The sequence below is a fragment of the Aplidium turbinatum genome, chromosome 8 (assembly GCF_918807975.1).
Source record: "Aplidium turbinatum chromosome 8, kaAplTurb1.1, whole genome shotgun sequence".
Taxonomy (NCBI): domain Eukaryota; kingdom Metazoa; phylum Chordata; class Ascidiacea; order Aplousobranchia; family Polyclinidae; genus Aplidium; species Aplidium turbinatum.
This window is the reverse complement of record NC_137479.1, coordinates 16,202,494-16,320,692: the sequence shown is the minus strand read 5'-3', so window position 1 is coordinate 16,320,692 and position 118,199 is coordinate 16,202,494. Positions and strand designations below refer to the sequence as shown.

The 118,199-nt window shown below is 38.0% G+C and overlaps 8 protein-coding genes across 8 annotated transcripts; 3 read left to right on the top strand and 5 right to left on the bottom strand.

Moving 5' to 3' along the window:
* The first annotated feature begins 6,506 nt into the window (after positions 1-6,506).
* LOC145775839 (chromodomain Y-like protein) lies at positions 6,507-12,627 on the top strand. Its single transcript, XM_082587220.1, has 9 exons — positions 6,507-6,899; positions 7,084-7,228; positions 7,324-7,488; positions 7,561-7,673; positions 10,203-10,583; positions 10,824-11,002; positions 11,248-11,458; positions 11,733-11,876; positions 12,120-12,627. Exons 1-9 carry the CDS (start codon positions 6,813-6,815, stop codon positions 12,276-12,278), a joined length of 1,584 nt encoding a protein of 527 aa, XP_082443346.1. The 5' UTR covers positions 6,507-6,812; the 3' UTR covers positions 12,279-12,627.
* A 629-nt stretch (positions 12,628-13,256) lies between these two features.
* LOC145775840 (COX assembly mitochondrial protein 2 homolog) lies at positions 13,257-17,658 on the bottom strand. Its single transcript, XM_082587221.1, has 3 exons — positions 17,518-17,658; positions 15,715-15,786; positions 13,257-13,430 (listed from the first exon to the last, which is right to left on the bottom strand). The coding sequence occupies exons 1-3, from the start codon at positions 17,593-17,595 to the stop codon at positions 13,344-13,346; spliced, it is 237 nt and encodes a 78-aa protein (XP_082443347.1). The 5' UTR covers positions 17,596-17,658; the 3' UTR covers positions 13,257-13,343.
* An 8,302-nt stretch (positions 17,659-25,960) lies between these two features.
* LOC145775623 (unconventional myosin-Va-like) lies at positions 25,961-57,635 on the top strand. Its single transcript, XM_082586946.1, has 41 exons — positions 25,961-26,077; positions 26,661-26,783; positions 27,061-27,235; positions 27,665-27,809; positions 28,201-28,357; positions 28,887-29,030; positions 30,270-30,351; positions 31,038-31,145; positions 32,038-32,150; positions 32,851-32,982; positions 33,724-33,857; positions 36,619-36,700; positions 39,971-40,111; positions 40,414-40,544; positions 40,928-41,015; positions 43,783-43,953; positions 44,277-44,374; positions 44,907-45,020; positions 45,230-45,368; positions 45,654-45,811; positions 46,181-46,370; positions 46,535-46,651; positions 46,829-46,918; positions 47,080-47,304; positions 47,661-47,754; positions 47,890-48,017; positions 48,161-48,283; positions 48,632-48,781; positions 48,949-49,062; positions 49,189-49,299; positions 49,394-49,512; positions 49,762-49,861; positions 50,295-50,460; positions 50,720-50,902; positions 51,119-51,273; positions 51,447-51,536; positions 52,510-52,660; positions 53,078-53,211; positions 53,382-53,539; positions 54,379-54,553; positions 54,771-57,635. The coding sequence occupies exons 1-41, from the start codon at positions 26,051-26,053 to the stop codon at positions 55,014-55,016; spliced, it is 5,481 nt and encodes a 1,826-aa protein (XP_082443072.1). The 5' UTR covers positions 25,961-26,050; the 3' UTR covers positions 55,017-57,635.
* A 920-nt stretch (positions 57,636-58,555) lies between these two features.
* Positions 58,556-60,746, top strand: LOC145775979 (uncharacterized). Its single transcript, XM_082587390.1, has 2 exons — positions 58,556-58,945; positions 59,788-60,746. Exons 1-2 carry the CDS (start codon positions 58,801-58,803, stop codon positions 60,048-60,050), a joined length of 408 nt encoding a protein of 135 aa, XP_082443516.1. The 5' UTR covers positions 58,556-58,800; the 3' UTR covers positions 60,051-60,746.
* A 127-nt stretch (positions 60,747-60,873) lies between these two features.
* Positions 60,874-73,244, bottom strand: LOC145775243 (26S proteasome regulatory subunit 10B). The gene is made up of 11 exons (XM_082586496.1): positions 73,174-73,244; positions 72,083-72,144; positions 68,121-68,234; positions 67,894-68,013; positions 66,648-66,768; positions 65,664-65,778; positions 64,540-64,689; positions 64,060-64,284; positions 63,839-63,943; positions 63,383-63,512; positions 60,874-61,379 (listed from the first exon to the last, which is right to left on the bottom strand). The coding sequence occupies exons 3-11, from the start codon at positions 68,200-68,202 to the stop codon at positions 61,261-61,263; spliced, it is 1,167 nt and encodes a 388-aa protein (XP_082442622.1). The 5' UTR covers positions 68,203-68,234; positions 72,083-72,144; positions 73,174-73,244; the 3' UTR covers positions 60,874-61,260.
* On the bottom strand, positions 68,251-71,474 carry LOC145776098 (uncharacterized). Its single transcript, XM_082587504.1, has one exon. It carries the CDS (start codon positions 71,472-71,474, stop codon positions 70,605-70,607), a length of 870 nt encoding a protein of 289 aa, XP_082443630.1. The 3' UTR covers positions 68,251-70,604.
* Positions 73,245-83,550: 10,306 nt separating the features above from the next.
* Positions 83,551-104,853, bottom strand: LOC145775533 (26S proteasome non-ATPase regulatory subunit 11-like). Its single transcript, XM_082586829.1, has 9 exons — positions 104,549-104,853; positions 88,552-88,640; positions 88,194-88,331; positions 87,442-87,571; positions 86,722-87,122; positions 85,669-85,857; positions 85,474-85,509; positions 85,179-85,230; positions 83,551-84,644 (listed from the first exon to the last, which is right to left on the bottom strand). The coding sequence occupies exons 1-9, from the start codon at positions 104,631-104,633 to the stop codon at positions 84,502-84,504; spliced, it is 1,263 nt and encodes a 420-aa protein (XP_082442955.1). The 5' UTR covers positions 104,634-104,853; the 3' UTR covers positions 83,551-84,501.
* A 6,458-nt stretch (positions 104,854-111,311) lies between these two features.
* Positions 111,312-114,444, bottom strand: LOC145775933 (uncharacterized). The gene is made up of 7 exons (XM_082587343.1): positions 114,296-114,444; positions 114,157-114,210; positions 113,567-113,635; positions 113,152-113,396; positions 112,439-112,598; positions 111,651-111,742; positions 111,312-111,523 (listed from the first exon to the last, which is right to left on the bottom strand). Exons 4-7 carry the CDS (start codon positions 113,353-113,355, stop codon positions 111,437-111,439), a joined length of 543 nt encoding a protein of 180 aa, XP_082443469.1. The 5' UTR covers positions 113,356-113,396; positions 113,567-113,635; positions 114,157-114,210; positions 114,296-114,444; the 3' UTR covers positions 111,312-111,436.
* Between the last annotated feature and the right edge of the window lie 3,755 nt (positions 114,445-118,199).

The following is a 118,199-nucleotide window of genomic DNA, read 5'->3' as shown; positions in this document are numbered from 1 at the left end:
CCATTCTCAAAACCTAGTTTCATTAAAATTGTAGCTCTTTTGAATATGTTGCTCAATTGTACCTACCGACTACTCATACATTGGCTTGTAATAATTGAGCCCACACTATTTTTCATACTGGAAAGCCAGGAAGGTTTTCTTACACACAAACTGACTAAATTAATGGGGAGCAGCTGACTGGATGAACAAATCGTCTTTTTACTGCTCCCAGCTATCAAATTGAACAGTTCAACACTATGAACTCTTTAGCGTTTCTCCATGTTTGTGAATTGTACAAGTACAACAATGCGATATTAACTTATTGTGTACTAATACAAAATCTCTCTTCAAAAAGAGGACATCTATTGTTTAACATTTATTAAGGCAGTCCACCAATGCAACCATGAACAGAAAATGCACCACACAGGGTTTTTTACCTACTTCTACTCACCAATGATTTTTACATTACTACACTACTGTGTCTAAGTATGGATTTTGCACATCTTTGGTCCTATTTGAATAAACTTATGGCAACATGGGATTGTTGGAATTTGCATCAAAATTTTTATACAATACATGTTGGGTATTTTTTGTTAGTTTGAACCACCAATCCATAAATACAAGGTTTTCAATCCAGTTTTCACTTCCACTAATTGTCTGGCTGGAATTCTATTATCCCACACAAGGTTGCTAGACAAAGGTTAAAAAAATGTTTGCCAAAAGAGATATAATAAAAAAGGAGCTGCAACAGTTGAAAAATTTGTCTTAACATACAAATGGGTAAAACATAGCATTTATAGAATGCAAACATTTCCATATGAAAATATATATAAACTTCACAAAAGATATTGATTCATACTTACTGGATGATTATAATGTTGATTGAAAATCTCAAATAACAAATGCTTAATGTCATTATAGTCATTGCTTATAAAGCTGGGAAGGTGATTAGCCTCCAATTGCATGGTAAGTTAACTGTGACAACTGAATGTAACTCTTTTATTATTATTATTTATTTGTATAAGATAAGAATGTTTATATTCAAATCACACAAAAAAAAAAGGCTGAAGCTACAGTAGTATATACGCAGCTGCGGCGCAAAAGTAATTGAAATATAATTACAAGCTGATTTTGTTCAAATAACCAACCAACAAGATTTAACAATAGCAGACGACTGTTGATATCTTTGTGCCATGGCAGCCATCAAGGCTAAGTGATTTGGCCATGCATAGTCTTATTGTAACGAAGAAAGTAGTTCAATTTACGATAGCTATTTAACCATACCCTGAATTAAAAATATGACAATAAAAACTAACCATTAACACCAACCAACAAGCCATTAGAAGAAACGATAATAGTGGATGCACAACATTAATACAACACACAACATTAATTCGAGATAAATATAATACATGGTACATTAGGCATTGAATGGTAGACAGTGATTCCCCCAAATGATGTTTGTGTCAAATGGCACAGACCACAAGTTATACCACTGCAAGATATTGTTTAACTATGCAACATATTGTGCTGATAGACACTCAATTTGTATGTACTTTTTGTTTGTTTATCGCCAGCAAAACAATAAACTGAACTGCAAATCATTTATCAGTACTGCAATCTCAACCTTCTAATTTATCACACATATCAAGGCTATCAGACTGAGTATCACAGTAGGATTTCATTATCAGTGAAATAATTGAAGACTGGTCAGGACTTTAATCACAAAACTGCAGTAGAAAAATCTCACAAGAGAAACTTAGCGCCTCATTGCCTCCAACCCTCGACGAGAGGAAGGAACTTAATGATGATGAACCTGAAGGAATAAAAGCGGTCAAAACTTTATTTTGGAATTGCTTGATCAAATCACCACCAACTTTAACGACAGCTTAAAAAGTTTATCACTAATAGTGACTCGATCATTACAGCATTTTTCATCCATTTTTAGTATTCCGAAAAGCACTAAGAGCTAAATTAAAAACCTTTATTCACGGTTGGGACTAAACCTGGCAACACTTATTCTGCAAAATCCTCAGAAAATTGCTGAATATCACATATACTGGTGCGTGTGACGTCATAAATCAACATTTTAAAAAATGCAAGCACTTTATTTAATGACAATAAATAATATTTACCAAAATGCCATTGTCGATAATGTTTGTTGAAATTTTAAGAATAAGTTATCATAAAAATGCATTGTTAGCCACTGAGGTTTGTCATGCTTTTGTTCAATCTTGATGTTCTCTGAACATCAACCGTTATGAAAATTTTGAAAACGGAGCATAAAAATCTGTCAGCAACATTGTTTCACTGACTGATACTGTGAGCTAGTTTATACTGGTCGGCTAGTTGGGGTAATTTTTAGACTTCTACAAATTCGGTTTATTCATTTGAGACAGTTAAATGAGAATGTAGTTTCTAAAAGTAGAATTGACTCGCAGTAGAGAGTATTTGATGCATGTGATATTTTGCTTTTACTATTGTTTTAACTCTTTTTTTGTTGCAAAACTTTTAATTTTAGATAGCAAACAATCGTACTTTTGATTCATCAAAACAAAAACGTACAGCTGATTTCACACATTGGTGATGTAACCAACGTTATCAAAACCAGAAAATGGAAAATTTGTGTTATCAGCCTCCATCTGATTTTCAGCACTTGCTTTCAACTTATTTCAGGGTAAAACGCTTAGGCTATCTTTGAAAGGGCAGTAGTCAATGCCGATTCTGTGTGCCTTGCCCCAGTTACAATTAAAAATCCGTTTCCCATTCGTTATAGAAAAATCAGTCCCTTTCTATTTAGTTTCGCAAGTTAAACGATCTTGAAATTTTTATGAACCCGTTCTGTCACTCTGCTTGTAATCACGCGATTGGTCTTGAGTTCAGATAAATCATGACAAAACAATATAAATTAACTTTAAAGCAAATTAATAGCAATATTCAAGCCACATATTTAATATGCAGTGGTGCACACTACTCAAGGATGTCATTTCGTAACTTGATAGCCTACCACGTTTGATACGGTAGGCTACGCGTAGCCTATATTAATCTTCAGGTCGCTGCAGCAGATGAGGTTTATTGACCAATCAGGAGGCAAGATTTAACCCAGGTGAGAAAAATTTCGCCGGGAAAAGTCTAAGAGATCAGGTTTCTCACTATTTTATGTGTCTAAAAAGCTATCTGCTCAGTGGCAGATTTGAAACAATCACAAAGCTTATGGCTAAAGTTAAATTCAGTATCACTTTGAAATTTAGACCAATGTCTTTGAAAAATAATTTATCCGCAGGCTGAAATGCGCCTGCAGTCACTGACAGGCTTGCGGAGTCGGAAAAATGTGTCCCTATTCACATGGTCATTGGTCAAGATGGCCCATTGAATGTAGTTCGTAGGCTACAGCAGTGGCGGATTCAGAACGTAATTTATGGATGGGCCTAGTAAATATCTTGGTGGGCCTTCGCCAATAATGCCACTGCGGGCCAGCATACAAAACTTAGTGTTACCGTATCTCTTACAAATGCTGTGAAATAGTGATGCCACAGACAATTCAGTGCCCAGGGGCTCTATCCACTTTTAGAATTTGGGGGGGTGATTTTTGGACAGTGGGATAAAAGTCATATCAACTTCTGGGGGGCTACGCCCCCCATTGCAGCATCAACTTCATTCTGATCGAAACTCAATCAGCACAGATGTTTCATACAGTGAAGACATGAGCTCTTTCCAAGCAATGAATGTAGTCATCGAATGCATGAGCAGGCAGGGGTTAATACTCCAAGCAGCAAATCCGACATTTTTACATTGATTTAATATCTGCAGACGTTAAATCAATGTCAAATTGACGGATTTTGTTGTATGGGACCTGGCTCGTAGTTCAGGATTGCCAAATCAAAAATTCATATTGAAAAAATTCAAAAAAGTGATAACAGCGGTAATATTTTTAAAAAAATTTGATCAATAAAATATCACAAAATCTTTTAAAAGCCAAATGAGTGGGGGGGGTGATTTTGCATTGATCACCCCCCCCCCACTCCAATGAGCGGGGGGTGATCACCCCCCCCCCCTTGGATAGAGCCCATGTCAGTGCCACTTGATTGTTCTAGTGTTAAACATTGATGTTTTTTTTTTTATGAATCTGATTTTGGGTGGGCCCACTGTCAATCTGGGTGGGCCTGTACCAACCAGGCCCACCCGGTAGATCCGCCCCTGGGCTACAGTGGCATTAAGTTAGCAGAGCTCGGCATTGAAGAGTCATTATCCGTTTCTTCCACCCTCAGTAGGAAATAGAAATGTTCACAGGACCCAGATCCTGCAGGATCATTGAAAATTGGCAGGATCAGAACAGGATCTTGATTTTTGCAGAATCATGACAGAATTCAAAAGTTTTCGCAGTAGATCAAGCAATGAAAATAGCATATAAAATAATTTAAAAACTAACCAGATTTCATTCTGTACAGTGTGTAGCCTATTCATGACCTGAAGTGATCTATAGTTTTGGTGTGCTACCCTAGTTCTAATTCAGCCAATTCAATTTTTTTTTGAAAAGATTAAGATATGTAGGCCTATATTAGGATTACCAGGAAGCAGAGATGTTCAAAGAATCATTGAAAATTGGCAGAATCAGGACAGGATATCTTAAATTTCCAAAACCATCGGGGTTTTTTACTTGTCGGGTCAGGATCTTGGAAAAGGTAAACTTAGATCTGAACATCTTTGGTAGAAGCAGAAGTCCGCCAGTTTTCACAGTCCTTTTGTCATGCATCCAGGTTTATTCCACCCAGTTTTTCTACTTCAATATCTTGTTTCACCAACCTTAGTAGCCTACCGTTATCTTTCAGGCTATATGTGCAAACAGTGGTGTAATGGGCAAAATTCTAGAAGAACTGAAGCATTCTAAGAAACCCCTGGATAAATGAGCTACGAAAAGGTGATCTAACCTTTTCTTGCAATTTTGGCAAGCATTGTAGCCAACAAGTTGTTTTCTTTCAGCTTCGAATGATCCAGTTGATCTCAAAGAAATTTTAAATGTACTATGCATCAGCCACACATAAGGCTGCATTCCGAAGCGATGTTTTAAAGATTCAATAGGGCAACCTATGAACTATACAGAAAAACGTTGGTCTTAAATTTTTTTTTTTTTATAAACATGATTAACCTTTTACTTAAATTTTATGAAACTGTTATTTTTTTCGGGTCTGGTTTCAGAAAAAGTGCTATCCACTTCTTTGCTATTTCACGATCGCTTGTTGTTGCGGAAAATAAGCTAGCCTAGCCTACTGCAAGTTACCCACTGCTAAACATTTTTCCAAATCGCCGAAGAAGTATGATTTATCACATCTCTGAATGTTTGTTAGAACCTTGACCTTCGACTGAGATATTTTGGAAACTGGTTAGCCTACATCTTTACAAATATAGGCTAAACATGATCCTTGTGACAGTAAAATTAACGCATATTAATTTTTAACAGTTTGTGGTACCGTACTCAAGAAACGAAACGTCCGTAGAGATGTGCCAATATCCTATAATGCCCTTGGAAGTGGGATGTTGTAACTAGTCCGGTTGAGAGGCTACATTTGGCCTGCCACCAATGACATTCACAGGACCGCAATACAAGACACCGTTAAACAAATGTAATACCGTACAGCAAAAATATATACGTTTTCTGTAACTTCCCCGGACCTGGACAAGTTTTAGACCTCTGATTTTATTGGGGGCTCGGATCCAAAAGTAGGTCTACCGCCTGTCAACGCTACTGGTCAAAACTGTAAAATCGTGCTTTAACGAAGCGCACACAATGTTTATGCACTTTAGTCAATATTAGTCTGCGGTTGAAGCATCTTCTCTCTTCTTATTTTAGTGTGACGTAGCCTGAAGGACCTAAATCAGTGGTTGCGGGGCGTCAACCGTTTCTCATGGGGGGCGCGAGCTCCACAGCGATATTTGATTTATTCGTAGCAATTTTAATGTCTTGCATTGTCTGTCCGGTATATGGCTTACGTTTTCATATTTATGTTGCGTAAAAACTTTTTTGAAGAAAATGAAGCTTTTTGGGAGTAAAATTACAAGTAGAACATTTTAGGCTACAGAGGGAGCTTCCTATGTGCTTGGTCTATTGCCTCATGTAAAGCAATGGAGTGCGTCCTGATTATCGAGATGGTCGACTTTACAAAAACTGGAACCCTTAACGGCAGTCTTTTAAACTCTCAACGGTCTGGGCCAATTATCTTCTTATTTATCCATTTGTCTAATAAAGTTCGCTTCCATATTATGCAGTATCTTTGTAAAACTACATTTTCTGCTGCAGTTGCTATCAAGACCAGGGACAGACTGAGAGTTAAAGACTTGTGCTGGGTTGAGAAATTTCTAGAGTTAACCCCAACTAAAAATCCAGTTGCTAAGACTCAGTGTCAAGCATCTCAATGATATGTAGCCTAGTCTACAGTACTGTGATCAATAAATCAACCAAAAATGCTTAGTCGGAGGGGGGCAGGAGCAAAGCACGTAATTATTGCTAAAGGAAAGCGTGAGAGAAAAAAAGAACCACTGCCCCAAATCATTCTTCTTCATTCAAATGCCCGAAAATGACTGCGTAAGCCGAAAACGTTTCCATTTTTTGCCCCCTTGTGTAAGACAATAAAGGCTTTATTGCTGCTTGGTTTCGTGTGCTTTAACCTCAACAAACAAATGGTAGACTAGCACAAAAGCGTATGTAGCCTAATTTTGAAGCTACAAGTTGTTCTAATGAATTCAGGACTTTAATATTATTCTCTTTACGCTATTAACGTGAATAGACTAAAAATGTCTTGATTTCAAAAATAAGGTTTTGGTTTGCTTTGTGTCGCATGTTTCTACTAGTACCTCCGTCTTCGTCTGGCATAAAAACAACTGAGTTGTTGGCGATGTCTTCCTCTGAAGAAGATGTTCATGAGGTTCGTATTTGTTTCTCTTTTAAAGTTAATTGCAGCAAAGTGAAAGATGGAAACATTTCAGTTTATATCTATGCCAAGGAATTTCGATGGTTGTTAAGTGTTTATCAGCGGAGTGTACGACTTTATTGTGTGTACAATAGGGACGCCAATACCATCATATTTACATCATAATTACATTTTTTAGGTTGAAAAAATCATTCGCAAGAGAAAGCGTAAAAGCCATACAGAATATTTGGTTCACTGGAAAGGTTACTCTGAGAAGCATGATAGTTGGGAACCATTAAGTCATCTTACAGGGTGCAAAGAGATGATCAGAAAGTTTAATGCCGGTACTTCACTACTTCTTACTCTTGCCCCCTACTGTGGCGTAGCCTATTTTTGTATTTTCTCTGGTTCGGAATGCTAACTTTTGCTTTCTATTCAGATCTTCAACAGCAAAAATGCACCACTAAGAAGTTTATATCGACTAAAGAATCGTATTTCAAAGTAGCGAAATCAGCAAGAGTGTCTCCTTTTCGAAGAAGAACTGACTTTTTACAAAGTCAAATGCATCCACGGCAACATAACAAAAGTCATCTGTCTAAGAAAGGTAGGGCATTTCCATAAGTTTACTTTTAGCAAATGCTCGACCCAATCATTATTTTCTATATTGTTTATAAAGTACTTTATCCTGAAAGAGCCACCTTCAGAAAACTGTCAATAGACTCAAGATTGAAAGTGAACTCTTCGGTATCCTGCTCACACAATGTCAGGGAGACTAAAACAAGCGATACGGTTGGTACTAACTTACATTTCTGGTTTAAATAAATAGAAATTTGATTTTGCTATTGCTACACGGATTTCATATTATGATTCCAAAGTAAGTTATCTTTTTCAAGGTAGTCATTGTAATAAGCATTTAAATACATCAATCCATATTTGAAGAAATTGAAATATTTTATTCCATTAATAGGTTTTCTGTTGTTGTGGCCTGATGTACCATCTTTTCATTGTTCTTAAATGTCCAAGAATGTGAATACAAGAAAAAAAAAGTTTTATTGACAGTAAAAATTTGAAATTTGCTGCGGTGATCTGTTAATCTTATGCAATTTCTTACTGAACAAGCATGGCTTTTTTACCACAAACAATTTAAGCTAAGGAGCAAAATGGTTACAACGCCTGGTTACTCTAATAAAAAAATAAAGAGCCAAGATGTAGATACTAAATATGAGTTTATTATCTACATTTTAGGCACGTTATTTTTTGATTAAGTTAAGCTGATGTGTCCTACTAATTTTTTTGACTGTAGTTTTGAAGCATAAGTTTGCCCACTGAACAGCGCGTTTTTAGTTGTTCAACTGTATTAAGTGTCGAACAGAATGCTGGCCAGTGATACAAATTAAAGGTTGCATTTTGAATATATTAAGAATTACACTTGGGCAACACGATTTTTGCGGTAGCCTATAAAGTTTGAAATCTGATGTGATAGAAAAAATCCGAGTTCATATTCGTATTCAGCACTTCAAAATTACCCTACATCAGTTTTCAAAGTTTATACCGCAAAAATCGTGGTGACCCTTGTAATCATTCTGGTGATATTTGTTTCTTTTTTCAAAGTTGTTGTTGACACGTGTTATGTATTTTCGTGAAATTGTGCACAGGGGCCCCCAATTTTTCTGCAGATGGAGGGGCAGGGGGGGCAATGGTGCCCTTTTAAAGTTATGTAAGTTACTGCACATTTTGCAATATAACGATTTCTGCTATTCGCTTTTAGCCTAATTATAATGTTTCATTTTTGCCTCAAAATAATATGTACGGCACAAAATTTTGCAACACAGTTTCAGGCCTTAAAACTCGTTTTTTTTTCGGCAGCCATCGTGGCCTACCGGGGGCTCCTTTTCGGCAGCCAAATCTGCGTGCTTGGAGGCCAAAATACAAAATAAAAACAACGATAGCACAAGTAAATAGCATTAAACTTGCAACAATGCTAAAATGATCACTTAGCGTTGTTGAAGTCTGGAGTTTTAAAGAAGTTCACCACTCCCCTAGAATTCTTTTTAGCAACGAAAAACTACGTTCGACAGGTGTTGACGCCGGCAAGGTAATAAGTATTTCAATGATGTGAAAGACATTACTAAAAGAAGCATAATTTTTGCAAAATATGATCAAAAAATGTTTTCCCCTCGGATTTCAACTAACCTAGTTCTCCTTTTTAACAACGATTCAATGTCCGACAACATCGAATCGACATAAAAACTACAATATTGCCAGCCGATGTAAATTAGCACTTCGGATTAAGACTTTGTTAAAATAAACGTCAGGAATTACAAACAAGACTTACAGCGCTAGTGATCGCAGATGGATATATTCCATCAATAACAAATATTCCCGCACAATACAACAGTGGCGATTATGACGGGCTGACCTAATTTTGCGTCACTCTTTGATACTACATATTTTCGACATTTAATCCACGATAATTCTATTGCGAAATTAAATAATTGGCTAGAAGAGACCGGCGGCCAAACTTGGCCGATTGAGGAGGTAGCACCGGCGGTCATTCAAGCACTACTTAGCGGCCATGGCCGCAGGCTGCTTTAAGGCTTGACAGTTGTCGTGTAATTTGCGTTGTATGCTGCAGTAGAAACTCTTGCCGCGTTCCACGCATAATGCCTTTGGCCAACGCAACTGTTCAGTTGGCGCTCCCACTCTGTTTACTTGCTTGTTATGTTGAGGTGCGGTTCAGGTTGATAATCTTATTGTCTGAAGTACTAAGCTTAATGCATTTGTTTATATTTATTTAGATGTTCCATTTAGTTTGTTAAAGCTAATATAAGCTTGCGTAATAAAGTATGTATTAGTTCACGACAACAGTAGGTGACATCATTATAATATAGCATGATGCCCTTCTTTGTATACTGAACACTTGTAGGCTATCATTACTCAATACTTAGTGAGCTGATAGATTAGCATTGTCGCTATAACTTATCTTAAAACTTGAAAAAAAATTGGCCTTTTAGTTAAAAAAAGTGCCCTTTTTTCGTAATCCTGCCCCCCCAGTCAAAAATCGTTCCGGCGCCCCTGATTGTGCATTGGGCTATTAAATTTAGGCTGCCACTAACACATTTCTTTATGTAAAGCAAAGAATCCCAAAAGCCAACTTGCAAAAACGTTAACCCGCAGTAGGCTATAACAAAAACAAAGAAACAATTTCAAACAAAACCATTTCTTTTAAGGAAGATTCTGAAACAATATCCACTTTATAAGTCAGAGTTCCTTGCTATAAATTTTGATTTTGTAACACTTATATTGCATGAACTTCAGGTACTTCGATCACCAATGACAGGAATAGTTGCGCCAGTTCCAAGTGCTATGATAAATAGCAATCCTCCGCAAAAGATATTTACAGTAAATGCAAACAAACTAATCGCCGATAAGTGGCTGAAAGGTAAAGTAGATACCGAGAGTGCATCCATTCTTGGAGATCATGACTACAGCACATCATCATATCGAAAACCTCTTTATCGACCACCTCTGACATTTCAACCTCCACCATCACCCGACGGAACTACTGCAATTTCCAGAAAGTCCACATTAAGAAAAGGGAGATATTTTCAAGAACGTCTTGTACTTCTGCAATGGAGACAGAACTATGTGGAAATTGTATTTGCGAACACGTCGAGAGATAATGCTCTCACCCCACGGGTTTGTTGTTTTAAATATGATGGCGAAACTAAGCTATTCAACTTTGTTAGTTTTTTTGATTAAATCTAATTATGAGTATGGTGTGGTGTTGGATGAAATAAATTGAAAACTGGGCTATCACTGAGGTAACTCGAACCTTGAGTGATTTAACCAGTTCGCTCTGTGAGAGATGATATGCACGATAATAGTTTTTTTGTGTGTGGGTAAAAACTTAATAATCCGAAATGTTATTTTACACAGTTTTTGATGGAATTGTCAAATGCATTGGACGCTGTTGTGTCGAGCAAGTGCTTCGTTGTGGTTGTAACCACGGTCGGCAACACCTTCTGTTCAGGATTAGATGTAAAATTCTTGATTGATACTCTCAGCAATTCCAAGTTTGTTCCTGATGCAGCCAAATACCTGGCGGAGACATTAAGGTACTAAAAGGCAAGATGTAATATTAAAATTAATTAAAAGCTAAAAGCGAAACTCATTCAACTAAAATTAATTAGGTGTACTAATTAGACTTGAAGTTTACGCGAAAAAAGTATTCCAGTAGCATAATTGTTGTTTTTAATGCGTTGGCCACACCTTGCTACAATCCTTTTTATGTAACTGTGTAGCTTAATATGACAGTAATTAAAGATGTTTTACGTGTATTTTATACACTGTTGTTTTTTAGAAATTTTGTTGACAAGTTGATTGAATTCGGAAGAATCTTAATTGCCATTGTTCAAGGGCCTGCCGTTGGCTTGGGCTGCGCCATGTTAGCCTTGTTTGATACTGTATATTGCTCGGATAAAGCATGGTTTTGGACCCCCTACTCAGACATGGGTCAGACTCCAGAATGCTGTTCATCGGCGTTGTTTCCGGAAATATTAGGCCGTGCTACTGTAAGTGTATTTCACCTTAACGTTGAATGTAGTTTGCGCAACTAAGTTTTACGAAAAGTTGCTTGTTGAAATGTGCCTTGCACAAAACATCGCAACACTTAGGCTATATGTGATTTTGATCATTAGTCATGGGCTTTTATTGGCAAGATCAGACATTTCATAATTTGACAATAGAGCTGTATATTCTCAAACTATACATTGTTAGTTGGAAATGTATGGCTCTGTTTTGACTGCAGTGGTTTAATTTTTATATTTGAACATTCAACTTGACCAGGCGAACAACATGTTGTTGAATGGTGCAAAACTGTCTGCAAAGGAAGCCAAATTCCATGGTTTGGTTACAGAAGTCTTTCCGCACGATTCATTGAAAAGAAATGCAATGGCTTTTATAGAAAAGACAGCTGCTAAGAATGGCGAGGTTGGTTTCTTAGAGCAAAACCTGTTCTCAAATATTCTCACGAGAACCTTATAATATAGCATAATAGGCCTACTTATAACTCTCAGATAAGATTGATTCATATGAGACGATGGTGAACTATATTTTACCCTCGAATACAGTACATATCGTCATGCGAATACTGCAAAGTCCTAACCGCCTAGTAGGCTATTTTACAAGGATAAGTTGTTTCATAAAAAGTATCTTAATGCTCTTTTATGGCAGGCTATGGAGTTAACCAAAGGTTTGATGCGAAGTTCAAGCATACATCACTTGAAGAATATCAACTACATTGAGTGCAACGAACTTATTGAACGATGGTCATCACAAGATGCAATCGGAAATCTCACACATTTTTTCCAATCAAACTTGGATGATGGATGAAAGTTTCCGTGCATCTCTATGACAGATTATAATCTTATCAGCGGAATGTTTACGCCGAGAGCATTGGCGCTAGTTGTTTTCATTTGTAGCATCAACTTGTCATTAAAATGAGATACGGCAAACATTGCCTTGAGCTTTACCACACTACCGTTTATGTTCACAACTTGAACTTCCTGCTACAACAGTATTTTTTTCAACGTTTCAAAAGCACTGCCAAGTTATTGTTAAAAATATTCAAAAATGCAAATATCTTATAACAATTTAGGCATGGCACTTGAAATTATTTCCACCGTGTCATACATTTTGGAATAATCAAGACTATTTCCACCGTAGGCTACGTCTGTATAAGACATTACTAAAAACTTTGAAATTAGTTATTTGCTATAGTATAAGTACATTGCTTTCCGGGTCAGTGTGCAAAATCAATAGAGTAAAATAAAAGTTTTTAAAAATTATTTTGTAATTCGGTGCGTAGGCTACGTACTACGATTCGTGTTAGCCTTAGTTTAGGCAAACATTTTAAACAACTGTTGTTCATATAAGTTATCCAAGTAGGCTACACTGCAACATTCTGATAACTGTTTTATTATTTTAACACAGATAAAAACAAACTAGTTGTGTGATCGGTACAGCAAATTTATTAAGCTACTGAAGATTTTAAGTACCAACCAAAATATTGTGATTGGATTTTTCTTTGTATCTGACGATTAATACGAAAAAATAAAACTGGTCATAACCCAGCCAGGGGTCTAGAAAAAGGTAGAAGGAATAAAACGCAAATGTTAACGTGTACTCGAGACCGAAAGGATTTGGCACGGTCGAAGGTCCCTTGAGAATTTGAAAGTAAAGACTCGGTCATCACAAATGCAAACTTACAAGGCAAAAGTAACTTTGACTTATGCCAATGAATTAATAGGAGAGGTTTTTCAGTGCGGGTATATTTTAAGGCATTCTTTTACTCCATACTTACATATAAAAAAACATCATTTAATGCAATTCACAAAATATCAAAAACAAACACATAAATTATGTAGAAAAAATTCCACGATTGAACATTGATACATGTCAATTTTCTTTAAAATTATGTATTTGTGATAGTTTTTCATTCCGCTTCATTGCCTTTTTATGATTTGCTTGGCGATTTCGCTCTCTCTGCATTGAAAAAGTAAAAAGCTAGTAATACATGTTCAAACAACTACCAAGCTATCCATGAAGCCTTGTAGAGTATGATTGAGCCAATATTTTGAAAAAGATGGATAAGATAAAGTTGGTAGACGCAAAGTGCTCTCAATCGAAAGCACTATGGAAGCCGAACATATACGTTTTATTAACATTGAAAACATTACAAGTTGTGAAATACGCAATCAACTACCATGCAGCCATATTCAGAATCCAGAATCTATAATTTTACAAATGATGCTGTGGTGGGTCACATTTCATCACATTCACTAAAATGTGTAAATTTGATGACTATGATAGTGCTAAATGTACACAGAATTACGCCGTAAATAACTACATATAGCCTATCCGGAGTACACAGTAGCCTACTTTCGTTATTGTGTTAAAACTAAGACGATGGAAGTACTAAACCATAAACATGAAAGCAAACACCGCTTGGCATAGACATTGTGCATGCTGATCATTGACTATTAATCAATAATAATGTGTGTTTTGTATAACGCTATATCCATTGGAAATATGTGTTGCTCACACTCACAAAGCTTTACAAAGACGACAGTGTCAGCGTAGTCGCATAGACAGAGTACATTACATTCAGTCACAACAACCAAGTACATTATTACCATAAATCTCTTTCTTTGGTATGACCTGACACACACATGGTATCGAACCCGCACCTACCGCTTTAGAGGCAGACACTCTTAACACAGCGGTTTTCAACCGTGCCCCTACCCCCCTCAAATGGGCAATAAAAATCTGTTTATCTAAAATATCTGGTTTAAACAAAGTTTGATGTTTTCTTCAAAAAATCATGATTTTTTTTCAATCAACCCTGCTCTCTTCGTATTTATGTCTCGCTTCCGTACAACATAGCAGGCCGCACACCACTCCGATAAGGCTTTATTTTTAACTCATTACCGCACATTCCCTGAACTTAGTCCAATCCCATCTTACCCTTTTTGTCATAACTTCTTCACTTCCACCGTTTTCATTTTTTAGACCACCCAGGTAACAGAAGTCTGTCGCTGTTATTATTCTGGGACAGAAACCCCCATCCCGATCCTCGACTAAATCCTTACCCTTATTACGTTTCTCCCACAAACAAAACTTTGCCAATCCTGCTGCAGCCCTCCTAATTCCTCATCATTCTCTTATTACCAGAGATGGGCATCCGCTACTTTACAAGTAGTGCGCTACTCGGGCTAAAGTAGGGCGCGCGCTACCGCTACTTCTCTTGTATCTTTTCTCTTAAACGGACACAGCACTTTCTGACATCAAAATGACCTTGAAAACGAATGATATCATTTGTTTACTCTGCTATTTCAACGCCGTTATAGAAAACACGTTCTAGGTGAAATTTATCGTTGTAACGCATCTTTCAAAAACACAAGCATTTCAAAATGCAAGTAGCTGAGTCCTTCCCGCTTTGGCATGTCTTTTCCAACGGAGAAAAGTCTCAACCGCAGCACTAGAAGGAATGGCGAATGTGGGTGTTGTATTTAATGAACAGACGTTTTAAATCGGCACTGGGAAAGCTCACGGACTTGATTCATGACCACCATCCGGTTTTGTTTTTTTAACATGCGGGTTTTGCGGGGCATTTCTACACTCGTACACAGTGTCAGTTTCAACGCAAAATTCAACAAATTTGGCATTAAAACTGCCAATATGGCAATCCTTTCAGGCCTCATCTTGCACTAGCATCGTTTGGCTTCCAGTCCATATGCTATTATAGCGACGTCCACGGCTGATACGTTTCAACTGCAAATACGTTTCAGGGCCTGGTTCTTCCCTTACCTGGTAGCAGCCTTCAAAATCAGCATGTTTTGCTGCAGCAAAACATGCTGGGACTGAAAGTTTTGCTTAACGATTTAGACGCAAAAATGACCAAAATTCTGTAATTTGACCTTAAAATATAATATTTTGACCTTGAAAATGACCTCAGATGGTGCTGAAAGTAACACGATTGAACTAGCCATCCTCAAAAACCCTAATATGGAATCCAAGATTGTGTTTCTAGCTTCTCTAGAAGCCATTTTAGCCAGGACTCAAGTTAATCATTCAGACTCAAGTTACAAACCCCGAGCATGGGAGGTTCCAGTCCTTTACTTAAGGAGTCCATGTAGATTGTAGGACATACATGGTTGCCGGAAAAATAAAGGAGATTAGAGGCCTGTGTCGACATAGGTGAATCCTACTTGCAGTGTTACATAGCACTCATAGTAAATCTTAAACATAAAGTTAAAAAAAAGCTCACCTCTAATTTTAAGCATTGTTGCATCATGGCAGTTTCATGGTTACATGCTCCAAGGTACTTCATACACCGATTCTATAAACAACATCATTCATAATTTAGCAACTTGTGTGTTCATTAAAACTATATATAAATTTGTGCAATGTACACATAAATTATTTCCACAAAACATGTACAACTGAAAAGTATAATGTTCAAGCGGGACCACCGAGTTCGAAAAAGTTTACTTTGCTGCAACACAAACCCCAATAAGAAACAGCAGGCCTTAAAACCCTTGTTTTTATCCGGCAGCCATCGTGGCCTACCGAGAGCTCCTTCTCGGCGGCCAAAATACAAAATAACGATAGCACAAGTAAATAGATTTAAACTTGCAACAATGCCAAAATGATCACTTAGTGTTATTGAAGTCTGAGCGTCCTGCTATAGAATCGTTGTACCACGCAATAACTGCTTTATCGGGATTGTAATCCGGTATTGCGGGACCACCTAACGACACTAAATTGTTTCAACCGCATATGGCCTTTCATAAAACCTGACCATTTATACCGTTATGATGTCACCAACTCCTACTGCCTACTATGATGTCACCATTTAGGGTGTGAACTGTGAAGTCACTAACCCACAGAGAAAACATTTCTCAACTATGAAGACACGTGTTTTCCCCTCGGATGTCAACTAACCTTCCCAGACAACAAAATCCATCATTTTTACATTGATTCTACGTTTGCAGTGGTTAAATCAGGGTAAAAATGACGAATTTTGTTGTCTGGGTAGTTCTCCTTTTTAACAACGATTTAATGTCCGACAACATTGAATCAACATAAAAACGACAATATTGCCAGCCGACGTAAATTAGCACTTCAGATTATGACTTTGTTAAAATAAACGTCGGGGAATTACAAACAAGACTTATAGCCGGTGATCACAGCTGGATATTTTCCATACAATAGCAAATGTTTCCGCACAATACAACAGTGGTGATTATGACGTGCTGACCTAGTTCTGCGTCACTTTTTGATACCGGTACTAGATATTTTCGACAGTTAATCCACGATCATTCTATTGCAAAATTAAATAATTAGCTGAAGAAACCGGCGGCCAAATTGGCTGACTGAGGAGGTAGCACCGGCAGTCATTCAAGCACTACTTAGCGACCATGTCCGCGATGGCCGCCGGCTGCTTTAAGGCTTGAAACAGCTTTGATTCTTTAATCACATAATCTATGCACTTGCTGAACACAGCACCCTGCATGCAAGCATATGCACTGGCTTTGCAATGACAAAAAATCAACTTTTGTGTCAATTGGTATTGAACATCATTGTAACATCTATTCTTTTAATTTGTGTTTTCAGATTTTATTTCCACTGATAAGTTGCTTTTGTGATATAGGCTGTTGAAATACAAAAAAGTATATATGTACCGTATTATATGATACAACTATATAATTTATAAAAATTGCGCATTTTGCAGATTGTACAATGTACATTTACAACAGATCACTGGCAATGTTCTGTGTTGTGTAACAACGCACTAAGAAACTCCTCCAAGTTTAATTAGACTTGCAACTTAGAGTTGTAGGACTAAACCACTTTTTACAAGTTGTGAAGCCCAATGCAGTAGAGTTAGCACACGCACATTCCCAACAACAAAGCATGATCACAATAAACGTCTTTCTTGAACAAATTGGTTAAACTTATCAATCAGATAATTGTGTCAAAACGTCTGGTGAATGGCTGATACGATTAGCCGATTTTGTTTGTGGTTGCAAATAGTAATAACAAAGTTAACATGTCCTTACATATTTACATTTTTGTGACATTCATTTAACTGGCTGATTAGTTGATTGCACCTGTCTGTATGAAGATGAGGTGATAAATTCGGCATGATGTATCAATAAAATAGTAAACAATAGGTACTGTATATGCTTTTGTAAACACTTAACTTGTTGCTGCTGAAATAATGAAAAGTTATTGGTATGGCTACCCTTGTTTTGCAATGCATAATATAGCCAATTGGTTCTACAGCTAAAATTTAGCTTTTGCTAAAAATGCAATGACAAAGCATCACTACCGTACTTCCATTGTTTGCTTGTTTAATCCACACATACTATGGTTTGGTTTTGAATCTTTATCCTCGGACTGACAAAGCCTTGATAGATTATTGGGTAGTTTCGCATACTTGTAGAGGCGATTGACGCAGGGCCAGTTAGCGAGATTTGCAGAGTGAAGTTTTCCAATTGTTGTTGCCGAGGAATTATTTCATTCACTAGGTACCGCTGAATGGAGAGCAGTCCTGAAATGCCTAGCTTAAGCGCACACCCCGAGAGTCCAACCAGCGCAGCGTGATCTTGAGCCGGGCGCGTAGCCACTGAGCTAACGGGGCGAACTATGGTTCTCACTAGCTTTCATACTTACGGTTGCCAGGATGCTATACTTTTTCAATGCAAAAATAAGATTACAATCTAATAGCCATTACACTTAAGTAAAAAATGTTGAAAAAAAGCTTGCTGAAGGTGGTCGTTCGAAATGGTGAAGGCTAGAGATGCAGCGAACCCAAAATTTCTATCCGCACACCGCACCGCAACTGACTCATCTATCCGCGCACCGCACACCGCAATTTATCTGGAACTTTGACACTGCACCGCACCGCACACCGCAAATTAAAAAAATTTTAAAGAATATTTTAACGCGTTAATTTTTAGAAAGTCAATTGTAGCAAAAAGCACCCATGGCATATAACTGGTAACCTGCGGTACGGTACCAGTACAGTTGTGCATTAATTGGCTAGGCTAACCAGATTATATTCTCTTATCAGCAATGCATCTAAGTTCTACGACATAATACAAACAAAGACAAATACAATGTTCCTGGATCCAGTATCAGGACTTTTGAACACTTTTTGTAAGCAATAATGCAATTTTAATGTCAGTGGCTAGGTACGTATATGAACTACACACACAAGAGTTAAACTTATAGCCTGAACTCACTGGGCTAACTGTTATAGTAACTAATGCGGTAGTTGCGCTAGGCCTATAGCCTGGTAACTGGGAGCTGAGCTTATCAGCTAGGCTATTAACCAAAAACATTCGTACAGCTTCCCTGACAAGCCAGCCAGCCCCAAAACCCTGTCAACCGCAAGCCATTTGCAATTTGCATTTGCAATTTGCATTTGCAATTTGCATTTGCAATTTGCATAGCTTTCCAGCTTAGGGTTTCCAAAGGGAAAAAAAACTGATCTGTGTTTCCAATTTAAATTTGAGTTTCATAACTGATTTTCTTGAAAAGTTGAAAGTTTACGTTTACGAAAGTTTAATTTCTTGAAAGTTTACGCGGCAAGCGGCGCGGCGCGGCTTTGTCATTTCAATTTTCCACGCGGCGCGGCACGCGGCGAAAAAGTCAAAAGCGGCCGCGTACGCGGCGCGGCACGGCTTGCATCACTAGTGAAGGCTACACAATGCAGTGCTGCCAACTATACACTTAACATCAGGGATGCCACCGATGTCGTTCCACGTCAATGTTGTCCCTTGAAAGCAGTGTTGCTAGATGTTCAATTTTTTTGTCTATTTAAATGTAGGTTAAAATTAAGGTTGTTTGAAACGAAATTTTTGCCACCTTTTCCTTTTTTTTAGCGAACATCTGAAAAAAAACAACTACGGGTAGCCTAGAAATTAATTTTTAAAATGTAATCGAATATCAAATTGATTGTTTTTTTTGTTTGTTTATTAACTAATTCCACAAGTTGTATCAAACTGAAAGAATAACGTAAAAAAACGCTACAATAAATATTGAAAATGTAATAGCCTACTTTTGCAATTCTGCTTTTGTAGCCTACGCTTCAGCAAAAAAACGTATTCCCAGCGAATATCAAGTCTTTTCGGCAGCGTTATTCATAATCACTCACTGGGAACGACACGCGCATTGACGCTCGAGCTGAAATGCAACATCCCGCCACATATAAAGCTTTTTCTGGCGGCGTAAGTGATTGCGCGTCCCGATGTATGAGGGGACGACATCGGGGGTACAACATCGTCACCATCCAGCCTAGTTACTGTTATTGTACTACACACTGAAGCTTAAGATATTGCTTATTCATCATCTTTTTCACCTTTGCAAAACAACTTTTTAAAAAATGCCAAATTCTGCCCAATACGTTTTAAAGAACTTCCAAAATGCTGTCAAACCGTTAGTTTTCCGACCAAACAAGTAAAAAACTGCCAGATTTCTCAAATTTGGAAGGAAGGAAAACTGACAGTGACAAACTAGCAATTCACAATTGATTGCAGCTGTATTTCAGGATGTACTAGTGTTGCCAGACGCCGAAGAATATATTTCCTCACAGCTCTCCTGAAAAATCCCCAAGACCAAGAATTTTTTAAGTAGACATTGTTTGTTTGTTTGTTTTATCTTTATCCTGCATTGCGGGAAAGCGGACTTGAGCGCTATGCATCGATGTACGCCTTCCGACGTACACCTGACCAGTAGCGTAGCCAGGAATTTTGAAAGGGGGGGGGGGGGTTGACGACCCAGCGGCGGGGGGGCTGGGGGGCTCCCCCAGAAAATTTTGAAAAATTACTTTGAATTTGGTGCATTCTGAGAGCATTTTCAACAAAAATGTGGGTATAAATATTCCTGTAAAATGGTGCTGTCAGGTGGCATAGCAAAAGGATACGATCATGTTTTCTTCGGCATTTTTCGGAAATAAAGCTAAGTCTCTATGTTTTCTTGTTGCTAATTCCTGGCTGAGATGTTTGATATTGGCAAAACTCGCTCTTTTAATGCAATTTTGTTTAAAATCAGTCTATTTTTTTTTTTGACTGAAAGCATCATTCTCAATATCATGACGTCACACGCGTGCCAAAGGGAGGGGTTGTAACCCCCAAACCCCCCCCCCCTTGGCTACGCCACTGCACCTGACCCACGCTGCAGCCGACGGCAATGTCTGTTTCCGGTTGTCTACTCTACTTATGACTTAAATTTGGTACTACCTATTACTCGAAATCGATCACTGGGTAGAGGCAATTATCGTAAAGTTTTTTGCCCAGAGAAACAACAGCAAGTGCGGGTGGCTGGACTCTGGAATCGAACATGCAGGCTCTCGACTGCGAGCCCAACACATTGATTTCTAGAAAAAAAATCTTCATCTTTTAAAAAGCCTCTTCTGATGGGTTTCAAGTCTCGTTTATTGTATTTTTTCCAGGGTAAAAAACTCTCTATTCCAAAATTTAATATTATGCAAAAATCCATTTTTGCCATTCTTGAAGTTTTTCGAAATATGGATGCAACACTGAGTTTCCACCATCATTCCAGCAAGTCTATGATTTCAGCGTTGCCAAAAGCCCACCGTAATATTGCTTAGATTGGCAGTTTAACCTGTTTTTTTAGTATATTTTTCGACATTGACCATGAAAAATTCAATTTATTGTATGAATTAGATTTAGCTGTGCACACTATTAGGTTGATAAATTTAACGCATGTGGCTCCGGTACGGTACGTTTACGGTGTTTAAAAACTAGTTTGCCTACTAGTGCCAGTGAACCGGTATGTAAAAAATGTTCTTAAATTAAATTCTTGATTTGTCTTGTTGTCTTTATGAAATTGAAAAATTCTCACACTACTAATTTTAAACACAATGCACATAGAATAGAAAGAATACAGAGAAGCATTTGAATGATTTAATCTAGGGTCAGTGGAAAGTCAAACATTGAACCTCAGAGTACCGGTAGCCGGTACTTGCAGATAGGAAGTAGCCTACTCATTTTCAATATATTGAACTATTGTAACACTTTAGAACAAACACAATCGATGAGAAGTTGCCTTTTAAAAACATACCAGTAACTTGAAGTTCAGAATGGACGTTTTTGTCCGCCCCGATAGCTCAGTGGCTACCCCCCAGCTCAAGATCACGCGGTGCTGTTTCGACTCTCGGGGTGTGCGGCTGTGCGCTTGAGCAACGCATTTCAGGACTGCTCTCGATTCAGCGGCACCTAGTAAATGGAAAACTTCATTCTGCCAATCTCGGTAACCGGCCCTGCGTCAAGAGCCTCTACAAGTATGCAAAACTACCAGGAATAACCTATCAAGGCTTTGTCAGTCCGAGGATAAATATTCAAAACCAACCAACGAGCATTGTTATTTGCATGACAGCATATTGAGTTGTGCCATATGCCAGAGTCAGCAGAGTGTGATAAGAAACTCCATTTTAATTTCTTACATTTTTGTCAATAAGAAATAAAAAGATGCTTTGTTGTTCAATTATCTACATTAAAGAGGAAATAAAATACAAAATTCAATCCTATATCTAAATTTGGTTATGATCAGTGCCCAATTTCAGTGTTCGGAAGCAGGATCTTGATTCAAAAGTTAATGGACAGAGGCATGCCTTTGAGCTCCTGGCAGCCAGAGGTGGGCACCCGCTAATTTTAAAGTAGTGTGCTACCGCTACTTGGACCAAAATAGCGCGCGCTACCGCTACCACTACTCGGACCAAAGTAGAGCGCGTTACCGCTACTTCTTCCGCTACTTTTGTCTAAAATGACACTAGGAAACACTCTTCAAGTCCCTAGTGACGCAAAAATGACCTTGAAAACGAATGTTATCATTCGACACCGACATTGAGGAAGTCCCTAGTGACGCAAAAATGACCTTGAAAACGAATGTTATCATTTGTTTACTTTACACTGTCATTTTAACGTCGTTATAGAAAACACATTCTAAGGGAAATTTATTGTTACCGGTACGTATCTTTCAAAAACACGAGCATTTCAAAATGTGAGTCACTAAGTCCTGCCCGCTTTGGCTTAAGCACATCTTTTCCAACAGAGAAAAGTCTCCACCGTAGCAATGGAAAGAATGGAGGTGTTGTATTTAATGAACAGATGTTTTAACTCAGTATTTGAAAAGCTCAAGGACTTGCTCCTGTCCTGTCCGAAAAAAAGGCGTCCACAATTGCTGTTTCCTTCTGCACCGACGTTTCACGGGATGGCGCCAACACACCAAAAAATTTATCCTCGGAGTTGTGACTAGTGTTGGTGTCACTCTTCTCGGTATCAACCTGGCTTGATGTCTCCAGCAACAGTCGAATTACATCTGTCTTGACTTTTTCTTGCAAGGGTGCGTCAGCATCATCCGTGGAAACGTAGTGCAAAAATTGTAGCCACGACGTCTTGAAGGAGGGATGAAGACATGATGCCATATTATGGCATATTAACGCATTTCATGTCGTTGAAGCACTTGTTGAATCATTTCTTCACCCCTTCAAGGACTTTTACTCTCAACTCCTCCGGAATGGCCCGTTTCGGTGAGTCCGATTCGGTGAGTCTGATTCGGTGAGTCCGATCCCTTAAGGGGGGATTTGTTCAATTTTTTTTCTTAATTATCGGGTACCGTAGCCTAATTATCATTGCCGTTTTAGGGTTAGGGGTTAGGTGTTAGAGGTTAGGAACTCACCGAATCGGACTCACCGAATAGTAGCAGACCCCAACTCCTCACGGGTCACAAGATCACTGATCTCGGTCAACTTCTTTGCGCAAATTGTAATGGTTTGGAAGCAAGACTTCGTAATACGCCTTGGACTCGCCCTGGAGAATGTCTAATAAAGCCTGGCAGATAGGCTTTATCACACGAAGATATTCGCCGAAGAAGTTGATGTCAGCTAGAAATAAATGAGCTGTTTAGAAATAAGATAAACTATGTTGTAACTTCTAAGTTGTAAGCAAAACAAATCACACAAAATTGCCACTGTAATGATTTCTTTTAACAACAACCATCGTGTAAGAAAATTTTATCAGCAACAAATATCTTAGCTAACCATTTGTCAACAGTTTTACTTTAACCAATACGATAAAACCTTATTTTTGGACATCTTAGCATAGGTGATGACTGATGAGGCAATGCTCACTCGAAATGGCCCGTTTCGGTGAGTCCGATTCGGTGAGTCCGATCCCTTAACGGGGGATTTTTTCAATTTTTTTTTTAAATTATCGGGTACCGTAGCCTAATTATCATTGCCGTTTTAGGGTTAGAGGTTAGGAACTCACCGAATCGGACTCACCGAATAGTAGCAGACCCATGGATGCTCACTGTATGTAGTCTATATAAACTATATATATACAACATTACTTAAGCTATTATTAAAATTAAAATGAACATTATCGATTTCATACCTTGATCGCAGGATCACAGCTCCAAACCAGAAAACAAATTCCCAAAAGACAGAAACTTTGCAACGAAACCGATTGTATAGGCTATATAATACAGCTGCTTGACCACGCCAGTGTTGCGAAAAAAACGAGTATTTTTTTCCACTTTAAATTAAAAAGTAGCTAGAGTGCAACTGAAAAAAGTAGCGCCGCTACCGCTACTTTGGAAAAAAATAGCGCCGCTACTTCAACTAAAAAGTAGCGCCGCTACCGCTACTTTTATCAAAAAAGTAGCGCCGCTACAAAAGTAGCACGCTACTGCCCAGTGCTCACCTCTGCTGGCGGCCATCATGGCCTTGGTCACTGAGAAGTTGTGTAATGGCCTCCGAAAGTAGGCCATGTTTGGTCCTTGGCTTCCACAAGGCAATGTTTCTCCACTTTGTTTGTATTTGAAACTTTTTTCTCTTCACTTGCATTTACAACTTTTTTTCACAAACCAAGCAATGTCTCTCACACGCCGGCAAGAAATCTTGCTGATATAAGTTTCGCAAAAAGACTGAGCGTCAACATCGAAGACTAGCTCTAAACCTCCTTAGAAAGCAGTGTATTTAAATACAACAAAAAATACAAAATACAACTGTTTCAGGCTCTGGTTTGCATTGTCCTAACCTGAGTACAGTGCCGGATTTATCGTAAAACTAGAAAGGCTTCAAATTCAAACATACATTTGTAGAAGCTTTCACCTGGTAATAACGTGAAATTTTCTGGCAACCAGTTTTAATGATGTAGGCTATTTATAAATGGATCATAATGCCAATTAAATATCTGATGTGTTTAGAAAGGAAATATATATAACACAATATTTTTAACTGTTGATTTGTAAATGACTTGACTGTTGATAGTCATTGAGGAATATTTATAATTATAAATGGATCATAATGCAAATTAAATATCTGATGTGTTTAGAAAGGAAATATATATAACAATATTTTTAACTGTTGATTTGTAAATGACTTGAGTGTTGATAGTCATTGAGGAAATTATATGGTAATTTCATTCACAAAGTGTTGTTTTTTTGCACACCGTTAGTCCTGTACTAGTTATGGAACAATTTGCATTTTGAAGCTTGCCGTACATGAGACAAAACTGGACAGAAGAGCACTTTTATTCTCATTGACTAATTTTATTCTCATCGACTATCAAATTATAACCACCCCCTGCCTGCAAGCACACAGGGGGTGGTTAACACGGAGTGCAACCTAATTCGTCCCCTGAAAAGATCGAGAAAAAAGTACAACAGAGCCGAAGTCTCTGATCGGAGTTGCTGCAAACATTTTGAAATTTCTCTCGATCTTTTTAGGGAACGAAATAGGTTGTCTCCTTATTGAGGGTTAGGGTAAGAAGTACAGTAAAAACATTTCATAAATTTTAGGGTTAGAAATAGAAACATTTCTAACCTAGGGTTAGGAATTAGGTTAGGGTTAGAAATGTTTCTATTTCTAACCCTAGCCCTTAATAAGGACTCCACGTATTGGTTAAGGTTAAGGTTGGAGTCAGGGTTAGAAATGTTTCTATTTCTACTGGTACACATAATCGATTATGTTCGTCGGCTGCGTAGCCGAGTGGTAAGAACGTCTGCTCGACGTTCGAAAGGACGTGGGTTCGACCGGAATTGCTCGTTTCGGTGAGTCCAATCCCTATTCGGTGATTTTTTTCAATTTTTTTTTAAATTATCGGGTACCGTAGCTTAATTATCATTGCCGTTTTACGGTTAGAGGTTAGGAACTCACCGAATAGTAGCAGACCCGGGTTCGACATCACTCCAGACCCGGGTTCGTCATGATATTATGTACGCTATGTACAAAATTTTAGAATCATAAATTAAATTATGCAAGTGCAGTGTGAACAGCTCATGATCGAGAACAATGGTGCAATGTATCCAACCTCAATACGAGGAAGGAACATAATGAGTGATGATGATGAGTTTTTTGTATAAAATTGAAGGTGTTATCATTTTTTACCCCACCTGATATTACATATATAGATAAGACAATCATAAGTAATCATAGTTTTTCTTTAAATTGTTGAATATCTTCATATAATCTGTCATGCAGAAATTAATAATAACATTTAAAGTATGTAATTTTTGAATATGTAAAATAATAGTCGCTCTGTGAATTGTCTTCAAGAACAAAAGCTAAAATGAAAATTACAGAAATCTACACAAAGGTTTGTTTCAAGTAGTACATTATTTTCAGTAATCAAATTGAAGCCTTGCTTGCAATAAACTATAACAGCATTTAAAAAAAGTTCATAATCATTTAATAACCACTGTTTTTTAGGGCATGGACTACAATTGTGGCACTGTAAATGTAGTCAGATTTGTGCTAAATTTAGTGTATTTATATCATATATAGTAGGGCCCGTTTGTTTTGTAATTAGACCTCTTTATATAATATATATATGGCATAGTCATAGACTTTCAAGTAATGGTCAAAAATTGTAAAGTATATGAAAGATGCACCTGATTCACAGGAGAAGGATGCACCTGAGTGATTGATTGTCATTTTCTCTGTTGCTGAAAAGTTTCAGGGCAAGATTTTAATAGCTCTTTTTGAAATCATAAGTGTCATGTTTGAGAAAAATGAGCGTACACATAGTCGATTATGTTCATTGCATGTTGCACACGTTTGAAGGCCTGGAACCTGTGATGCTAAACAATAACAAAAAAATGTGAACCTGGCTGGTTTCAGATACTTCACAGTTCTATAGTAACCAATGCACAATTGATATTAGTTCTTCTACTTATTAGAACACCAAGGTTTGGGTACCAGACCAAGAACTGGTATGGAGAGGTGGCTTGCTAACAGGAGATTATCATGATGGTGACAAGAATATAACTATACTGTTGGAAGCATTGGATGGAGAAGAAGATGTAAGTCAACTTAAAACTATAAAATAGTCGTCTAAGTTTTTTAGCAATGTGATGGGAATTTAGAAAGCCACAACGTACAGTAGATACAATTTGATTTATGGTTGGTTAGGGAGTTAAACTACCATTCTTTGCAGCATATGTCTTGGTGCAATGTGTTACAAAATCAAGTTTCAGATTGACAAGAATTATTTAAGGATTTACAATCTGTTTCATTGATTTTTGACATACCAGAATTTGTAGACTTTCTCCTGATATTACTGCGGAATTTGTATTTCAGATAGACACTACTACCATTCCTTTAAAGAGTTCTAATGATCTTCCTCCGCTACGCAACCCTGATATTCTTGTTGGTGAAAACGATTTGACATCTCTCAGTTACCTTCATGAGCCGGCTGTCTTGTACAACTTGCAAATACGATTTGTTGATCGAAATGCTATCTACACTTATTGTGGTAAGAAGGATCATTAACGCTAACGATAAAAACTTTGTATCTCAAAAAATCCACACTCGCAATCAAACAGGATAGAGTCATGTGTTGACAAACAGTTCTTTGTATTGGACATAGCCTCCATAATAGCAAGAATGTCATAGAGTTGGGAAGATACCAGTGCGAAGAAACTGTGTAGGATCTACTCTAATAACCAGGAAGCATGTCGAAAGGGCTGTAAAAACTGGCAGACCCCTGCTAGTGGAGAAACGCTTGGTCTTAGGCTACCTGCTAAAAATTGGACTCATGGATGATGAAGAATAATCAGTTAATCAGACTGCCATCTAGTACACGTTTTAGTTTATAGTTTGTACAAAGATTAAGGAGATATCTACTACGTTTTGTGTTGAACTTTAAATTACCGTATATATAAAATGTTTGTTCTTCATTAAGGTATTGTGCTGGTAGCTATTAATCCTTACCAAGAGCTTTCAATATATTCAAATGATTTCATTCAACTTTATTCTGGCCGAAATCTTGGAGAAATGGATCCTCATATATTTGCCATTGCTGAGGAGGCATTTAAACAAATGGCAAGGTAGTGCACGATGTGCAAGTTTTTGCGTTGTTTTGTCGTATCGCAATGTTGTTTCAGTCAAATGACGTCAAAGCGTTGTACACCACGTAATGTATAAATATTGCATGAGTAGTTCGGTTTATTTCCTTTTCGAATAGTAAATTCTATTGATTGTTTTAGCAAGAAGGAAAGCCAAATCTCTTGAACTATTTAGCCTATTGAAGAAGTTCTAATGTGTAATTGAAAAACGTTTAATCTTTTGTTTAATTTTATTTGTCCTTTATTCATAAACTGTATGATAACAGTTTTTAATTACACTTGCTTTTAAGTTGAAGTTACTTTAATCAAAATTGGCCACCATGGCTTGTTCCATGTAACTATTTGTATTTAATTGCTGTGTTGGCTTGTGCAGAGATGAGCGCAACCAATCGATCATTGTAACCGGGGAATCCGGAGCGGGAAAAACTGTATCGGCAAAGTACACGATGCGTTATTTCGCGAGTGTTGGTGGTTCCGCCGATGAATCAACGATAGAGCAAAAGGTTCTAGCTTCTAATCCTATCATGGAGGTACGCATGTTTTATATATGTTCTTCGTAAAAAATCGTTGAATATGTTAACGGATCTAGGTTAGACCTTTGCTTTCAACTTACTGGATTGCCACTGCCCAAGAAGGCCTGTACGTTACTTAACCAACTGCCCACTAACGTAGGATCATTGCGTTTAAATAATAATGCATTAATATTGTCATTGCATACCGTGACATATAGTCCAGGCCACGTCTGGTTTATGGGTGACAAGGCAGGCGGAAAAAAGTTAACACAAAAAACTATTATATCTTAATGTTTCAAGTTGTAACTACCATCGGATATTAACGCTTATTGTTTGGTTTGTTGTCTTGTCCTCAACCACTCTTTCAATGATTACTTATTACTTTCATGGATGTTCTTGTTCAATGTTTTAAGTCGTCTGACCATTTTATTATATCGTATAGCATTTCTAACTTCACATAAGAAGGACATAGACTTGCACTTGAGATGGCGTTACAGCTTAGGATGTACACTGTTCACGAGCAAGTGTAGCGCCTTTCTTTTGCCAGGCTATCGGCAACGCGAAGACAACTCGAAATGACAACAGCAGTCGATTTGGAAAGTATATCCAGATCGGCTTCAACCGTCGTTATCATATCATTGGAGCTGATATGAGAACATACTTACTTGAGAAATCAAGAGTAGTTTCCCAGGTGAGCTGAGAACGACGTTGTATTTTGTTGTTGTTTTCTTGTGTGGAACAAGACGGGAAATGAATCACTTTTATGGTTTGCGATCGATATCAGACGACATGACCAAGTCGCGGCGCTGTGTCTTGTTTCTTGCTTCATTGTCTTGCCAGTGACACTTCAACGGTTGTCCATCCGTTAGCCGTGGCTGTGTGGTAAGAATCTCAATTTTCACACGTATTCTTCGTAATCGTTCCTAAGCATTTTTTAACGTCCAAAGATGTTATAGTTACGGAAGAAAGGCATACGTTCACTTTGCAATGCCCACATTTGTATTCTTCGTAATACGCCGTTTCAAAACACCTCAGGCCTATATTGCACTTATGAATGTCATAAACAGCTGACATTGGCTAAATAAACAAGTTCAATGAGTAGATGAAAGTTTGCGGACACAAAGTAACCACATATTCTATTATATATACTGAAGCTTTTCAGTTTTTTCACAAGCTTTTTGCTACAGTATATTAAGGCGAATGAAACAAAGAAAATTAATTGCTACTTGCCAAAGAACAATTATTCATTGAATTGTGCGTTTGTGCTAGCTAAAATACGATTTCGTTGTTGAAGTTTGATTGTACTTCGAAGTTGCTTTTAAAAGAAACAAATAATGACCCGTATGAATTGAATTGAACAATGTTTTGATCGCCATGGATAGGAGCTTAATGACCGTGAAACTAAAACTGCCCATACCAAGCCTTTTCTTGTTATAAATCTATGGTGTAGTTTGGTGAATGAAATGTCACACACAAGACACGAATATTTGAATGATAGCGGTCAGTTTGACATTTCTTGTGATTCAAATGAAAATTTCTTAGTGAACGAAGTAGCCTATTCGTGCTTCGTTTCAACTTCGCCGGCTGAGTTCACAGACATGATCTGTAGTTTGCATTTATTAAAAACGCTTTGGCACATTGAATCACTGCAGAGTGACAAATTATTCCGAACCAGTCACAGTTCACCTATCAATAAATACAAAGCTGCAGTGATATGTAAACTGCAAACGTTGGGCTAAATATTTGACTTTGTGTGTTTGCACATTGAAATTGTTTGCTTTCTGGATTATTACTTATGTCGGAATCGGTAACTACTGTAATATCTTCACGATCATTATATTTTAACTATGTGAATGTGATACCAGTTGTACTTTTCTATGTGAAAAGTTTTTTTTTCGCATTTCAATATTAGAAGCTATGACGTTTCCAGGCTGTGGATGAGAGAAACTACCACATATTCTACCAGCTGTGCTCGTGTGCTCATTTGCCGCAGTTTCAACCTCTTAAGCTATGTGAGTAAAGTTTGTATCGAAACAAACCATTTTTGCGTGATTAACGTTATGCGTTATCTATGTTACATTTACAAGCTACAAGCGTGTAATTGTGTATAATTATTAGATGACAAGTTTTTTTACTGTTGTGTAAATCATTGTAATGTTTTTAAATGTAAACTCTTTCCATGAATGCTTTCTCCTTATTGTATAAGTTTTTTTTCTATGTAAAACTTTTAATATACATCATACAAAGTTTTCTGAAAGATTGTTCTCCAATAAATGGTCCATAGAGGTGTCGCAGCTGTTCAAGGTGCTTCATGCAGAATTGTAGGTTAATTTGTAATTGATGAGTATATAACTGAAACTTACGATTCGAAAAACGATTCTGTTATCTTGTTACTTCATTGTGTCTCTTTAGCTGACTTGTATAGCTTCAACGTATGAACTTTCACGAGCTACATCTTTTGATGCCACCGTGGTTGATTTAAATATATCATAAGGTTGCTGTTAAGTACTTTGCTAAAAGAGTTTTCTAAGAGTTGGCTTTACGCTAAACATAGCAGTGGATTTTCAATGAATAAATTTCACATCATGAAACTAAAGTAAGTTGTGTTGTTTCCGTGTAACTCTAATTAATGTGACATTCATTGTCTGTGCCACAAAAGCGATCAGTATCAATTCAAGGTGTAAAAATTTGCTTTTAGTACCTGCCGACCACTTCGAATATTTAAGAAGTGGAAACTGCATCAGCATTGACGGCGTCGATGATAAACAAGAGTTTCAAGAGACCGTCCATTCTCTCACCCTGTTAGGTTAGCAGGAGTTCACTTTTGAGTCGTAATTCACAATCATGATGTGTACTAAACTGTTCGATTGGTCACTATTAAATTTCCACGCTGTGGTCACAGCCGAGTGTGTGTACGATATCGAAGATTAATTAAAACATCTTATTAAAACATTTTTAACTTAGAACAATTGTTTGCTGCCGTGATAGCACATGATTTACCGGCATTCTTAATACTTCTTGTTGGTATTTCTTTAAATTCAGTTCACAATTTTCTACATACCATGGAAACCAATGAACACTTTTATTTTGATTGTAATTACTGGCTTCTGTCCGGATAATATGTCGATTTTGTTTTAATGAAGAAAGTCTTTAAACACGGAAAGGTTTGTTGGAATCATTCAAAGTTACATCGAAATGATCTTGTTGAATCTTTTTCATGTAAAGTATAAACTTCCTAAAAAAGCACCGTTATTCTCATAGTTGTTCCATTAACTGTCTTAGGTCCCAGGTTTTCACATGATGTTAGTAAGTTATTGGCTTTTGTGCATGATGTAGTCAAGACACGAAACATTGAAAATACAATATTCAGTATATTTCTGTTCATCACATTGGAAACCTTGTCTCAGTTTGGGAGTCTGAACATTGTGGCGGGGAAAAAGAGAACAGTTTGTACTGTATATACAAAGATTAATAATTACGCTGTAGCACCCGGCTGTAGCTGATCGTTATGATAGGCGAGGGGGCAATTAATTCTGGTAACAGCCGATCCCACAGCTCAATAATGACTCACAAGAAAAGTAATACTACAACCAAAGCAATTTCATGAAATTATGCCCATTTTCAAGTGACTTTCTTGTTTCTTATCGCTTGCTATGACGCTTTAGGTGGCTAGAATATTACATCTGATCACTATTCAGGTGTCAGCAGCAAGCATCAGTCTCTTGTGTTCCGCCTCTTATCGGCCATCTTGCATATGGGAAACATCGATATCGAGGAAGGCGAAACGGGAAACGACACGTGCCTTGTTCAGGTCGACATCACTTCATCACAATTTGACGTTATTTCGACTTCATAACTTTGAAATTGATTTGGTGCAATGACTAAAATTTTAATGATCATTTCGACTCACAATTTCATCAACAAAAATGTTTTGGATTTCTCCAGAAGTCAGGTATTTTCATAAAAATTAATCAATTCAAGCGACATGAAGAGGAAAAATATATTATATTGCAAATTCAAGTATACTAAAAAATACATGTTTTGATGGTAAGAAGTGCAAGTAAATCCCACAACAACTATATTTGTCAAGAATTTTAGAATTTTATTACCATAAAACTCGAAAAAGTGATTGAATTTTCAAGTGAATAAACTAGTTGGCGTCTGATCGTGTGATGTTGGATCAACTCTTACTCTTTACCTAACATAAGGTTAGAAACACTGCTTACCTTTTCAAGTGTAGAAAATTGTAATACAATGTTGTACCCTATTTACGACCACAGGTACCGTGTTCGTTGTATTTTGAACTGACAAGTGACAAAGGTTTATATTAGTGTTTGAAGTGGTAGTTTGTATGATCTTCTGGGCCGAACTATTGAAACTTCATCCAACATAAACAATGACTATACCGTTGAAAATCACCTATCACCACCACCCATCCCTTGTACTTGTAGTTTTTCCCTTTTTTGTTGAGCAATGTACATTGGTTGTATTTGTTACTTTTGTACCCCCAGCCTGACGATGAGTCCTTGTTGACAATGTGTGAGCTACTGGGCATAGAATCTCAACAAATGGCTCAATGGTTGTGCAACAAAAAGATAACCACAATGGCAGAAGTTTTAGTCACGCCGCTAACTTACGATCAGGTAATCTTTAATCTCGTTATGTCAAGCTTACTATGTTTCAAATATACCAATAGAAAACGAGCAAAACAGGCACAACACAAGTTTATGAACGTGTCGAGTGTGACTTAGTGTCGGATTATGGTAGATGTTGATTGGGCTACCATTAAGTTTTCAAAATTTGTTAAGTAGACACGTGAAATATGTTGCAACTTCGAACAATCTTACAGCGCTTGGATATCATATTTGTCATTGCTGATAGTTTCCAGTTAAAAATACTGATTCCAGTTTGCGACTATTTTAGGCTTACAATTGGGATGAAAGTTGTGCTTGAATAGACCTGAAAACACTGAGCGTTCACCGTTCAAAGCCACCCAGGTGTTGGAAAGCTTGTACTTCCTGACGTCATAGTGGCCAATGTGCAATCGCTGTAACTAGAGTTTACGAGGTTCATAAAAACCATGCATCAGCAATTTACTGAAAGGGGATTTTATTGACAATACATATCCAGTGTTCCACTGCAGTTGTTAGCAAGGTTAAACTTTAAAGATTCACCCATGCGTAAAAACTATTTCTATTCATTGGATTCTGGTTCGTAAATGCGTCGTGACATCGGCAGACTGCTACCTTATTGCCCAACCTTACAAAGCCACATTCATTCCATTTGCTGGTAATGGCCTAAACATCATCCTGAATTATTAAGGTCGTCACACGCTTTATAATGTCGCCAACTCCGTGCTTTGTTAGCCGAGTTTTATTCACCAGGCGCTGTTCGCAAGGGACGCACTAGCCAAGCACATGTACGCTAAATTGTTCGATTGGCTGGTCCGAAAAGTGAACCGAGCCCTCATCAGTGCCACGAAAGAGCACTCCTTCATTGGAGTGCTCGATATTTACGGGTAAGGATTTTCTTCGTTAACTGAGAAAGTTTTGTCTGCACTGAGTGTTTCCTCTTGTTTAATGGCGAGCATTCAAACAATTTAATCATTAAAACAACAACTAATCGTTTATTCACAATCGTCTCTTCAAGGTCGATGTTAATAACATTACTTTTCTGATTAAATAGTTTTTTGAATTGCTTCAAGTACGTTCGAAGTTCACCAAATCATCAAATACAACATCCAAGCTTGTAATGTACATGTCTATTGTTAATGAATGCTGTGCACCCGCCTGCTCGAACTTTTTCTCACATCACAATGATGTCAAACAAGTGAAACGCAAATGAAACAAGGCAACCTTTGCCAGTTATCACCTAAATATTGCCTTTGATCCAGGAGCTCAATATATTACATTAGCTGCTATCATTTACGTTGCACATTCAAATAATGAAGAACCCAATTAAATTCTTGTCATTTTCACCATTTACTTGTACAATATTTAACAAAGTCACACTGGTTATCGAGGTGTCCGACGTTTTTTTCGTAAACAGTTTTTCGTAAAACAATTGTTCGTAAAATCAATTCTTCGTAAAGCAATTCTTCGGGCATGCAATTGACCGTAATACTAATTGTTCGTAAACAAATGTTCATAAAAGTTAGGCTACAGCTTTTAAAAAAAAAACAGTTACAATTGTTTACGAACAATCAATTAGGGTAGCGTATATGCTAGAGATGTGCTAATTGTGCTTAAAAACGTGCTGTACCTGTAGAGTGTAGACGAGCAGACAGAGTGTAGAGTCCCTGATTCAGAATGGCATTACAATTTGTGAGCAGCGAAAAAGGAAAGCCAAAACTTTTGTATAGTGGCCAGCTTTATTACAAAGATTATAGTGCACTTAACGCACAAGGGCAAGAAACTACTTATTGGAAATGTGAGCATTTTAATAAGAAAATGTCCTGCACGAGTAACAACTGCTATGGCAGCCATTGTACAATCCAGAGGTGAGCACAATCATGCTGGTCATGTCGAAGCAGCAAAGGTTATGGAAAATATTCGTTGTGCAGCAACAGACAGTCGTGATGCCCCAAGTTACCTCGCCTTTGCAAAAACTATTGGACTCAGTCAAGCCACGGCAGCAAAACTGCCAAGTGTGCAGAGCATGAAAAGGGCAGTCACCCAAGTGCGATTGAAGGAAAATGCAGGCCCGGCAATCCCAAATTCTCTCCGTGACATTGTGCTTCCAGTAGAGTACAAGCAAACGTTTGCTGGTGTAACATTCTTGGCCTGGAGATAACCGTATGGTCCTCTTTGCCACTGAAAGAAATCTGCAGCTCCTTGCCCGTTCAAAGCACTGGTATGCTGACGGCACCTTCAAGACAGTGCCTCCACTGTTTGAACAGCTTTACACAATACACGGACTGAAGGAAAACACTTCAGTGCTTCTGGTGTATGCCCTGCTGGGGGACAAAAGGAGAGGGACATACATTCATCTACTGCAAAAGATCAAGGAGTTGTTACCTGCTGTTGCTGTTCCAGAAACAATCATGACTGACTTTGAGATGGCCATGGTTAATGCAGTAAGCAGAGAGAACCCACTTTCAACTCACCGTGGCTGTTTCTTCCATTTGTGCCAGTGCATTTGGAGAAAGACGCAATCAAGTAGCCTGAAGGAGCAGTACGAGACAAGTACAGAGTTTGCTCTGAGGCTGCGCATGTTGTCGTCTCTGACCTTTGTGCCTATTGATGAAGTCAGCCGGGCCTTTGACATTCTCATTGATGGGAATGTATTACCAGATGTTGCTCAGCCAGTAATTGACTACTTTGAAGACACTTGGGTTGGGCGCCCTGATCGTCGTCAAGGGCGCCGTCCTTCAATGTTTGCAATTCAAATGTGGAACTGCTATGATGGCGTCCTCAGTGGCCTTCCCAAAACTAATAATAGCATTGAAGGATGGCACAGAGGGTTCATGTTCCAGGTATCTGCAAATCATCCAGATATTTGGAAGTTCATATCTGCAATCAAGCGAGAGCAAAACCTAAATGAGGTTTGTATTGAACAGTATGTCAGTGGCCAGGCAGGACCCCCTCCAAAGAAGAAGTACAAGGACAGTGCAGAAAGACTAACTAGAGTCGTCCGAACCTGGCGTCAAGACTTTCAAGATGATAAAATTTGTGATTACTTGCGTGGAATTGCACACAATACTTCATACTAAACTTGGCTCGTGGACAATTTGTACGAAGTTACTCAAAGCTGTATTGGTAGTGTAAGCAAAGAATTGCTAAACACAGACAATTGTTGTATTCCAATAAATAACAAAAAATGCGCTTTTTCATTGTGCTTATTTCTTTGTGTCGTCGTAACTTGGTTATTCAGGAAAATTTGCATTACGCACCTTCATCGGAAATTGCAAGACAAACCTTGCTGTTGCGAAAAATTGTTCACGAACAATTCACCTATCACCTGTTTACGAACAATTCACCTATACGAAGAATTGATGTATACGAACAATTGCTTTACGAAGAATTGCTTTACGAAGAATTGATTTTACGAACAATTGTTTACGAACAATTGCTTTACGAACAACTGTTTACGAACAATTCACCTATAACCGGTTATCGATGCTATGACTACTAACGTACTTTCTACTTCTCACCATATCTATGCTTTAACGATCAGCAGTTAAAGTTACTTGTCATTTTTATGTTCCTTCGACGTTTTAAACACCTCGAATAGAATGTGAAAATGGCGAATCCCTCTGACAGAGATTTGTTTTTATTCAGATTTGAAACATTCGAATCGAATAGTTTTGAACAATTTTGCATAAACTATGCAAACGAGAAGCTTCAGCAGCAGTTTTGCCAGGTTTGCTATGCGTTACATTTGTTCAATATCATATAAGCTTTATGCAGTTGAATTGAGAATATAGAAACAAACAAGTGTCAAAGTTGATTGGTTTACAGTACGTATTGAAAAGAAGCAACAATTTACTTTCCAGATTGTTTGTTTTTTCATAACTTTGCATAAAGATATTTTATAGCGTATTTCTAAATCACACGAGCTACGCCGCACTTTTATGATCTCGTGTGTATGTGCTATATTTTCCGCTACTACTGGGGAGTGGTGACTTGCGCCCAGACGTCAAACATCACATCGCTTTCACAACATCAGTATACAGAAACCTGCGAATCCAGAGGAAGGGATTTTCATCGCAACTGAACTTCAGTGATCTGCAGCTTGGAAACTTCCACTGCTTGCCATGCATCAAAGTCACATCTGGTTTCCAAAATAACGACGACCTTCTCACACTACCCATAGTCCCATACGTCTTGCGTTACACTGGGTCAAGTACCCAGCCTTCAACCCATTGTTACTTCAATATGCGCAAAATGACTCAATTGATTTGAGAATTTGGCACGTCATCCGTATAACCCAAAGGCGTGTCCACATCGACTTTAACGCCTTATAGAAAATGTTAGCTCAAGTACAGTAATGCACGTCAGAGTTGCCATTAATGCACACAAACATTGTGTTTTTCAAAGCTAAATGCTTTTTTTGGTTTGTCGTGAAGTTTTGTTGCTTAAAACTTTCTTGTTGATGACAGCAATGCGGCTTATATGCAAGGTTGCGTCTTTCTTTTACATTCTTGTAGAGTTGTCATTTACTAGTCGCTAAGTTGAAGTAGGGTACTAGAGTAATCAATTGCTGTCGTTTCGTGAAGAAATATTTATGGTGCAGTTGTCTTTGGTGCCTTTGCCATCCGTTGAATCCATAGTAAATGAAGTTGCCAAGTGGAAGTATATGGTCACATTAGACTTAAAATCTGCCGGTCATCAAACACCAATTGGGCCCCTATGATTGTTAATGTTATTATACCACATTTCACTCTTCACACAAGCTACACCAATGGAAATATCTACCTTTTAAGTTGACAAAAAGATTGTGCAACCGTACTGAAATTTGTTTGTTGGGTTCCAAGTTTGGAGCTTGAGAAGCTTTACAAGATTTCCCGTTGCCAACAACAAAGAAAGATTGCAGCGAATCATGAGGTTGTTTGCCCGCTACGCCAAATGCATTCCTAACTATTCTGCAACAATTAGACTACTTCTGTAAACAGAATAACTGCTTTTAAGTTGTGAGGCTTAGGCTGCCTTGAACACATTGAAAACTAAGTTAATTCATGCTTCTTAACAACCTATTAACGAATTCATTCCTTTCATCTTGGAAACAGATGCTTCAAGCTTTGCCATCGCCGCAACGCTCAGCTAAACGGTCGTCCTGTGGCATTTCACGCGCGAACTTTATCAACTTCCGAGCAAATTCATTCAGCATTTCAAAAACAAGCCCACGCGATCGTTGAAGTGTTGCGAAAATGGAAGCATTTATTGTTTGGAAGACACATTAAGCTGATTACGGACCAAAGAAACGTATCGTGTATGTTCGGTTTAAAACATCTGTCCAATTTGAAAAATGATAAAATACAACGTGGGCGTTTGGAACTTTCACCTTATAATTTTTTCACCGTTTATAGACAAGGAAACAAAACAATGTATCAACACATTCTTCAGGACAGTGATTTTCAACCAGTGATCCGTGACAGATTATCATGTGTTCCGCAAGAAATTTATTAGTTTGACTTGTGTTCCATGGAGCACCGGTCTAAAATCAAAATTCCAAGAGTTTTGCGTTTGTTTTTCTACAATTCCTGCCGAATATTAACTTTTTGCTCATCCGAACAGGCCCAGATATTCCACTGAGAATAACTGAAAGTGAAGAAATTGTTATTGTGTTGTTTATTGCTTCATCATAAAATTTCGTTTGATGTTCCGCAAGATTATGGACATGACTAAAGTGTTCTCGTGGCTCAGAAAAGGTTAAAAAACACTGCTTAAGGGTAACCTTTGCATCGGTGACGACAACATCAGAAGCTGCCTTAAGATTGCTGCATGAATCACTTTGCCATTCTGGTATTACACGATTGTGGCATTATGTATAAAGGTATAAACCTTTATACATATAAAGGTATAAATAAATGTATAAACCTTCCTTATTTTGGAAGCCATGAAAACTCGCGATGCAATGCAAAGATTGCGTTGAAAAGCAGTTTTTTATAAGCCCTAAGAGTAACAACGCCTCATTAAAGCAATCCAATCATTCAAAAAAAAAAATTAGTATGGGTTTCAGATATGTAGTAGCATACCGAGTTTTCCAGATTTTTCTTTGTCTACCCATGTGCCGACATAAAGGCATCTACTGTTATTGAAAAATTATGTGATTTATTTTCCGTGTTTGGTTTTCCGTCCTATATCAGGGTGCAAATTTCATGTTGAGCGAATTGAACGTGTAGCTGCATGGGATCTGGGATGGGTATCCTCACCACCATCAGTCACTCTACTAGATACAACCCTCTAATCAATAGCTATTAGCTAAGTCGAACCACATAACGTATGCAATTGATCTATTTACATTGTGTTTCGTTTGAATCCTTGGACCTGTTTTATGTAGTGTCGAATTTGTCGTTTGTGGGGTGAACGTCGTGAAGTTCTGTTGCTTAAAGGCTTGATGTTGATGGCTGTGACCCCGATTACGTGCAAGCACTGCAAGGTTGCTCCTTTTGCACCTTTGTTGAATTCTTCTTCTTCAACAGATTGATCGTGTTTGATCAGCTGTGATCTCTCTTATAAACTGCCTCCATTTTGTTCTGTCTTGTTTTTTATTAGTGTTTCCGGCATGCTTTTTATTCCTGTAATTTGCTTGATATTGTCAAAATATTTGATTTTTTGTCGTCCTTTTGTTCGTTTGCCTTGCACCATCCCAGTCAACATTGGATTTTCCAACGAGTTGAATTGCCAAGTCGTTAAGTCGAAGTGGGGTGCCAGGAGCTATCCATTGCTGCCGTTACGTGAAGAAATGTTTATGTTTTACATATGAATTGTTTAGTTTAGTAAAAACCTAAAACTGTATAGTCTATTTGCATAAGTAATACAATTCGTTACAGGATTCTTTAAATGCTTCAATTCAAAATCACAATTATATTTATTTACTTTCAGTGTTTCTGTATTCCGTCACGTAGTATTGCATGGTATTTTGAAATATAAAAAATTAATTAAATATCTTTTTGACTATGGTCTTTAGCACGTCTTCAAGTTGGAGCAGGAGGAATATGTTCGCGAAGAAATCGAGTGGAAATTTATTGATTTCTACGATAATCAACCTTGCATTGATTTGATCGAGTGTAAACTTGGGATTCTTGACCTACTCAACGATGAATGTAGAGTGAGTGAATCGACAAAAGTTACTTCAATCTTCATTGTAAAGTTGTTTCCTTTGTCTAAAACAAAACTGTTCGCCGGCCAAGATAAAAGCCGTTTTTGCCACTTATGTTCAGCGGAACTGTCTGCAACTTTTCTAACCAAGTCAGATTTGAAATGTTCTATCTTGAAGTTTTAGTAGTTTGCAGTTTATTTAATCTACCAGTTGCGTTGTAAAAACCACTGTGTCATGGCTTGAGGTGTTCATTTTCTTTGTCAAAACTCTTTTTCCTAGACAGGAATTTGTTTCATGTTAATTTTTTTCAGATGCCACGTGGCAGTGATCAGTCCTGGGCACAAAAACTTTACGATCGACATTTGAAAAAGTCAAAGCACTTCGACAAATCCAAGCTTTCAAACACGTCCTTCTTTGTTGTTCATTTTGCCGACAAAGTCAGGTGCGAGAAATTATTGCTCCCGACAAAGTGACTAATATTTCAAGATCTCAATGCACAGAGCTGTGGTCATGCACGGGTTTTATAGAAAATCATTTGTCATTTTCTAGTCAGTCTGAGGATAGGTCAAAGCTTTCCCAGTCCGAGGATAAACATTCAATCAATCATTCGATTTTACTATTTTTCAGTGTCTTTTGAGATGACCGTTAGCTCTCAATTAGACAAAAACTCAGTCTCTGAGGATAAATTTCGCCTATATGAAGGAGGTAGATTTAATGAAACAAGAAAGATAAACGGCATGATCAATGTCAACAATAGCAATGAAAATTTCTAATCAATGGAACGAACTTATATCAAGTATTCTCTATTTTCTGCTTTTGTTACAGATACGAAGTGGAAGGATTTTTGGAAAAGAATCGAGATACGGTTCAAGAAGAACAACTCAATATCTTGAAAGCCAGTCAGGTATGTTTTGTGTGTTATTTGCCCATTGCAAACTATCATTGAAGAGGTTCAGCATGACTGAGTGTTGTTGAATGAACAAATGAAAAACTGGATTGGTAAAAGGCCGCTGCTATTTCTGTCAATATGCGGCCAGTATATTCTTTTATTTGTTTGTGATGATGTGTTGTTTTGTGGGAAATTGTTATTATTTTTCTTCTAATATTTTTTCATGTGAATATGTGTACGTTTCGTTGATGTACTTGGTGTTTTCCTTGTCCAATATAATTGGGTGTCTCTTAAGTGACTTTTTTTCCTAAATATAAATAAGTGAACGTTTGGCTTCTTTCGTTTTTTATCTGAAGCTAACATTCGTGTTGGTTAGGGTCGATCGATATCGTGAGTAAATTTGCTAACTCTTGATGAGTTTTCAGTTTACCTACCATTTGTAGTATTATATTATTAAGTACTAAAGTCAATATAAATCAAGCTTGGAACAAAACATAAGTGTTCCATTAATTTTGCAAATAAGGTCCATTTGACTCGCCGATGTCAATCTGCGTTGAAATGTTCAACACTGGCTTTGTATTGAAAACGTTCAATGGCTTGATACAAATGAACATTTAGTGGTAATGTACTGTATAGAAATCAAGGAAATGCTTGACTTGGTGTTGTCCAACTTTACGAATGAAGCTTGCTTCTTCAGGTTCGGTCAAGTGGAAACTTAACTTAGTCCTGACGATACGACATCTATTTCTATAGATATTAAAGTTTATTGCAGATAACTTACAGCCAAAGAGCTGATCTATTTGATGGAAAGAAACTTGATACAACCGCTATTTTGTGAAACGTGTTTTTTCACGTGTAAACTTTAGTTTAAGTTCAATTGTCTTCAATTAATTTGGACTTTGAAGATTGAATAGAATCAATTTCGCGGTTGTCTTTTAGTAGTGATCCCAGAAAATATCGCTTTTCACTTGAAAAAACAATTTCATTTGAGTGAAACTGATTTGTTGATAAGTGGTAGCAATGGGTTACGCTCTGAATAGTTTCGCGTATATACAGATTTTGGTGGTAGAAACACCATTTTTTTTTCGGAATGGCCCGTTTCGGTGAGTCCGATTCGGTGAGTCCGATTCGGTGAGTCCGATCCCTTAACGGGGGATTTTTTCAATTTTTTTTTTAAATTATCGAGTACCGTAGCCTAATTATCACTGCCGATTTAGGGTTAGGGTTAGAAGTTAGGAACTCACCGAATCGGACTCACCGAATAGTAGCAGACCCGTTTTTTTTAATAGAACCAGGAAGACTTCGTAATGGTCACAGTTTCTGTGTTTCAGCTAACCAAACTTTTACAACTTAACTTTACGACTTAATTTTGTGCTACTTTATTTGCAATTTCAAATAATAATTAAACCTATTATATAACTTATTTTTCTTCACTTTTTTATATTCCAACTGTGACCTTTCACTTCTACAGAAGGTATAGTTGGCATGACAACAGTATGGGCATGATGTGCGTTTTTACAAACATTTTGCTTTTAACTAATACAATTAAATGAAATTGCGTTTACGGCCAAATGCATTTGCAATTGTAATTCCTTTTGTTATCAAATTCAAAATTTACTTTAACAATGGAACTTTTGACATGCAAAATTGCATCACTGACCATAAACGTCATTTTCATGTTGAACATATGTGTTGTTTACTGTGCTACACGGATGGCGAGTACTATGTGTCCGAACATTTCACTCACCGACAAACAACTTTGATAGTTGTTGGACAAGTTTTCATCCTTTATAGGCTTTTCTGCAATAAGCCAAGTCTTCATCACCTAAAACTCGGCTTTTCTACCACCAGCTTGTTTTTCGCATGACAATGAATGCAGAACCACAGCACTGTTTTCAACTAACACTATCTTTTGTTGTGTTTTTGTGCGCTGATACATTATGCAGCTGTTGATATTTTTAACGCAACCCTTTTGTGTTTGTATTGAATCGTTTGATAATTGATTGTGACTAATATAAAATTTGAGAAGTTTTCTACACTTGCATGGGTGAATATGTAGGTGGCTGCACAAAGCCTCCGAGTTGAAGTTATTTTTTTTTAAACTTACAATGCATGTTTGAAGTTTATTCCTGCCTTTTACATTTACGACTGATTACTGAACTATATCTTTTAAAAACTTTGCTGTTGAAGCTTGGGTCAACGTACCATAGAACGATCTAAAAACTATTTTTGTTGAGACCATACATCCTCGCACAGATTCTTTTGTGCATATAAACCTCCAGAAACTTTACCAAGCAAACTATCTCATTGCAGAACCTGTGTTGCCTGTATTCATTCATTCCCGCAACGCTTGCTTTTATTTCATGAATTCAATGATCATTTTATTTTGATCATATTTTTGTTATAAACGGTGCTTTTAACAACTTAGTTGCGTTTACACCATGGTTTACATTCACTCGTTGCATGTGCAAAGCAGACTACATATCTCTTTTCCTGAAAATGCCGTAAAACCAACTGCAAACATTCAGTATATATGTGCATTGCAACAAATTTATTCAAAGTTATCTGCAGTAATATATTATAGATCTAATATAGAGCTCATCTTTATTGATATTATTCTCAATGTTTCTCCAACGAGTCTATCGCTGATTTATCTGAAATATTGGAAAACTTGTGGACGCGTTGTTGCTTTTTTTCTCAGTATATTTCGTGAAAGATTTCACATGAGGTGGTGGTGGTTTAGTGCGATAACACAACAGAGTAACAGACTTAATCATTTCTTCAGTTTAAGCTTGTGAGCGAATTATTTATGGAGGAGGAGGGTGATGAAACGCCAGACGCTAAGACAAAACCCAGCAAACATGGTGGGAAGAGAGCCAAAATATCACATTCTACCACCAAACCGGTAGTGACCGGCGGGACGACCAAACGCAAGGAAATGAGGAAGACTGTTGCAAGCCAGGTATGAAGTTATGCTTGACAAGTCTTTTACTACAAACAAAAAAATGTTTGTAATATTTATGATCATTGTCTGAAGTCTGTGTTTTACTTTCTTTTATTTGTATTTCAAAGCATTTTCCGGATATTGTCAACCCAAAGAATTTTTGTCGAATTAAGAAATCTGACACTTTTAGACTTTATTTCATTTTTTCTTGTTCTTGTGATTCATAGTTCGTTGTGTCAGCCACTCCAACTGCGAGGTAAATGTTTTTCAAATGATCTCAAGTTACATTCTATTTCTCATGTTCAACAGAAAGTGTTTTAAGTGAATGTTTCTACTCATAGTTTCAAGACTCGTTGGGAAAGTTGATGTTGACACTGAACTCCACCACGCCTCACTATGTCCGATGCATCAAACCTAACGATTTGAAACAAAGTTTCACGTAAGTTCTGTCTTTGCGATAGTTTCATTCATCCTTAACTAACCTCAACATGTACTTTAAAAATCAGTTACTGAATGAATTTTGCCATTCATCAATACAAAGTTTTAGTACAAGTTGACAGTGCTGGATAGTCACAATTTCCAACGTGAAGTTGTTATGAAGACTGTCGGGTGTTATAAGATGAAAAGTAGAATATATGTTCGATTGTCAGGAGCTGAAAGAACGATGTAGCAAGCGCAACTATCATTAGGGTTAAAGTACGTCACATCTTGGTGACTGAGGTGAAGCTGTGAGAACAAGCGGTCAGCAATGCGAACACGCTCTGACGTCACCTCAACTAGTCGTTTGTGTTATGATATTGGAATCATATTGGCAGGTAACTTTTCAAGCAAGAATAGACGGCAAACTGGACTGAACGTTGTCCTCACGGCCAGTTGGAAACCGTTTTGCAAGAAAAACGGTATCAATTGGCTTGTTAATAGCACAAAACGTTGGTGGGTAGTTTTGGGTTGACTTCATCTTTTTCGAGCAGATTCGATGCCAAACGAGCGGTTCAACAACTTCGGGCATGCGGTGTGCTGGAAACAATTCGCATCAGCGCTGCTGGATACCCGTCTCGATGGACGTACCCAGAGTTTTACGGGAGGTGGGCGATTTGTTTTGAGAAATCGTATTGTACTTTACGAAAACAAACGTCTCAAACATGCTAAGACAGCAAGAACTTTTCACAAACTAAAAATACTTTGAAATGACAGTAGATGTTACTCATTATCAGTTAAACAATATGACTGTTGCTGTTTTTTTGTTTGCTTGTGATTTTTGAACCTTTTGTGCAACGATTTATCTGTTCACCAGATACCGAGTCTTGATGAGAAGTGGAGAGATAAGCAAGGCGAATCACAGAAAGACGTGCGAGACGGTTCTCGCTCGTCTCATACCCGAACCTGATAAGTACCAACCCGGAAAGTCGAAGATATTCTTCAGAGCTGGGCAGGTGATATACTCCCCAGATAACAAATTAACCGTTTTCTAAATTGTAAAGAATGGCTTTGGCGTCAGGTGAAAAATATACAACTCCGTATCCTTGGTTAATAATTGGCCGACTCTAAACACGCCAAAATCCCTGCGACTCCACTGTCCACAACCGTAAAAATTGCTGTCTGGGGATCTTCTTACGCACTTGGGCTTGTCATTGGCATTTTATTTGTCAAGATTTTGTACTGTGTGTTGTGTTTAAAGTCTACCACTGATCGCTTGAAATTGCATTTCTCATTTCCAGGTTGCTTATTTAGAGAAGCTAAGGGCCGACAAGCTTCGAGTATGCGCTGTCATGATACAGAAGACGATACGTGGTTGGCTCGATCGTGTCAAGTACGTCCGCATGAGGAAGGCGGCCGTTGTGGTGCAACGATACACACGTGGACATCTTGCCAGGCGGTGAGTGATGAAATATGTAGTTGGGTGTTATTTGTTCAAGTCAAAATTAGGATCATTGTAAAGCAGGCATGTAGCAGTATATCATGGTATCATTTCTCAAGGTTCGAAACTCTTTTGTTTTATTCATGTTTATGAACAACTGTGCAGGTCTAATTACAGTAGATCATAGCTTTAGTACTTTTAAATATATTTAAAGATAAAAAATTCTCCTTAGTTTTCCATTTGCTTAGGAATGGAATTTTGGGATTCCATGTTGATCTTTTGTTTTGTTTCAATATATTTATGAAAGAAAGTTTAAAAGACAATGAAACAGTGTTGGATAATTACGCTAATGAGATCACATTTAGTAAAAATGTAATATACGCGCAGGTTGGCTACTTCTCTTCGTCGGACATACGCTGCTACTGTCATACAGACAAGATGGCGCGGCTACTCCAAGCGGCAAGCTTACCTCAAAACGCGGCATGCCATCATTGTTCTCCAGTCGCATACAAGAGGAATGTTTGCTCGAGCGTTGCATACCACGTTGCTGCGACAAGCCAAAGCCATTATTATTCAGGTAGGTGAATGTTTTGTTTATTTTTGTTTGAAGAGAAAATATTTCGACAAAAAAATTTCAAACCATGTGAGTGACTTACTGAGCTTGTGAGATCTCTGAATACTGTGCTCTTGTACTTGGTTTATTTTTGATTGTTGCAATGGATACTGTGTTTTTATATACAGCGCTACACACGTGGTTGGTTGGCTCGTGTCCAATACAAGAAGGATCTTTGTTCGATCATCTACTTGCAATGTTGTGTGCGGAGGATGAGAGCGAAACGTGAACTCAAACAACTGAAGGTAAGGTTCAAGATAATACTGAGCTTTTTGGTTTTGTGCCTGTGTTTGCAATTTTACTGGTTTGTAATGGCTTCACACTGCTATGAGAAAATTGATCGATTTCTTATTCAATACAGTATCTTTTGTTATCTGTCAATCCTAACATTTTTTTATTCGCAACTTGTTGAAATTGTGCAGATCGAAGCGCGATCAGTGGATCACTTCAAGAAGCTCAACATTGGGATGGAAAATAAGATCATGGAGCTGCAGAGGAAACTTGACCAATCGGTGAGCGATCTTCAACCTCTTGCGGTGTACAGGGCTGTTGCGTTTTTCTAACAATTGATTTGTGCGTGGGTGGCCCTTTGTTTGCCACATTTCTTCTGCCTTTGTTTTACAAGCTAAGACTTTTTGATCACTGATTGTAACGAGCAAATTTGTGGCTTCAGGTCAAAGAAAACCATTCGCTTCTTACGAAAGCTCTTGAAGTGACTGCGCTTCGTCAGCAATTGAATGAGACGAAAGGCAATCAGGCTACTATTTGCCACTTGGAGTCACGCATCACTGAACTTGAAGGTGAGCTGCGTGACGTGCGTCACTTGCTGGAAGATTCACAATCGGAAACAAAAATCGCGTTGGAATCTATGGAAAAAGAGAGGACAGACAAAGATGAGGTGAAGAAGCTTTTTAACACTTCGTTTTTTTGATATACAGGATTTCGGTACATTTTTTTTTACTAAACGTGAATAAATTATATTGTGATTTCACTCGATATTTTTTGGCAAACCAATTGGCATTTGGGCACTTAAATCTTGAAGAACATTCTCAAGCACTGCATTGAGGACACCTGAACATGTTAAGATGCATTTCACTGTCAATCTACTTCATCGTGGTTTTTCATTTGTTGTTTTGGTTCGCTTGCCATTACTTACAACCAGCAAAGGCCAAGTGACAATCACAGGTGTATGTTGTTGTTCGAAATGTTAAAAGTGATTTCGATGCTCACAAGCCATGTCTTTGAAATGTTCAGATTATATTGAACCTGACGAAAGAAAGAGATTTGCTGAAGGAATCCTACGAGAAACTCGACAACGAAAAGTCAGAATCAGAAGCCAAATTGCAACGTATGTCGCTACAGTTTATATGTTGTTACAACTCGATTGTGGTGAAACGATTGAAATCATGATATTTGTTTTGACAGTGAAACAGCTCAGAGATTGCACTCAAAGTTACAGCGTTAAAAACCTCTTTATCTTCAGGGGAATGTGAGGATACCATAGCAACCAGGTGTGCTCATGCGGAACAAGCTCTTGAAGAGGAAAGATCGCAGCATCAATCTCGTATCAAAGATTACAACAGACTGGAACAAAGATACGACAATTTAAAGGTTATTATTTAACATTGACGAATTATTTCCTTATTGTGCGTCAGTTCATTTTCCTGATTGTGCATGCGTTCTAGTCAGTCAGTTTTATGCATACTCGAAAATACCGTTCGTCACTTCATTGCAACTTTGCATTGTCTTTTTAGGACGAGCTGGAGATGATTAGAAATAAAGAAGAGACCCACCAAGTGATGGATAACCGAGAATTATCGGCTGCTTCACTCAGACCCAATTCCTCTGATATTAGTATGCTTTCGCTGAACATGAATGTATGTGAAAATCATTTTTAAAACCGACTTCCACCAAGCGCATTGATGCCTTATTATTTAACTGATAGTATCACACTGCAGACCATATCGTTAACAGTTGTCCCATCCATTCTCTGGTGGCTTTGTGGTGTAATTTAGGAAACCATCCAACTTGGGGCGATATAAAGATAAACCTTCAGCCAATGTGGTTTAAATATAAGTTTCTATGACACTTTGAATGCAAGCTCTTGGATTGACAATGCTAAAAGCCGAATTGTAATGGATTTCGTCAACACAAAACGTTGATCACGTGATGAACAGGTGATCCCTTAGCATTGAATTTGATGTGAAGTCACGTGATCTTTCCAGGGCGATGCTTATGCATCCGGAGATGAAAAGAATGAAGACAATGCCGACTTGAAAGCAAAGATTTTGGAACTGGAACAAGCGAAGGCAAACCTGGAAGCATCGATTGCTAGCAGGGTCCAGAACAAGATGGACTACGCCGAGCAGTTGCAAGTGAGGCTATTTTTCATATTATTTAAAACTCTGCTCTTTCAGAAGAGGAAATTGTTCAATGTTCATGCTCCAATTCTTTGAGTTTAAGTTTTTGTAACGGAGCTTCGCAAAGTATTGTATGTACAGTGTTAATCTGCGTATCTGACGTAGTTGTGTTTTAACTTTAGTTGAAAGAAACTTTGAGCGTCAACGAGCAGTTACGTCACGAACTGGCTAACTTACGCAAGTCCATCGCTGAAAACGCCTCGTCCGGGCTGACCAAGGACAGCGACGTGTTCAAGGTTGGTTGACTCGTGATACCGTGTTCATCGTACTGCAGTAATGGTCTTTGTTATTTTCTTTGCTCTAATGTCGATCTAACCAAAGTAAGACTTACATCTCCTGAACGTTACCAATCCACTTTTTAGGAGTTATTCGATCAAATGGAAGTTATGCAAGAAGAATTAGAAATAAGGAGAAAAGAAGTCATTCAGCTGAAAACGTGTCTCGCTAAGCAGTCGACGCCTGAAGTCGATAAGGTAAGACTTGCCACTGTGATTCAGGATCGGTAACATGGACGTTTTGAAGCGAGCCTAAAGTCTCAGTGTTGACCTTTGCTTTTTACGTCATCAGAGCACAATGACGGGATCAGAACTATTGGGGAGTCGAAACAGAATGGCAGATATTAGTCTCGAAAAACTTGACAAGAGCGACCTCAAAGCAGTCCTTGTGACAGTGTACGACCACAACAGGTCAGACCAATACTTGTGGCGTGTGTTTATGTGATGCGAAAGGTATTTGTTGATGTGTTTTGGTGGTCAGCCAAATGCGGTCAGCAAGTCAATAATTGTTTACACTGACTCAAACGTTGAATCTGAAAACGTTAAATCATTGTAAAGAAAAGACGTACTTGCTGTGTCCGATCACGTTTTCTATCATGGGATTTACTTCCATTTTCATGTGATTTATATTTGCTTCTCATGTGATTTATTTTCTAACAGAATATTGGAATCAGAGCTGGAGGACGAACGCCGTGTGCATGAGGCTGAAAGCAATGAGTTGATGAAAACTATTGAGCTGTTGAAGCGAGGCAAAGCAAAGGTGAGACCAGCACTACAAGTGCTGGCAACGCTGTGTTGCAACGCCTTTGCCGCAAATATTCAGCTACTCTCTTTCGCTTCCAAGAAAGGGGCTTTGATAGGCAGTGCACTTTAGCAACTTTTCTTACTTTCCGTTTGAGGACGTGAATGATATCAACACTGACAAATCTTACGTATGGGGTGGTGGCAATTACGTTATTTCACCCAAGCGCTGCATCTATTGAATTACTGAATGAAGTTACTGTACGCTATGTAGACTTCATTGTGAATTTGAAGAACATAAATAGCAAGCGACATCGCAGCTTTACAGAAAGTGAAGTTGCTTTCTTTGCTTGAAAGCTTTTGATTTTTGTTTAATGGCAACACAGTAATTTCAAAGAGAAAGTTACTGCTGATTAAAAAAACGTGAAAGTGACTTTATGATTTCTCAATAGAACGGATCGCTTGATCTCGCTTTTGAGGGCAACGTCCAGCATGAACTGACTCGACTTTCAAGCGAAAATCTTGAGTTGCTGGCCAAGGTCGAGTCAATGAATAAAGAACATAAGAAACTAAAGCGGCAACTGAAACTGTACAGCCGGAAGCTCAACACAGCCGACGGTATGTTGTGCGTTATCCGTGGCACCACGCCATGTGTGTGTTTCGTATTAACTCCACAACACGTTAGGAAGATAAAAATATTATACGCCACGTTTAGTTATGTGTTCAAGTTTTGTTTTAATATAGTTTCTGACACGGCTATAGTACAAAGTCTGATACTTATCGACTTTTAAAGTTCAAAATATGTGGAAATACATTCAAGACTTCAGGTATTTTCCAACATACAATATGACTTTCTATCGTTTTATCATTTTCATAGTGTCCAACCATGGGGGTTTGCAACCACACGAATTTTCTCTTGCCATTACTGGTGACGATGACGCAGCGTCGATACAAGGTCATCCTGTGTTACGTCACAAAGACTCGGCAGACAGCAGAGGTTTCGGCATGTTGCAATACAAAGCTGGCGATGAGTCGAAGATAATCCAAGGAATCGTCATTGGTAAATAAGAGGCGATTGTTCATCAACTGTTATGGATATAAGTTAAGCTTTTTGTGCACTTAGGTTGTCCACTGTCTGGCATACCCGTGACAAATGCGGCTGTATACAAAATTTGTAGTGGTCAGCATGTTATCTGTGAAAATCACTTCATTAAAAGAACAATACACTTTCAACGTTAATTCTACGTCGTTTAAAGTATTTTCAATTCCTTCTCAGATTTCAAGCCACGAGGCGTAGCGGTTGGCATGATCCCAGGATTGCCTGCTTACTTGCTGTTCAAACTGTTGCGATTCGCTGATTACTCAAACGACGACAAAATGATCAAACAATTGCTCCAACAAATCATCGGTGGAATCAAGAGAGTGGAAAAGGTTAGCTTGTTCTCAATCAAGTAAATCTGCCTTCAGTAGTGGTCTACAGCCCACATCGCCAATGTTGAGTAACTTGGACAAGATAATAGGTCAACGCAGCTCATAGCATACAGGACACAGGTACGACTTCTACACATGGGGTTATCTCATTTCTTAATTCTTTTGTTTTTCAGAAACACATCAATGACTTCGAGTACATTTCGTTTTGGCTGGCCAATACATGTCGGTTCTTGCACAATATGAAGCAATACAGCGGAGAGGAGGTAGGTAGACAGTGGAGATCTATGGTCTTCCACCCAGGGTTGATCTCTAAGTGGTCAAAACTGGTTTTGACCACTAAGCGGTTTAAACCTGGTTTTAACCGGTCAAAACTAGGTTTAAACTGGTCAAAACCCAGAAAAATATTTTTATGTAGTGAATGGTCGGCTACCTGGGCTATGGGCTATTTAGGAAATATTAAGCAGTAGTAAGTTGTGACCATTTTGATATGCAGGCCTTGAAATAGCTGGCGGCCATGGCCGCCTTAACTTTCATTAACGGCCGCCAATGCCGACCTGTCAGTTCTACATAAAGTAGATTGGCATAAGGCATCACAACTTGTTCCTTTTCCCATAATCCTTTCTTGGCTTGACGTGTACTTTGCTTCAAAGAACGAATCATAAACTATCCTGTCTTTAATTTTTAAGGCATCTTAGAATATGCATTCGCATTGTTTTGTTTTAACTGGATAAAATTTGATGGCAAATGTTTTTCATAAAAAAAAAAATCTGTTGGAATAAATTCTTGTACTTCAGTTGGCTGTGCAAATTGTTCATCGTTCTACCAAGCATTTTTTGGTTCATCAGAAACTTATTTTTAGAATTTGAATTTTCTCAATAATTGACATAACCGACTGATTGAAATATCAAAAATAAACAGAGAAATTGAATGTTTTTTGTTCCAAATCTAGCATTTAGGTTATTGTTGATCAAAACAAAATATAGTTGAACATCATTACTAAACATGGAGGTTGGAGGGTAATATTTTTAATTCAATTGAAAAGCAACTTGATTCATACACTACAGGGGTTTTGACCAGTTTTGACCAGCAATAGGTGGTCAAAACTGCCCGGTTTAAACCAGGTTTTAACCGGTTTTTACCGGGTGGTTTAAACCGCCCCGGTTTAAACCGATCAACCCTGGTTCTACTTGTAAACAAATCCAACCATTTGTCTTAAATTTCGCTTTCGGGTTTTAGGAGTTCATGAAGGACAGCACTGATGTCCAGAAGCGACATTGTCTTCGAAACTTTGATCTCGCCGAGTATCGTCCTGTCTTCAGTGACATTGCTATTTCGTTGTTTCAACGTCTTGTGCTGATTATTGTTCACAAAATTAAACCAATGATCGGTAAGAGAAAGTTCCTTCGGCACAAAACACACTTGCCGCATTTTTTTGATATGAATGTTACATAGTAGGGCATTGCTTCATGCTTAGTAGTTAGCAGTATCGTCCGTTATTGCAAATACATTAGAACTTTATGCTGAGCATCATCGTTAGTAGAAACCAACGAGAAAATTATAAAGAACTGGTGCTGTGCTAAAATAAAGAAGCGATATACGCTTTCTATGTTGAGCTTTTGGTGGCGAAACCCATTCCTGCCTGCTCTTTATTGCTGTGTTATGACATCCTGATATGACTGGGAGTTATCCCCAATACATCATAGGATAAGAGCTTTAGAGCAATCACATTACGACTGGGCCATCAACTAGAAGTTGTTGAATGAATATATCTATCACTTATCTGATTCTGTAAAAATTTGTACAGTGCCCGCCATGCTGGAGCACGACACCATCCAGGGATTGTCATCCTCTGTAAAACCTTCCGGGATGCGGGGAAGAAGTTCTAGTCACGATGGAGATCCGGATGCCAGCTTTAGCGTGGAAGATATGCTGAAGCAGGTGAGTTACTTTATATCATCCATAATTCTTTCAGCATCGATTCAACATTATGGAGAAAACGTCTCTCACATTTTGATATCATTTTCTCTTTGAAATACACGCAAACTTTATGAATTATTTTATGATGAGTAACTTGAAGATTAGTGTAATGATGAGCAATTCTTCTTTAGTTGAATATCTTCCACAACTTTATGCAACAACATGGTCTCGACCCTCTCTTGGTGAGCCAGGTGTTCCGCCAGGTCTTCTACAACGTCACTGCGCACACGCTCAACAACCAGCTTGTCAGGAAGGAACTGTGTAACTGGTCAAAAGCAATGCAGATAAGGTTGGAATCTATTTACTAAAGTTGTCACTTTTTCTTGACTTGTCATCAGACGATTTGTTTATAACAATCTGTGATATTTTGTTAGATGGTGATGTAAAAGCTGGTTATGTGCAGTACCAGAGGTGAAATGTATTTTAAGTTTTATTGCAACGTAGGTTTAGTGTTTAACCCATGATTTGACAATATTTTGTTGGTGTACGTACCCAATTGTCACCAAGATTTTTGTCCTGCTTCAGACTAGTGTAAACCTATTATATTTTTGTTATTTCTGAAACATACGACATACTTATGAGTATGATACCAAGGTTTCGTATTGTAGAATGTATATAAGTGGTGACTCTGTATATATGTGGTGGTATAAGTGCTGACTCACAGGGCTGTGGTCGGGCGAAAAATGTACGACTCCGACTCCTCGATTTATAACTGGCCGACTCCGACTTCAGTGTTGCTACATTTTAAAGGGCTGCCAGATTTTTCTGAATTTTGCCCTTTTTACCAACACTTCCATTTTTTGGTAAAGGCTTGGAGCGCAGTACGAAGAACAAGAATCAATGTTTTGAAAACATGTAATGCAAACAAAAAGTTTATTGTTCATCGTTTTTTTTTTATCAAGCTGGAGTCGACCTTTTTTTTAACGACTCCGGCTCCGAACACGCCAAAATCCCACCGACTCCGACTTCACAGCCCTGCTGACCCAGACAGAAAAATTCGTCTATTTTTCATAGATTCAACGTCTGCAGACGTTAAATCAATGTAAAAATGACGGAGTTTGTTGTCTTGGGACATAAAAACATCCGTCATAAAAGAATGTGCGATGATCGTTGAAACTTCGTTGTCAGGTTCAACGTTTCCCAATTAGAAGAATGGTTGCGAAAGTGCAAGATGGATGATAATTTGGTGCGGGACACATTGGAACCTCTTGTTCACGCATCCCAGTTGCTTCAAGTCAAGAAGCAATCGAACAAAGATGCCGACGAAATATGCGAAATGTGCACCAGCCTCAATGCTCACCAGGTGTGCTGACTTGATTGTTGTGAAGTGCACAATGCAATGTCAAGTTTGATATCAAATGTGTTGGGTTGGCGCGAGACCGCTTGCTGATGCGATGGGAGTGGCCTTCACAGTGAAAATGCTTCTTAATCTTTTACTTGGAATGGAGTTTATCAATCAGTACAATTACAGTAAACAGGAGCGGTTGTTTTAGTTGAATGTGACTTTTTTTGCTTCACAGATTGTCAAACTGCTACAAATGATCACGCCGACCAACGACTACGAAGAACGAGTCCCGGTCAAGTTCATCAAGTTGATTCAAAACAAACTGCGATCGACACGGCCCCAAAATCAACAAGAAAACCTGCTGATGGACAACAGCTTCATGTACGGGATCACCCTCTCCTATAATCCCTCTCAGCTCACCCTTGACCAAATCTCCCTTCCCGAAAACCTTCGAGTGGGTTCCCTTGTCAAGCCCGTCTAACCTTTTCAACCACCTTTCGTTCGCTCCCTCTCTGCTCCTAGCGGTATTTACTCGAGAAATTTTTCGTCAGTAAAACGTTCATGTTGAATAGATATAAAAATAGCTTTTTGTGCTATACTGTAACTCTGATGACTTTGGTTTGTGTTGCGGAAATCATTTCTCAGTGTGGGAAAGTGTGAGTGACGTATGCGGATGCTGTTAATTTGCACGTTCCATCAAATGTTGCAGTATTATTTTAATTAAGGTTGCTATTCAGAAAACAAAATTGTTGCACGCACCTGACAATTTATTCATTTGTTTGTTTGAATGTGATTCGCTTCGGGATCATAGCTCAATTGAGAAAGATGTTTTTCAACTTGCATTTTACGTTTGGTTCCATTTAATCAACGTAAATATTCGCTGCTTTGCCTAGACCACCCCACTGTTTATGCACTCTTGATACATTCATATTAGAGTTGAGTACGACTTCTCTGCAAGTATAATCCATCTTTTTTACGTTGATTCAATGTTAATGAATGAAACAATCAGTCGTTGAATCAATGTAAAAGGGGGATTCTGCTAGTTTTATTTCGTATGGTACTTGTATTGTTGAGTTGTTATTGTTACTGTCATGCATGTTTTCTGTAAACATTTTACCAGCAGTTTAGATTCTTATCGCGCCTTGTTGCTCAACCTAGAAATTTTCAGACCGGCTTTCTCAGACTTCGGTTTCGCCTTCATTCATGCAGACTGCAGAGTTATGTTCTGTGCTACTGTATTAATTATTATCAAGCAAATAGCGCAAGCTGCAAAAATTGCTTTCTCGATACGACGTATCGAAAATTGCTTTCTCGAAACGACGTATCAAAAATTGCTTTCTCGATACGACGAATCGAAAATTGCTGTAAATGTGGTTTGTTTATCGATGTTTGTATTCTTACTTTTTGCGCAGATCTGTTTTGCGCATCAATTAAGCTTTAAACGGATCCACAGAAAACACAGCACTCTATAACTTTTTGACTCGCCCTATATCGCTAAAACTTGTCCTTATATTGTATACCAATATTTTTTTTTTGTCATGTAAAAAGAATTGCCTGGTGGTGTTCTAGAGACTTAGTTACAAAAGGTGCTTTTTTACAAGTCATTGTTTCTTTTTGGTTTATTTTGCGAGTTGTTTCAGTTTTTCTTCTGCGCATTTTGTGGTGCAATCACTATGACAATAATCATAATCTTGAATTATCTATCCCGATTTAACATTCCTGCGTATTAAATAATTATCTTAAGCCACATGAATTTTCTCAATTTCGATGATCACACGCTAGTGGGCGAGAATAACTGTTAGGCGTTTTGATTGGTGCTTGTGTTGTTGAGTGGCAGTCGGTGCACCGAACCAAAGAATACTAGAAACAGTGGAGTAATCATTTCTTTCTATCAGCCTAGAGTTAGCATGCTCTGCTTACAGGGGATCCTAACTCTCAACACTATTTAGCTGGAGTATTCATTTAGATAATGTTAATTTTACCCTGTGTATTTATTATATGAATCTATAATAAGGCTCACTTGCTTGTGTCATGGTTACGTCATCGCAACGTGATGCTGGTGTTAGCATGACTTATAGCACTTTTTTGCAGTGGATCAATATTCTGTTTTTCTTCGTATGATGTATTCGAAGAAAAAGATTCTGTTGTGTGTTGAAAATTGCAACGAAATTAAAATACAGTAGTTTGATTCATCAAATAAACAAAATGAGAAAAAGAACTGTTTTACACGTTTCGTTTCTTGAATTGTTGGAAACAATTTTTGTTTATAAACCGCCTTCATGCAAAACTGTCTTTATGTTTCATTTTTCACTTGAAAGAAAGTCAATCAAAGAAGAACGGAGGTTGAGGACGATAGTTCGTCACATCACGATCCTGTCAGCTGCTTCTAGCTCGTTTAACTTTGTTTCAAACCAATTTGAATCAATTGCTGCTAAATCGCTAGCCTGCATTTATATAGAAAACAAATTCAGACATGTGTAGTTTCGTGTTTATTATTTCATTGTGTTCGGTTGATGCTTTGCGTGTGTCTATGATTATCACTGTTTGTGTAAGTAACGACTTGGCATTGGTTAGATTTAGGAAATTTGTTTAATGTTTATGGTCACTTGATTGAATAAACGGAAGCTTAACTCTAATGCTGAACGTAGGTATCTGATGTCGCGGTGATCAAAATATACGACCGTTAAATTTCAATTATTATCGATTGATCCCAACACCCAACTAACAAAAATTGCCATTGTTACATTGTTTCAACGTCAATAGACATTGACATGATATAAAAATGGCAACTTTTGCGAGCTGTAAATGCGTCACTGGCATAAGCCGCTTTATGCTGTCTGCTTTGTCTTATTCTGTGTTATATTTGACGTAAATCAATTGTAGTTTTAACAACAATAATACAAATTTCCCAACCTCGCGTGTAGATTGTGGCTTGTAGTCTCAAGTAACTTGGTAAACAATTTTTCGTTTGATTTCGGCAACGATAGTAAAGTGTTATTTTATCAAGCAGCTGGCATCTAAACCATTAGTTTGTTTTGTGCAATAGCGTTTCGTAACCACCCGTCGTATTCCTATAATATACTGTAGAAGATTGCTGACATAACAATGGTAGTGAATTTTCATTTCAAGCAGTTTGTTGTGGTGTTTTTTATACGCGAGGCATAACGTCCGAGCAACATGCCTTCTTTAACAGCATAGTGGCCTAGCACAGTTAATAACATTGACATGGAAATTTTGCCTCTATTTTTCGGGTCGGGATTCCTCTTCGCCATTCTTGCCAGACAAGGCTCAGAAGTCCAAATAGGATGAACTAGTTCTCCAAATGGCTACTTGATGAACTAAACAGGAAATGGAATCTTGCGTCTGGGGTCGGAAACCAAACGCGGTACCATTGCGCCATAGCAGGCTAGTATGGTGTGCTATGAAATTATAGAAGTTTACCCGTTCAGTTATACCTCACTGGGAAACTCTATTAAGGTTTCTAATTGGGTTATGATTTCTAAGAGTTATTTAAAAGATGTTTTGTCAGAAACTTGTTGCCGCCATCGCTTGACTTCGCTCTCAGCTTTTGATTATCTTTCAGTGTACTGAACCGTTGATTTTATAGACTAACTGTTCCAATCAGTGCATAACGTAACAAATTTTTACTGTAGCTTACATGCGAGAAAGCTTCCAACAAACTTCCAGCTTCCGCAGCGTATCGAGATGCTTCGATGACCCATAGAAGCCTCCAATTTAACACTTTGTTTACTCAGCTTAGTCCTTTTCTAAAATTCACACAGATGTAGTCACGTTAACGTAGTGCGTTGTTGAACCTAAGTGAGTGTAATAGTTACAAATATTTCCAATCAATATTTCACCATAGACAAACTTTAAGGGTAAACTTATTACCGTACTTTTAAAATAATTTCCGCAAAGTTAGTTGCAGTGGAAAGGCGCAAGCGTGACAAAGATTTTAATTTCTCCTTAAAATAAAATTAGTTATTGTAGTGGTAGCACAAGTTAAAAGAAAAATAAGACTTGCAGTTTTAGGAGTTAGCCAATAATTTAAATTTGATGCAGCAAAGATTGCCAACGTTGTTGAAACGTGTTAAGTTCTCGCCTTTTCATTGTCTTTTTTTGTTTACATTCTAGCGCCGTTGTGAGAACAGTTATCCTTGTGAAGTGTGATGTCGCCTTCTCTCGCGTAGTGCAGCAAAATATCTTGATCGAGGTAAGGTTGTGTATTGACCCGTATTTTTAAAACGACATTTTCCGGCCTTGCTATGAACAATCCTATTAATCGGACTTTGTCGGATCCTGGAAACCTTGTTCTTCTATTGATTGGTATTATGACTGTGCTACTGATGCTTCATGGAGATACAATCGTCAAGATACCGAGGTACAAAGGAATTCATTCAAAGGACTCCGGTGAGCAAAAGGCAATTGTCGATCGCCTATGTAGCCTAGTAGGAATTTCAGTGATATTCTATTATTTAGGAGTTGTAGAATTTTATTTTCAAATCTCAGTATGTCGGACAATTTTAAAGTGATTCGACGGCGATGTGTTGCTGAGCTGTGAGAAATCTATCTTTTATTGCAATTTAACGTCTCCACCGAAAGTAGGCTACCATAGCGACTTGTACACGCTGGCCTTACCAAAGTGCGAACCTACAGAGTGATTGGAGGACGATGTAGTTTTGATTTTGAACTCCAGGCCAAATGTACATTAAATCTCTTTGAAATATAGTTTTAAGCCCCACAAAGCATGCTAAACTGCCAGGATTAAGCTCCCACAAAAGCTTTTTTGGTCGGAGGATACAAATTCCCGCAATCAATTAGCCTACATGTAATTGCAAAGTGTGATCACTGAGTCTCAAACTCTTGCAAAACTCCCAGTTTTGCTCAAAAAGACATCTTTTCCTGTTAGGCTACCGGTGTTGGCAGATGCTCTTCCAATTTCCAGAACAAGTATCAAATATAGCCTATTTAATTGTTTATATGGCAACAACAACGCAAAAAGTAGGTCAAAATATACATAAAGACTATATTTATCAACTACTTCTGACAATTCTAATTGTTATCAAGCATGGCCGATTGGTTTCCGGTCAAATTTAAATCTTGCACGACGCACGTTGGTATAGGTAGAACCTTTTTCAAGAATAGACTATGTTCATCAACCAACAAAATTATGAAAGAAAACCCCTTAGCTTAGGCTACTTTCTTTTTTGAACATCAATAAGCTAATACTTACCGTAATCGTTTGTGCATAGGTCAGCAGTGGGTTTTGGAAGACAACGCTGATTTTGAAAAATTGGAAGATGGAACCGTTTACCCGCAGCCAGAACAAAACCCAGACTGGCAGCCTCCTTGTCTTCCAAATGAAGATCCGGATTACGAAGCAAAGCAAATGAGGAAAAAAATGGAAGAAAACTTGAAAGCTGCAGGTGTTGAGGAGATGGTCGAATCAATTGAAAAAGAATTCAAACAGGCAACTAAAGACCTTTCTGTTCCAGCGGAGGTTAAACCAAAATAGTTTTCGCAAAACTCCGAACATTTCAAGGACAAATATTAATTGACAGCACCGTAGTAAAGTTATGGAATCATGAAATTGCCAATGTATATTGCCAGCATATCAGCCTTTGTTTGCAATGTTATTTTTTCAACGCCCAGTGAATTATTAAAAAGACTGACTTGCTAGCTCGGTGAACTTAGGCTACTTGTGCAATTGAGGTTTCAGCAGAACGACCACGCCACTCTGTGTATTGATAATTTTAATTAATTAACTTCTGGTGGCTTTAGCGTGCTTCTCTACCTGAACATGCTGTGGCAGTTATAAACTTATCAAACAAGTTAGAGCCTTCGGAGTAACATTGCATGAAATCGACTTGTTCAAACCTGTGTAAAAAGCTACAATTGCTTTGGAAGACGTCAGCATCAGTTATTTCTGACGAGTGGTATTTAACTCGTGTCACGTGGTATTAAAACTCCTACAGGGAAGTGAATCTGTGTTATAGATCAGTGTTGGACTAATTCGCATTTACTTGACCCGGTAGAGCAACCAAAGGTGGTTTGTAAACAGTTCCAGAGACGTAGCGATATTTGCGTCTCTCTCCCTACATTTTGTTTCAAAGAAGCCTGGTCTTCATCTCAAAATAACAGCGTCGACCAGAGATATTTGCATCAATAACAAGTAATTCATAACTTCTCTACTGGCTGCGTAGCGGATGTTCTGTGGTCAAATAAAAAGAAAAATCTGCTCCACGTGACAAATTTAGTTGTTATACAGTTTTCTTGCGTCGTTAACTGAGAATATTTGAAGGAGACCCTCAAATAACTTCACCAAACAAGTATTAAGCTGTGGCGTCCAAAGTTTATTAACCCTGAGACACAAACTCAAGGACGAACAACGAGATGCGATACACACCAGGCCAACAAAAGCTGTAATTTGTACGTCGTTTCAACGTTGCCTGGCAACTTTTGCTGGCTGGGTCCCAAAAAAAAGCATTTTGTAAACACGGCATACTGTAGTGCGGTGATATGTCATCTCAAAAACCTGGACCGAGTTTCTAAAATTCGCCTATTTACTGTAAATCTGTTATACTCAGAAAGTTCCACTTCTCAATATTCGTTGAAAAGGAAAACAATTTTCAAAATAACTTTACGCCAGAAAACAGCGCAATCACAAGCAGCAAAGACAAGGTTTACGTAAGCATGAGGTCACGGTAACGTCATCATGCGCTAACTCATAACGGCTTGTAATCAAACTTGGACTCCAACTTCTTGTTGTCGCTGACCTTACGAACGGCCTTCATGAAATCTTCCTGGATCACGTACTCCCGTTCAGCTCGGATGGCAAATAAACCTGTGACAAGAACAGGAGTTTACAGCAATAACGATAGAAAACGCTTCTTCGCAAATCTGCATATGTCGCTGCGAGTAGCCGGTGTTGTATCACAACTCCACTTTTGCAACGAGGACTGAAAGTGTGACGGGGTATGCACGTGCAATCGTGTATTATTTAAGTTTGCCATAGAATAGCATGCGAGAAGTTCATTTAAAGCAGGGATGTCCAATCTTTTATTATAGTGGGCCGCATTGTCAGTTGTCACTTGAAATAATTCAATGGGCCGCAGAACCTATTAAATTTTAAAAAAAATGGTACATAAAGGAACAATATTAAAAACCATTACAGTAATTTCATCTTTGAAAATAGGAACAAATAACACACATATAGAAAGAAACAAAAATTTATTTCTACAATAATTTTGACATTGTTTTCCAGCTAAGATGTTATCATTTTTTTTTGTTTGTCGTATCCAGGCTTACACCTGGTGGTTGAAGATTTAGATTAAGTGAACGGGAAGGCAAGGAAGCCAATCTTCGTGTCCACCTTCAGGCATGCCTTTAAGTGTCCTGCCAGACACAGCCGCATGCTCTTGAGCGGTGTCGAACGGCACCCTTTCGATTGCCGTTCCAGTGTTCTCACCACTCGGCTATGCAGCCGAAGGTGAAGATGTTATCAACATTTGCATTAAAGGACGTTGTCTTGATTCTTAGGATGTTTGCTAAGTGTTTGTCGGTCAGTCTATTTCTATCTGCAGTTTTTGTGTTTTTCATGGATGAAAATAACTGCTCGTGCTGCTTACTACTGCCCAGCAACAATATGTGCTGCTTACTGCTGCCCTCTCTCTGTAGGTATCATGGCTGATACAGCCCTCGATGTACATTTGTACAATGATGTTCCAGTTTGATCGATCGCGTGCGTCTTGCCAAATTTTAGTAGGGTTTTTGATTTGTGGTTGAAAATTGTGCAAAAATGTGAATCTTTGAGCTCCTCTTGACCGTTTGCCTATTATTTTTCCACTTAAAGATAAATCTTCAAGTTCGCCTTTCCTTATGCTGTGACCCAAGAACTTCAGTTGCCGCATTTCTATAGATCTCATTATCTGCTGCTCCAGGCCCATCTGTTGGAGAACTGCTCTGTTGGTTCGAAAACTGCTGCCCTACATGCACAATAATTTTCTGGACAAACTAACTAATTTATTAAATTCATTACATGAATGTAAGTCTTTATAAAATAAAGGAAGAGTATGTTCTCTGTGGAAAGTTTTCAAACTTTCTCTACTTAGCACTTCAAGTTGGAATTGGGGTGGCGCTTTATCACACTGAAATGAAACTGGGTTACTGAATAATTTTAATTCAATTTCAATCTTTTTGAAGTCAGAAAATCTGACTGTAAATTCTTCAAGCAAATCTTCAATTCTGCAAGCAAACCAGCAATTCACATAACTTAGCATACTTTTCATAGTTTTACTTTACAGAACAGTCTTTGAGTTCTTTCAGATAGACTACGAAAATATACAATTGCGCCAGCTTTCAGTTGTGCTATGAAGTTTTAATTTCCTGGTAAAGCTACTTATTTGCTCGAACATTCAACTACGTACACAACTGACCTTTCCCTTGTAAATGCAAATTGAGCTCAGCTAGCATTTCTGTGATGTCAACTAAGGAAGACAAATCATTCAACCATTCTTTTCTATCAAGTTCACATTTTGTTTCTTTTTCTCTATAAACTGTTTTATTTCGGGTAACAATTGAAATCTTTTTAAGGTGGCTGCTCTACTGAGCCATCGGAGTTTAGATATAATCGGACTTATAACCCTGTTGCTCTCATACTATACTATTACTACGCTCTTAAAAACTGACTGGAACAATTTAATTAGGGTTAAGATTTAAAGTTCAAAATATTACTTGGAGTGAAAATGATTAGCGGGCCGCACAAAAATTTCAGGCGGGCCGCAGGTTGGACATCCCTGATTTAAAGCGATGTAAAAACTTTAATACAATGCCCATTCATGGGTTCACCTGCTTCCGTACAAACATTGCGCAGATCTGCTCCATTGAACCCATCCGATAACTTGACCACAGCCTCGTAGTCCAGCTCGCCGTGCTTTGTGATAGGCGCGGCGTGGATCTTCAGAATGTCCATGCGACCCTACAGAATGTCCATGTGGTGGAGTCAGACAAGATGTTCATAAGATGAGTGGTGTTTAAAAGGTTAAAAAATCAAATGGAAAATAAAAGCAAATCGTTGACGACGACGAAAAATCGCCTATTCAAACTTTTTCTTACATAATAGGGATTGGCAATGAGGCAAAGTCACCACGCGATGAATAGGCCTAACAAGCCACAATTTTTTAAATAATGCAACTTGACTTTCATGTAAATCATGCCAATGATAATAGCAATCGTGGAAATGACAAATCTAACCCAAACCCAAGGGTGGGACGCTAAGAAGATGTGGATTCTGATTATGATCACCTGTTCGTTGGGGAGATCAATCCTGATCTTCCTATCCAATCTTCCAGGCCGCATCAATGCAGGATCAAGAGTGTCCGGCCGATTTGTTGCCATTATCATTTTTACCTGTGTTCAAATCAATGTGATCAATGCATTTGTACCATAGCACAGATTTAGAAAGTTACTAAATGCTTGCTATACCAGTCATAGTTTGCTTTGTTGAATCGTTTCAAAAAACCTACTTTCCCGAGTGTATCAAATCCGTCCATCTGATTAAGAAGTTCCATCAGCGTCCTTTGGATTTCTCGATCAGCGCTCGTTCCTTCGGAGAAGCGCCGACCCCCGATCGCATCAATCTCGTCCATAAAGATGATGCAGGGCTGGTGATCACGAGCGTAGTTGAACATCTCGCGGATCAAGCGGGCGGACTCACCGATGTATTTATCCACGATCGAGGACGAGACGACCTTCGCCACGAAAGATTGTTGACATTATTGAAGGCTCAATTTTACTTTTTTTGGAAAAGTTACTTAAAAATAACCTTAAATAAACATGAATCTTAAAACGAGTTGAATTTTCATGCAAAGAGAGCTACACACAGCAAACATTAAAACATACATTTGCTAGCTTGTAAGTTGTTACTACTTTTAACCATGCCAGACGTGTGTTTGCTAACAGTCGAACAGTATATTTTCATAGTGTGATAACACAGTTTTCTCTACCTTTAAAAAATTGGCATCTAACTGACTGGACACAGCTCGGGCCAGGAGGGTCTTTCCAGTTCCTGGAGGACCATAAAGGAGGCAGCCTTTTGGCGGAGTGATGCCCACTCGTAGAAAAAGTTCAGGGTTCAAAAGAGGAAGCTCAATAACCTGGAGACAAGAAATTATCTTTCAGCTACTTTTCTTTAAAATCACTCAGAAATAACACAGTTTATTGCACGTTTTTGATTGATGTGAAATCCGACTGCACGTTCAGCAAAACTGTTAAAATGAAAACTTTTAATAAATGTGGGTTATATGTAACTCCAACGCACTTGGAAATCTACCCAAAACTGGAATATTTCATAATAAATTTCCATTTTGATATAGAATTATATTAAGATATAAATCGACAAGTGCGATCAATCTACTGTTCTGCCAACAAATTAAAATCAAAATTTTACAAGTGCTCCAGTGATATTAAAAATGTTCTATTCCGTTCATATTGTACTCCAATGTATGCATGTCATCTGTGGGAAAATTATCATCAACGTGACATTAATCGCCTGCGTGTTGCCTTCAATAATGCATTTAGAATTATACACAATTTGCCTAAACACTATAGCGTACGTGAACATCAAGTCTTGTGCAACATTATAACATTTGATGCATTACTTCGGAAATATGTTTTTTCTTTTGTTGGAAGATGTGAAGTTTCGTCTAACTCTATTGTTGCCTCCTTGATGAGGTCCGACTACCATCGTAAATCAAATTACCGTCTTCAGTATAATAATTCTATGTATGCTATTATTTAGTTTTGATGGCTGCCATGTCATCTGATTGTTTTTATCGTTCTGAATACTTTCAGTTCTTCTAACTTGTAACACTACCGTACCATTGTCTGTAAACTTGTAACAGTTGATAGCATATTTAGTGAGATTTTGTGCATTTGCAGTTTGTGTATTATTCGTTGTTTTTCGTTGTTGTTGTTCGATGTTTGCAGTTTGTGTATTATTTCGTTGTTTTGGATATGGACAGCTTTGTCTGATGCAAATAAATATTATTATTAATCATTGAAAAGTTTTATCTAACTTAATTTGAAGTTCTCGCCTTCGTACAATTGTTTCAAGAAAAAACACACTTACTTCTCTCAGTTCCCGGATCTGTTCAGAGAGACCTCCGATGCTGGAGTACTTGACATCACCAGGATCTTCATGGGACATATTGTAGACAAGAGGATCAACTTCTCTTGGCAGGTGCCTGGCAAAATATATGAACTATTACAAAACAGGAAAAGACAACCTTGGAGTAAATGAAACCAAAATTTTTGGTCTTTTATCTTGTGCGAACAGTATGACTGAACACTAACACTGCCGAGTGAAAAACTTGAAACATTACACAACTATATATAGCTTAGGTTGCTTCCATTCTGCAGAACACTGTGATTTTCCAATTAATACACGAACTCTCACTGAAAAAATTGTCAGCAGTCACAAAAATATTCTGATAGTTGTTGATAAGTAACAAACAAATCTATTTTTCTTTTTTTACGTCGTAATTTATATTGGTCAAAGACTATGACGATCAACTTTAACCAGAAAATATTTTACAGCATCCTTTCATGAACAGCACTCCAACCAAGTTACAAAAACTTGTGAAACTGAGGGTGTTCAAATTAGTCTGAAGGTAGATTCACAAATTCAAAACAAACAAAAGCTTAAACAAAACGAAATAAGAATATTGATAAAATATTGCTTAAAATAGGAATGTTGATTGCTGTGATACTTGGTAGGTAGACAATTTGAGATGTTAATCTTCCTACTGGTGATTGAATCCTGGAAACCTCACATAGTAAAACCAATGCGCTTAACTGAATTTTGCATTGCTTTGAGAAAACTCCCATACGTAAAATATATAAAAATGAATGAATTCAGAAAACCACCATAGATAGCAAAGAAAATCGCGTGGCATCTCCAAAACAATATAATCTGTATGCGAAATCTGTATGCGTACAGATTGTAAAGTAATCTTTTTACTACAATATAATCTATTGGCCAAGGTAAACGATGTATGTTTTGTGAATGAGCTACACTTAAACAAAAAAAAATTTGCATATAATATATAAAAACCTCATAATTGTGAGTGTCGTCATATCCAGCGCAACTCTTGTTCCTGATTTCATTTTCAATTTGTCAACTTGCCGGCGACATCCAACAACATATCGTGGTCCATTTGTTGCCTTCACAATAACTGAAACGACATTACAGGTTAGTTATCTAATCTAAACCTATTGGCACCACACCAAGTATTCTTTTCAGCCATCCACCATTTACTACAATGATTAACTTAAACTCAGTCCTTCGACGTCCCAGAAAAATTTTAATTCAAAATCTCATTGCAACCTGTTCCATAGGTTTAATTTCAAGATAAAAACTTCATTGCCTCTAAAACAGAGTCAAACTTTAAAGATAACTAAAGATTCTTTGAAAAATTACCATGACGATGATACCATATCTATGTTGATTGTTGACAACTTGACATTGAAGAAGTGGTTACTGAGATGATCTATTTTTGAATTTGACGATTTTATAAAACTTGTAAAAAAGGTGAAAAGTTCAAAGTAGGCTACCATATCGTCGTTAATAAGCTGAACTATCATAAGTCCAAATTTGTCAAAATTGCGTTTTTGATTGATTTGGTATCTTTGTAGACTACAGTTTATTTTGTTAAAGCATCGTAACTCCATCTACTTTAGTTTTAATGATACACAACGATGAACTATCGTAAACGGGAGTTACGATAATTTTGCAAAAAAAATAAAATAAAAATAAAATGAGACTTACAATACTCTGCTCTGAAAGTAATTTTACAATTACATGTTTCATGTTAACACTCTCTTTTCTTTTAGATAATTTTTCTTTTAATCATTTTTTGCATGTTGATGTTTAGTTATATTTCTTTCTATTTCGCATACAACAATTTTGCTATATTATTGTAACAACATTTCAACAATTTTTTTTTTGTTGAACTATTGTATGTCCATATTCATTTTTCTAACGTTCAATTTTTGCAAAAAAGAATTATCCTTTTTTCAACAACAAAACTCCATGTTAAAAACAATGTTTAGTTGTGATGTTTTTCCGTTAGGGAACTTTTAGAAAGATCATACAATGTACAGAAAAGACAGTGTAAACTTTAAAATTCAATTTTCTCAAAACTGCATTTTTGGAGTTACGATAGTTCAGCTTATTAGCGACGATATGTACTAGAATATTGGTCCAATTGAGGTAAATTTAGTTTAGTCATTTTGAAGAGGGTATTGTTTAAAAGGTTTTCTTAATTAACTTGACATGCAATGATTTAATATACACTCACATTTTTCTTCGGTCAGTTGCTTGAGCACTTCACCAACAATCTGTCCAACACTCTGCAGCGCTTTCAAATCATTCTCTGATTTGTCATAGTTTCTCGTTTTCGTCTTTAGCTCTTCTCTCACTTTGAAAACAATTGTGATAAAAATCAAAGAAAAAAAATAATCTAATCAGAGGCAACCAAAAAACTGTTAGAATTAACAGAGAATTTGAACTTTGAAATAATCTTACTTCCACGAAGCTTGCCATCAATTTCTTTGTGATCCAAAAGCTTTTTCCGGTAATCAGTGAGTGCTTTCTCACGTGGATCCATTTTAAAATTTTAAACGTAATTAATTCTATAATCTAATCAAGAAAAAAGCAAAGGGAATGACTTAAAAATCTTGATGTACAGTATATTGTAGGCCTACATAAAGTAGTAACTTAAATATATATACAATATGATATTAAAATTGTGGATATCTGCATCAGGGTTTGCCAAACCTGTAGTCACATTCATGAAAAAGAGCTTTACATGTTTCTGTATATAACTTTGAATCAATTTTCTTATTGCCAAATTTACACAACATTGCAACATCAATTAGAGTGAATGTTGCTTTTGTTTCTTCTAGTCATAGTGTTACTGTACTCATTCACTATGAATATATTTTAAATCCGAGCAATGCAAGATAAAGCATTTTATCATTCAATATTCAAACCAAAGAATCTGTTACGCACAGGGTTGCCAGATGGCCTTTTTTTAGGCCAAATTCCAGAAAACTGGCCTTTTTAAATTGCAGTTGGCCTACAAAAATTGATGCAAATAAGGCCAGAAAATCTGGCCTTATTTGGCCCTTTTTATGGCTGCAAGTTTTGACCGGTTTAGAAAGTATTATTTTAAGGAAATTCAATTTCAATTGTAATATAAAAGTATCACTTATCATCACTTAGAGGCTGACCTATATTCGTTTTAATTTTAATTAGTGAGTAGAGACATTGGCAGAGAGTAGAGAATGTGTTAGCGGTGGACAGGGCGATTCTATTAAGTTGCACCTGCCGTAAACCGTAAAGTATACACTTGCCTTGTTTGTTAATGTGATGTGTTTGCATTCCATTTGTTCAATTTTGTCGTATTTTGTTTGCTGCTAAATAATTTCAAAACCGAGTAGGCTACAGTATTAGTTTTAGTTCTTATGACATCTTAAACGTATTGATTTCGTACTGGGTTGGTCTGTGAATAAGTTTATTATAAAAACCTACGACAACACATTTCACTGATTTTTGAACACTCCACGTTTACCGTACTTCTGATCCGGTTTGCAATACGCAAAATGCTACAGAACGACAGGAAATCTTTGCATTCGTTTATTTTTATTTTTTAGATTCGTGGTTTTAAACTTCTATACATCAAATAAGAAATAAGTTTTGATGTGAGTGAAGGCTATATTTTATATTGCGAAATTGAATTTTATACATTCTTTAGTTGATACAAACAGTGTTTTATTTTAATAATTCTTCTGTATTCATGTATAGCCCTGAAAATAGTTTCCAATCCTGTATTTGTAGACATCCCTGGTACATATACTCAATAAGACAAATTCATGCTTATTGCTTAGCTAGATGTTCCGAATAGCACTGTTCATGAATTGAAGTAATAGTGGTTTCTAGTTTATCTGCTACTACAGTAATTTTTCATTAATCAAATTATGCAAACGAACCGGTCATTATGCTCTGACAGTGCTAAATTATTATCTGTCATATTTGATTGTACGGTAAAATGGCATTTTCAAAAAATTATTTCAATTAAGTTGTTAGCGTTTATTTAGCCTTAGAAGTAAATAAAAAATTTGGCCTTTTTTTGGCCTTATTTTATAATGGATTTGGCCTTACTATAGCTTGAGTATCTGGCAACCCTGGTTACGCATTGTAGTTTTCATACAGATTTCATCATTAAATCTAAACTCATATGAAAAGAAAACATACCGGTACTAACACAAACAATGCTTTTATTGTTGCAAATGAGATGGTATAACCCAATAAACATACTTAACATGCATTATAAAAGTATTGGTTTCAGATGAAGAAAACAAATAACAATCATCATGCCACAATGTTCAAATATTAAACATAATAAAGGCTCAATAATAACATACTTATGCATAGCATGATATTTTGCAGTGAAAAAACTAACATAGCCTACAGTATTAAATGCAGAATTTTATAGCTAATGTTTACTCAGCAAAGTGGGGTGCGACTAATACACGAGTAATTTCAAAATTGTATCCAAAAATTAGCTAAGTTGCATATCTTTAAAATAGCAATGTTATGCAATGGAAGCATGAGTAATGGATTGCTGTGGCACACACAAAAATTCAGTTTTCTCGAAGCATGTTCACTTGCATATGAGCATGCGCCAATCCATATAGGCAGCAAAAAGGCAACTACAACATGCCATTTGCAAGTAAAAATAATTGTACCTTTTCAACAGGCCTAAGTTGGAGGTGCAACTACGGCAACCTTGAAAATTGTTTAATGGTAATTTGCAATCAACCAAGCTTGATGCCATGAAACATGGATAATATAACATGGATAATTATAACGAAAAAATGGATAACATAACACAACAACAGTGGCATATAAGGTGCAAAAAAACAATACATTGGAAGTTGAAGACATTTTAGATTTATAAAAGCATAAAAACAGTTTGAAGCAGACAACATTAATCAAAACCTACAATCACTTTAAAATAGAAAACAAGTAGTTTGTGGCAGTTTGACCAGCACTTTCAAGATGGTTGACAAATAATGGCCAAGGCAAAAATAGTTTCCACCATCTAAACCTCAAGGTATGGGTCACCATGCCTCCATTGAACAAGGACAGGTTGGATTTATTTGTGTTATTTTTTGCCAAACGAACTTGAGCAGCTTGAAAATTAGAGCAGTTCTGGCAATGAGGATACAAAGTTCCACGCACAATCTTGCAGTGATTTGTTTTATTCAAAGCAAGGGCAAGAGGAGGAGAATGATCGGCAAAATATGCAGCCTTGATTTTTGATGGAAAAAGTTTCGACAAAAAAGAATGCTTTATGACAATGTTGCCAATTCTTGAAAACTTCTTACCACAAGTGTGACAGCCATACCGATAGCCTAAATGTTGAATGATTTTGCGTTGCAGGTTGGTTACTTTAACCATATAATTGGTCAGTTTTATTCCTCTTCTTGCATAAGCTCCAGGGTGCAAGATATGGCTTGGCAAAAGAACTTTAAAGCTTCTGGCCAACATAGTGAATTGGAAAACAGCCAAAGACAATGAAATAATAAGATGGTGATAAGATAATGCAAAAAGAGGAGTCATTCCATAGGAAAAGTTGTGCACTGATTCTACAACAAATATTGATGTGACAGCACTTGCACAGACTGAAACAAATCCATATAAACCTGCCAATCTCAAATGGGCAGCTTGATTCAGTTTTTTCCAAACACAATGCTGAAACACGCTCATTGTAACAGGAAACACAATTACTCCAGAAGCAGTTGCGGCAATATTATGTCGGTCAAGTATTTGTTCAAAAATGGTACTGCTGCATTGAGGTCCATCAATATACATACTTTGTGGCCTCATATTTTTTAAAAACTAAATAGGTAAGAGTTACCACAAACCTACAATAAATGATTGATAACAAAGTTGTAAGACTAAACTAGCTTATGCCACCTCATTAAAAATTTAGATAAAAGTGTAATCTATGAACAATGCATTTAATCCGACCATGAATGTACTGACAGTGGCTTTTTGTAGGCCTAGAAAACAAGCCTACTCAACTTAATTGAATAAATAATAATGTTTGATATGTTGCAATCGCTTCTGAATAAATCAACAAAAAATTCTTTAAGACTAAATTAGATAAGGTTGTAAACAGGAAATTATTGTGTCAAATCTCAGACAGCAAATTAGTCATTTTTAGCCTGTGGTGACTGATTTTCTGTCTGGGATACGATATGTAATTTTGCTGCTAACCGGCCATGCTTAAAAATGCTGAAAACTACTGACTTTTAAATTTCAAGACACCTGGTACTTGGTTTTTAAAATTCTTTTAAATCCCTTCAATGCATAACATGCAGGCATAAGCTACAATAGGCATGCTCATTGCTCATCATGGTATACCAGTGTCATGTTTCTTATCAAAATATGGTAGGCTAGATCTGAGTTACCCATACCTGTAACTTTTGTGGATGCAACCCAGTTCGTACCATGAACAGTTCGGACCGTAAGTTCGTACCTTGAAAAGATCGAGAAAAAAAATTTAAAAAAGCCGAAGTCGCTGATCGCAGTTTTCGCAATCATTTTAAAATTTTCCCCCTGAAAAGATCGAGAGAAAAAATAGCTCAAAACCGAAGTCCGCTGATCGCAGTTTCCGCAAACATTTTTCCGCAGTTTCCGCTAACTCTAACCATAGAGTAATCTATGCTCTAATCCTAACCCTCGCTGATCGCAGTTTCCGCAAAAATTTTTCCGCAGTTTCCGTTAACCCTTACCCTAATTCTAACCATAGAGCAATCTATGCTCTAACCCTAACCTTCGCTGATCGCAGTTTCCGCAAACATTTTTCCGCAGTTTTTGCGAACATTTTTCCGCAGTTTCCGCTAACCTTTACCCTAACCATAGAATAATCTATGCTCTAACCCTTGCAGTTTCCGCAAATATTTTTTAGCAGTTTCCACTAACCGCAGTTTCCGCTAACCCTAACCCTCGAGTTTGTTTCAAATTGTTTGGGGAAACTCCGATCAGCAACTTCGGGTTTGTGCTATTAAACTGCGATCAGCGACTTCGGCTTTTTCTAATTTTTTTACTCGATCTTTTCAGGGTACAAACTGACTGTACGAATGGTTTAAGGTACGAACTAGGTTGCACCCTAACTTTGTTAGGCTATGCCATGCCATTTAAGCTTTATTTATTGGACTGTGTCAGCTAAACTTAAATGGTTTTCTGATAGGCTAGTACAAACCATATTATGTCTATATTCTAAATCTAAGCATGATTTTGGTAAGAAGGAGGATATAAAAATTGACATTTTTGTTTTCATGTTCACTTAAATTATGGTAAATATTCAATGAGCCTAGATACAACATTTGTTTACAGCATAAATCCTACTAATTATGCATCTGCTAGCCTACTTTTTTATTAAAGCTACTGTGGGCACAAGAAATCTCATGGCATACAGGCATGTTTTAAATCTACAACACAAGCTTAGTAGCTTATTTTGGACAGACTTTACATCCATCTACTGAGACCAAGAACACCTTTTGACCTTTTTGATCCCAGATGATCCAACTTCAAAACCACCAGAACAATAATCCACACCCAGATCCAAATGTGCCAAAAGTGCCAACAATTTTTTGTGCCAAAGCCTGAACCACTGTTTTGATCTTTTTCTGTCAAAGAAACGAAAAAGCTTGAAATGAATCTTATCATATTTCAGTGATTCCAAAGTTTTTTATTAAAAATACTCAGCCATTTTCAATTCAATTTATTATTTGCTGCTGGTGCAAACATGTACAGAACGGCAAAGTAAGCATACAAATTTAACATCAACAAAAGGGAAAGATGGAAAAACCCAAAAGTTAAAATAATACATTGATAAAATAAAACAGTGTTACCACTATCTTAAAGTTGTACAGCCATCAAACCCAGAGGCGCCGGAAGCGGGGGGGCAGGGGGGGCGGATGCCCCCCTTGCCCTCAATTTTTCTGCAGATGGAGGGGCAGGGGGGGCAATGGTGCCCTTTTAAAGTCATGTAAGCTACTGCACATTTTGCAATATAACATTTTCTGCTATTCGCTTTCAGCCTAATTATAATCTTTCATTTTTGCCTCAAAATAATATTTACGGCATAAAATTTTGCAACACAGGTAACAGGCCTTAAAACTCGTTTTTTTTTCGGCAGCTATCGTGGCCTACCGGGAGCTCCTTCTCGGCGGCCAAATCTGCGTGCTTAGCGCCAAAATACAAAATAAAAATAACGATAGCACAAGTAAATAGAATTAAACTTGCAACAATGCTAAAATGATCACTTAGCGTTGTTGAAGTCTGGGCCTGGGCGACGTGTTACAATAGAATCGTTGCACTACGCAATAACTGCTTTATCGGGATTGTAATCCAGTACTGCGGGACCATCTAACGATACTCGCACGAATGTCTCCAATGTGGCTGATTTTAAAGAAGTTCGCCACTCCCCTAGAATTCTTTTTAGCAACGAAAAACAACGTTCGACATGTGTTGACGATGACGGCAAGGTAATAAAATAAGCATTTCAATGATGTGAAGGACATTACCGGTACTAAAAGAAGCATAATTTTTGCAAAATATGATCAAAGAATGTTTTTCCCTCGGATGTCAACTAACCTAGTTCTTCTTTTTAACAACGATTCAATGACCGACAACATCGAATCGACATAAAAACGACAATATTGCCAGCTGATAGCCCTTCGGATTAAGACTTTGTTAAACTAAACGTCTAGAATTACAAACAAGACTTAGACCAGTGGTTCTCAAACTGTGGTACGCGTACCACTAGTGGTACGCGTACCACAGTTTGAGAATTTTTGCAAAATTTTTGCCAATTTTTGCAAAATTACACTCAAATAATGGATTATAACGCTTTCTGGAAACACTTTCAGGGTAATATTTGTATGAAACTTATTAGCAGATAAACAGCTATTAACTTATTAAAGGTAGCTCTTATCTACACACGAACGGGCAAAAACTGCGGCTAAAATTAGAGAACACAAAAAACTCAGCTACACAAAAACCCTACAGAGTAAGCGATTCTGAAATTTCTTCCACAGATTAGTTAAAAGAAGCGTAAATCGGGTAAACTTTGCGCGATTTACGATTTGCAAAATTTATTGGTGTCTTTCTGTGTGTCTAAAACAAGTCCTGGGGGGTGTTAATAGCCAGATGTCTTGGAAAACAATATAAATTTATACAAATTATATTATATTTTCCACAAAGGGTTCAACTTTGGAATCCAAACTTTGAAAATTTGGGGGGACCATGGCCCCGTTCGCCCCCCCTGGCTACGCCTATGTTTCCGATGTGCTGTGAGTAAGGTTGTACCCCAAATAGACATGCTTGTGCAGAGGAAACACTTGCATCCATCGCATTAAATTGTATTTTCTTGCTATTCATTGGTGTTATGGTATAGTAATGCGGTAACTAATAAATACCAGCCAGGTGGTACGCAGTGTATTAAAAAACAAATGAGCGGTACGCGATTGGAAAAAGTTTGAGAAACACTGACTTAGACAAACTTACAGCGCTGGTGATCGCAGATGGATAATAATATTCCATCAATAACAAATATTCTCGCACAACGCAACAGCGGCGATTATGACGCGCTGACCTAATTTTGCGTCACTCTTTGATACTAGGCTACATATTTTCGACAGTTAATCCACAATCCTTCTACTGCGAAATTAAATAATCGGTTAGAAGAGACTGGCGGCCAAACTTGGCCGATTGAGGAGGTAGCACCGGCGGTCATTCAAGCACTACTTAGCGGCCATGGCCGCCGGCTGCTTTAAGGCTTGACAGAAGGTTACATCATTATAACATAGCATGATGCCCTTCTTTGTATACCGGACACTTGTAAGCTATCATTACTCAATACATAGTGAGCTGATAGATTAGCATTATCGCTATATCTTATCTTAAAACTTGAAAAAAAATTGGCCTTTTAGTAAACAAAAGTGCCCTTTTTTCGTAATCTTGCCCCCCCAGTCAAAAATCGTTCCGGCGCCCCTGATCAAACCCATAGCATCTTTTCACAAATTGGGACTAGGTGGGCAAATTTTCAAAAAAGGGCACTTTTAGAGCGAGAGTTATGTTAAAAAGGGCACTTTTGGCGAGTAAATGATGAGAAAAAGGGCATTTTTTCACAAGCATTAAAAACATGTAGGCTAAGCTTAAAAATGTAGATTTCTCAGGCAATTGTGGGTGAAAAGGCATATTATAACTAGACTTTACTTTTGAGACCCATAATTGATTCCTATATTCATCCCCGCCCACAATATTTTGTAAATAATAATGTAATAAAATTTAATCTAGCAACATTTAGTTGCAGAGGTCTCTTGTACTGAAGTAAAAAGAAACAACTATGATAATATAGCCTATATGAAACACAACTGCAAAGATATTATAATAAGTTGAATCTTTCCAGAATTATAAATGATTCTAAAGAGCTGGTATTTTATTTTGATGAAAATCAGGAAACAAACTTCGGTAATTCAGACATTTAGAATCTCACACAAAATTTGAGGTAGCCTACTCACAACACAAGTTGACAATCTGCTTGAATGGAACATTAAGGATATTATAAGTAAGGTCAAAGGTAGACTCATAAGTTCTAAAGTATGTATGCTAATGTGTGCTAAAGCTTTCCATTTAGCTTAGTGATTCCCAACTTGGGGGTAAATCACCCCCGGGGGTAATTTGCCTATTTTGGGGGGTAACGACACACGATTTGGAAACAGTGAAGCAAGTGAAGGTTGTGAACTTTGTAAAAGCGAAGGAATTGAACAGCCGTCTTTTCAAGGAACTGTACAAGAAGATGGGAGAAAGATATGAATCATTACCGTACTGTACTACACAGAAGTACAATGGCTGTCTCGTTGCAAAGTGATAACCCCGCCTGGTCGAACTTCCTAAGGCTGTCCATGTTTTTCTGATAGAAAAGAAGTCCGACTTGCCTGAATATTTCCCTAACCAACAGTGGATTTCCTGCAGCTGTGCTCAGGGCCTCTGAGAGAAATTTTCACTACGAAGAGTCATTTCGGGCCCTCCTCTCACTCCGAGCCCCCTTTGTCTTGGGCAAAACGTGTGATGTTTGCTTAGGCGTATTGCACACCATACAACATTTTACTGCAGAATTGGACATTTGTGCGCAATAGGCTTAATAGTATCAAGCTGCAATAAATCTATTCTATAATTTTAATAGGCTATGCACAATAATACCGGTACTGAATATGAAAGAGGATAAATATGTCATTTCCCTCATATAGGCCTACCCCGTAGCCGGTCGTTTGGTCGACAGGACATTTGGGTTAGGGTTAGGCTAGGTTAGGGTTAACCTTAAAATGAATCGTTCTGTCGACCTAACGTCCTGTCGACCAAATGTCTTGTCGACCAAATGTCTGTCGACCAAACGTCCTGTCGACCAAATGACCGGGAACCGGCCTACCCTGCACTGCTGCCAAATAAGACTGAGTAGGCTAGTGAGCATCATAAAATACAAGTTTGTAACAACAGAGAATGGCATAGGCCTACGGTACTCTAGTAGATTAAATTTTATCCCATGCATCTGAATAATGACATAATGTAAGGTTTAAGTCGCCCCGATAGCTCAGTTGGTTAGCGCGTGACTTCGTGAACGAAGAAGTTTGTTTGTTTGTTTGTTTGTTTGTTTGTTTATCTTTATCCTGCATTGCGGGAAAGCGGACTTGAGCGCTATGCATCGGTGTACGCCTTCCGACATACACCTGACCCACGCTGCAGCCGACGGCAATGTCAGCTTCAAGATTAAGCGGTGCTGGTTCGACTTTCGGGGTGTGCGCTTGAGCAACGCATTCTAAGGACTGGTCTCCATTCAATGGCACCTAATGGATGTAATAATTCCCAGGTAACAAGACTTCAACAATCGGAAATTTCGCTCTGCCAATCTCCGTAACCGGCCTTGCTTCAAGAGCCTCTACAAGTATGCGAAACAACCAGGAATAGCCTATCAAGGCTTTGTCAGTCCATAGACTTTACATACGTAGACGAGAAACTTGGCTTTTTTCGTGCTTTATCTCGGTTCCAGTCACGCTTCAGTGGTCCTAACTGACTTCCCTCAGAAGGTTGCGAGATTACCGGCAGCATATTAAAAAGAACTCTATTGCAGAAAATTAGCGGTTGGTTTGATGGAATGATGCTTGTGTACGGTAATTGAGATGTCCAGTGAGACCTTATCTCATATTAGGTATTATTGTTATTATCATATTATAGACCTAGCTTACAGTTGCATTATAAGCATTTCAGCAAGGTAGGTAGGCCCAGATCAAGTTACTTTACTTAGTGGTATAACATTCTGTCATTCCATGGCTCCAAGTTTCTGTTGTGTTCCTGGATGTTCTACCAGGTATAAAAAGGAACACTATGTTTACATTAAGCAAGTGAAAAGTTTAAAGTTTTTGAAGAAAGACACTGATGAATATCAACATCAAGAATTGCTTAATCGTTTGGTATTATCATATCGAAATTCAAATGCAAAAGAAGATAACATAAACTCTCAAATTCATCGTGGGCAATGTGGAATTTGCGAGAAGCATTTCAAAACTTGTGATTTCATCTTGAGTAAGTTCTATTGAATTTCATCATTGATTGCTGGTATCAGTTGAAAAATCGGTAGGTTTACAGACAGTAGGCCTATCGGTATGTTAAATATTCATATTGCGTTAGGTGACTTAAGTGACGTTAGGTGCGTTTGGTGACAAGGCGAATATCTCAAGACAGCCTCGAAGCCTACTTTGGTCACCAAAGAGCGTTGGGGAGAAGGCACCAAAATCCCAATATTCATGAGTTTGGATACCGAAACAACACCATTGTGTTAAAGCGCGAATTACATCACGGTTGTGCAGTTAGTCCACCTTTCAAGAAACGCCGGAAAGAGTAGTGGTCCATTTTTAAATTTGCTTGTGACTGCCTAGTGTTTTATGATAATGTTAATGTTGAGTTTCTGCGAATGAATTATTATTGATTGATATTCTTTTTGGAAAAAAAAAACACAACAAATAGGCTAACTGGAAATACTTGTATTCAATAAGCGAAAAGAAAGCAATTCGTCCTCTACTCTAGTGTAAGGTCATAAGAGAAATAACACATGACTTAAAAAGGCAAGCCGAATAACAGATAAAATACAACAATCACAGCCAACAAATAAGAATACGGCACAGAACACAAATAGAAAAAACGAATCACTTACGGTACAGAGTTCAATAGCAAGTTACAGCTTTTTCAAAGAGTTGCGAAGAGACTTACTGTTCTTTGCTGTGGCATTTTCTGCTAATGACTTAGCAAAACGATGGCCCCTAATTTAAAAAAATAAGCGAGCAATTCTGTGGACGCACGAGACGCATGGCCTGGTATCTTCAAGATCCATATGTAGGCCTACACACATTTGTTGTATATGTGCTTGGACATGTGGCGATGCCAGACACTCGTTCATAATAGGCCTATTTAAATCGATACCAGCGAACGACTTGCTCTGTCGAAAGGCTTTTTCCAAAGCAATCAATATGCGAAGAAGGAGGTCCGTTATTTCGAGCAGTGAAGAATCCGAACTTTTTTAACGCACCTTTGCAAAAAAGATTTTTTTGTTTCCTTGTTCCAAGATTTGCGTAGCAGATTTTTTATTATATAACCTCCAATATACTTCACTGTTTTTTTATCCTCGTCACTGATAACAATGTCTGAAGATTGCTGGCAGCAGCTTCATTCTTCCGTTCGCAAAAAATTATTGGAATGACATCTAAACATTTTAGGAGCTCGCCTATCGAAAGACTAATTTCACAGGACAACCGCTTAGCGTCTTGAGAAAATAGCCGTAGCCTATCAATCGCCCTTCATCACGACTTTTCAAAAACTCTGAAAAAAAAAGCACAACCATCTCAATGTTAGCTACTGTAGCCTATATCTGTAAAACAGGAATACATTTTACTTTATCAAAAATCAGCCGACCAAAAGCCTTACTCTTACCGCTCTTACAAAAAGTAACAATATTTCTTTTATCATGCACATTGCACACTCTCTAAGGGGGCTGAACTGAATTAAAATCTCGGTAGTAGCACTATTTGACAAGATCAAACTTCAAATGAAATCGGAAAGTTGAATGTGGAAACTCCCAAGCAGGTCTGGATCAAATGGTCCTATGCATAACGCCTCCGCCGTTTTCCCATAAATGGAGGATAAAGATGAAGAATTAAAAAAAGCATGCAACATTCTTCACTAGTTGGTTGTTCTTAAATCGATTGTTGTCATAAAATTAGCCTACAACTTACCGTCGTAAATGGAAGTCATGACTTCAATAGCTTTTGGAGTAAGGTCGGAAGACTTCTTTGCCAATCCTGCTGCAACTGCTAGGCACGATCCACGTTGAATTACAGTAGCCTATTTCCGATAAAGCATTCGAGTGGTATCTGGTTGGTGTATAGCCTACCGATGTATTAGGACTAAAACTTAAAGCTTTGTAATCAAAGTCACAAAAAACTATCTCATAACTTTTAAAACATGAAGCTTACGGGCGGAAGTCGGTATGAGCGGCAAAAGTCTGGGTCACAGACCTTTACGCAGCTCCAAACAATCCCTGGCTCCAAAATAGGCAGTTGTAAAGAGAACCACAACAAACAGTCTCTGTTGAAGTAGATTAACATGTTAAACCATAGATTTTAGACAGACTATATCAACGATAGAGTTGAAGTATTACTAGTAAAAGTTCCGCTGAAATATTTTACTGTCCGAAACACGGTCTCCATTCACAATCACTATATTAAATATTACTATATTATATTATTAATATAGAAACTGTGCTCCATTATTACCTCCACGTGTATTTCCCAATCTTCATCAGAAAGGAATAGGTTTTCACCAGACACTGCCATTGCTATTCCTGTATAAGCAATAAGCATGAAGCTTCCGCTTCCAGAAGTTTGAAATTGTAAGAAAGTGTCATTTTCTGTTTTGCCAATGGAAAGCCAGTTAGATCCAGTCATGCGTGGCAAGGCAGACACATGATTTTAACGCGGCTTTGGTTTGTTGCATTAAAATCGCCTTTTTCTTTTTTTGCAGTTTCTCGTCTACCTATGTAAAGTCTATGGTCCGAGGATAAAGATTCAAAACCAAGTTTTCCCCCTTTTTCAATAGTTTTTAAAAAACACAAAAAAGCCTAAAAACACCCGGGCATTAAAAAAAACTAGCGGTTTGGGATTAAAAAAAATCCCGGTTTTTTCTCAACCCTGCCTTTGCTACACTATGCCCCTCCACTCCAGGACAGGAGAATAACCAACATTTATGATTTAATTTAGGGTGCTTTTAACAGAACATGTTTGCACGTAAGGCACTAACTCATCACTTTAGACACTTAATTTCTTTCTGGGCCCTTTTGCTACATTACGGGCCCCCAAGGACTAACGAATAACAACATTTATGCTTGAATTTAGTCGTTTAGGATGGTTTTAACCAAACATGTTTTCGCGTAAACTATAAAATCACAACTTCGGGCCCCCCAACAACCACAGGCCTGGGCCCTCAAGGGTACGCCGTACCCTCCGTACCTCCCTCTCGTAGTCCTTGGCTGTGCTACCTGGCTGATATCTTTGGTGAATTGAACAAAGACAATCTTTTAATTCAAGGCAAGAATGTAACTGTGATCGACACCAAAGTAGGCGTAGCTGCATTTATTGTGAAGGTTAAGTTGTGGAACAAGCGAGTTGGAAGAGGCACAGTAGTGCAGTTTCAGACCCTTGACATGTAGGGTTCGAAGGCAATGGACTTGAGTTGACAGCGGTGTTGAAGGAGGGCATAGCTGACCTCTTAGGCCAGCAAGCCAAGAAGATGGACATTGGCCAACTACTTTCCGAATTTGGACACGGCTAGTCTCCAATGTTGCGCTGAGCCTTTCACATGTGATGACAGCCAGGTGGATGGTGACGACTTTCCGGCCAAAGAAGAATTTATTACTCTCCGAATGAACGAAGCGTTGAAACAACTTGATTTCAAGGGGAAAGGCTTGGATTGGAACCCTTGTTGGGACTCTTCTGGTTGGGCAGACTCCAGGACGCACCAACATTAGCGACACTGCATCAAATATCCTGACATCTTTTTCAACAACGTATCGCTGTGAACAAAGGTTTTCAACTGTCTTGGGAATGAAGACAAAGAAGCGCAATCGCTTGGATGTCGAAAGCAACACAAGAATCGCCCTCAGTAAAACAAAGCCCAGGAACACAAAGCTGGCGGCTGAAGTCCAAGTCCAACCTTCGCATTGAATGTTTACCACGCATTGTCATCTTGTATTCAGCATTGTATTGCATTTTGATTGTCATAGTTAGCCCTTTGAAATACATAGCAATAAACACTTTTGTTTTGACAATTCATCTTGGAGGTAATTGGCTCACTTCAGGGTGGAGATTATGATAACAGCCAAAAAAAGGTTTAGAACCACTGATTTAGCTGTTTATTTTTTAACTTGGATCTAATTTAAACAAAAATTAAGTCTTAAAAATTGCCCACCTAGTTTCAAACTAGGGGGGCAAATAAAGAGCTAGGGGGGCAAGCAAATGGACTAGGTGGGCAATTGCCCACCTAGTTTATATGTGAAAAGATGCTATGATCAAACCTAGAAAAAAGATAGTAAAAATAAAACTTTTTTTATGAAAATAGTCCTACTAAAAACACTTGAAAGTGCAAAAGCGATTAACACTTTATCACACAAAAAAAAATCTAGATTCTAGACTTTACCAATATCCCTTTACTTCACTATTTTCCAAGGGTTTGGTGAGGATTTCAATTGGGGTTAGAAACTAGAAGACTAAAGCAGAAGGAAAGTGGTCAAGACACAAAACAGCTACTTTACCCTATTCTCGGTCAATTCCTTTTTTTCAATCTTTTAACTGAGATCATTTTAACGGCAAGGAGCCGTAAAAATAAAATGCTGCACTCACAAATATATTTAAATTCCCAATGATAGTTGAAAATACTTTTTCTTGGCCTGAAACCATTGATTGATTCATCCTGACAATTTGCATAAGCTACTTTATGTTGACGAAGTTTTCGCCTCTAAACTATACCATTTGTTAAGTAGGCTACCTATCAGCCAATATATCCGTGATATTTTTGAAAGGTTAACCTATCCATAGATCTACTTCCGTGATCCATAGCATATCTCAATTCTTGCGCTGCTGCTAGACCTTCACAGTATTTCGTATTGAAAGTTTAGGGTGGTACTGGCGAATAGTATATCAACGAAAAGAACCAAAGCATGGCAACCTTTCGATTAACGGTCGAACGACTACCGAATGCTTTTGATACAATCTAATTGTGTGCAACTTTGCGTACTACGGTACTAGCTTTGTTTGGGATGGAATAAACCTTTGTTTTAACGCGAAAAACTTAGGTAACCCGGTTGGTATTATCAATCTCGGAGTGACAAAGCGTTGATAGGTTATTCCTGGTAGTTTCGAATACTGTACTTGTAGAGGCTCTTGACGCAGAGCCGATTACCAAGATTGACAGAGTAAAGTTTTCCAATTGTTGAAGTCCGGGACTACAGTGGACTTCAACCCAGGGTCTCTGTAGTCCCGGGTTGAAGTGTTGTTGCTTGGGAATTATTTCATTCACTAGATGCCGCTGAATGGAGAGCAGCCCTTAGAATCCGTTGCTCAAGCGCACACCCCGAGGGTCGAACCAGTGCAGCTTGATCTTGAAGCTTCGTTGTTCACGAAGTCACGCGCTAACCAACTGAGCTATCGGGTGGATAGTTATACCCAGAGTATTATATTCGCATACAACATTAAGCTTACCGGTTATGAATTTTCAATGCAGGGTGTCTGTCTACTTGACGTGATAACAACTCGACTCTTAACTCTACAAAGTGTAACTTAAAAAGCATTATATTTTATATTTTTGTTATCCAAGAAAATTTATTTAAACATCCCCAAAAAAAGGCGTCGAAATAGTGAGAAATCACATAAAGAATTCTACAGTATATGAGCTACGCTGGTCATTGTACAAGCTTGAATATTTAAATGTTCCTTTGCCTTACCGGACCTCAAGTTGGATTACGACAAACGCTAGTTTTTGAACATGCCATGGTCAAGGCTGATACAGAATGGAAACAACAGGGGGGCTGTTATTATAAGCTTGCATACACCTGGGAGCACATTTGAAACTAAGCTTAATATAAACCAAAAACAATTATCAACAGCAATATCCTTGTAGAATGGACGATTTAATTGGCTAATTCCAATATTGGTTATTGTTTAGTAATTCAGCATAGTAAGTATGCCAAGTGAATTTTAACGAGGTCAGGATTCGATTGAAAATTGAGCAATAATATAAAGACTATATTCAAGTTGACTTCAAGCCCAGATGATCAAGGATTTCGGTTCTGGACAACACACTACATGCAGAACAAATACGTCTCGTTAACAAGTCGAACAGCAGAAGAGCAAAACAAAGCATTTCCACAACCCCTTGACTCCTTTTGACATACGAGAAGAAATATTTCACATCAAGTAAAGCAATGTGAAGCTGTATAAACCAAGTCTTTTGCAATGGAATTTGTCAACTACTTCTGTATAAAATAAATGACGCTGATTCGACAAAAACAGCATACGTTTCGACCCAAATCTACAAAGCAGCAGAAAAAAATGTTTTTCCAGTCAAAATTTTTTCCCAATGTTACAATAAAATTGACAGCATAAAAAGGTACAAATTGTCAACTGGAATTATTGTACAATTAACCAACAATGTCTCAACCTTAAATCGACGTTATAGAAAGTTAATTTAACGTTGAAACAAGTTTGACATTGGATCAGATCATGGTTTATGTGAGTTGTTTTGCCTTCTGATACAGGCTGTCCACGACCAAAGACATGCTCGCAATGACTTCAAGGGCTAATTCGTAGGTTTTATCAGTAGCTTGCTCGTCAAAAAGAATGAGAACACCTTCTCCTTGTGATAGGATTCCTGGAGAAAATAGTGCTCGAGTGAATTTACTAAATACTTGACTTATATCTAAATACTAAACTTCACCCTAGTAATCCTTAGCAGATGAATAATTTCAAAAAGCAGTAAAGTAACGTTGCGATATGTTTATACTGTAGAATTAAAACGTAATTGTAATAGTGGAGCGATTTCAGAAAATTTCCATTTTTGCATCTTCTCGAAATTGCAATGAATGAAGCATGTCAACGTTTATATAATAAAAAAGTCAAACGACGTAACCTTTTAGGAGATCGTCACTGATATTGTCAACATTTAAAACCATTTTAACGCAATAGAGACGATGTTTAGGATTGATGCTGTTTGTTGACGACGTAAATTGCGAGGTATGGAAAGTCAACGTTGCAGCTTGGCCAATTAAAGCAGAGTTTAACTTAATGATTTTACAGGTCTGCTTATGGCAGGAGCTCTCAACCAGGAGTAGGCTACGTACATTCTTGGGGTAAATTCTTAAGCAGTACTGCAGTTATCAAGTTACGTTGGGAGGAAATGACTCACCATGAAACTTTTTGTCTAATATCATTTGTGAAAGTTTCTTCTCAACCACACCCTGAAGAAATATGGTTGCATGTTCACAATTCTAACACTCTACAACTGGATTCCAAATTGTTAAAATGCTTTCACGATAGGTATGTCCTTAAATGATTGATTAGAAGTACTAGAAAGTAGCGACTAGCAGAAAAATGCTATCCTTAACCAAAGGCGTGAACTGTTAATTAGCTGCAAAATACAACTTAGTCGCAAGTGTTGATATGTCTATTGTCCGACATGCTATGGAAACATTGTCACTTACCAAAGGGAGACTGATCAGCTGAGCAACATGCGCCACCTAAAAAACAAAAAATTATATTTTTGCAAAACGACCCATGGTATCACACAAGTGGTTATTAATGCGAGTGTGGACTATGCAATTCACAAATCGGATAAAATCGTCATGTTGCAAAGAGTTATAAAGAAAAATCTGCAATTTGGTTAAACGAAAACATACTTGCACTTTAGCAAATGGTTCAATTACTCTCAATAAATTCTGCTCTAAAAGGTTGTCGTAGAGCTTGTCGAGATGGGCGGCAATGATGGCATCGTCCTTCAGCTCATTCTCGTGCGCGCTGAGAGCTTCCTTGAGATCCGATATCGATCGATTGTGACTCGCCTTCGCCACGCTCTTCATCGCTTCGATCTGAAAAGTGAACGCGAAATGGATTCATTTTAATATTCAAGTAATTGGTAAACGGTTCTGGGCATGGTACTTGCTCACATGAGGTTTCTTTCTGAATAATTCCATCTTGCGACTAAAATTACTTTGCTTTTTTCAAGAGACATTGATCTATGCCTCACGAGTCACAACGGAAATTGACAAGTCAATGTGACAAAAAAAGTGTGGAGAAACTTTTTGTACATTGCATCAAAGCCATAAAAGATACTCTTATAATTCAAAGGAAAGTGCACAAGAAAAATTCAAAGATGTGAAAAATGAATCTCGTGATTATAAAAACAAACATGATAAAACAACAGCAACAACTATCCCTATGGTAATACACAGTGACCTATACATACAGACCGCCAAAGTGCGAGCCCATAACAAAGACTAGAGGCTGATGCAGTTTTGATTTTGAGCTCTAAATGTATTTTATATCTCTTTGAAACGATAGTTGTGAGAAATTGAATTGCCAAAGTACGATTACTGAATCATGTAAAACTATTGGTTTAACTTTAAATGAACGGCAAATATTTCTTTGTTACCAGTTTTGCGAGATGTTCTTCAAATTGCCTGAAGTGCTAAAATCTAGTTCACTATTTGCATGGTAAGAACAAAAACCCCCCTTAAATTACACAATATACACAAAGACTATATGTATCAATTACTGCTCAGATTGTTAACATTTTTCTATCACATATACTATTCATTTTGAATGCTATCAACAGTATCAAATCAGCCTCCAGTCAAATTCGAAGCTTGCACGTTAACATGGCTTGTCTTAGGTCTCCATGGTATCACTTATAAACAACTTTAAAATCACTGTTTACATTTTGTATGTATTACCTCACTGCCAGCATATTTAAGAGCTAGTTTTCCACTTAATAATGCCTGCACATCATCAGCTGCACTGAGCATGATTTTACAAAGGAGCATGTACTTTAAAGATGATATCGCTTTATTGCTTTCAATCGAATCATATCCCTCAAATGCTTCATAAAAATATGAGTATGCTGTCTTCCAATCTTTTTCCTCCGCTGCATTTAATATTCCCGACTGACGGTCCAGTGCCGCCTGCATTTTCGGGGGACAGTACATAGAATTTGCTGTGGTTCGAGCTGATGTAAGGGCAGCTTTTGATTTCTGTAGATTTCCAAGAGCGTGATATGTTCGTGATTCCGTCAATTGAACCTCAACAAGGAGCTGTTTATCGTCGAGTTTCTTTAACTCTCTTAAAAGTATTGAACCTGAGATACAACAACATGTTGAATAATAATGATAACTGAGATCGCTCATCACACCATTAATCTAATAAAAAAAATTAGGTTTTTTTTTCTGGGGAATGCACAATGCATGGGAGGCTATAGGCTACCACAAAATATTAAAGGCAATATAATGTAGCCCACTTTACATCTTTGTTAATTGGTGGGATTCGTCAAAAATAGAGTAAGAACAAGATAGCCTACAATTGATATCTCGGCATTGCACAATAAAAAACAAAATCATGTTTGAAGTTACACTTGAAAGCAACTACATGTATTCAGTTCAATCAAAAATCGCACTGACCGGCTTTTAGTGCATCTTGGTATCGTTTTGTGTCAAAATATAATGCAACCAGCCTCGCTTCAAGTGTCTGTCGTAAAAAGGTTCTTTTTTCTTCCTTTGCCCATTCGATACATTCCAAGCAGAGCTGTACCTAGATTGCAAAACGACCAACTTGGTTAAAATATAATTTAATAACTTGAAAGTAAAATTAATAAAGAGTAACTTTGTTGTTTAACCTAAAATGCATATCTACTTGTAACAACCTTTAACAAGTCAGGTTCAACTTTGCATCTGTGTTGTCTCATGGATAAATTCACTGAAGGTGAGAATAAAAGCAACAAAGATTCAAGATTGGCAAAAGATTTTTGTCAAATATATATGAAGCATTATTATAAGTACACCTCTCTAAAAGTATAGTGCATGCAGTTTTTTAACACACGTATCTGAACCGGAATGGCCCGTTTCGGTGAGTCCGATCCCTTAACGGGGGATTTTTTCAATTTTTTTTTTAATTATCGGGTACCGTAGCCTAATTATCATTGCCGTTTTAGGGTTAGAGGTTAGGAACTCACCGAATCGGACTCATCGAATAGTAGCAGACCCATCTGAACAATTGAGTCATACAAACATAACCTCATCTACCATACTCTCATATTTGAGATGCTCTCTTCAGACACTTCCAGAAAATCAATAAAAATATTCAACAAAAACACCTTCGATTAATAACTGACTGTTCAAATGAGTGAAATGAACAATTCTGAAGAAAACAATACCTCTAGGCCAGTACTTGCTTCCATATCAAGGAAAAGGTCGACAAGAGTTCGGACAAGTTTGGCAGCTTTCGCCTTGCTGATAGACTTGAGGAAAGGTCGAACACCTTTAACCAGACTTCCCAATTCTTCTGCATGGCCCTAAAAATCAACACATTTAAACCTTTATCCTTTTGTTGTAAAACTTTGTGTCACTCAGTATGCAATGCGTGTAACTTGAAAGTTTATATATGTGGAAAACTTTTTTCTATAAATGGGGAGCAAAACAAACACATTCATAAATATCAGTATTCAGTAGTTAAGATACAATTATAACAGTCATACTAGCTTAGTTAGTATCGATGATGATATGACAATGTACCTGTTGTTGCAACAATGTCCCAAGTTGCAAAATACTTTGCTCTTTGAGCTTCAAACCTTCCTCGTCTGTACTTTTGACATCTCGATTGACTACAAAAAAAACAGCAGTAATGTTAATGATAAACAAATGGTGCTGATACTGTAAACTATCATTGAAAGTCACCACCAGTGTGGAAGTTTAAAAAATATTTAAAATACCATATTTCTGAAACTCCCAAATATGTTACAAAATAACCCATCTATAATTCTTGTAAAGGTACCCATAGCCTCTGAGGATATGATTTCATCAAGCATATAGTTTGGTTATTTGGATCAAACTCACAAATGCAGGTTCACTTGAGCAAATTACTGTTGTTGCAATACAGTGCAAACAAATTTGCAACAATAAAACCAGGTGAAGGGTGTCACAAAAGGAAAAAAAGTGTGAGTAGTTGTGCGCAATCCTTTTTTTTAAGATAGTATCATACTTGTAGACTTGTAGTTACTATGAAAAAGGCAGAGATGTACGTATCGTATATGCCGCAAATTCTATGCCGCAAGTATGCGGCGTAGACTTTTTGTTTACGCTAACGCTTGCGACCACATTTTTTGGTTAGTTTGCGCTTGAGGCTACGCCGTAAAGTTTTCGCGTTTTTTTAGCGCATAGCGTCTTTGGGTATAATGACTTTAAAGTATATGACGAGCGAAATATGTCTTGTCGCATTTTGCAAGCGAAAAAAGACTTCGACGCATGCGCATCGTCGATCACGTGACTATCACACGCTCTCGCGGGTCCAACGGACAGTCCTGCACACGTGCGTTGAGGAAAGTCGTGCGCAACGTCATTGTCTTCCACGCGCGTGCAGCCAACGAGAGGTGTCAGTTCTTCCGATTCCGATAGCCCCGACGTTGAGCCAACACAGGTGACGCCATCAGGCGATGAGCGAAGACGCCAGACCACTCTGACGGAACTCAGATGGGCAGGGTCCAGACGGAAGACTCCAACAACAGTGATGATGATGAAATCAGCTCAAACAAGATTTTCTATTTTATGAAGCAGAAGCTTGCTTCTGGGCAAGCTGATCCGCTTTCCTGGTGGAAAGCAAACGAAGGCGAGCTACCGTTGCTGAAAAAGCTAGCCGAGAAGGTGTTTGTGATCCCAGCGACCTCGGGTCCAGCGGAGCGATCGTTTTCATAAGCTGGCCTGACCGTCACGAAGCCGAGATCCCGACTGACGGGTGACCATGTCGATCAGCTTGTGTTCTTAAACACCAACATGGCCTGGAGCTGTAGACGTTATTTTGTGTTCTTTTTAAGCAAATTTTCATGGCGTTTTTTTCGTGTTTTCTAGCGAATTTTCATGGCGTTTTTTTCAATAAAATCACATTTTGCAGTGTGGTGAATAGTTGTGATATTCGAAATCGAAATTCGGAAATCGAAAATAAATTGAATTTCGAATATTCAAATAATCGAAATTGAACACCCCTAGGTGTAACAAATAGAGTTGCTGCCTTTCAGAGAGTTATGGATGACTTCATCAAAAGATACAATCTGAAGAAAGTTTACGCCTATTTAGATGATCTGACCGTTACAGGGGAAACTATACAAGAACATGATGAAAAGTTGAATGCCTTGCTTGATGCTGCAGAGAAGAGTGGATTTACTTTTAATAAAGACAAATCGAACATTAGACAATCTACAATCAATTTACTTGGCTACCAAATCTCGCACAACCAAAAGAAACCAGACGCTGAACGACTTCGACCACTGTTGGAAATGCCTCCTCCAAAAACTCTGAAAGAATTGAAAAGGATTTGCGGTATGTTTGCATACTATGCCAAATGGATTGAAAGATTTTCATTGAAGGCTGTTATACCTTTGGACAAAAATGCTTTGAATTCTTTTAAAACACTGAAGGAAGAATTGGCGGCTGCTAGTCTGGCAACTATTCGTGATGACCTAAGTTTTGACATCGAAAGTGACGCTTTTGACTACGCTATAGCCGCAATCCTCTCCCAAGGCGGTCGCCCTGTCGCTTTTATGTCCTGCACCCTGAGTAACTGCAAACAGAAGTATCCGGCTATCGAAAAAGAAGCTACAGAAATCATTGAAGCCGTTCGAAAATGGGCCCATTTTTTAAAGGGTCGCACCTTTTCACTTGTCACCGATCAGCAATCGATCTCGTATATATTTGATAGACGCAACCGTGGGAAGATCAAAAATAACAAAATTTTGTTGTGGCGTCTAGAGCTAAGCCAGTTTCATTACGAAATCCGTCACAGCCCGGAAAAGAAAACATAGCCTCTGATGCACTATCAAGAGTGTCTGCAAGTCTGAGCCCTGGCCAAGACTTGCTTTTTTTACATGAATCACTTGGACATCCTGGATATGTTAGATTGTATCACTTTATTCGATCCTGCAACTTGCCGTACACCAGCGAAGAGACAAAAGCAATTTGCAATCAATGCCAAACTTGTGCTGAACTCAAACCACGTTTTTACAAACTACCAAGAGGAACTCTTATCAAAGCTACGCACCCATGGGAACGACTATCTGTTGATTTCAAGGGTCCTGTTAAAGGTTTGAAGCCCTATTTGTTTGTGATTGTAGATGAATATAGTCGCTACCCATTTGTGTTTCCATGCAAAAGAATGTCTTCCGAATCCGTCATTGATTGTTTAACTAACTTATTTTGCCTGTTTGGTTTCCCTGCTTACATCCACAGCGATCGAGGAACTGCTTTCACTAGCCGAGAGATCAAAGATTTTCTTTCTACGCGTGGAATAGCTACTAGTTGCTTATCACCTTACCATCCTTAAGGAAATGGACAGTGCGAAAGGACAAACCAAACGGTATGGAAAACAATAAAACTTCTTTTGAGAACACACCATGTTCTGGAGGATGATTGGGAGAAAGTCCTGCCACAGGCTTTACAATTTACATTCTATTAGGTCATTGCTATGTGTCGCGACTAATCAAACACCCCACGAGAGGTTATTCTCATTTGCACGACGAGCCATGTATGGCATGGCAATGCCTTCATGGTTTTTGGACTCCGGTAAAACAGCTTTATTGCGACGCTTTGTGCGTAATAAAGGTGAACCTGTCTGTGATCCAGTAATATTACTCAATGCGAATCCTATTTATGCTCGTGTACGATTTGGCACCCTCTCCTCAAACTGAGGCTGATGCAGAAGAACGCCTTTCTACAACAACGGATCTTACCTTAAATGTGCCGGAAGAACCTGAAATCCATAACATACTAACAAACGATTATAACACGCCTTCAACAGACGCTACTTCGAATTTAACTACTGACGTTCGCAAAGACAGTAGGCCTACTTGTGATATTACAAACCCGATCACATCAACTAATGAAGGGTTTACCGACAACAGTGCACCTATCTTAAGACGTTCTACTAGAATTCGAAAGTCACCAGAAAGATATGGCTTCTGAGTCAACATCTTGTCTGGTCCTTTTCGAAATCTATTTGGCGGGGAGAATGTGGTGTAGCGTGTGTCGTCACGCACCACATCTCTCTTGCCAACAGTGCAGTGTGAGTTTGCCGATTGCCTGGCTTGGCTTCTCTTGGTTTCTTTCGTGTTGGTTCATTCTCTAGTTTTCAGTTAACAGTGTAGCAGTGCAATTGGCAGTGTAAGTAGAGGCTTGTTTTAGTTTGTCATTTAATACTTTCTGTTAACATTCTTTAAAGCTAGTTTTCAATTGCAGGATAATCACGTTTTAAGTTTATTAAAGCCTACTTTACTGAAATGAGTTTGTTGGTTTCAATGTAGGTCATGTCAGGTAGTTGAAAAAAATGTCAGTCATACTAATGTAAGTCACTGGAAACAGTGTATTACAGGCAACTCCAAAGCGAGTGCTGCAAAAATTGCCTACTATGTGCTGTGCTTCAATGATGTTTTTCCGTCCTGGAGGATAAAAATTCAATGACGACAACTAGAGCTCGACCGATATCACTTTTTCAGGCCGATACCGATATTTATGAAATTTTTAGGCCGATACCGATATATATCGGCCGATATATATCAACTACGAAAAATTTGTTACCAACAAGGTCCAAGAAAGTTTATGCATTGGTTGCTGTCATAGGCGCCGAGTTTTCAAAATAGCTGGGCGGGCGAACACATACTGTCACGTCACGTCGTGATCACCAATAATAATGTAGAACTCCATTGTTGTTTTCCTACCACCAAGGTCCAAGATCTAGGCTTCCTAGTTCCTACTACTATAAATTGCAAATATCTAGCGATAAACTGCGCTATTGAACCGAGCTTACATTGAATCTACAATAGAACAGTTAACGAAGGAGCTGAATTGCAACTAATGACAACCAACGGTTTCATCCGGCCAAACCAACACGTGTGCACTGTTCAGTAGTGCACAGTTTAATATCAGTGACGTAACAGACGCAACTGTGATGGTTGAGACGACAAAATAGAGCATTTTAGCAGTAGAGTTAATTGATGACGTCGTTTGAGAGAAAATTACTCCTTTGAAGAACAATGCTACAGTTTTTACACCGATTTAACATCTGGCGATATTAAAACGATTTAACAGCAGTGGAAATTGCGGTCAGACTTTTGCTGCAAATGAAGTTCCTCACAGGTTTGCGCAATTTACTTGATTTATAGCACTGGGCTTACGAGTGGCAGAGTGGAGACAAACGGCGCGGCTGGACACTTTTGCTCATTTAACGGCGAATCAACACTGTTTAACGTTGCATGAATGTAACATGGCAATAATTGACGAAAACTAATCGCTTAATTAGTAGGTCTAGTAGGGCCTATCATATGGCGACAAAATCTTGCGATTAAGGTAAGTAGGCTAGTATTAGAAGGTGGCAGATGGTTACAGAAATTTTTGGATTTAAAATTGAATTATTTTTTTTTTAATTCCTGAAATGTCCTGCGGGCGCGGCCCGCCCGGGACTCGGCGCAGGTGGTTGCTTGCCTAATTACACAGCATAACTTCCACCGAAAGGGCTTCTTGCGTCACAATGCTCTGGGCACGAATCGGAAAACTTCTACAATGACGCTACTATTTTCTTCTGTGCAAAGTTTCACTAGGCTTTTTTCTTTGGGTTTATTTTTGCAACTTCTACAATGACGCCACTATTTTCTTCTGTGCAAAGTTTCATCAGGTTTTTTCTTTATTTTTGCAACTTCTACATTGACGCTACTATTTTCTTCTGTGCAAAGTTTCACTAGGATTTTTTCTTTGGGTTTATTTTTGCATGTCATGTGAATAAAAATTAATTTTCCCTGGACCTTTTCTTTCTTACTGTAATACCAAAACTTGACAAATTTTGCTGCATCTTGCTGCGATAGCCTACTCGTATGATCTAATTTTGTAACGAATCTTGCCTTATCAATATCATTCGGAGATCAAAGCCAGGCATTGTGACATAAGACTTGAAATAAGCTGTGCGTGGTTAGTGTAGAAGTACACCCGCACTCCCAAAAATTCACCTTTGTTACACTGATTCAATGTCATCAATCGTTGAAGAAACGTAAAACTCGAAATTTTTCCTGCTTGAATGGAAGGTAAGGGATACAGTATTAACATTTTCTAGATGCGCGCACTAGAATGGGCGGGAAATTATATTCTCACAGCAATTGTTTGTGCTATGCAAGCACGTTTGAGCAACTTGTGTTTCTTCTAAAGGCATGTATGGCTGGTTTTGAGTGTGCTTTTGCTGGCCGATGTTTATCGGCGAAAAATAGCCGATACGATATATCGGCTACACCTGATATCGGCCGATACATATCGGCTGACCGATATATCGGTCGAGCTCTAATGACAACACAAGTGGGACATGAATCATGAATAGTAACACAGCAACAGCTAACGCTCATTAAGTAGGGCATGGATAGGATACTAAGGCCCGTATTCTAAGATCCAACTTGAGTTCAAGCTGGAACACAAGTTGAACTTGGGCCATGGTATACCAAGGGAACGTTCAAATATTACGTAACGCTTTTTTTCCGAATTTTTGACCCCCCCTCTCCCATGTAACGCCAACGTAACGCTTTTTTCAATCCCCCCCTCCCCCATGTAACGCTTTTTCACTACGAATTCAGCACAAAAAACTACCATTCCGTACTCGAAAGCGTTACGTAACGTTTTGCTTGAACCCCCTCCCCCCCGATGTGACGCTAACGTAACGCTTTGCATAAACCCCCCCCTCCCCCTCGAAGGCGTTACGTAATATTTGAACGTTCCCCAAATACATGGACCAAGTCAAACTTGAGTTTCAGCTTAAACTCAAGTTGGATCTTAGAATACGGGCTTAAGTTATCTATAATCCTGCAAATAGTTACATTTTTTCAAAAACTGCAAGTACGAATAGTATCCAAGCCAGTTGGTTGACATATTATCATGATTGATGATGCATGCATATCGTCAAAGAGGCAGTTGGGCAGCATCAACAGTGGGTGCTTCTTTTGCGAAGGAATGGTTGACACTTTCTGTGTTTTTCTGCCACTTGCAGGGCGTCTTGGTAATGGTCTTCACTGCGAGAAGATCTCAAGAAGTCTGAGCTTAATTTTATATACCTTTCAGCACAGTCATTAATTACACTGATTCCTAGGACATTAACCAGGTTTTCTTTAAAGATGCTGTTATCATGCCATTCATTCTTCTTCGTCCTATGAGCTGTTCTTCCGGACTATATATTTGGGCATGATGTCATCAGCCACTCGACAGTCTCGTCATCCGGGTCTGCTACTATTCGGTGAGTCCGATTCGGTGAGTCCGATTCGGTGAGTCCGATTCAGTGAGTTCCTAACCTCTAACCCTAACCCCAAACCCTAAAACGACAATGATAATTAGGCTACGGTACCCAATAATTAAAAAAAAAAATTAAAAAAATCCCCCTTTAAGGGATCGGACTCACCGAATCGGACTCACCGAAACGGGCCATTCCGTCGTCATCCAGGGCCTTCAGTCCAAGCGTTCCATGTGGTGGTTGATGGATTGGGCAGTCATGGACGACATGGTCTACTGTCTGGTCTGTGGCGCCACACTCGCATCCCGGTGAAGGAGCCAGGCCCCATCTGCACATGTCTGAACGAAAGCGACCGACGCCGGTTCCTAGGCGGTTAAGCCGGACCCACGCAAGTCTTGCGAGGGACATTCCCGGAGGGTGGGGAATGGGGATCGACGTTGGGTAGGAAATCACGGAGTCGGGAGGTGTTGTTTTGCCACTCCATGTTCCACGTGTAGTTCGTCCAGTGTGCCGCACTTCAAGATCTTCAACGTTGTTCAGAAGCTGTCGTGCGGCGGGCACAAATGGGCGTCTTGCTGGGTTTTTTTTTTTTCGGTCATTTATTATCGGTCATTGTCGGTCATTATCGGTCATTGACCGATTTTTTAGAAAAATGTCCGAAAAAAATATAGTCAATTCGGTCAAAATGTCCGAAAAATATATAGTCAATTCGGGTGTTGCACGGTTGAGTTTCGCTAATGAACGTTGAAGAAAGTTTTCTCAGATAAAACACAACAACGTTTCTCAGCGAAACTTAATGCTGTAGCTCATAGGCGCCTAATTATTTTTTTGGCCGTGGGGGCGAAAGCGTGTTTCATCAGCAGCAACGTAAATTCAGCAAAATGTCACGCAGATGGATGACATAATTATGTCGTCACACTAGGAGTGCTTTTATTGCCACACTCGGAGTTATCGCTACGTTCGACCTATCGTTAATTATTATAAACAAAACTCGACCACTTCGGTTAAGCCAACACATGCCATGCGTCTGCGTAAACTAGCGGTTGATGGACTGCGACTCTTTAAGCTAAGCACAACATAAAGTTTAGCAACGAATTAGATTTATTACCATGAAACAAGAGACGAAAAGGTTTACTAAAAAGTAAAAGGTATACTGTAAATGGAATGACAATGTCTTGAAAATGGAATGCAAATACTAACTTGATTATACGCTTGAAAATGTACCTGTTGAAAGTAAAATCATTCACGTTTACATCAATTCAACAGCACGTCACCTTGAATAAATTTAGAAGTTGCTGACATCCGTAAACAGCCCTTGAAAAATAGTTACGGAGAGACGTTTGATTATAGCTCCCTTTTCACTACAATATCGCAACTTATGACTGACCTGTTTTCGTGTTGCAGATGAAACAAAATATGCGCATATTCCCGCCTTTGATCAGGTTTTTATGGCAACGGTCGTGTGTGCGCCATGCAGTTTGCGCGAGTCCGTTGTTGCGTTGGTTGGTGGTTTACGTCGTGCCGAGACTTCAAGTTCATTTTCACAGCGAGCGGTTCACTGCCGCGACAATTCACTGCAGAGGTTTCGACTTTCGAAAGCAACATCGAGTCTGTTTGCAAGCGCATAAAGCTAAACGCACGCTCCGTCTACGTAGCAAATTATGTTGTTTTTGGGTGCATTCAACATCTGATGACATTGAATCGACACAAAATGGTAGATTTTTGCTATGTCGCAGGCAGCAAAATCAGTCATTTTTACATTGATTCAACGTCTGCAGACGTTAAATCAATGTAAAAATGACAGATTTTGTCTGGTGTGGAATTGTAGCATCCTACTCGTTCTAGTGATTATTTATCGCGAAGCTGTTGCGGTTTACATTCAAAAATGTTGTCCTGCTGCCGATCGCTAGTTAATCTATTGTTTTATGTATCAATACAGCATAAAAAGTTGGTGCCTATGTTGTAGTTAGTCAAGAAGTGCAAATTTTGGATTGTATCAGCTATATACTTGAAAGGAAATATTTTCCTCAGAAAAAATGACCGAAATAAATAAAAACTGACCGAATTTTTTCAAGTCATTTTGGACAAATGACCGAAAAGTGTCAGCGAAAAAAAAAAAACCAGGCGTCTTGATTTCAGTCGCTGCTGTTCTCCAGGTAGGCGTTGGAATGTACTGTGGAGGAGGTGGTCGGGGCCCAGTGCGCGACGAGCCATTCATTAACAGGCAGGTGCAAAAATTTATGGTTCAAGTTCAACAAGTTGATAAAATAGCACGAATCTTGTCCAACTAAATCACCAAGCCTTGTTGATGGCCCAAAGTGTTGTGGAAATTTTGGTTTTTCAAACCCAGATCCATGTCACTGTTTTGGGATGGTTGAGTGTGTACTGTGTATCAATGCATTGTAGCATTCGATCAGCAATAAACCAAGTTTCTTCAACAGGAGTGTGTTCTCTGAATAGAGAAAGAGAAATCATTTCCTCTGTCAAGTACCAAAGGTGTCTCTTTAATGCCTTCAGAGCAATACAGTTATTGATGTTGCTGTAAGTGAACAGCATCTTGTAAAACTTTAAATCATTCCATGGAGCATCAGTGGGTGATGAACATGTCAACCACCACTGAGAATACACATGACATGAGTGACGAAGTTGACAAAGCCTCTTATCTTTGAGGTTTGTTGATTGGTAGTAACAGTGCCAAGTGGAAGCTCTCTAATGTACTTTCCCAGAAGATATATCTTAATGGAGTAAATCAGCTTTGACGTCCATCCGGCTTTATGCAAAGCTCCTGGGTTTTTGAAGGTTATTGGATTTTGCAGTGAATTTTCTAGGAAAATACGACAGAGTGCAATGAACTCTAATTAATCACCCCTCTGGAAACTATGCTGAGCAGTACAGCGTATCATCAGGAGACTTGGTAATTTCAAATTTTAGATCATTAAAAATTTGAGAGAGAGTGACTTCCCCTATATGGTGTCTACAGGCAGACCACAAGGGACACTGCAAATTATCTTGAATCTTGATACATGCTGCTGAATACATCAGAAAGTTGGACTTGGGCTATGGTATACCAAATACATGGTGTCACAATCAATGTGCAATGCCTCGCGATGGGTTGCTTTGTATCTTGACCGAACGCGCTGTTTCAATTATGAAATCCTGAGCAGTATGGTATGATCGGTCAATGACCAGTAGTAACCTTTGATTGTGGAATCGTTGTTATGTAAGCTAATTCTAGATCATTCTGTAAGATGCGAACTTCGAACATTCTGTTGTTTTCCACAATTGCAAATATTGTTTGTCATGATGTCACAAGGATGTTTACCAATGGATCTCCGATTGCGAAATCATTATTATGCAATGTGTTTTCTAGAATCGTTTTCCCTACGTGACAATCTCGAGACTTCTGCTTGTTTACAATTTAATGCAACTTGACAGAACAATGAGTCCTATGATGTAACATTACGTAACCTTCTCGAAGTTACTAGACCGAACAAACCTTTTATAAATAGTGGTGTAATTGCGTAATAGGGTGATTCAAAAAAAAAAAAATTTTTTTTTCATCACTCTCACCCCTTAGATATGTGATGCATCATGCAAAAACATGTATTCCAAAAGATTTTTGAAATCAGACATCATTTAGAGGTGGCACAGCCCATGCAAAATTTTCGTGGTTTTTCTACAGTATATGCGATACACTCGTCTTGACCAAAACCACAGAAATTTTTAGTCAAGATGCTAAGTGTAGAATATGTCAAAAACTGGATAAATATTACAAGTACATGGTAATAATTTCGTAAACCAGAAGAAAGAGTGCCTAAAAAAGTCATCACTTAGTCTTGCAGCTGCGTTAGATCGCATAGGGGTCACTGACTGGAAAGCCGTGTATATATCAGCAGAAACAGTGGCGGGGGTAGGTGGAGACCCTGCTCAATTCAGGCTAAGTTCTTCTACCATAAGACGCCATCAACAAAAGTATCGACTAGACATTGTGAATGAAATAAAAGATCAGTTCCATTCTAAAATCCTAATGAATCATTAGCAGTGCATGGGATGGCAAGTTCCTTGAAGATCTGGTAGGCAATCAGCAGTGTGGATCGTTTACCAATTACCAGTTTCCGGCCACAGCATTTCCAAGCTTCACGGGGTATCAAAACTTGCTTCAGGAACTGGAGACATGATGGCAAGTGCTGTTTTTAATGCACTTGAAGAATGGGAAGTTAGTGGGAAAGTGAGGGCCCTGTGCTTTGACACAAACTGCCTCCAACACCGGCCAACACGCTGGTGCTAGCACTCTTTTGGAGCAGAAACTTGGAAAAAGTTTGCTTCACTTTGCTTACAGACATCACATTATGGAACTTATTTTAAAAAGTGCATTTGAAACAAAGTTTGGTATGTCCTCTGTTCCAGACATCAGCCTTTTCAAGCGGTTTCACAAAAAATGGAACTTTATTGATCAATCCAATTACCAGCCAGACCCAACTGATGCACATGTCAATAACTTCATCTAGCCAGTTTGTGCAGATCTGTTGACATTTGCAAATGAACAATTGTCTGCAAGACACCCACGGGATGATTACCGAGACCTGCTGGAATTGCTTATAACTTTTTTAAGAGAACAACCTCACAATGGGGTTGCCTTCCGCTGTCCAGGTGCATTCTACCACTCTGGATGTCCAAGCCCAAGGTATTGTACTGTTACAAGATTTGGCTTTTTCGCAGCCAATTTAAGCCAAGAAAGAAGAGACTGGACTTCGAGATCTATATATGCCTCTTTGCTTCATTAGTATATGTGAAAGCATAGATTACTTGCATTTTGCCAAGTGAGGCTCCATGACAAGATCTTAATTTAATGAAAGAGCTCTTAGGGTATAAACATATCTGCTCAGGTCTTTCAAAAGCTACTTTAAATAAACTTTCACACCACATATGGTACGTGTCAGAAGAATTAGTGGCTCTGGCTTTTTTGATACCTTGGTGAGCTTGGAAACTTAGAGGAAAATGATGAGCTCTCTCAGAATGGAACAAAACCTGGAGGGCAAGAAACAACCTCCGTCCAGAATCGTTGAAAAAGAGCTGCGGGACTTTGTGTCAAAAGACATTCTTAAACTTTTTCATAAGCTTGACATTCCACATGAGCTCCTTTCATTAGATTCGACTACTTGAGATGACAGAGATGATTATGCCAATGCTAAAACACAGGTGCTGGCTCTAAAAGTGTTTCATGATCATGCCGAACAAGGTGTGACCCTGGTACAGCGGTTTAACAAGCTGCTTTCGAAGACTGAAGAGCAATTTCAGTTTCTTCTTCAAGAGGTGACTGAGCAACAAAAAAAATTTCCAGACAGTGTAAGAATACCATTGTGAGCCAGATTGAAAAACAATAATGTGCATAAACTTTATGATAATGACTGAACACATATCTACATTACAAAATAACATTTCTGCATTCATTAAATCTTTGTAAATATTTGATGACTTTTAAAGACAGTGTTTTTGATATTTATCAAGTATTATTGATGCAACAAAAATGCGAATTTTTAGTTGTTTGTTTTGTGCGTGTTAATTTGTCAGGCTATATTCTAGCTTTACATAGTTTTTTTAGCATGTATATATTTGTGTTTTAGGTATTGTTCTTCCTTTGTGGAATATTGTGAATCAGTAAATCCACCATTTCAATCGTATAATAATAAATATGTTATTTTTTAACAAATTCATCCGATTTGCAAAAGTTGAAACTGGATGTGCCACCACTAATCCTTTGAGTAGGACAAAAATTTTTTTATGTATCATGTTATTGCTTTACTCATCACACTTTTAGGGGGTGAGAGTTAAAAATTTCAAAAAAATTTTTTTTTTCCTTAATTTTGAATCACCCTATTGCGTAATGATTATTATGTGAGTTGATTATTATGAGTTGATTGTGAGAGTTGTGTTATGAGTTGTGGATTGGTAGTTGGTGCAGAAATTATCGTGGATTGAGAGTTGAAGTAATTGAATACAAGTAGATGAGAATTGGTGCTGATATAAATTGTGTTCGAAATTAGAGTTATTTGAGAAGCCGTTCGTTAAAGTCCTTCAAGAAGTTAGATTATCATTTCACTAGTAGAACTATTCGGCATTTAATTGACTGCTTTTCGGTTATACCCATTAAACTACGTCATTGAACCTTTCCAAGTCTTTTTCCTGGTAAAAGATAGAAAGAAACCGTGACACATGGACCAAGCCAAACTTGAGTTTCAGTTTGAACTCAAGTTGGATCTTAGAATACGGGCCTTAGTATCCTATCCATGTCCTACTTAATGAGCGTTAGCTGTTGCTGTGTTATTATTCATGATTCATGTCCCACTTGTGTTGTCGTCATTGAACTTTTATCCTCCAGGACGGAAAAACATCATTGAAGCACAGCACATAGTAGGCAATTTTTGCAGCACTCGCTTTGGAGTTGCCTGTAATACACTGTTTCCAGTGACTTACATTAGTATGACTGAAATTTTTTTTAACTACCGGTACCCATTACTGGATGGAGGCAATCATTTTGACCTTTTTTGCACAAGAAAACAGCAGCACAGTGGTTTCAGTAGCTGTAATTAATGTAAACACTCTTTGGTGCGAAGACCAATGCGCTAAACACAACACACCACGTTGCTGCCTGCTTAATGGAGGTTGTGTGAGTCCCTGCTGTGCTATTACTTATTGTGATGTCCTATTACTTCATAGATGGTTTTTGATAATATTGTGTCATGTGATTAATTTTGGTGTTGTGTCAGTTGCCACTTATGTTTGGTTGTTCACATCGTATGTTTGGCTATTCAATATTCATGCTAACTGCTTTTCTTATGTTGTGCAAAAAAAAAAATTTTTTTTTTTGCTCAGATTGTTATTTTGGCAGCATTTTTGAATTAAAGTGGGGTATGCCAATAACTTTGATACCCAACAACCCATATCTATCTAAAGTGGTTTTTGAGTTATAGCGATTGGAGTAGGCAGAAATTTCGGAGTCGCGGTGGGGTGGGTAAATGGGGGGCCATGAAATTAAAAATTATTTCCAGGTTATTTTTTTCCCAAATGGAACAGAATTAAGTTAGGGACAGATCAAAATTCAAATAAAGGGAGCAAATAAAACACCCTATTCTACACCAATCATGCGCAACTTAGTTCAAGTCTTACGTCAAAATGTCTGGCTTTGATCTCGGGTAACATTGATAAAGCAAGGTTGGTTACAACATTAGATTTATACGAGTAGGCTATTACAGCAAGATGCAGCAAAATTTGTTAAGTTTTGGTATTACAGTAAGAAAGAAAAGGCCCAAGGAAAATTCACTTTCGCTCACATGACACGCAAAAATAAACCTAAAGTAAAAAGCCAAGTAAAACTTTACACAGCAGAAAATAGTAGCGTTATTGTAGAAGTTTTCCGACTCGTGCCCAGACCATTGTGATGCAAGAAGCCACACGACCTCGTTCGGTGGAAGTTAATCAATCATGCGGCGTATTAAGCAGCTACATGGTGCTTTGGCTCTTCAAGCGCACGTCTTCAAGCACGCGTTGTTGCCTTCTAAACCGTAGCTATAGTTCTCAAATGGCGAAGAATTATCAAGATAGGCTAAAGTGATTAAGCATGACGATCGACGCTAAAACTGGTGTGTCTGCCGTGAGACTTAATTTGTCCGCCGAGATAGCTGCTCAGAGCGGACATGTTTGTCCGCCGTCAGCAAAAACGAATTTCGAGGCCTGCAAAGGATTCAGGAATTTTATCTTACAACTATCCCACGGAGATATGGTTTTACGCTGTGACCACCCCTCCACTAACATTGATCACGAGCTGCCACACTGGAATGATCTATTAACTTCCAACTAACATTTCTAGACAAAATTACAAACACAAAGTTACACTTATTTTGTGGTGGCCCACAAAAATTCAATGATCAAGGGGAAAATTTTGAAATGTTTGCAAAACTCCAATCAGAGACTTCGGCTTTGTTTTATTTTTTCTCTCAATCTTTTCAGGGGATGAAATTGGGGGGGGGGGGGCGAAGTGTTCAAGGGACAGAATAGGCTGCATTCCACGCACAATATACGGTTAGAATAGCTATTGCGTAAAACATAAGTACGGTAAGTAATTGCATTCTAATTGTATTCAGTCTTCGACATTAGCGTCGGCAATAAACATGCGGTCGTGATAGACGGGTGCAACCTAATTCGTGCCATGAACAATTTGTACCGTCAGTTCATACCTTGAAAAGATTGAGAAAAAATTAAAAAAAGCCGAAGTCGCTGATCGCAGTTTTCGCAAACATTTTAAAAGGGTTAGGGTATCGGTTAGTGGTATAATATCCGTAAACAAACCAACTGAAAAGATCGAGAAAAAAAAATATAGAATATTGCTGATCGCAGTTTCCGTTTTTCCGCAGTTTCCGCAAACATTTTAAAATTTCCGGTAATGATCCTAGAGTTTGCCAAAGTCGCTGATTGCAGTTTCCGCAAACATTTTAAAAGAGCTAGGGTTAATCGGAGTTTTCGCAAACATTTTAAAAGGGTAGGGTTTAGGGTTAGGGTTAGGGTGTTTCCGCAAACAAACAAATTGAAAAGATTAAGAGAAAAAATAGAACAAAGCCGAAGTCGCTGATCGCAGTTTCCGCAAACATTTTAAAAGAGTTGGGGTTGATCGGAGTTTCCGCAAACATTTTAAAAGGGTTAGAGGTTGGGATTGATCGGAGTTTCCGCAAACATTTTAAAATTTCTGGTAGTGATCATAAGAATTTTTGTTTGTTTGCGGAAAATTTTAAAATGTTTGCAGAAACTGCAATCAGCGACTTCGGCTTTTTTTAATTTTTTCTCTTGATCTTTTTAAGATATGAACTGATGGTACAAATTGTTCATGGTACGAATTAGATTGCATCCGACCATCCGTGATATACCGTAGCCTATTATTCTAGTATATTTTTTGCTTCTCGTTTTACATGTTTTGGTACAATCTTTTTGTAATAAATGTTCACAGCAATTGCCGAGGCAATTTCAACTTTCGCCGTTTGGCCTCGGCAACGTTTTTGCCGAAGTAAAAATATGCTAATTTTGAAGACTGTGTATTGTATGTTTGGCTATGATTTTTTTTGTGACTAACTTTATGCGTATTATTATTTGGTGTCAATCTTGTTCAATTTCTTCTACACTACCAGTACGTACTACGGTATGTACCGTAGGCTAGTATTTTATACAGCAGTCAGTATTTTTCCAATTTAAAAATTGACATTTACAACACTTTAAACTTACGTATATCCTTGTATGCATCAATTGCAGAAGCCTGATCACTTAAACTTAAAGATTGTGCTCTATCAAATTCCATAGCAGCTGCCATGTCTCTATTAGTTCATTGCTATTAACTGTTGAAAACTAAAATCATAAGTTGATAAGCCAGCAACCACGTACGGTAATAAAGACGTAAAAAAGTAAGACTGACGTTAACCAAAGCTTTTCTTGGTTAAGAATTTTTCAAGTGAATTCTCTACTCGTACAGACAAAAGGCTGAAAGAAAGAACAACCATAAACAAACAAAAAGAAACTGACTGGAATCTGGACGTCTGGAACTCAGTTAACTAAGTTGAGCAACACAAAATGCTTTCTCACCTCAATATGTAACTAATGGAGGAAAACCGATAAAAAATCACAACCGCTGTGAATTACCATGGGGAGTGGTAAGGGAAATGTTGTGGAGGCTGCTTCAAAATAAATTTTTTGCGTGAAACATAAAAAATAATTAGCTTAGATGTAGCGGGAGTAGTGTATTATAGTCCAAACCACCCGTTCTTATACTAACCGTCTGTGTAGACCTACCAAACGTCCCGGTTTAAACGTCTGTCCTGGTGTCCCGTCCCGGTTAGCAAAATGTCCCGAAATTTTACTTTAGTGAAATTTTCAAAATTAACTCCAACCTGATGCAAAATTATGAAATAATTTCGTCCCAAAAGGCATAACTTTGCTGTAACTCGAGGCTTATTTTAATATCTTAATTTTTTTAGATTATTAGGTTGAGTAAAATATCGCGCATAGCTTGAGAAATCCTTTAGTTAGGGAATAATGAGTAACGTTTATTGCGTCATTATTCTATTGACTTCAATGAAACGATGAAGCCAATGGTTTCTGAATGCATCCCCCTATAAATGTTTGATTTGTGAGTTAGTGTTATTTCTTTGTTCTCAGTGTTTGTTCTTTCTTTTTTCTTATAAATGTTATTTTCCTTTAAATAAAGTAATAAAATTTTTTATTCAATCTAAGTGCAATACTTTATTATGCAATATTAAAGCTTATAAATATAAACATGGAATAAAAATTTGCCAAGCTCAGGCCTTCGGCCTTTCGTCCAGTTATTTCATTCATAGTTTTGAGTTTGTCCCGGATTATGCCCAAGAAATTATGGTAAGTCTACGTCTGTGTGACGACGACACTTCTTGGCACAATAGTGACGGAGAGTGATCATGGCAGGCGATCTTCAAGTCTTCATATATGATACGAGTAACGTTTATTTCGATGGTATCATAAACAAAACAAAGAACGAACTGAATCCAAAAACACCATAATACTATAACCAAAATGCCACCGTTCCATCACCGGATCCGGATCAGGGATATCTAGAACAACGGGATTGCTGACTTTGCAAATTTCGATAAAGCGATGGACACCAGAAGGGTCAGCGCTGTTAACGCCCGAAAATGAAAAAGGCGAAAGCGCGTGTCAATTACGCTGTTGAAAAGTCGCCTTTTCTAGATTTCCCTGCTGTGAAGCTAAAATAAGGTCTTGAAAGTGGGCACTCCTAGGCATCTTCCCTATAGCAACGCCCATAGCAACAACTAATGGCTGGCCTTGTCTATAACTTAAGATCATCATTTTAAAGCAAACTTTTGCTGTTAGTCATCCAAGACTATTGAGTATTGAACACAGCTTTAGTTTTCATATTTAATTGATTATTGCATCACTTTTGGGCAAGTTTTAGTCATCAAAAATAGGAAATAAAAAAAAGATGAAAGAAGTAAGAAAATTCAATTTCGTGGTATTGCTAAACAAACAAAGTTGGATAAGGTTGGTTGTAAGTTTAACAATGGTGGTAGACTTGATGAACTGTTACTGTTTGTTTGTTTGTTTATCTTTATACTGCATTGCGGGAAAGCGAACTTGAGCGCTATGCATCGGTGTACGCCTTCCGACATACACCTGACCCACGCTGCAGCCGACGGCAATGTCAGTTTCCGGTTGTCTACTCTACTTATGACTTAAATTTGGTAGGCTACTGCCCATTACTCGAAATCGATCACTAGGTAGAGGCAATGATCGTTAAGTTTCTTGCCCAGAGAAACAACAGCAAGTGCGGGTGGCTGGAGTCGAACATGCAGGCTCTCGACTGCGAGCCCTAAGCGCTAACCACTCGGCCACGGCTGCCGACTTACTGTAACACAAGTGTAACCTTTCCTGTAACACCAGAAAGCCATCCAACAACAGAAGATCAATGCCCTTTTTGCCAACTTTCTACTTCAGTAAAAAAAATTAAGAAAACAAGACAGTGGCAAAAGCTCTGCATATTCAGAAATCTGCCAAATACTCGACAAGTTTTGACTTGACAAATCAAGAAAAAGAAGCTTCGACACATCCAAGGCCAGGAGAAAAACATTAAAAGCACTTAAGAAAAAATTACAAACCCAAGCAGAGGCAAAAAAAGGGTCTACTTATGATAAAGGAGGCTTTAAGGTGTTGAAAATGTTTATTGTTGTTTTTCGTAAAGTGTGATTTTTGACCAAGTAGCCTACCAAATTTTAATCCCCAATATCTCTATCATTTATTTGCCAATCGCTTTCAAATTTTTAACAATATCAGACAGAATAAACATGCAAAGCCTCTGGTCAAAGAATTTTGGAAATTTTGTCCATGATGCTGTCGGCATCCATTTGTTTCATGTCCGAGGATCAAAAATTTTTGAAAAAATGCAACAATTCGAATAACTTTTCATTTTCTCAAAATATCTTCATTTCCTTTTTCCTTCCATAGAGCTTCAGTCTTGATACTTATAAACATTCTGTTAAAATTTGATTCAAATCCAGTAAGTGGTATTAAAAATATTTGTGTTTAAAATTTGTGTATTTTTCACCACTTGGTGGCGGTTTGGGGAAAAACGGCCACATTTTCAAATTTTCTTTTGCTTTTTTTAAATTATTTCATTTTCAAGTATCATTTTAAAAACAAGAAATGGGTTGTATGTTGAGAAATCCGCATTTTAGTTTGTGCAGTAATGATGCAGTAACCCTCCTATTGTCCACTTCAAAACAGAGTCAGCAATCCCGTTTCTCTAGATATCCCTGAAACTAATGTAAACACTGCTACAAAAGTCCCATATGCAATAGCTTTAGTAAAGTAAGGTTGTAGGCCTATTTAAAAATCCCTGGTTGGGTAACCCACCTTTGTTTAAGAACCCAGCTGAGGAATATCTAAAGAAGGGTTTACGAAGGCTCGTAGTGATTGTTTAGTGTCACGACACTACCAGGGCGGTAGTTTGTAGCTAGTGAAACATGCGTTCTTTTTTAAATTGCAGAAATTTTTGTAGTGCAGCTGATACAGTCAGCTACAGGAGACAGTTAGCAAATGCAGGGATGGAGGAACCACGTGGGCCTTGTGGGCCTGGGCCCACCTACTTTATTTTCTGGGTGGGCCTGGCCCACCCACTTTTCAAAGCCAAATTTCTTAGAAAAGGTAGCGAAAACGGCAAATCAGAGAGGGAGTTCCAAAAAAAAGGTCTTCACTCATTTGATAGGCTACACAGTAGTTTGATTATATCTTTGATAGCTCAAAGATGAAATTCAATCTTCAAACTTTTCTGTTGAGTAGGCCTACCATATTTTCATCGTCTAAAAAGAGGACACGTTTCACCAGCAAGTAAACTTAGAATTTTACGCTTGAAGAATCTTTTACATGTTTTTAGATCATTACAGTATAGGCCTATAGGCTACGCAGCAAAAGCGGGGATATAGTGAGCTTCCCCGAGCAAAAGTTACCAAAAAAAAACAAACAAGAAAACAGACTGAATGAACGTTTAACTTATTTTTTGTCATTTCTAGTACTTCTGTACCGACTGCTGACTCACATCTTGTGCACCCGCCACATATGCAGTGCAGTTCTCTTAATTCAATTGCTTAGCCTACCGTACTTACTTTCAAGTTTCAATTATTATTTAATTAGCATTGCGCCTGGCAACACCAGGCGTAGGAATATTTCGTATATAAATAAGGAGACCAGGCATGTATGTTTCTTTTTTCAATCAACACACTTCTGATGGAATGACGTGACGTATCTGAATCCGCCTTGATCGCTTCATACGTGGCGTAATACAAGATGTACTTCCTGATACCAACAATCTAGTATCGTTGTCAGCCACCCTTAGTCAGAAGCATTCAACCGGCAATCCTAGGAACGTTACACTTCCTTAAGACAATAAAGGATTTTATATATTTAGAAGTCAGCAAAAAGTGAAAAAAATACCTAATTTTTAGACAGTTTCAGTCAGACAGCAATGAACGCAAAAATTTGCAATATGTGACAAATCAGGCACGACCTCCAGGTCAAGCCTTAACTTTTTTCAACAAGGAATGGTCTGCCTTAACGAAATTGTTAAATAATTTGCAAGAAATATGACTAAAACAGTAGGCTGCACGTAACCGTTAAGATGCTAAAAACGGCGTGAACTGAAAAGCAGCTGTTCCATTCCTTGCAAAGCTGTAGGCCTGTCCATGCCACGATTTCTTTTGCTGTGCTGGGTTAGGTGTTACACACATTGCACTTTTAGATATTCGTTTCGATGTGTTTCAAGTAACAAATGAACCAAACTAAGTTGGTAATTAACAACGTCTGCAAGCGTTGTATCAATATATAAAACGTATGTTAGTAAAAGAAGATTTTTTTGTGAAAGTGTGAGCATGGTCTTTAAAATATCGTTTAATATCTTACTGTGAACCAGGCAATGAACGTACAACAACAGTTCCATAAAATGCGCCAATTTCTTGTAGAATATATAAATCAGCATGTTACATTGGTATACAAAATATTTAGAAAACAAATAGCCTACAAGCAGTCGCTGAAACGTCATCATGCAATATAATCCGGTTGAAAATATGAGCATGAAAACCCAAACTGTCAAAAAGGAAGACATTGAGCATTTTTTAGTGTCCTCGGAGAACAATTCATTTTTCTTGAAAAAAAAGGACTAATCCTCTTAAAAGAGGACGTATGGTAGCCCTACTGTTGAGTCCGTTATTGATGTGCAGCATGTGTGGGTGTGGTTGCGTGTGACTGGTGGAGTAATTTATCAATCAATATAATTATTCTCTATGGTTAGAACAGTGATTCCATGTGGACTATGATATCATTACATAGACAAGTAGGCTACTATATAATGCAGCATTTTTTTACTCCCAGGTGGTATTATAACTGTGTGTGTATTGCTGCCTTTTTATTTGTGTGTACATCGTCACATTTCGTACAGCGCTATAGAGCAATTCAACAATTTTGTAAAAAATTTTTTGATCAATAGAGAAATAAAACAAAGTAACTTCAGCGGGTTTAACATGATGTATTACATACACAAATATAACATAATTAAAATAAACTCAAACGTTTTCGACACGTAGGCCTACATGTGTCCTCATCAGGAATTACATATCTGCAATATAAATAAAATGAAACTTGTAAAGTAAATTTGACTTTGCATTATAACTGTAACTGTATACTAACGACACTCCAGACTGAAAAGCACCAGAGAAAAATGGAAAATTTTGCCTGTTGGCAGGAAAGGCAATTATGCAACGTGTAAACCAGAGGTCGGCAACCTTTTTCTAACAGCCGGCCAAAGACAAACTTTACATGGTCTTGGTGGCCGGTAGCCTATTAATACCAGTTTTAATAGATTCAGAGGCATGATTTCAAGGCGTTGACGTAGCCTAATGCCTTCAGAATATCGGCTAGTAATCTCCTTGACGGGAATCAGCTGAACAAATTCTTAAACATCAAAATCTTTGTTTACTGCACGCAGGGCCCACAAGAGAGGGGGACAACCGGTGACACGGGGACAACCGGTGCATTGCACTGGGGATCGGTGAGTTCAAGGGGGCCCGACAAAATGTCTAAATTCACGCGATAAAAAGATTGATTTCAACAATTTTGAATAAAATATTGTTTTTATATTAGTTCCGTATGTCGAATTGGGCCCCCTTATGGGTAGCCTAGGCTATGCCCTTTTTTTAAATTACAGAATTTTCAATTTTTCTAGTTTAGGGAGGGCCCGACAAAATGTTTAAATTTGCGTGCTCAGGTCGATTTTGCATAAAATATTGTTTTTTATATGAATACCCAGCTAGAAATTTCACGTTTATTACACGTAGATTCTACGTACCTTGGGTCGTGTATTATACGTTAATTTTCACGTATAATACACGCATATGTGTCGACACTATTTCACGTGTATTACTCGTATATTTGGTGGTGGATTTCACGTGTTTTACACCCGCATTCCACCTAATTTCCTCGTATCTGACAACACTAATACACGTGTTTTCCACGTATATTTGGTGGTGGATTTTACGTGTTTTACACCCGCATTCTACTTAATTTCCGCGTATCTGACAACACTAATACACGTGTTTTCCACGTATATTTGGTGGTGGATCTTACGTGTTTTACACTCGCATTACACCTAATTTCCTCGTATCTGACACGTAGATTCTACGTTCCTTGGATCGTGTATTTTAGGTTAATTTTCACGTATAATACACGTATAAGTGTCGACACTATTTCACGTGTATTACACGTAGATTTGGTGGTGGATTTTATGTGGTTTTACACCCACATTCTACTTAATTTCCGCGTATCTGAAATCAACAATTTAATACATTTGTATTTGTAATCTACAAAACTTATGCGTATTGTGTGCCATTACTTTTATCAATTGCAGTATAAATCGTCCTTGTTAACTGCAGCTATCTATGTATTCAACTTCAAAAACTACACATCAAAGAACATGTATTTAAAATGCGAAAAACTCAACGGTTGTATTAGTGTTTGTACGTGAGGCCGTGATGGTAATGTTCGGTGTAGACGAGCCAGCCTACACGAGGTTGGAATGTCAGGTCAGCATTCAAATTGGCTCGCTTCCCCGTCCGGCTCGCAGAGTTGGTCCTGTTCCAACATGATCTTGTTTTCATTTTCCTTGTGTTTCTGAAAAACAAGAACAGTGTAAACACTAGCAGCGTACTCGGGAGGATAAAAATGCGTTAGGCAAATAAATAAAAACTTAGGCTTAAATGAAAATTCCTTAATCGCTGATAAACGTTCTTATATTTACCTGTAGACCCTTTGGAGCATTTTTTAAAAAATCCGTGATTGCACCATCAAGTTGGTGTAGTTTTCCATCTTTGTTTAGTGTAAGCCAACATTCTGAAAAAGAAAAGGTATTCATTAATCTTTCTTTTTATCTTTAAAACCATTAGGTAAAGTATGTTTATGACGTACCGCGCCGTAAAAATAAAAAAATGAATGAATTTGACATACTTTAGTATATCACAGTATATCTCTTTAGCTATTTAGAAGTTGTATTTCAATCAAACAATATAATATAAAATAATTAAGGAGCGCTCACAATTATTGTCAACAGCTATTGGTTGACACTTTACAGCAGGGCTACTCTACTGGCGGATCGCGGTCCGAATTCGGACCTTCTGGGTGTTGATGGTGAACCTTAAGCTTTTGGAAGAATAACCTCATTGCCAAGTTTCAGGGCTTTTTTAAACAGATTTCTACTGGGAGGAAGCAATTTTTACTGAGATTATCCTAGTTGCTGAGGGGCTGCGACATCCAGACTCCCCAACACTTTCTCAGAAATCCAATGCGAGTTACATTTTACCTCAAAAAGTGGTTTGGTACAGATAATTTAACTTTCGTGGTTGCGTGGAAAAGAACTTATTTACCGGACTGCTAAAAATGTTCAACTTGTCAACCTGGAACATTGTTAACATTAGTTGAGTAACCCTGCTCTACAGAATTGAAATTGTTGGGAAAATAATGTGGTTGATGTCAATTGTGAACACTCCCATAACAGGAAAAGGTAACGAAATTGCTAACGTGATGGCTTACTTGTGATAACGGAGTAAATAGAAAGGGGTTGTAGGGATTTTTTCCCTTTCTTCCCCTTCAAACTATATTGGGACCAAAGTTCGCTTGTCCCAATCTTCCTCAACATCAAGCGTAGACAACTTGCTGGATTTCTTCCTCCGAGCGCACAGAGAAAAGTAGTCTACAAATAAAAGTTATAAAGCTTTGGTACAGAGTTTGCTTTGTTAAACCAGAGAAATAAAACAGAGTAATCTTAGCGGGTTTAACATAATGTATTGCACACAAAAATGTAACATAATTAAAATAAACTCAAACGTTTTCGACACGTACGTGTGTCCTCATCAGGAATTACTAAAATCTGCAATGTTCTGATCTTCTTCGTCGTATGAGCTGTCCTCTTCCGGACTATATGTTTGGGCATGATGTCATCAGCCATTCGACAGTCTCGTCATCCAGGGTCTTCAGTCTAAGCGTTCCATGTGGTGGTTGATGGATTGGGCAGTCATGGACGACATGGTCTACTGTCTGGTGAGGACACACGTACGTGTCGAAAACGTTAGAGTTTATTTTAATTATGTTATATTTTTGTGTGTAATACATTACGTTAAACCCGCTAAGGCTACTCTGTTTTATTTCTCCATGGTTTAAATAAAAATTAGTGATAATTAAAGCAGATGATGTCGAAGAAAAAACATAGCCGAAGTAAAGTACTTCAAAATATAATGTCTGCATACCAAGTTCTTTTTGAAATCTTGACTATTGTCCAACTTGCCACAAAACTCTTCAAAGTTTAGGACATCACGAAATGGCGCCAGGTTTACATCTACAGGTTCAGGGTCTGCAACAGCCGAAGTACTCAGCTTGTGCAAATATACCATCTGCGTTTGCTGGTTCTCCAATATGTTGATCAGCTTTGCACTTAAAATTTTTAGGTCCATTTCAATTTTGTCAAGCCTTCTCGTCGTTGTGGCTTCAAATGCTGTAAAATTTTTGCGATGAGCTATGCGGTCAAAACTTTAACAGTTTGAAATCAATTACAATCAAGTACTTGTATTGAGTAGCCTACAACTGTGCTGGGTACATTGTACAAGAAAAAGGTATCAAGTAGCACTGTATTCTAATCACGCTCAAGAATAGCATACCACTCACCAGTTAGTGCAAGAGATGGTTCGTCGGTGATCAAATTCCGTCTATTATGTGACGACACAAGACTTCGCACTAAAAAAGTTATTAGTAGAATACAGTGGTGTAACCGGCTACGGTTGCTAATTAATTCTTCAATATTTTGAATAAAAATTATGTTACAAATCTCTTGCAACATTCCCAGATATGATTGATTGCATTTTATCCTTCTAAGTGGGAAAGCGTCTTGTACACTAATAATAGAGGACACTGCGTAGAACAACTTCTGCAGTCTGCACCCACCATGGAGTCGACTGTATAACTGTTTCCAAATGGATTTATAACTAATGTGACTGGAATTTAATGCTACCCATCACTCCTGATGGATTACTGGGTAGAGGTTATCGTTGTAAAGTTCGTTGCCCAAGGAAACAATCTGGTGTTGGAAGGTTTTGAACTCGACACCTCTCGATTCCAAAGCCAGCACGTTAACGCTACACCAAAGTTGTCAGCTCATGTTAATACCATACTGCTATACAGATTAGAATAGGCTTGGCTATAACCATGTAGAAAATATTGTCATCTCAACCACAATACACATACATGCAAATACATACATGGCAATTCAGATGGAGCGTGACGTTTCTTTCCAGTACTCGATCCTGGCTTGCCTGGTGTAAATAAGAAAAAAAATTATTTAATTGACATGTTTCAACTTTGCAGAGATTGGTAGGAAATTATGAAAAATTACTGTACTTGATGGAGTACAGTCTTCATATTGTGGCGGTATCGGTAAAGAAAATGAAGAGTTCAATGTAAGCCTCTTTGTCTGATGTCCTTTATCATCATCGCTATCTAAACAAAAAATGAAGTTTACCGTAAACTTCAAATTACAACGAACATGTTTTCTGTGTAGTACCTAGCATTAAAAAGTCCGTCTGCCACTATTGGGACAATCTATTTCGGAGAATTCGACTCGGTGAAATCGACAGCCATTTTTGAAGATTTCTAAAATCCCACAGCGGCATATGTATATTGAAAGGAATTAGTTTATAATAGAGGTTATTTACCAAAAAGTCTCAGCCAGAAACAAAAAAAAAAACAGTTGTCAAACGACGTTTCATGATTAACAACAGAGGTTAATAAAATAAGTCTCAGCGAAAAAAAGCAATCTGGGCAGAAACAGATCCAACACTGACTGCAACGCAGTGTTCTATATAGATAAGACAGCAGTGCCACTGTGCCAGTCTATGATATTTCAGTAATCAACGTAGGTACTAGGTAGCACAGTTAAGACTGACTGAGGGAGGGCCGCTAAAACCAATTACCCTCTTCCATTAATAATATCTACTTGTTTAAGCACAGGTATATGGTCAAACAAAGGGTGTACTGTAAGATTGTACATGTACTGTCACGGAATTGTTTTCAGCGTCTCTCCCTCAGCCAGTATCAACTTACTGTGCTAAGTACGTTGACCACTCTCTGTATATATGGAACTGTGTAGCTTAAAGTTTTCGGGTAATAACACAAAACAGCTTTGCGCCATATTTATACATGTACAATCACTAAAGTAAGATCGCAAGAGTCTGTTTCCCTCTATGAGGGTTCGTCGGGAGGTACTTACTGACGAACTCTCGTAGGGGGAACAGACTGTTGAGTGTTGATATCTACATTAAATTTAAAATTAAATATAGAACTACATTCAATAAATTTTTCTTAACTATTTTATCAATTGTTTATCATCAACCTTCGTCCTTCAGAGTCAGAAGAACTTAGGACTTCTACTCTTCTCTTCCTACGCTTTCTGATGGTCAGATCTTCTTCTTCCAAGTTCGAAGTGTATTCTGCTTGCTCTGACATCGCCAAAGCAATTTTATAGTCATCTGAAAAATAAACAGCTAGACTAAACTAAATATAGTTATCAGGTTATCAATAATTTACTTCATGCAAATGTTATCAATACTTGTCATAAAGAAATTGACTACAAAACGTTCTTCTTGCCATAAACACAAAATTTGTAGCAGTATAAAAATATATTATTTCTTACCATTACACCCAGGACTCTTATTGCATACAATGTCCATTTCTCCTTATCCACAATTGAGCATTTTTTAACGTGGTAGCTTGCTCTAAATGGTGGCCAATAACAATGACCTAAATTGGTAGTCTGCAAAGTAAATAGCAATTAATACCAGCAGTCAGTACGCCATTTATAAACCAGTTAAGTGAATTTGGTATACTGTACTAGCTTAAAAATACACAAGATCAACACCTGTCAAAAAGTGGAATTGGTTTTACTATGTTGTTGAACAAAGACACAAAACTGGATAAAATAAATTTTCAAACAATTTACCAATGTTTGCTTTGCAGCCAAATTAACCACTAAGCCAATGTCGTCCATCAACTTAATAATGGTGCTCACCTCATTTATAACTGTCCATGGACTTGGTACAACCTGAACAGCATTTTCCCCTGTAAACTCAACAATTGTATATTTTGCCATTTCTTGACACTAAGTGATTACTTTCCTGAAATGAAAATTCAAAACAGATTGACAATTATTAGGAAGGCAAGAGCTTACCCTTCTCTCAAGTTTTACAGGCATGGTACGACATTTGTGTCATTTAGGGCGATTTTTTGTCACTAAAGGTACTTTTTTTAAAAACAGAGAGAGACTGTTCACCAGGCATTTGGTAATAAAATTAATTTGCGTTCTTCTGGTGACTATTTACTAGGTTACCTCGTGATGTTAAAGATGATAACTAGCTTTTTTTCCGACGTTTCGTCAGTCAGCACGACTGACTTTATCAAGGTGGCTAAAACAGGTTAATACAACCTGTTCAGCAACGATGGCACAACACAAAAACATACTGATAAAATGAGTAAAGTAAAGCAGCAAGAATCAGAATTAAAACACGCAACAAGATACCTAGTTTAACCTCTAGGTATCTTGTTGCGTGTTTTAATTCTGATTCTTGCTGCTTTACTTTACTCATTTTATCAGTATGTTTTTGTGTTGTGCCATCGTTGCTGAGGTGGCCGGTCGATTGGTCGAAAGACATTTGGTCGACAGTCATTTGGTCGACAGACATTTGGTCGACAGGACGTTTGGTCGACAGACAATTGGTCGACAGACACTTGGTCGACAGGACATTTGGTCGACAAGACATTTGGTCGACAAGACATTTGGTCGACAAGACATTTGGTCGACAGACATTTGGTCGACAGACATTTGGTCGACAAGGCATTTGGTCGACAGGACATTTGGGTTACAGTTAGGGTTAGGGTAGGGTTAGGGTTAGGTTAGAGTTAGGGCTAGGGTTAGGATTAGGTTAGGGTTAGTTAACCCTAACCCTAAAATGAATCGTTCTGTCGACCGAATGTCCTGTCGACGAAATATCTTGTCGACCAATTGTCTGTCGACCAAACGTCCTGTCGACCAAATGTCTGTCGACCAAACGTCCTGTCGACCAAATGTCCTGTCGACCAAATGTCTTGTCGACCAAATGTCTGTCGACCAAACGTCCTGTCGACCAAATGTCTGTCGACCAAATGACTGTCGACCAATTGTCTTTCGACCAATTGACCGGGTACCGTTGCTGAACAGGTTGTATTAACCTGTTTTAGCCACCTTGATAAAGTCAGTCGTGCTGACTGACGAAACGTCGGAAAAAAAGCTAGTTATCATCTTTAACATCACGAGGTAACCTAGTAAATAGTCACCAGAAGAACGCAAATTAATTTTGGTACTTTTTTTAGTTGTACCAATTAACAAAAGAAATGTAGTTCACCAAAATTTCATGGTTGTGGGGTAAGTTATAAAGTTACCAAAAGTTAACTTTTGTGTTTTTAGGTTACTTTTTATTTGTTTAGTCACTTTATTTTGCATACTTTTTTGCCTTATTCCCCTTTTTATTTATCTTGCATTGCTACTGGAGAGATGAATTTATAATACATTCTATGTAATGCCAAGACTTTTAATATATCTTCTACTATGATACGGAGTTTAGGTTTGCACGAGCCCATGCATGTTCGTATTGCTAGTACTGTATTCCCAAAAACTCGTAAATGTGAAGTAATTTTTTGGGGTGAAACAAATTGTGTTAACTTGATTGACAGAAACTTTCTGCCAGAAAAAGTAAAACATTACATATAATATGTATAATTTGAATTTGTATTATATATAATTATGATTTTAGTACAAATTGAAATAAATTTACATGCTTTTTTATGTTGAATTGCTGCCATTTCTTTCGCTTTCTTGTTTATGTTGAGTAAAGTTACATTTTGGTTACTTTTTCCCAAATTCAAAGTCACTATTTTGAGTTTTTACGTTACAAAAAAAAACCGCCTTAAACTTATATATATACGAAAAATATACGAAGCATAGTAACATATTTTTATGCAAGCACTTTGGTCAATTCTTTTATAATATTTATAATACAAGGCAAACGCATGACACAGACAGTACTAAGCTGATAATTTGAGTCATACTTCACACTGGGGTCCACGTCTTTTAGGTGCAGGCAGTTAGGCACCGGTCAAATTAAGGCATGCACACTGTTGCGTCAAGATATTTAGGTACAGAGCACTGTGGCGCCTGTTCATTTAGGTGCTATTCCTAATAAAGTCTGCAGATTATTTTTTTATTTTTTCGAGG

Bases quoted from the DNA above. Each gene is read 5' to 3' on its own strand.
- LOC145775839 (XM_082587220.1), top strand. From the start codon at position 6,813: ATGTTTCTACTAGTACCTCCGTCTTCGTCTGGCATAAAAACAACTGAG. The intron at 7,229-7,323 runs GTACTTCACTAC...CTTTCTATTCAG, and splicing joins GATCAGAAAGTTTAATGCCG to ATCTTCAACAGCAAAAATGC. The intron at 7,489-7,560 runs GTAGGGCATTTC...TTGTTTATAAAG, and splicing joins AAGTCATCTGTCTAAGAAAG to TACTTTATCCTGAAAGAGCC.
- LOC145775840 (XM_082587221.1), bottom strand. From the start codon at position 17,595: ATGCCGAATTTATCACCTCATCTTCATACAGACAGGTGCAATCAACTA. The intron at 15,787-17,517 runs GTAAATATGTAA...TGTTGTTTATAG, and splicing joins TAAATGAATGTCACAAAAAT to AATCGGTGTATGAAGTACCT. The intron at 13,431-15,714 runs GTGAGCTTTTTT...TTTTCAATGCAG, and splicing joins AACAATGCTTAAAATTAGAG to AGAGAGCGAAATCGCCAAGC.
- LOC145775623 (XM_082586946.1), top strand. From the start codon at position 26,051: ATGAAAATTACAGAAATCTACACAAAG. The intron at 27,810-28,200 runs GTAGTGCACGAT...TGGCTTGTGCAG, and splicing joins GCATTTAAACAAATGGCAAG to AGATGAGCGCAACCAATCGA. The intron at 45,812-46,180 runs GTGAGTGATGAA...ATATACGCGCAG, and splicing joins CGTGGACATCTTGCCAGGCG to GTTGGCTACTTCTCTTCGTC.
- LOC145775979 (XM_082587390.1), top strand. From the start codon at position 58,801: ATGAACAATCCTATTAATCGGACTTTGTCGGATCCTGGAAACCTTGTT. The intron at 58,946-59,787 runs GTGAGCAAAAGG...GTTTGTGCATAG, and splicing joins AATTCATTCAAAGGACTCCG to GTCAGCAGTGGGTTTTGGAA.
- LOC145775243 (XM_082586496.1), bottom strand. From the start codon at position 68,202: ATGGATCCACGTGAGAAAGCACTCACTGATTACCGGAAAAAGCTTTTG. The intron at 64,690-65,663 runs GTAAGTGTGTTT...TCTTGTCTCCAG, and splicing joins AGATCCGGGAACTGAGAGAA to GTTATTGAGCTTCCTCTTTT. The intron at 63,513-63,838 runs GTGATCATAATC...GACATTCTGTAG, and splicing joins TTGATCTCCCCAACGAACAG to GGTCGCATGGACATTCTGAA.
- LOC145776098 (XM_082587504.1), bottom strand. From the start codon at position 71,474: ATGTATATTGATGGACCTCAATGCAGCAGTACCATTTTTGAACAAATA.
- LOC145775533 (XM_082586829.1), bottom strand. From the start codon at position 104,633: ATGGCAGCTGCTATGGAATTTGATAGAGCACAATCTTTAAGTTTAAGT. The intron at 87,572-88,193 runs GTATTGTTTTCT...TTTGCAATCTAG, and splicing joins AAGCAAGTACTGGCCTAGAG to GTACAGCTCTGCTTGGAATG. The intron at 87,123-87,441 runs GTCAGTGCGATT...GTTGTATCTCAG, and splicing joins CCAAGATGCACTAAAAGCCG to GTTCAATACTTTTAAGAGAG.
- LOC145775933 (XM_082587343.1), bottom strand. From the start codon at position 113,355: ATGGACCTAAAAATTTTAAGTGCAAAGCTGATCAACATATTGGAGAAC. The intron at 112,599-113,151 runs GTATGCAGACAT...TTTTATTTGTAG, and splicing joins AAGATTTCAAAAAGAACTTG to ACTACTTTTCTCTGTGCGCT. The intron at 111,743-112,438 runs GTAAGCCATCAC...TTTCTTTTTCAG, and splicing joins TATTTACTCCGTTATCACAA to AATGTTGGCTTACACTAAAC.